At 45.5% G+C, this 108,632-nt stretch overlaps 1 protein-coding gene across 2 annotated transcripts; it reads left to right on the forward strand.

Annotated features, from left to right (window-relative positions):
• The first annotated feature begins 2,774 nt into the window (after nucleotides 1-2,774).
• Nucleotides 2,775-62,642, forward strand: LOC137438641 (32 kDa beta-galactoside-binding lectin). Of its 2 annotated transcripts, XM_078767126.1 has the most exons (11): nucleotides 2,775-3,009; nucleotides 6,772-6,869; nucleotides 7,137-7,235; nucleotides 10,483-10,592; nucleotides 20,769-20,976; nucleotides 26,507-26,626; nucleotides 26,736-26,810; nucleotides 39,540-39,569; nucleotides 45,236-45,321; nucleotides 47,075-47,237; nucleotides 61,828-62,642. In XM_078767126.1, the coding sequence occupies exons 3-11, from the start codon at nucleotides 7,191-7,193 to the stop codon at nucleotides 61,993-61,995; spliced, it is 1,005 nt and encodes a 334-aa protein (XP_078623252.1). In that variant the 5' UTR covers nucleotides 2,775-3,009; nucleotides 6,772-6,869; nucleotides 7,137-7,190; the 3' UTR covers nucleotides 61,996-62,642. The 2 variants fall into 2 exon arrangements, with proteins under 2 accessions (XP_078623252.1, XP_067989965.2); XM_068133864.2 differs by lacking the exon at nucleotides 6,772-6,869 and having other exon boundaries at nucleotides 2,808-3,009.
• Nucleotides 62,643-108,632: the final 45,990 nt, after the last annotated feature.

The following is a 108,632-nucleotide window of genomic DNA, read 5'->3' on the forward strand; positions in this document are numbered from 1 at the left end:
AACGCGCCAAAACCCTGAGAACGCGCCAAAACCCTGAGAACGCGCCAAAACCCTGAGAACGCGCCAAAACCCTGAGAACGCGCCAGGTATGCTTCAGTTTGGTACCTCGCAGCGTGACGTTGCTCGTCGATTCAACGTCCATAGAAACACCATTTGGCACAGCTTCACCGAGCTGACGGCAGGACACGTGTCTACAGGCGCACAGGTGAACGTTACATCAGTCCATGTGTTCTGGAATGGGATCCTTTTGGAGGTGGGGGCGTTATGATCTGGGGTGGGATAACAGCTGCAGCAAGGATGCCAATGATTGTGATTGAGGGAGACTTGAATGCTGTGAGGTACCGAGACGAGATTTTGCAAATGGCCGCTTTACCGTTTTTGCAACAGAACGGCCTGGGAGTGACGTTTCAACACGATAACGCCAGACCACACGTTGCTCGAGTTGTACAGCAGTATCTTAATCAGAACAATGTTAATGTGTTACCCTGGCCCGCAAGATCCCCTGATTTGTCACCCATTGAACACGTCTGGGATGAAATGGAGCGACGTTTACGACGTCATCCGAATCCTCCAACAACGCTGCAGGAACTCCGCCAAATCCTTCCTCGGATATGGAATGATCTTCCCCAGGACTTTCATCGACGTTTCGTGGCCTCAATGAGGCGAAGGTGCCAGGCCTGCATCAATGCACAAGGTGGACACACTCGCTACTGACCGTGTGAACTTGCTTGTGAACCCCCTCTTGTGTTGTGGCTCATTTGCATATGCCAGGTGCGCTGTTCTTATGGACTGTTGATCGTTACCACACCTTGAAACATTTGTCTTTCCATGTAATAACATTTCATTCGCGGCAGTAAAAGTTTAACACTGATTCTGTTTGTTGTTTGTGTGTCACAATAACTTTTGCCTTTGAGTATACATATATATAATCAAGGAAATCGACGCAGGAGGCCATTTGGCCCATCATGCCTGTGCTATTCCAATGCCGTTCCTCATAGCTTGGACGAGCTAGCCCCGGAATCATTCTCGTAACCTTGCACTGAATCCTCTCTCTGGCAGCTTTGTCCTTCAGATGTCCTGAGCAAAACTGCGCACAATATTCCTGATAAGATCACACGATATTGCTTTGCAGTGTTAAAACGATCTATTTTGATTGGTAATTGCCCCCCCCCCCTCCCACCCTACAAATATAATGCAACATAAACCCCTGCTTACTTCACCTACAGCTGCCTGGCATTGTCCTGTCTGCTTACAACGTCTAAACCATCTCATGATCTGCCACATGCACCGAGATCGATTCATCGACTGGTAGCACTGGAACCCCAAGCCATCGCTCAGGAAATTTCGAGTGGATCGGCAGACACAATTGGTCATATTTTTGGCAAGTTTTAAGGTTTGTCTCTTGTGTCGCATTTTTTGTGTCGCTCTCATATTTGGTTTTTGCATTGTGAATGAGTTTGAGTCATGAGAGAAAAAAGCCAGTGAAACATTTGCTTTGTTTTGTTTGATTTATTTGGCAAGTTAAATCATTAGTCTTCTACCGGTCACACCCCTGCTAACCCCCGCTCCTGCAGGGAAAATGGCCTTAAAATGCATTGTTGTTGTTGTACCGGTTACACCGGAGGGTACTATAGGTTTGCTCTGCTCCATCTGTCCGTCCATCCATCCCACCTGTGGTTTTCAGACTTCCCCATATCTTTTAACATATTCAATTGAAACTTGGCCATTGTCAACTCACATCACTTCCCCGACGGGGGGCCGAGGCGTAACGCTTGTGATAACTTACAGAACAAGTTTGAGTTTCAGGACGTTTCGTAAATTTTTCAGTTATGCCATTTTTGGACTGGGAAAATATCGGTAGGGGACATGTATTGCAAAGCAATTCGGTAGGGGACATGTATTGCAAATAATGTATTGCAAAGCAATTCTCGCTCTTGTTAGTCCCCTACCGGTGTACACCGGAGGGGACTATAGGTTTGCACTCCGTCCCTCCGTCTGTCAGTCTGTCCGTCCGTCCGTCACGCAAAGAACAGTTTCCGGACTTTTTTTTCTAAACTCTTAATGCTAATGATTTCAAACTTGGTACATGGTTTCCTCATGATAAGTTACAGATCAAGTTCGAACTCCACGACGTTTTGATCATTTTTGACAAAGTTATAGCACTTTGAACTTTGGTAATTTCCCAAAACAGTTTTCCAGACGACAGACTACCGATAGGGGACATGTATTACAGCGCAATACTCAGAATGCTTTTAGTCCCCTACCGGTGTACACCAGAGGGGACTATAGGTTTGCACTCCGTCCGTCAGTCCGTCAATGCACCCCGTTAATTCACCCCAGATCCACTTTTTTTAAATACTGACTTCTTTCCTGGAAGTCCTAGCAGTCTCCACGTGTTTTTTTTTTTGTTTGTTGTTTACCTCTCCCACCCCCCGCCCCCCCCCCCCTCACCGCCTTCCCGTGCACTTCTCCTCCCCCCAAGCCCTCTCCCTCCCCACAGATCTCCCGATGTCCCTGCTCTCCATCTTGTTCTCCCGCTCCCTTTGTCATATGTTTTATGTTTTATGTTTTATGTATCAGTTTGTCTTTTTTGTGATCAATGTTAGCTCTTACACGAGCCTCGACCTTGCATACAAAAAAAATAAAAATTCTGTGTATCCGGCCTTACTGTGCACGTTACCCACTCTGTGTATCCAAAAATTCCTGGGCAATAAAAACCAGGCATGATGAAGGCGTACATGTTGGTGTCGCCTGGAGGCCCTGCATGTCCTCACAAAGTTGGTTGGCATAGTTGGTGGCGTCGGGCAAGGTGTCATCGGATTCTGAGAAGAATTCTCCTGGGAGTCGAAGCGGTGCACCGCACACGAACTATGCATCCAAGGTCGTCTTTTTGAGCAGCTCGTGTACCATGCAGGACCATAGGTATGACGTCCGTCCAGTGTGTAGAGTTGTCATGCGCTTTCAGAGAAGACTTGAGTTGGCGGTAGCTGCTGGATTTGCTACTGGATGGTAAGCGGTGGTTCGCACACAGTCGGTACCCAGGAGTCGAGCAAGCCAGAATCTTCCTCTTCCTCTCTCTCTCTCCCCTCCTCGCTCACCCTCCTCCCCTTTTTCCTCTCCTCTCTTAATATTCCCATCAACGAAGCGACCATGCATTGCCCGGAAACGTCAGATACCTTTACTAGTTTATTATAATAAAAGGCAATGTCAGTGGGTGTGTCCTCCATAACTCAAAAACCATGAAATCTAGTAGTGGCGGTCCAAATCTTTGCATGCATACTTATCGAACTCCAAACAAGTGCATGAATGAAAACTGAGTGTTTAAACATCCCATTTGAAGATCAATTAGGGGTTGTTCATTACAAAAAAAATAAGAAAGACCCACCAAAATTGCGGTGCACCATCTTGGTCAGCCCTCTGTCACATCACTGGGTTATTAAACCTCCGTTTTGATTTGGCGTATACAAACGTGCCTTGCCTTGGAAACACGATCTACTCTCATGGTCTAATTAAAGTATATAATCAGAATCTGTGTTCGGGTATGAGGATCGAATCTCGAGGACTAAATAAGTGCCGCGATCTGCTCTTGATCTGCTTCTGCTCTCTCCTATCCTCCCCACTCCCTCCTGCCATCTTCCTCTTTTCCCCTCCCCCTTCTCCTCCTCTCCCCCCCTCCCACCCCTCCTCTCTCTCCCCCAACCCCTCTCACACCCCCACCCTTCCTCCCACTCCCTTGCTCCCCTCCCCCTCCCTTTTTCCTCCTCCCTCTCCTACACCCACCTCCTTTTCCTCCCCTCCCTTAATATTACTCAGGACAAGCTAAGGTGTGTTTCCTGAATGTTCGTTTGAAGTTTTTTTTTCTTCCTTTAGGGGGAGAGGGTGTGCAATTCGAATTATCCAAGTACACGTTTGTATACGCCTGCCGCTCCATTCCTCTTCCCTCAGATCGGCAGTCTGCAGCCTCCTCACTCTCTGAAGACCTGGACAAAATCACAGACTGGTCAAACATGTGGAACATGTCTTTCAATCCTGACAAATCTCACACTCTTACTATGTCTCTCCGAAAAGATCGACTGGACAACCCTCCCATCTACTTTCTCAACAATCCTCTCCAAGAAGTTCTGTCGCTCAAGCTTTTGGGTCTCACCATCTGCCATGATCTTTCTTGGGAAAACCACATTTCCAAGCTGGCCTCCAAAGCCAGTCGCAGACTGGGCATCCTCCGTCGTGCGAAGTCCTTCCTAGGCACACCTGAGCTCCTCACCACATACAAGGCTTTCATCCACAGCTCAATGGAATACTGTTCTCCCCTATGGGCTGGTGCTCCTGCCTCACACCTGGCTCGGCTTCACGCTGTTGAATCCAAAGCTTTCAGAATCATTGGAATCTCCCGCGATGAAGCTATCTCTGAGGGCCTTTCACTCACTCACCGCAGGCAGGTAGGTGGTCTTTCTGTCTTCTACCGACTCCTCTCCGGCCTTGCTCCCCCAGCTCTCTCTGTGCTCTGTCCCCCAAATATTCCTACAGGTCGCACAAGATCTGCCAGCCACCCTCTGATGGTTAAACTGCCGAAATCTCGCCTCTCTGCTCACCTTCACTCTTTCATTCCTCTTTTCTCCCGCCTCTGGAACAAACTCCCACACTCACTTCAATCACACTCCTCCCTCCAGGTCTTCAAAACAGCTGTTCACCACCATCTCTTATCTTCCCCCATCCAAAACCTTGATCTTTTCTACCCCCACTAATTCACCCCAGATCCACGTTGTTTGAAATTCCAACTTCTTTCCTGGAAGTCTTGGCAGTGTCCATATGTTTTATACCTCTCCCACCCCCCCCCCCTTCCCATGCCTCCCCCAAAGCCCTCTCCCTCCCACAGTTCTCTTGATGTCTCCATGTCTCTCTGTCCCTGCTCTCAAATGTTGTGTTTGTGTCCTTCCCCCTCTCTCCCCATCTTGTCTACCGCTCCCGATGTTATTTGTTTTGTGTGTCTGTTTGTCTTTCTGTGTGATTAATGTTCGCTCTTTCACGAGCCTCGATCTTGTATACAAAACAAAACAAAACAAAAAAAAACAAAAAAAAAAACAGTGCCTTCAAAAAGTATTCACACCCCTTGACTTTTTCACATTTTGTTGTTACAGCCTGGATTAAAAATGGATTAGATTGAGATTATTTGTCTCTGATCTACCCATAATGTCAAAGTGGACTTATTTTTAGAATTTTTTACAAATCAATGAAAAGCTGAAATGTCTTGAGTCAATACGTATTCAACCCCTTTGCTTATGAGACTCCAAATTGAGCTCAGGTGCATCCAATTTCCTTTGATCATCCTTAAGATGTCTCTACAACTTGATTGGAGTCTGCCTGTTGTCAATTCAAGTGATTGGGCATGATTTAGAAAGAAATACACCTTTCTGTATCAGGTCGCACAGTCGACAATGCATGCAAGAGCATAAACTCAACCATGAAATCCATGGACCTGTCCGTCGAACTCCGAGATAGAATTGTGAGGAGGCATATATTTGGGGAAGTGTATAAAACGATTTCCAGAGTGTTCCCAAGAGCACAGTGAGCTCTATCATTAGGAAATGGAAAGAATATGGAACTACACAGACTCTCCACAGAGCTGGCTGTCCGACCAAACTGAGCAACCGGGCAAGAAGGACCTGGGTCAGGGAGGTGACCAAGAACCCAATGACCACTCTGGCAGTGCTACAGAGTTCCTCGACTGAAATGGGAGAACCTGCCAGAAGGATAACAGTCGCTACAGCATTTCACAAATCCAGGCTTTATGGGAAAGAAGCCACTCCTGAGAAAAAGGCACATGGCAGCATGCGTGTAATTTGCAAGACGGCACATGAATGACTGAGAGCATGAGGCAAAATATTATCTTGTCTGATGAGACGAAAATTGATCTATCTCACCTGAATGCAAAGCGCTACGTCTGGCGGAAACCAAGCACAGCTCATCACCCATCTAACACCATCCCGACCGTGAAGAATGGTTGTGGCAGCATCATGCTATGGGGATGCTTTTCAGCGGCAGGGACTGTGGGACTTATATGGATAGAGGGAACAATGAATAAAGCCAAATACAGGCAAATCCTTGAGGAGAACCTGCTTCAGAGTGCAAAAGACCTTAGATTGCGGTGAAGATTTATGTTCCAACAGGACAATGGCCCCAAAGCATACAGCTGAAGCAACACAGGAATGGCTTCAGAACAAGAACATGAAAATCCTTGAGTGGCCCAGCCAAAGGCCAGACTTGAATCCCATTGAGAATCTGTGGAAACACTTGAAGATTGCTGCTCACCGATGCTTTCCACCCAACTTGACAGAGCTTGAGAAAATCTGCAAGGAAGAATGGGAGGGAGAATCTCCCCAAATCCAGATGTGCAAAGCTGATGCAAACATACCCAAGAAGACTCAAAGCTGTAATCGCTGCCAAAGGCACTTTTACAAAATATTGACTGAGGGGGTTGAATACTTATGTAAATTAAACATTTCTATATTTCCTTTTTAATACATACATATTTTAATTTCTAAAAGAAGAAAAATCCACTTTGACGTTATGGGGTATTATGTGTAGACCACGAACAAAAAATTCAATCTAAGCCATTTTTAAGTCAGGCTGTAACACAACAAAATGTGAAAAAGTCAAGGGGTGTGAATACTTTTCTGAAAGCATTGTAACCGCGATGTATTATATATGCACATAAGCAGTGCAACTTTTTGCTTCATGCACGTAACCCGGATTTTTTTTTACTTTCGGAAGTGATTGAGATAGCGAGCGGTCTGTTGCCTATACACCGGCCAAGAAAAGGAAGACGTCAGAAGAACGTGTTCCATGCGTGGGCCAAGATAGCCTCGAGGGTGGGTACTTTGCTATCGCCATGCTAGCATTAATCATAAAGATAATAACACGACCCCCTCCCTCACCCAGGCCACTCCCGTAGGGAGGGTGCTTGTAGTATTTATATTTGTAAGAAAAAAGAAGAAGTGCATATTGTGTGATTATTAAAATATACTTTGCAAATCGAATTAAGTGGTTGTTTTGAATGCGTCATTCACCCAAAATGAACAGACGCCGAAGAATAAACAAACTTTGCATAATCATTCATCATGTCTCCCCATATAAAGGCACCTGGAAAGAAGGGAATAAAGCATTACATCGTCACTGGCGAAGATCACACCATGGCCTGCGAACATCATGAAGCCAAATTCTACGTCGATGACCCTGTGAGTAAAACTGGCATTAAATAATGATGCGCACACTCTCACGTAGACACTGTGATTTGTATTTATTCCTGCTACCGGTATGTGAAACACCCTGTACCCATATGCTAAGCAAACTAGGAATGTGCTGTGCTATTTAGGTAGGAGTACTGCAACCCATGCCTGCAGAAAACGGATTTTTTGGAACACCGGCCGCACTTTCCATCCAATCATCATGTAACTTTGTATGAAGCTGGCATTTACCATTGCACACTAGGGTGGTCCAAAAATGCAAAAAAAAATCACTTTTTTATCTGGATTTTGATGCTCTATTGGATTATTGTTAGAAATGGTCGAAAACATTCACCCAAAAAATATTTTGCATCTGAGTCATTTATAAACTCATACACACTCGACATATAAATTTGTCATTTTGGTCAATTTTAATGAAAATCGTCCATGTTGAGAGGCTTACAAAGACTTTAGAAATATTTTTTTCCTAAATAATGTCATTGATGGACGATGGTACATACCCCTGTGAAGTCCTCATGGTCGAAACATGAGTCAGACATGTATGAACATGTTTCAAACATGTTTCAAGCATTGTCAAACATGTTTCGACCATGATGATTTCACACTCACAGGCGCATGCAAAAAGTCATGAGCCACAAAATGGCTTCGTACAATAGTGCATATGTACTTTTTCCACCTAGGTTGCTATTGGATTGTTCTCATTTAGTTATTTGGATGCAATGGATAGTCAAGCATGGTATTCATACAAAAAGTCATGTGTTATTGCTTCTGGTGCATTAATATGGTATGTATCCAAAATGTTCAATCCCAGTCATTTGGTGGGTCACTCGTGTTGACCATATTTATTTACTGCGTCGGTGGTTGGTGAAAAAATTTGGTGAAAAACGCCATATTTCAATTGAAGTGAGTATGAGTTTCTAGATGGAATTGAGCGACAATATTTGGTGGGTTAATGTTTTAGACCATTTCTAACAATAATCCAGTAGAGCATCAAAATCGGAGAGATCGATGTTTTTTGGACCACCCTATTGCACACATTCCCTATATAGTCAACTTGGTTGTGAGATGGCTTTGAAAGCTGTAAAACACAAGTTGATGAGTCTTTCCTTAGTTTTAAGAAAGGAGGTGCACAGAGCACACTGCGGAAGTGGCAGCACATCTACACTCGCCACGAGAGATGGTTTGAGCCCAGATTTTGCAAGCACGAACCGAAAAAAAACTCACGAAATGCCAGGAATCCCGAATCAGTTTTCCAGGAATTCCTGGAGAATTTTGTACCAGAAAGAAACGCCAGCGTGTTGAAGAATACTTGCAAGTGAAATTCAAAATGGTTTGAAAATGCCGAAGGCCGACGACCATGTGATGTCCATGCGTGTGTGCAGGCGACGGAGAAGATGACGATCACTAAAATCTTATCCTGAACTTTGTATTGGCCGGAATTTTCAGTAGAGTCCTTTTTCATCTTATTCACTCGAGTACCTCGCTAACTTTCCATAACATGGTCATTGGTCAAGGATGGTTATGGACGCCTATTACTTGGTCTATGTGTTTCCACTCAATAGATCACCAGCATGAGAGACTTCAAGGAATAATTGTGTACAAATGACACAAAGCAATCACACTTTACCAACCATCTATTTCTGTTCAGAATGCTTTTAATTTTGTCTCCTCTGCATTACTACAGGTCGGTCACGAGACAAATTCAAAGAAGTGCTATTTCTAGTGAATCTTTATTCTAAATAAAATCTTTCGATGAAATGTATTTCAGTAAACGTAAGTCGAATATAAAATGTGGCCTGGATTTTAGATTATTTTTGGGGACTTTATTTGAGCACAAGTTTTCATAATTTGGTCAAGAATGAAGCGAGGTCGAGGCCGTTTATTCCTGATACGTGAAACACCATGCAACTCATGCCGACAGAAAACATACTTTTTGGAACGCTGTCCGCATTTGTTTGTCCGCATTTGTACATTTGTCCGCATTTGTCCATCCAATCATCATGTAAAATATATATATTGTGGCGGACACGAAAGCCCATTGGCGTGGTGACATCATTCCGCGCACCAAGTGGGCGGCGGCCACGCCCGAGGGGTAGGCGTGGCCTCAGGATATACACCGGGCGCGCAGCCCGGAGCAGGCCAGTGCTACAGTGACCTCTTTGAATAAAGAACATTAAACTTACCGCGTTGGCCGCTTCTTCCTTGGTAGCAAGTCGCGCGCGTAGCACCGCGTGCTTCAATATTTTAAATCTCCATAGATAGACGCTGCGATGGTGAAAGTTTCGTGTCAATCGCTCAAGCGGTTACAGAGAAAACTAATTTAATACCGATTAAAGGTGAAAAAGTAAGGGGTTCGGCCGACATTCCACAACATGCTTAAGGATGTTTGTCGACGCCTTTTAATAATATATTCAGTTGTTTTTTTCAAATACAGATATTGAGGCTCCATAATCGAGGAGAACAACAGGGCAATTGATCAACAGACAAAATCTGGAAAGGGAGCATCCATTTGTTATGGAAGAGGGAGGGTGGGTGTTTGGTCCATCGTAATTGTGCAGCATTGGGAGGAAGGGGACGATGTGTCCAAAATCTCTGAAGAATTCATATGGACGGCTCCTAAAGGGGAGGTAGTGCCCCGACAACAAGCACACACTGCAGGACAAGAAGAGGAATTGCAGGAGAAGTGTCAGAACAGGACCTCACAGGTGTAGTGAAGGATATTCAGGTAAATAGAAGAGACCATGAACTGGTGCTGGACAGCAGACTTGAAATCCTGAAGGAAAGAGCTGGAGATGATGGACTTGGGAAGACTCTTCCACAGTGGTTAAATAGACGGGTATGAAAGAATGGAGGTGATCATCGAGTTTCTACTTGTGGCTTGGAACAAAGAAAGGATTGTAAAGGGCGGTAGGAACAAGATCAGATTTATAGCAGGTAAAAGACTGCAAGGTCACTAACCTGTCTACTTCCTAAAGCAGAATTTCAATTACACTGAAGGCCTTAGTTTCCAGGGCGACGAGGGAGGCAAGATGGGAAGCATCAGCACCAGTCCACAGTGGAGTATGTGAGCTATCGCTGGCACCCTCGCCAAAGTTCAAACTCCTGCTCACACTTATGGGGCACTGTATCAGCGGCACAGTCAGAATTAATTGTAAATTTATTGATTGTATTATTAAAATCTTGAATGTAAATGATTATTTATAAAAGCGGTGGCTTTGTTATTCTGTTCCCATTCTAGCCCACACCATTCGTGCGATCACTTATTGGTTACCTGCAAGAAGGAACCGTCATCGAAATCCATGGAATGATGTGGGAGAAGTGTAATCTTCCATCTGTAATGGCAAACAGGTGAGATTAAATCGGTTTTAACAAAGTAATGGACCTATAATCCTGGGGTTTGACAGCTCGGGCATGCGCATCATTAGTTAGGGTATATCTTTGGTGACTCACGTAAATTTGAGCTTTATCATGAGCCATGACCTTTATCTTTTGAATCATTAGTCTCGCCCAAAGGGGATGCTGGACTATTGCAATGCGTGTCTGTCTGTGTCTGTCTGTCTGTCTGTGTGTGTCCGCATCTATATATTTTCGCTTTAAAATGGTTTCTCTGCAACCGCTTGTCCAATCATTGCAAAAATTTATACATAGGAGGACACCCCATGCAGAATATTTTAATGATAACGCTGATGCCATAGGTCACATGGTATGGTAGCCATATTGGATGAAAGGAAAACATTGAACATTTCCTCCAAAACCGTTCAACGAAAAAAGTTTAAACTTGCCTAATGTCATTAACTCCCAATGGGCTATATAGGGTGATAACAATGATGTCATCAAGAAAGTGGTATTCCACCCATAATTGGTTGGGTTGAAATCCTTATCCAAAAATGTTTTTCTCTGAAACCGCTTGTCAGATTGATACAAAACTTTAAAAAGAGGAGGGACTCCCCATGGACAATATTGTCCTGTCCGTGCCGCTAAAGACCGGTCTCGGACGGATTGCCAATCGAGGCTAACACTCCGAGGCATTCAGTCAAAATATAGCGGAGTTAATACGCGCTTGGGGGAGGGCGAAGCTCTTACTTTCACGGGACCCACCGGACGTCTTCGAACCTGTGATAATTAATGCCAACTGACACAGATTTTAAATGTACAAAAATACTGGCTTTATTGAAGAAATGCCGGCGAACAAGGAATGCACGATAAAATAACATTCCTAAATGGAGTGCTCCCATACGGACCTGTATACACACAAAGGAAAAATAAAGGTGACAAGCGTTACGCCTAGGTCCCCCGTCGGTGAAGTGATGTGAGTTGACAAAGTGGAAGACGCAAGGCGGCCATCGTGGATTTTGACGTGGCGATCCAATTTTCTATAGCTTTCTTCCGTATGCCTAGATACACCCACACACCAGATTAGAAGTTGGCACTCTGCTTATTTTTCAAGATATTCCGCTCACAAGATTCAGACATACATGGCGGCGGCCATCTTGGATGTTGACGTGGCGACCCAATTTTAAATAGCGTTCTTCCTTATGCATAGATACACCCACATACCAGATTAGACGTTGGTACTTCGCTTATTTTTCAAGATATTTTGCTCACAAGGTTCAGACACATATATGGTGGCGGCCATCTTGGATTTTGACGTGGCAACCCAATTTTCAATAGCGTTCTTCCTTATGCCGAGATACACCCACACACCAGATTAGACGTTGGTACTTCACTTATTTTTCAAGATATTCCGTTCACAAGGTTCAGACATACATGGCGTCAGACATACATGGCGGCGGCCATCTTGGATTTTGACGTGGGTTGCACCCACACACCAAATTCGGATGCGGTCCTTCGCTTATGCACACACGGACGGATGGACGGACGGACGGACACACGGACGGAGGGGGAAACCATAGTCCCCCTTTCGCTCCACGGTGCGACGGGGGTCAAAAATAAACAATGTTTGTTTTTAGGTACTTAGCTTTGAGCATCTCCTGAATCCCCTTGGGAATAGTCAAAACCCCCCGTGTCCTTGGCGGGAACAGCACAAGCCTCCGTGCACAGTCAGTGCGCCGGAACTCAGGCTCCGGTCCGCAGTCCATGCGCGGGAAACCGCAGGCCTATGTCGGCAGTTCGCTCCTCCTCACGATCGTCGAAACCTCCAATGTCCCCAGCGCAAGAGCGCTATGAACTGTGACTGCACGGCACCAATGTCCCAACGCAAGAGGAGGGAAAATGTTGGAACACGACCGTTCGCCACCAAACCCCACAGCCAAGAGCTCGTAAACTTCGACCGTTCGTTGAGACTGTCCCACCGCAAGAGCTTATCGGCACCCATTTCATTTCAGATCCAGAAGTCGAGAAAGAAAATGTCAGCCCTCCTACCCCTTTGTACTCGAGGCTCTGATGTCATCTGACGCCGCCGTGCCTGCTCCAACCAGCGAGTCCCTCTCTTCGTTGCTCGACAAATCTCACCAATCACTGCTCTCCGGGGCGTGGCCACAGGGACCTACCTGCTTGACGTTATCACACGTCGGTAGTATCATCGTTGGTGCTCAAAGTCCTGTTTCCGGTTAGGTTTTATTTAGTGTCTTTTAATTTAATGCCTGGCTTTGTGTGTGTGCTGCATTGTCATAAGGAAAAGAGGGGAAATAACAGAGGCAATTACATACAGGGGATTCATTACCCATAATTTTAAACTAATTAACATAACACCAGCCCTCTCATGGGGACACTTATGCACTTACACGACATACGGTCTACCAGATCCCTATTTATTTACATGGGGGTTCTTCTTCATCGCGACATACAGAGCATGGTAATCTATACACTTCTACCTGGCTCTCAGGTAATCATTGCCTAACCCCCACAAACGTAACAATATTTTATGTGTAACTGTGCCATCATAGATCACATGGTATAGCAGCCACATTGGATTAAAGGAAAAAAATTGGACATTATTTTCTCTGGAACTGCTGAACGAAAAAAAATGAAACTTTGCATATGTCATCTACTCCCCATGGGGTATATGGGGTGATAACGATGATGTTGAATAATTGCCATAATAATAATAAAGTTGAATAATAATCCAGCCATAATTGGTTGAATTGAAATTTTTATTCAAAAAATATGAAACTTCATATATCTGATCTATGACCTGATGTGAGTGAAGAATTACATTTATGACAGTCAGAACCCATGCCAAGAAACTATGTGACATAATAGGGTGTATGGATGATACTGGTATATGGGCCATAATAGCAGCGTATTCAGTTAACGATGGTATTTTTGTTCAGAATGAACTTACGAGACCAGACGATGCGCTTTTATGATGCAAAAAAAGACTATGCAAAAAATAAATTTAAACTACGAGTTACGGTCTAGTTACTCTTGCTTTTTCAAAGTGAAAGTTTGATTATAATGTATGAATTAATGCTAATCAGGCTTGCTGCATTAAAAAATTGTCCAGTTAAAAAGAGCACTGCACCTGCAAATTGTAATCCGATGCACAATTTAACAAAGACATTTGAGAGACTGTATGTAGATTTCTGCTTAAGGTGTTAACACGTGATGTTACAAAGACAGCATCATCTTCAAGATGGAGCATTAACAATGCATAGCATCTTTGGGGTATTTGTCAGAACGACCCCTTTTACACAACACACCACACAGTGCGACCCATTGCAGATGAAAAAAACATTATAATAATTTAGAGAATGTATTTTAATCACAAGAACTGTTGCTTCACATCACAGGAATGTTAGTGGTCTCTCTGTTTTATACCATTTATTCTCCAACTTTGCTCCCTTTGCTCTCTCAATCCTGTGACCATCCTCAGCAACACTCCTTTGCTATGACAAGAACAATCAAATTTTAATTATTATTATTATTATTATCATCATTATTATTATTATTGAAAGAAAATGGATCAGAAGATGTGGGAGTATGTGATTGGAAAGAAATCGAAATTGATACAGCAAGTGGGAAAATGCGACTCGCATAGCTCTTTGTTCTACAGTTCTACAGTCTCCAGACCAAAGACCCTGCCAGAGGGTACCAGGTTGGAAAGAGCAGAGGAGCAATTACCATGAAAATATCTGTAAAACAAACTTGGAATAGCAACAGACCTACGATGTGAAAGGCTTGTAGAGAAGAGTAGAGCTCTACTCCAATCAAATTGACTACACACTTCTGGAGCCTGTCAAATAAGGACAGATGACAGGCTGGTGCTCCAGCCCAAATGTCGCAACAGGAACCCATAAAGGGGTGTATTGTTATTTTATACAAATAGAGGATAGCATCTGGAGGTCGATGTTTCTGCGCTTGATAGAGACAACCAACTCGCATGGAAGCACTCTGCAATGCCTGATATATAAAGGCCTTTGAAATATTCAAAGCAAGTAAACGGGTCTTACCCCTAAAGTTTAACGCCGTGTCAAATTAATAATCAGTAATGAGGGAGAGGAAGTCGTCAGCCAACCTGGAATGGTGGAAGCCATACGAACGGTGAGCAAGAAGTTCATTGTCCTCAAGGTACACTGAGAAGCTGATGATTGATAAAGCATTCAAAGGTCTTACAAATGTCAGGAAGAAGACTAATGGAGTGGTAAATAGTAGCCAGAGAACGCTCACCGACTCCCTTAAAAGCAGGGACAACAGAAGCCATTTTCCATGATGAGGGAAACACTGAGTCGGCCAAGCACATATTTTATAGCTTGGCAAGAATTGGTACAGGTTCGGGGCACACCTTTGCAATACGACTACAGGAATCCCATCAGGACCAGTGGCTTTTGTGGCATCCAACGAATGAATAACTTTGGCAAAATTCAGTGATACGAGGACTTCACCTTCTGAGGACTTGTAAGACACGAGTGTCCAGTCCGCTTCATCCTGTGCGCATCCTCCGGACTAGATCCTTTCGACCGTGCTCACCCCCAACCCTTCAGCCATTTATAACCCGCTGGGGTTCACTGTACGAACTGCTTGCTTGATATGTTTCCGCATCCAGAATCTGAGGCTACATTGTTTTCTGTGCCAAAAACTCATTTAGTGTTATATTTAATGAGTATTATTGTGTTTAAGGTAGACAGTAGGGATTAATAAATATTGTACACTGCTCCTTTCCTATGCCATCTCCAGGCGCTGCATAACGTCATTGCAAGGGCACCGAAGGGGGCCCGACAATGACGCACGCTGAAAGGGAGTACTCAGTTTTCACAGTTTTTCAGTTTTACGAGTACTCAGTTTTCACTCCGGTTGTTACCTCAAGGTGGATGGATAAAGAAGGTGGATAAAGAAATAAATAAATGGTGGTGGGTAAAAAAGATCCACCTCAAGGTGGATAGATAAAGAAGGTGGATGTAGGTTATGTTTTCACCCCTGTCTGATTGTTTGTTTGTTTGTCTGTCTGTTTGTGAACAAAATATCTCAAAAGGTTGTGGACGGATTCCAGACGAAATTTGGCAAACATTGGTACAGGTAGGTGGCGTATGCCGCCAGGACGAAATGATTAGATTTTGGTGAAGATCCGGATTCGGATCCGGCTACTATAATTCTTTAAGTGATTCTTTAGGGAGATCGGGCCAAAAACTATGCATTGCGGGATATCTCAATGTTATGGATGGATTTGGACGAAACTTGGTGGACAGGTTGTGTGTGTGACAAGGAAGAATCGATTCGATTTTGGTGAAGATCTGAATATGGATTCGGATATGATGATTATTTAATTTTTGAAGTGATTCTTCACCATTGAGTGATATGGCCAACCAGGCGGAGGTTTGCTCTCTACTGAGTGCCGTTTAGTTTGTTTGTTTGATTGTTTGTTTGTCTGGGCGATATCTCAGCCATCCTTTGAGCTAGGAAGCTCAAATTTCGGCACAATAGTGAGAAAGTGCTTTGACAAAATTGGTATTTTTTGTTTTTTGATTAATCAATTAATTGATGAGGTATTTAATTATTATCGATTAATTAAGTACTTATTTATTTCCTTTCTCATCTGGGCAATATCTCAGGCACCTTTTGAGCTTGGAAGCTGACATTTGGACATGACAATGACCAAGTGATGTGGCTATAAAGGATTTTTTTTATTGATTGATTAATCAATTAATCTTGATTAACAACCCCTCCAAATCTCCTCTGCTTGCCCCTCCCCTCCTAAACTCCCCCCTTGCCCCTTCCCTCCTAAACTCCCCCCTTGCCCCTTCCCTGCTAAACCCCCCCCTTGCCCCTTCCCTCCTAAACTCCCCCCTTGCCCCTCCCCTCCAAATCTCCCCCCTTGCTAATCCCCTCCTAAACTCCCCCCTTGCCCCTTCCCTTCTAAACTCCCCCCTTGCCCCTTCCCTGCTAAACTCCCCCCTTGCCCCTCCCCTCCAAATCTCCCCCCTTGCTAATCCACTCCTAATCTCCCCCCTTTCCCCTCCCCTCCTAAACTCCCCCCTTGCCCCTCCCATTCAAAACTCCCCCCCAACCCCTCCCCTTCAAATCTCCCCCCCCCCCAACCATCCCTCCCAAATTCTCCCTCCTCCCCCCTCATCCTCAAAGCTGCCTCCTCCCCACTTCGTCTCCCTTCTATCTCATACCTCCACCTCCCCCAACCTTCTACTTTCCTCTGCCCCCCCCCTCAAACAACCCCTCAATGTGCCTCATCCCATCACCATCAAATCTTTCATCCTCCTCATCCTTCCCTTTCTTGTAACTCTTCTGTAATCTCTGACACACTATCAACTGCTCTTCCTACCTCCCCCTCTCATCCTTCATCTGACCCTACCCCTCCCCTCCCCTGTCCTGCACCTGATGATCCCCCTCTCTCCTCATTAACGATATGGACCTCAAACATCCGGGGCCTTCGCTCAAACCTGATTGATCTCTCCATTCAGGTTGCTTCTGACAATCCAGACTTGATCTGCTTAACAGAAACTTTCCTCCTTCAAGATGTCTCTGATTCCTTAATATCTCTTCCTGGTTACTCCCTCCTCCTGTATGATAGACCTGAGCCTCGTCCTGGTGGTGGGGTGGCTATCTTTATCAAAAACTCTCTTCCTCACCCTCCTTGCACTGCCCTCTCTCCACCCCACCCCCAGGAGTACCTCTGGCTACGGCTTCCTCTCCGCTCCCACCTTTTGTTCATATGTGTTCTGGACCATCCTCCAAACAGTGATGACTCCATTTACATTTCACTGTTGGACAACATGAACCAACTTCTATCAACTCATCCAAACTCTCTCTTCCTCATATGTGGCGACTTCAACTGTCATCATGCCAGCTGGCTGGGTGTGGGTTCATCTCTCACCAGCCATGGCACCTCAGCAAAGGACTTCTGCGACTCATTGGGACTGACACAATCTGTCAATTTCCTGACCCAGATCTCAGTCAATGGAGTATCTCCTCTTCGATACTTGGTTATGACAAACTTCCCTGCTAATGTCTGCTGCTCTTCTTCTGCTCCAATCGGTTCTTCTGATCATGTGATTGTTAAAGTGGACATCTCTCTGGCCATTCTCAGAGAGCCTCCTCAGCGTCGACGAGTCTGGCATTTCATTCAGGCTGACTGGCACGGTCTTCAAGCAGCCATCAATCATCTGGACTGGTCTCCCATCTCTACTGCCTCTGATATCAATTCTTCCTGGGAATTCTTCCAAAGTAAACTGCTCTCTCATGCACAGATTTATCCCATCTCGTCTTCAGTTGTCTTACCCTTCCTCCCATCCATGGTACACTGAATCTTGTGGTGAGGCAGTTGCCCTGAAACAACTTGCCTTTGCCTCTTGGAAGGCAAATCCAACTGAAGGCAATCTCAGTTCCTTCCACCAAGCTCGGAACAAGTGTGTGTCTACCCTCAGGAGTGCCAGGAAGCACTATCTCTCCACACTCAAGAATGAACTCTCAAACCTGTCTCCTTCCTCCAAATCCTGGTGGCGTCTGGTCAAATCCGTTTCTGGTGTTTGTTCCCCCTCCAACCCCTCCCTTACCTCAAATGGCTCCACAGTTGACACCGCACGTGACAAAACCGAATGCCTCAACTCTGTGTTTGCCTCAAAATATTGTGTCCAAAACCCATCTCTCTCTGTTCCCACCTTTCCCAGTCGAACCCAACTGCTCCTGGACTCTGTGTCCTTCTCTCCTGACAAGGTGGAGAAGTTTTTGTCAAACCTCGACTCTGATTCTGCAACTGGACCAGACGGCATCAGCCCACGGGTCCTAAAATCCTGCTCTGCCGCTCTATCTCACCCTCTCTCTGTTCTCGCTGCCCTCTCTTTTGCTCAAGGTCATCTGCCAGCATCTTGGAAATCAGCAAACATTACCGCTTTACACAAAAAAGGTGCAAAAACAGATCCTTGCAACTACAGACCAATCAGCATGCTTCCAATTATCAGCAAAGTCATGGAATCCATCATTGCTTTGGATATCAAATCCATCCTCTTCTCCAATGGCTTGATCTCTGATCATCAATTTGGATTCAGACCAGGTCATTCTACTCTGAACATGTTGCTTCTGCTGTCTCAACAATGGATGGAGGTCCTCAATGCCAAACAGGAAATCAGAGCTGTTTCACTTGACATATCACGTGCCTTCGATACGGTCTGGCACCGAGCTCTGCTCACCAAGCTCTCCTCCTATGGTATCCATGGAAATCTCCACTCATGGCTTGCGGACTTCCTCTCTGGTCATAGGCAACGTGTGGCCCTGAATGGATTTCTCTCATCTCCCCTTCCTGTTCTGGCTGGAGTTCCCCAAGGTAGTGTTCTGGGCCCTGTGCTATTTCTGGTCTTCATCAATGATCTCTCCGACTCTCTGGAAAATCCTCTCTATCTCTTTGCTGATGACTCCACTATCTGCCGCTCCATTCCTCATCCCTCAAATCGGCAGTCTGCAGCCTCCTCACTCTCTGCAGACCTGGACAAAATCATAGACTGGTCAAACAAGTGGAACATGTCTTTCAATGCTGACAAATCTCACACTCTTACTATGTCTCTCCGAAAGGACCGACTGGAAAACCCTCCCATCTACTTTCTCAACAATCCTCTCCAAGAAGTTCTGTCGCTCAAGCTTTTGGGTTTCACTATCTGCCATGATCTTTCTTGGGAAAACCACATTTCCAAGCTGGCCTCCAAAGCCAGTCGCCGACTGGGCATCCTCCGCCGTGCGGTCTTTCCTTGGCACACCTGAGCTCCTCACCACATACAAGGCTTTCATCCGCAGCTCAATGGAATACTGTTCCCCCCTCTGGGCTGGTACTTCTGCCTCACACCTAGCTCGGCTTCACGCTGTTGAAACCAAAGCTTTCAGAATCATTGGAATCTCCCGCGATGAAGCTAACTCCGAGGGCTTTTCACTCACTCACCGCAGGCATGTTGTTGGTCTTTCTGTCTTCTACCGACTCCTCTCCTGCCTTGCTCCCCCAGTTCTCTCTGTGCTCTGTCCCCCCAATATTCCTTCAGGTCGCACAAAATCTGCCTGCAACCCTCTTATGGTTAAACTGCCAAAATCTAGGCTCTCTGCTCACCTTCACTCCTTCATTCCTCTTTTCTCCCGCCTCTGGAACAAACTCCCCCACTGCCTTCAATCCCACTCCTCCCTCCAGGTCTTTAAAACAGCTGTTCACCACCATCTCTTATATCCAAAACCTTGATCTTTTCTACCCCCCGCTAATTCACCCCAGAGTCCTTGCAGTGTTCATATGTTTTATACCTCTCCCACCTCCCCCCAAGCCCTTCCCCGCCCACATTTCTCCCGATGTCCCTGCTCTCAAATGTTGCGTTTGTGTCCTTCCCCCTCTCTCCCCATCTTGTCTTCCGCTCCCCTTATTTTTTGTGTTTTATGTGTCGGTTTAACTTTTTGTGTCATTAATGTTAGCTCTTTCACGAGTCTCGATCTTGTATAGAAAAAAAAAATAATCAAGTCATTATTTATTGGTTAATCAAATAATTATTTACTTTTTTCGATTAATGAATTATTTAATTTATTTTCCAAAAGTTACAGCTTCGGATGAAGCACGAGTGGTTTAGGTATGCCATTAGCCAATTGATGAAGAAAATATTTTGTGATTATTATTTATTGATTTTAATTATGCAATTAATCAATCAATTTATTGTACACCTCTCCCTTCCAATCCAGTCTCTACGAGCTGCACGGCGGTATTGCCGGGCGCCAGAGGTGCCTCGGCAATGCCGCGCTGGAGGATATTTATTTATTTGGCATGGGGGCGGTGTACTTTGAATGTATCTGTACTTGTTCCTTATAAAGTTACCCTTCTGTCTCCTGTCGTACGTTGGTTTCACCCATAAAACAACACGAAGGGCACATCATTGTCCTTATTTATTTTCTGCCGTGACGCTCTCCGGGTTACGGGTGCACTCGCTGCGGTGCCCCAAGTGGACACTTGACAACATATTTGTTCCATTATATCGAGATTATCGTTCGATACTTATTGGAGACCAGCTTCATGGCAAAACAAGTTGTATGTTTGGATAAAACATGTCTTGGCTGATTGTGTAATATTGCTGTTATTTTTTTATTTCTTTTCCACAGTTTGACGGTTGATTTGGCAAAATCTACAGCTGGTTGGAGCGACGAATGTTTCATTTATTTTCACATTGGAGTGCGTGACCCCTGCACAAAGACAGTCGCCCTGAATTCACACGTTAATGGTTGGCAAAATGAAGTGGACCATGAAGCAGACATTTCCAGTGGTGCGAAATTCTACATTGTGATAAAAGTGACCGGCACTGGATACGTGGTGAGGCAATTGAACATGTAATGACATTTTGCCCCTTTTGTACGTGGTGAGGTGAGGCAATTGAATGGTGAGCCCCGTGGTGAGGCAATTGGATGACATTTTACCCACCTGACATACACGTCAGGTGGGTCGACGCCCCCATTGACGACCTGATGGTGCGTCGGCGAGATAGGGGGAACCTCCGGGACACAAAGGTGATCCCGGGGGAGGAGGCTGTTTCACAGCACCACTTGGTTGTCGACAACATAAGGGTGAAAGGTGCGAGGAGAGCTCGGCGGGTGATGTACCAACCGAGAATGAAGGTGTGGAGGTTGAAAGAGGTGACAGTAAGGGAGGCATTAAAAGAGAGGCTGAGTAGGGTCGAGGATGATGTGGTTGAGCTTGCAAGTGGTTGGATGTCAATGAAAGATAGTCTGTTGGGAGCCGTTGGTGAGGTATGTGGATGGACAAAAGGACCACTGAGGCACTCGGAAACATGGTGGTGGGATGATGAAGTTGGAAAGAAGATTGACGAGAAGAGGAAGAAGTTCAAAGAGTGGCAGAAGGCGAAGTGTACGGGGGCAGAAAAGGCAGACCATGAAAGTTATAAGGCAGCCAAGAGGCTGCAAAGAAAGAGGTAGCAAAGGCGCAGGAGGCACATAGGAAAATGTTCGGAGACGCTTGGATTCGGAAGAGGGTCAGAGAGCGGTATTCAGGATTGCAAAGCAGATAGCGAAAGAGAGGTGTGATGTGATGGGGGTGAGTTGCTTGAAGGATGAAGTGGGACAAATCGTTGTGGACCCAGATGGAATTAAAGGAAGATGGAAGAGATATATGGAAATGCTGTTGAATGCAGAGAATGAATGGGATGGCAACATAGAGAGTAACCCAGTTTTAGGACCGGCAGAGAAGATAACTGAGAAGGAAGTTGAGGAAGCGATAAAAGCAATGAAGAGTGGAAAAGCGGGAGGGCCGACGGGAGTTGTGGGAGATATGTTGAAGGCAGCAGGAAGTTGGGGTGTGAAGAGAATGATAGAGATCTGCAATCTGGTGGTGAAAGAAGGCCGCATTCCAGTGGGTTGGGAACTGAGTACCCTCGTCCCTCTATACAAGGCGAAAGGTGACCCTCTGGACTGTGGCTCGTATCGAGCGATAAAGTTATTGGAGCATGGAAAGAAGGTATTGGAAAGAGTGTTGGAGAGGAGGTTAGGAAGAAAGTGAAGATCGACGAAATGCAGTTTGGATTTATGCCAGGAAGAGGAACGACAGATGTGCTTTTTATTGTGAGGCAGTTGCAGGAGAAGTACATGGAGAAGAGGAAGAAGTTGTTTCTTGGGTTTGTTGATCTGGAGAAAGCATTCGATAGGGTTCCACGCGAAGTAACGACATGGGCATTGAGGAAGTTAGGAGTGGAGGAATGGTTGATCAGAGTAGTGATGGCAATGTACAAAAGAGCGCGCACAGCTGTAAGGACGAAGGACGGGAACAGTGGTGAGTTTGAGGTGAAGGTGGGAGTGCATCAGGGATCGGTACCAAGTCAACGACTATTTGTAGCTGTGATGGAGGTGCTGGCTCAGAACGTAAAGGAGGGTTTACCGTGGGAGTTGTAGTATGCAGATGATCTGGTGTTGATTGCGGAAAGTGTGGACTGAAGGAAAAGATGAACAAGTGGAAGGAATGTATGGAGACAAAAGGTCTGAAGGTGAATATCGGAAAGACGAAGGTGATGTCAAGTGGTAAAGCATGTGGTGAGATGGAAATAACTGGGAAGTGGCCGTGTGCTGTGTGCAGGAAGGGTGTCGGAGTGAACTCCATTCAATGTACAATGTGTGCTGAGTGGGTTCATCAAAAATGTAGTGGTCTGAGAGGGTCATTAACCAGTGTGGCAGCTACATTCAAGTGTAAGGTGTGCACAGAGGGAGCTGCAGATGGAGGAAATGTTGAGTTAGATCTTGGAGACGGCGTGAAGCTGGAAGGTGTGAAAACATTTTGTTACCTAGGAGACATGCTGAATGCAGAAGGTGGATCAGACTCGGCAACGGTTGCTGGAGTGAGATGTGCATGGAAGAAGTTTCAGGAACTGAGTGGTGTGTTGATGAGGAGGGGAGTGTCGTTGAAGCTGAAGGGAAAGGTGTATACTGCATGCGTGAGAAGTGTTATGATTTATGGGAGCGAGACATGGGTAATGAACGTAGAGCAGCAACGAAGGCTGGAAAGAGTGGAAATGCGAATGGTTCGGTGGATGTTTGGAGTATCTTTGAGAGAGAGGAAGACAAATGATGTATTGCGAAAGATGATGGGAATATTGCCTGTGATAGATGCTGTGAAGAGGAACAGGTTGAGATGGTTTGGTCATGCGTTGAGGAAGGATGAAAGTGACTGGTTGAGAAGAGTGATGGAAATGAATGTAGAAGGAAGTAGAGGACGGGGAAGACCGAGAAAGACTTGGCTAAAGGTGGTGGAAGAAGAAATGCGGGCAAGGGGGTTAACAAGGGGAGATGCAGACAATCGGGCAAAATGGAGAAGATTGTCATGGGGCCCTCAAAGCTAACCGCCGCTCTAGCAGGGAACATGGCCTTAAAATGCCTGTTGTTGTACCCCCCAAAATATGTGTCCAGTTGTTTCTGCTGTGTGTTCGTTTGTGATAGAAAATGGCATTTAAAATGAGCATTATGTGTGCAATGGTTTCTTTCAGCACTTACGGTTGGTTGAGCCATATTTTTCAGGCACCAATCATCTGTTTGGCATCAAATCAACAACAATCTGCATCAAAGTGTGATCCAAATGCCCCTGTATCTGTGTGTTTCCTTTAATTCCTTCGCATTGGTGAGCTGTGCACAGGTTACACTTGAATCACCATCCAGATGTACCCCCAGGTGCCAAATTTGATTAATTCCTCACCTTTGGGAAACCCGTGGAAGAAGTCGAATGTGATGTTTTCTTTTCCATATGATGACCCGGCCCCCTCTCCTTCCTTTCCCGACCCGCCCCACTCTCTCAAAATCCCCCCTCCCCATCTCACCATGCCAAATCAAAAGTGCAGGTTGACAGGTTGAGAAGAGTCAGTGAGTGTATCAAATATCAGGAAAAGGAACAGGGGATAACATGATAGATTTATCTATCTTCTTCTTCTTCTATCTTCTATAGTATATAAAAGAACGTTTTTGTTTGCTTGTTTGTTTGTCTGCAGGCGCTAATCTCCTGAACGGTGAAAGATAGGAGGAAACCTCTGAAACAAAAAATGTCGGGACGGGCCCCGGGAAGGTTATAGGCTAGGTGGCGAGGCCGGTCGAGGCCGCCTCGGCCGGGCTGGGCCCATTTCGCAATTAAAAGGTAAGCTGAATTATTGTAGTTAATCTTCTACGGCCGTGAGTAAAAGCTGAATTATAGTAGTAAGTTCATTCAAAAAGAACCAAAAATGTCGAGACGGGCCCCGGGAAGGTTGTCGGCTAGGTGCCGAGGCTGTAGTCAGGTTCACTATGTTTTTTCGTTCAAAATTTTGGTAGATTAGCAAAACTATACATTTTTGGAATATTCAGAGCATGAGGAATCCAAAAATTAATGTTTGCATTTGCGTCGACACCTTTGCGAAAATGACACTCAGGACAGTGATGAAGATGTGTAAAAGCATATTCCTGAACGGTATAGACCAAGTAGATCCTGTGTATAGGACTTATAGTTCCATCTGATACTAACAAGGCTGCTTTCTTGCTTTATAAACCCATACCTATAACTTCAAAGGACTTGCAATATCATGTATTATGTAATACAGTTATATCACAAATATAAAGACAATGGTTTTCTATAATCCTGAGCACTATTTTGAGGCCTTTATTGGATTCCTTGACCCAGAAAACATAGGATTAGCATATTTAATTAAGTTTCTAGGTTGACTAGAAGCCGAGATAGCGCAAAATATGTATTTTATGGCGGCCATGCAGGTGTCTGTGCAAATGTCAACATTGATTTTCGGATTCTCCATGCTCTGATGATTCCAAAAATGTACAGGTTTGCTAATCCCAAAATTTTTAACGAAATTCTATTTGTTAACACAGTGAACCTGACTAGTCAGGTTCACTATGTTTTTTCGTTCAAAATCATGGTAGATTAGCAAACCTATACATTTTTGGAAACGTTATTACATCGAAAATCTGAAAATCAATGTTTACATTTGCGGTGATACCTGTATGGCCGCCATTTTGGATTTCCAAAATGGCCGCCATACAGGTATCTCTCCAAATGTAAACATTGATTTTTAGTTTCCTTATGCTATAACCTTTCCAAAAATGTATAGGTTTGCTAATCTACCATGATTTTGAACGAAATATAATTTATTGACATAGTGAACCTGACTACTGGTCGAGGCCGCTTCGGCCGGGCTGGGCCCATTTCACAATTAAAAGCTGAGCTGAATTATAGTAGTCAATCTTCTACGGCCACGAGTAAAAGCTGAATTATACTAGTAAATTCATTCAAAAAGAACCAAAAATGTCGGGACGGGCCCCGGGAAGGTTGTCGGCTCGGTGGTGAGGTCGGTCAAGGCCGCTTCAGCTGGGCTGGGCCAATTTCGCAATTAATGGCTGAGCTGAATTATTGTAGTCAATCTTCTACGGCCGTGAGTAAAAGCTGAATTATACTAGTAAATTCATTCAAAAAGAACCAAAAATGTCGGGACGGGCCCCGGGAAGGTTGTCGGCTCGGTGGTGAGGCCGGTCAAGGCCGCTTCAGCTGGGCTGGGCCAATTTCGCAATTAATGGCTGAGCTGAATTATTGTAGTCAATCTTCTACGGCCACGAGTAAAAGCTGAATTATACTAGTAAATTCATTCAAAAAGAACCAAAAATGTCGGGACGGGCCCCGGGAAGGTTGTCGGCTCGGTGGTGAGGTCGGTCAAGGCCGCTTCAGCTGGGCTGGGCCAATTTCGCAATTAATGGCTGAGCTGAATTATTGTAGTCAATCTTCTACGGCCACGAGTAAAAGCTGAATTATACTAGCAAGACCTATGTACAGAACATTAAATTCATTCAAAAAGAACACGGGCGACGCCGGGTGCATTCAGCGAGTACTGAATAAAATAAACTTGTGACTAAGACTTACGGAAGATTTTTTTGCATACATACAAATCACACACACACACAAACACACACACACATGTAGACAAGACACACACACACACACACACACACACACACACACACACACAAAGACGCTCACAGACATCAGATACTGCAGGACTTTATTTCAGACAAACAGAGTCATTGATCCTGGGAGATGTAACTTCCTGGAACACGGTACCAGCAGCAGCTTTTCGTGGCAGTGCTCTTCTCTGCAGTCAGAAGGGCAATTTGAGGAGAGATCTCCTCCACCCCCAACCCTACCCATTGGATGCGATCCCATGGGGTTTGTCCATGCTCCTTCCACTAAATGCTGAACACGAATGATGATGACGTCATTTTTGTATGAATTAGCATTATACCTAGTTGTGTCCGAGTACGAGCGGCAGAGAATGGATTAAGAAATTACTTCCATTAATCAAAACAATTTCTTACAGGTAACAATCAATGACTCCACTTATCCAGAATTCCCTCAACGAGATGATGTACGAAATGTTCGTGCAATTGAGATTGGAGGGTTTATAAACCTCAGCAAGGTGTCTATCAAGAACCTTCAAGTAAGTGAGCTGTCCACATGATTCATCAACATATTTGAGTCTCCACGAGAAGTTTGGATCGCTTGGTGATTACTTTGAAAATGTTTATAATTTGCTTTTGTCTCTGCAGGAAGCAGATGATTTTGAGGCAGATGCAAACAGATACTGTGAGGGACTGACAAACCAGGTGGATCTTTGTCGCAATGTAAGTGAACCTCTCTATTTTTAATAATGGTAATCAATCATCATTAATCATCATTATCATAACAAAAATGGACAATTGCTATTCACCACAGTGATGTGTATTGATTGGTGATAACACAATCACTCTCTCAACAATTTCTACATTCTGATCACAGACAAAGAAATTCGTACAAACCAAGATGAATTTGGAATACATCCAGAGTGTCAACACAATAACCTTGTCTTGTCCGTTTATTGATCATTATGGTGTTCTGATAGTATTTAGCCATTATAATATTTTCCTGGCAATTGACACCTAACATCTCCTTACGATTTTGTCAGGGCAGGCATTTTGCCAGGATATCAGCATAAAATGGCCTCCACCAGAGAATACTCGCAGACAGGACAGCCATCTTAGCTTCCCTTACAAAAGGACAGTGTACTCTGATACAATTCCTGCGAAAAACCGTTCCTGATACAATTCCTGGAACCAGTAGCGGACTGGGTCTTAAAACCGGCCCTGGCATCCTTCACCTAGGTCGGCCCATTATTCATTAATATGTTGCTTATCTGAGAAAATAGACGAAATGCTTGAAAAAAAAACCGAAATAAAATCCACTATAAATTAAATTTATTTTCAGTAACAAAAGCACATGTCATGTCTAAGAGAGTAGGTGCCTGCGCAGTTTGCTGCTTCTGGCAGGCACACCATCAATGATATCCTTAGTTTCAAGTTTGGCCAGGATCCCTTTTTCCACAGACATCAACATGAACACCTCAAGATGTTCTCGTGTCATTGTACTTCGCAGACGGCTTTTGATTCTCTTCAAAGCAGAGAAAGACCGTTCACATGCCACTTGTGACACAGGCAGCGCTAGCAGCAGCGTGTAGGCAAGCCCAATGCTCTTGTAGACATCAGTGAAGAGGTTCAACTTGAGGAGCACCTTGTATCAGCAGAGAGGACAGGCTTTACATGACTTACATGTACTTGGCAGAGTCTTCCTGTCCTGTTCAGACTCACTGTCCTCCTGCACTGTATAAGCATCTGCTGCTGATTGTTTCAGTGTTGACCATTGTTCTCCAAGGCTTCGCAGTTCCTTTCGTAGTTGTTCCGCAGTGACACCATCATCAAATCTCAGCAAATGTTTATGCAGCTCTTCCATAGCTGCCGATGGCCCTTGATCAAAGTTCCTTGGGTGAAGAAGTGAGAGATCAGCATACAATGTTGATGTTGCTGATCTGTCAAACCGCTGCTCAATGCTGCTCACAATAGTGTCCACTATTCGGTTGTACACTTCAATGTCATACTTCTTTACTGGGTCAGAAGCTGATGTAGCCTCATCTATGGACAGTTCGCCATCAATACGTTTGTGCTGTCTTTGCCGTTTTATAGGAAGGGACTCTTCCATGAAAGGATTTACATCCATTCCATCCAGCTGGTCATTAGCCCATTGAACAAACATTGCAGCTGCATCATGACAAGCTTGGAAGTCATCCCGTAGCATCTGCATATTCTCTAGCAATTCATCCACCATCCGGTGCACAGTCAGCAGATCCAATTGTACAGTTTGTAGATACTTGGAGAGCACTGTAGTGCGGGAGAATACTTGCAGATGTACTTGTGCAGTCAGAATTGTTTCAAACTGCAGGAGACTGGCAATGTATCCCTTCACCTTGGCCTTACAGCTGCTTGGATCTGGTCAGCAACTAGTATGGCATTAAGAGTGGTGATAACTTCCATGAAAAGCGCTCCAGTTGGGTTGTTGAATGAACCAAAAACCTTCTTCAAGGCGGCATCCTTTGACCACCATCTAGTTTCTCCGATAGTTCCCATTCGTTTCACAGTAGTGGAGTGTCGACTCCAGATGTTCATTCGCTGATAAGATTCCCGAAAGAATACTGCAATGTCATTCCGTAGTGAGAATAGTGATGCGCTAGTCACCACAACACTTGTAGCTTCGGTCACAACGAGATTTAACACATGTGCGTGGCACCAAATATGGATCTGCATTGGAGCTTCCTTTGATAGCAGAGTACTGAAGCCTTTGTAGCGCCCCTGCATGTTTGCGGCACCATCAGTTGAGTTTCCAACACAGTTCTTGAGGCCAAGATTCAGTCCTAACAAGACTTCAGAAACAAGTTGCACAAAAGCTTTGCCAATAGATTCCTCACATTTCACCACACTCGCTAATCTTTCTTGGATAGTGCCAGTGCTATCAACATATCTAAGAACAACAGAGCACTGGTTTTGTGTTGAGATGTCTTGAGTGGTATCAATTTCCACAGCAAACATGTCTGTTACTTCTTCAAAATCCACTGACGTAGCTTATCCCGGATAACTGTGATAACATAATTCACTGTAGTTTTAGACAGCAAAGTTACCAAGGAGCCTCGACCTCGTGAACTCTTTGCCTTCTCATGTTGCTTCTTGCTGTTCTGGACAACGTGAGAGAGATGATCGGTTGTGCAGGAATCATACTTCCGAAGTAGTTTTACAACTTCCAGAAATGTACCATGGTCGATCTCCTCATTGTCAAGTCTGTATGCTGCTTCTTCATTACTTCCTCTGTAGCTCAGTCCCCTCTTTCCAATGAGTTTGACCACATCCACAACTCTTTCCATCACTTGTCGTCTCTTTCTAACCTCATCATGATGGCTACGTGCGAGCAGGTGAGAAACGCTGGACTGTTGTCGATCTACCAGGTATGCTGTAGAGCATCTCAAATGAAAAGAAGAGCGTTCCTGTTCTTCAACACGTGTATGTACATGTCGCCAGTCAGTCATTCCCTCGATGAACGTGGGTGGACCAGTCTGAGGTGCTGGAAAACGCCAAGCACACTGAACAGTGAAGAGAATGATTGTCCTTGTTGTTTGACAACCACCATCTGTTTGTACCATCTTTTCGCATGAAACACCTCTTGACCACTCGGTTGTCCACTTTTTTGATTAGGGTGGTAATTCCAAAACAGCAAACAATCTTCATCTCTACATGGTTTCTTAAAGTAGTTAATCAAGGGGTATCCCTCCTCTGCAAGTGCAGCAGCTGCAGCAGGTACATCTCTCTCAGCTGACCGCACCTGTTCATGTTCACCAATTTGCACCAATTCTGCCAATTCAGCTGCCAATTGGTCATCTACTGATTCAGCTGCAAATTGATCATCTACCAATTCAGCTGCCGATGGTCCAGCTACCGATTCAGTATCCTTATCCCCGTGTTCACTGACTTCACCAGGCCCATTATTAGTACTCTTGAACAGATCCAAAAGGTTTCTGCACTTTGAAGCACTATCTGACAGTTTCTTTTTCTTTCGATCAAGTTCCTTCTCAGCACCTCCTTTTCTTCTCTTCTGGTTTGCTTTATCCATTGTTGGTTACAGATGCAGATGCTGGAAAAAAAAAAAAATTAGCATCGTAAGTCAGTTCGCGACTGTTATCAATACTAGATCAGTAGTCAGTAGACCTATCTAAACTTACTTGGCCTATCGGCTCAAAATCCTTTTTACTGTTGATTTGGCAGTTTTTACAATGAAGGAAACACGTATCGGGATCGGGAGTACATACGACATAGCGATTGTGAACGTAACAGCTATGAGGCGTCTTTCGCTTCGCATCGCAGTGACGGTGAGCACCAATATGGCGGATGTAAGACCAAAAACCTGGCTTAAAACCCCCTCACCTCACAGCCCACAGCCTTCAACCAGACATATTAACACGCTCCTGCTTATGAGGCGCCTTTTTATAATAAAAAAAGGTAAAAAATCAAACATTTAAACAGCCTTGGACGTGCACCTTGACCCCATGGCCAAGCCACACCGTCTATCAAGGCTGTCCCATTGGCATCCACATGTACTTCAACCCAAAGGCTGAAGCACAAGGTCAATCAAAACACATGCATCTTGACCCCGAAGGGCCAGAACGCATGGTCATACAATAGGACCCCTCCTCCATAGGAGTGAGTCCACCACTCCACCTGACCCAGGATCACAGTGTTTCTCCTGTCAGGTAAGTATTAACACGCTCCTCCCCCTTCATTCCCATTCTTCAAAGCAAAGCGGTAAAAATTGTTGTGTCGCCATTATGTATGACGAGCAACGGTACCCACCCTAAGGGCGGGGCTTCAATTTGGAGGCGCGATTTATATAAACATCCGTTAAATATCACACGCAAATCATCAAAATCTAAACAGTATTTTTAGAATTTCAATTTAAAAAACCACATCACTGTTCATATCGGTAAATATTATTCCATCGTGTTTCATCCTGGTGTTGGCTTAGCGGTTAGGGTGCCAGCTTGGGATCTTAGGATCCTGGGTTCGAATCCCGGTCGATCGCTGAATTAACACCAGGGGGGTTGACTCAGCCTGTCATCCTTCCGAGGTCGGCAAATTGAGTACCAGTTCACTGGTAATTCCCTGTGTGTCGCAAGAGGCGACTAACAGGGTTGGCGGCAGGAAGGGCATCCGGCCATAAAACATTGCTTCAAAAAGGGGACCATGGTGCACGAAAAAGGCCAACCCCTGCTCTGCGGGGGGAAATGGCCTCTAATGGTGGTTCTTCTTCTTCTTCGTGTTCCAAATCGTGATTAGTGATAGCAACTGTATGCGTTTCTGTAGGGAAAAAAATGGAATGATTTTGTTCGGTACCTCTTCTTCAGCTTCGAACTTCAGGATAGACGACATTGCTGATAAAAGTTCCTTTTCTCTCTTTGAAGTTCTTGGCAAACATTTTTATATTGTCACTGCTGCCAACGCGACGCCATGGCATTATTCATTACATTCATTCATTCATTCATCTAATGATCATTAAACATTATTCTTACGCTCATTAAACGTTCATTAAACGATTACGAAAATAAAAACGAAAAACATTACGAAATTACGTTCACACCGTCACATCAAACACTACCGTGAACACAAAAGTCACAAACATCGTCACAAACGTTACGTTACGTAATTCAAACCGTGAACACATCGAATATTGGAGAGCCCATTGCGCAAAGGATTTGTTTTCTCTGGTACGTGTTACTGGGCGGGTACCGTTGCTGGTAATTATAATGAGGCGTCAGGGGCGACCTTTTGAACTTTTGATATGTTTAGCTGGGAATCCCCGGGGATGGAGGCAGAAGTTTTCCGTGACAAAAAAATTTTTCAACGGTTTTTTTTATCCAGCCCAGCGGCCCATTTTTTACCCAGCGGTCCCAGCCCACCGGGCATTGCCCAAATGCCCTATGGCCAATCGGCCCATGCCTGTAACAAAATGCCATTCTGTCAGGAATCAAAGCCAGACAAGACAAAAGGCACGCTACCTCTAAGCTGTCCCATCAGTCCCATGTTGGTTTCTCAATATCACACACACAGAAACGTGTTCGGCAATGCCCATCTGGTGCACAACCTTTACAAAAGCTGGCATGGAATTTGATGAAATGGGCTTTCCTTTGTAGAACATTGTAAAAATGAAGCCAGAAAGAGTGGCTGCGGCAGCAAAGCAACAACAGACCAACCACACTACATCGACAATTGGAACACGCTGTAACCATCCTTTGATTTCATGAGCTTTCAAACTTCAATTAATGCTCAAACAACATATAAATCTGTACAATATATAAAAGTTTGACAATATATCGCCTAATCCTAATGGATGGTAGACCTGCTTTGGGAGCAGCAGTCGTAACAACCTTTGAACAATATGATGTGTTTGAGATGGTGATCTTCGTGCAGGATAAAGCATGGAAGACGCATCACAACACAGGTGAAGCAGTTGCTGAAAGACATTTTTTGTGAACATCAAGTCACCAGCAAGCATTATATGGCAGGTTGGCCACGTTTGAAATGGTAAACGACAGATAGAGCACCGACCTGTCTGCGATGTGAAAGTAATAAGCCCAGCGACTCATCTTCATCGCAGGAGATGCCAATAATCTTGAAGGCCTTGGTTTCCATGGCAGCCAACTGAGCAAGGTGTGACTCAGGGGAGCCAGCTCAGATTGGAGAGCACTACTCCATCAAGCTGCAGATGGAGGCCTTGTAGGTGGATAAGAGTTCACTAGTTCAGGTGTACCAAGGAATGACTTTATCCGACATAGGATGCCCAGTTGGCTACTGGCTTTGGAGGCCAACTTAGAATTGTGGTTTGCCCAATAAATATGGTGGATAATAATGCTCAAACGTTTTGAGTGACTGAACTTCTTTAAGAAGATTCTCAAGGATGTAGATGGGGAGGGTTTACCATACGATCCTTTCGGAGAGATATAGAGAGTGTGAGATTTATCAGGATTGAAGGAAATTCCAAGTGTTTGATGAGCTCATCATTCTCTCAAGGTCTTCAGAGTGAAATGGCTAAAGCCTGCCCATCTGAAGGATGAGGGATGTCACCGCCGAGGGTGGAGTCATCAACAAAGAGAGTTAGAGGATTTTCCAGACAGTCAGGTTATTAATGAAGATTAGGGATAGGACTGAGCCCAGAACACTGCCTTGGGGCCCTCCAGCCCTGACATGGAGAGGAGAAGAAAGGATTCCATTTAAAACCACGTGTTGGCTACGAGAGTAGAGGAAGTCAGCCAACCATGTGTGGAGTTGGCCTTGGATGCCATAACCAGAGAGTTGGAGAGCATGGTGGGATGGAAGATGACCTAAGGCAAATAATAGGGTGATTAGAGCACAAAGAAGATGTGCAAGTGCAGCAGAGCAGGTTTTGAGGATACGTGACCAGATGCCGTCCAGTTCAATTGCAGAATCAGTATCCGAATGGAGGGTTGCCAGAAACTTCTCCACCTTCTCAGGTGCAAAAGACACAGAGTCCAGGAGCAGTTGGGTTTGACTGGGTAGGGTGGGTACAGAGAGCAAGGGGTTGGGGGACACAAGATTTTCGAAGAAACACAGAATTGCGGCATTTAGCCTTCTTACGAGTGGAGTCAGCTGTGGTGCTATTTGAAGTCAGGGAAGGGATGGAGAGGAAGCATACTCCAGAAACAGACTTATCAAGGTGCCATCAGGTTTTAGAGGAGGAAGAGAAATTTGAAGGTTCAGTCTTGGGGTTGGATAAATGGTGTTTTCTGGCTCCTCTGAGAGTATTTGGGCATTGTTTTGGATTTCGTTAAATTATCTGAGGTTGCCTTCGGTCGAATTTGCCTGTTAGGAAGAGAAAGCATGGTGTTTCAAGGCAACTGCCTCACCTCCGGATTCAGTGTGTCATGGGTGGGAGAAGGGTTTGAAAACTAAAGCCGAAATTGTATGGATCTGTGCAAAAGAGAGATAGATTGTATATAGAGGTAGAGATAGATGAAGATAGTAGAAGTAGAAGTAGAAGATAGTAGAAGATAGTAGATAGAAGAAGAGATGAAAATAGTAGATAGCTGATAGAGAGATAGATAGATAGAGATAGATAGACAAAAATCCTCCTCCAATACCTCCTCCAATACCTCCTCCTCCAATCAAATCAGTCAATACCTCCAATACCTCCAAGTCAATACCTGTCAGCTCTTTCACGAGCCTCGATTCAGTATACAAAAAAAAAAAAGAAGCAGATTCCTATGGAAAAATTCACACAGTTTTGGCCCCGCCATATAAGACCAGATCCCATAACTCGCTCCCCTCGTGCACACAACAGGTATTGTGCCCATTATGCAAGCAAGCCGGACAATCAGACAGACATTTACTCAGCAAATGGAATTTTCTCCAAGACCTTAAAACCACCAATATATGGTTAAAGCTAATAAGATAGTTGCTATCCTCCAGGATGATGAGGAGGTCAACTCAGATGCTTGTTTGCACAAAGGGGATGAGGATCCCACTGGTGATTTGCTGACATTAATTACACTCCATGTACAGATTCGTCAGGCACCCTACTTGGACACATTCTTCAAGAATTATGCTATTTGAATGACCAATGACAGTAGAGCCACAGGCAACATGGTCCGTACTTCCACAGCTAAGAGATTTCGTGTCTCCATCAAGAGCTTATCCCAATCTGCTCATCAGGCTGATGGTTCATCTCCTTTGCATGTTGTTGGTGAAGCACAGTTCTCTGTGTCAAGAGACAATCACAACCCTCTCTTTGATGGCCTGGTCATGGAGAGCCATGATGTTGAGATAATTACAGGTACCCCTTTCATAGAAACCAACGGTGTGTCAATTCGACCAGCCAAACACCAAATGCTAGTTGGTGACTCCTCCACCTATGACCACAGATCCCGACCCCATGCTTTCTCCAACCCATGCAAAGTGAGACTATCCCATGTACTATGCGCCCCACAAGGTAAACAACAATCTGGCCTGGGGAGTTTATCGAGATGACCCTACCTGACAATCTTGCCAATCTCCCGACATTTGCAGTTGAACCATCTTCCTTCAAGACCAGGGTGTATTGAACCATCTCACACTTGGCCTCCAGCACATATTTTGAATGGTGTTCCTTACAAAATCTGCCTCGCAAACCTCTCCCATGAACAACAAGTCTTGTTTCGCAATGTGCGCTTTGCCCGTACACATCTTGTCTTCACCCCAGACAACCAAGATTCACAGCCTCCCCAGGATGACATGACACAGCCGCTTACAAAGCAATCCAAGCGAAAACACCATCAGCTGTTTTCACAGTCTGTTCTTGTGGACCCAGATCACACTCTGCCTCTCCAAATCTCAGTTTGATCCAAATCCCAGTCCAAATGGATCCAGATCTCAGTTCCATACGCTCCTTCAGGAGTATGATGACGTCTTTGATCTGGCATTCCCGGGTTACAATGGCAAAGCTGGACCCTTCAAGGCCAATGTCAACATGCGACCTATACTACCTCCACAATGCAGAGATTGCTTTCCTCAGTATGCCAGATAAACTTGTTGAGCTGCAGAAAATAAAATTGATTATATTGAAGGCATTGGAGTATATGTTCGACCTGAAGATGTGGGAGTCACCGTTGAGTACCTTAACCCATCATTGCTCATGAAGAAGCCAAATGAAGGATTCTGACTTGGCAAAGCATTCGCCGATGTTGGATGCCTCAGTAATCCTCAACCTTCACTCATGCTGGTTGTTAAAGATTGCCCATTGGGAAAACGTCATTGTAACAGACCTGACAAATGCCTTTTACCAGATTCCATCAGCACAATCTTCAATTAAGTACTGTGGATTGGTCACACCCTACAAAGGTGTTCATGTACACACTCGATCTGCCATGGGCATACCTGGATCCGAAACTGCCTTGAGGAATTGACATGCCGTATCCTTGGCGATATTTTAGATGGGCATGGGAGTCGTGAAGCTTGCAGATGATCTCTAATGCGGTGGTAACGGTCCTGAGGAAATTATTCTCAACTGGTAATATGTATTACATGCCCTGTCACCATGTGATCTGTGCCTATCTGCTCACCAGGTTGATGGTGTTACAAAATTCCCAAAGCCCCAAAGGTCAATTGTCCAAGATGACAACTATTCTGGGATGTTTCTGGTCTCAGGGCACCTTGCAAGCCAGCCACATCGCATGGCCGCTCTCTCTACCTGCTCTCCACCAGAGAAGGTTTCGGGCATATCTTTCATTGGAGCCTACAAGATGCTTACGAGAGTCCTTCCACAATGTGCCCCTTTGGATGCAGTCACTACCAGAAGTGAGTCCAGTGAAGGGATTAAGTGGACAGATGACCTCCGCACAAGCTTTCAAATGGCACAGTCTGCGCTTGCATCCACTGAAACACTTGCATCCCTCACCTGACCAGACTCTGGGTTGTCACAGACTGTGGTGTGAAGAAGTATGGCATCACATCCACCCTGTATGTGACCGGTGGCAATAAATTCAAACTTGCTGGGTTTTTCTGTGCCACACTGTGTGGTTGCGAAATCACATAGTTACCCTAGGAAATTGAAGCTCTGTACATCGCAGCTTCTATCAAACACTTCAGGCCATACGTCATGCAGTACAAACACCGTCCTTGTGTTCGCACAGACAGCAAAGTGTGTGTATAGGCCTCTGAGAAACTATGTAGGGGTGAGTTTTCTGCCAGTCCACGTGTCACTACCTTCCTTTCCACAGCCAGTTGCTACCACGCCTCTGTCAGACACCGAGCTGGATCTGTGAATATTCCATCAGTCATTGCAAGCCACAATGCACCTGAATGTGAATACCCCACATGCCAGGTCTGTTCTTTCATACACCAGAATTCTAATTTCACTGTTTACCGAGTATCTATTGACGACATTGTGTCAGGCTCAACAAAACTTCCTTTCATCTGCAGGCCAGCGTGGCGAGCTATCCAACCTCAATTTTCCACCTCTGGCGCATGCATACCTATCTGTTGCAAGGCACTTGCCCTCCAAATAAGCTTACCAACACTTGCGATGTGAAATGCTACCTCAGAGTTGCAACCATTGCATGAAATAGTTTACTCGTCGTCTGGCATGATGAGCATCTTGCCCCCTCCAGGGAATGCATTATCATTCTGTGTAGTGTCCTGGAAGGCCTGATCACCACTCTACATCTTCGCCTTTGTCATCCATCATGTCATCAACTCAAATCAGTCACCCACTGATACTTCCATGCACGTGACATAGATGCTTCCATTGAACGGTCACTGCTCGCTACCATACTTGCGCTGCTCTCCAAAGCATCCCGCACATCGTTGTTCCCCAGTCTTCCAATGACCCTCAAGAGGTGGCCGGAATCTCATTTGTGGCTGATGTCATTGTGAGCGACCAGTCATTTTAGTTATATGAGAGTATGTCATGTCTTACACCTTCAATTGTGCATTTGGTTTCGTCCATTGGATGGTCCCCAAGCTGTGATATGGATTGATCCTGCTCCAGTATTCTCCACCCTGTTAGGAGATAATCTGCTACAGGAACACCACATTGCCATTGACCTCGGCAGAACAAAAAACCCCAACAAAAATGCAGTAGCAGAGAAAGCAGTCCCGGAGCTGGAGGATGAGCTTCAACGCCAGGAACTACATGGAGGCCCTGTTACACCTTTGGCCCTGTCTATCGTCACTGCACGACTCAACTCGCATCTTCATTCCCAAGGCCTTTCCGGGAGAGAGTGGACACAGAAAGACAAGTTATCCAATGTACAGATTCCTCTGCCTGACGAAAGGGTTATTGAGACTCAACATCGGCTCCAGTGGGCCAATCACACATAGAGCCAGAAGTCCAAAGCCCCCTTAGGAGCACAACCAACACTGCCCTCTGTTGATATTGGTGATCTGGTCTATCTTCATGCCGATCGCAACAAATCTTGGGCCCGCCAACGCTCATTGGTTACCTCTGTTGAGGACGGCTAGTGCAGTATTCACAAGTTCATCGGTTCCCAGCTTCGTAGCACAACTTATAAAGTCAAGAGATCTGAATGCTACATGGTCCCTTCCTTCTACACTGACTCTGCAGTTTGCTCTACCTCCGACCTTTGTCACACCAACCACGGTGATCGCTCCACTCCGGTCGAGTCCGTTCCTATCAACGCTAACATGCTGGCTGAACTGTCTACGTCTACACCACAGCCTACGATGGTCCCAACCACTGGCTTTGGAACAAATCCCTGAGATGCTGATACCTGATCCAGAACCATGGTCTTCCTCGCATAGTCATGTGTTGCAGACCACAGCCCAGGTCCCTGATCCCGTAACACCAGCTAGCATTTGCAATACCGTTCCGATCCTGCCATTTTCTTGTTCCACCAGCCCGAATTCCTCGGCACCTGCTCTGAGTCACTCTACTCGACAGAGACGCCTTTCTAAAACATCTAACAGATTTCATACTTTATGAATGATGCAAATAATTTGGGTGCAGAATAAACCCCAGTGGCCAGAGGGTAGTCTACCCCGATGATGGTCCTGTAATGACGCCAGATATCCAACATCTGTTGCACCAACAATGTATTTTCCACATGGACAATTTATACTCATTCCCTTATTCCAATGTCATCCACTCATGTTAACTGCATTGGTATGTCCAAACGGTTTGTGGATGCCCTTGCGTGTTTAGATTGCTTTCGCACAGATGTGGTTCCCTCCTTATGCATTGTAAATGTTGTTGCATTATTTGCACCCCTGTATTTACTGTCACTTTTCCCACATAATGAACTGCAAAATAGTTGAAGAACTCATGAATATTGACACAAAACCCGAATGTGCTCCACTCGATCGATCTGAACCAGGCAGGTGGACAGTAAATCTCCTAATTTGAGTTTATTCAAAAGCAAAAGCAGTAACTCAAACTCCATCAAAGCATGGTGCACACCAAAACAACTCTTGACGGGCTGTTCTTCTTCTCCTCCCATTCAACTCTGCTTCCCATTATATCTTCAGAGAGAGAACACTCATGAAAATCCCTCCACCTACAAATTGTTCTTCCTGCCAAGACAATTATATCTCCAGAAGTAACCAGAAATCTCGAGAACTCCGTCGATCTTTCTGCACAATTTAAAGTCTAACGACAACATTATAACCTGTTACCTTTTTAAACAACTCAATTGGAAGAATCTCACCTCATGAAATATTACACAGTTATATCGAACAAGTCATTTGTTCCATATCGAATGATAAACGTACAATCGTTAACATCGCACTGAACGTATACACCGCTCAACAGAGATTTTGGTGAATATTTTGTGACGGCTCTGTCCAATGTCCTGATATTTTGGTTTTTCATGATGAATTTTTTTTCTAAAATTTTTACTTTTATTCTCATAATAAGTTTGAAACTGCACTCATGAAAGATTTCAAAGGTTTAAATAATTTGATTCTTTATAACTTCTCTGTTTCCTTCTTTTGCAGAATGAACCAGTGCTCCTTGCACTCAATCAAGTGAGTAAGGCTCAAAACAAACAATGTCCACTTACTATTTTACTGTAATATCATGGTGGTCCGAATAGCTTAGAGGTGGTGGACTTGTCTTTGAGCTGTCTCGCTTCTCTTGACCAAGATATTCCCATAAACTGTCACCTTGGTGTTTCACATGTTTCACATTTCACAAAGTGTGGTGTTCCTCAGAGGGATGTTGACATGGGTGGTCCGTTTTTGTTTTGTTCCATTGGTGGTTGTTGATGTCACAGTGTCTTTCGTGAAGAGTTTGCGAGTAATTGCTGAAACCCTGAGTAAATTACAAATTCCACCTGAAATCTGATTCAGTTTTACTTCGGGCCTGGTCAGTTGGTTCTCGAAAGGCTTGGGCTAAAAACTTTCACACAAGGTGGGAGTAATTGGGGCAGATGTTGTAGCCGTAGTAGTAGTAGTAGTAGCCGTATTAGTAGTAGTAGTAGTAGCCGTAGTAGTATCCGTAGTAGTAGTAGTAGTAGTAGTAGTAGTAGTAGTAGTAGTAGCTGTGGTAGTAGTAGTAGCCGTAGTAGTAGTAGCAATAGTAGTAGTAGTAGTAGCAATAGTAGTTGTAGTAGTAGCAATAGTAGTAGTAGTAGCAATAGTAGTAGTTGTAGTAGTAGTCATCGTAAGTAGTAGTAGTCATCGTAAGTAGTAGTAGTAGTAGTAGTAGTAGTAGTAGTAGTAGTAGTAGTAGTAGTAGTCGAATAAAGTAAATATAAAAGCTCTGATGATATCGAGTTAATTGAAGGAATCTATCGAAACATGTAAAACCGAACAACGCAGTCTGTCCTTGAAGCCGTCCGACTATGCTTATTAATTACGTGCTATTTGAACGTCGGTTGCATGCTGTCTATTAATTATGTATGTCTATTAAATACGTACTATTGGAATGAACCTTTCAACCCTTAAGACTGCTAAGACCCCTTAGACCTTTCAAGACCCTTTAAGACCACCAAGACCCCAAAAGAGACTAAAGACCAGCAAGACCTACAATGACCTCTAACAGGCAGAAGACTCTGAAGACCCCCAAGATCCCAAAGACCTCGAAGACCCAAAATACCCTGAAGACTCGGGACCCAAAACTCCCCAAATATCCTTAAAGACCCTGAAAACCAGAGGATGCAAAATACCCAAAACACCCCAAAGATCCTGAAGACCCATACAGGCCCCGAAGATCCTGAAGACCCTTAAATATCCCAAAGGCCTTTAAAGACCCCAAAGACCATTGAAAACCAAAATAACCTTGAGACCTCAAAGATGCCTGAGATCCTGAAGATCCTTTAGACCCCAGACACATAAGATACTTTAGACCCCAAGAACATTAAGACACCTAAGACCCTGAAGGACCCATTCAATACTTTAGAGTTAGACACCTTTAGATCTCTTCACCCTTGAGACCTTTTATACCCTTTAGACCTTTTATGCCCTTTCAACCTTTTATACCCTTTAGACCTTTTATACTCTTTTGACCTATACACACCTTAAGTCCCTTTCGACGCCTTAGACCTTAACACCATTTAGAACCCTTACGCCTTTCAGACAGATTAGACAGCTTGGACCCTTGACCATTTAGAGCTTTAGACTGCTTGGACCTTTGTGCATTACAAATAAACTAGGGCATGCCCGTACTATATATATATCTAAAATTATATCCCCCCCCTCTATTTACATGAAATGGTTTGGTCCAAAGCGAACGGCTTGCGAGTACGGTGAAAATCCCCCCCCCCCCCCCCCTCTATTTACATGAAATGGTTTGGTCCAAAGCGAACGGCTTGCGAGTACGGTGTTTTTTATCGGACCCGTGGAATTATAGATAGTAGTTTTAATTAGTTTTAAAACATAGTTTAACGCCAACATAGTTTGCCAACGTGAAATAAATGAATACGCTCTCAAATGTGCCGTCCGAGGCAGAGTGTGTTCGCCACGTTCGGCACACGCGATAGCTCGCTGCTCTCTGATTGGTTGAATCGTTTTTTGGACATAGCTCGGTAAGTAATTGTCCGATTAATATGAAACCTTGAAAAGGCACATCCTCGGGTCCCCAGCAATATACCTGGCAAGTTTAAAGTATATCGGACCGGTAGTTGTCGAGAAACAGCGGTCGCATACACACACACACAGAGATTAGTGGCATTATAGATAGATAATATCACCAATATTACAAACAAGAAGACGTCATGCGGAGCATGATACTTGCAAAATCCACCCCCTCACCCCCCCCCCCCCAAGAGTTTTCCATCGATACAGCAAATTGTCCATTGCATGAAGATAAAAAATGTACGATCTTGATCAAAGCTTCGGTCAACAGGATGAAAAGTGACAATTTTTCAGATGAAAAATGATTTTAGAAGCTTGACCTTGAGTTGACCTTTGACATTTTGACCTCGAAAATAGTTGGTTTCCCAATTCAGTGAGGCAATACACAAATGCTGTTCTATTTTCAAGTCAATCGGATGAAAATTGATGGGTCTTCAGACGAAAATTGATGATTTTGAAAGTTTGACCTTGAGTTGACCTTTGACCTTTTGACCTCAAAATAGTATATTTCCCAATTTATTGACTCGATATGCAAATGCTGTTCAATTTTCAAGTCAATGGGTTGAGAATTGACGGCTTTTTCGATGAAAATTTATGATTTTTAAAATTTGACCTTGAGTTGACTTTTGACCTCAAAAATAGTTCATTTCCCAATTTAGTGACAATATACAAAGGCTATTCAATTTTCAAGTCAATCTGATTTAAAATGGCGATTTTAGAAATTTGACCTCCAGATGACCTTTGACCTCAAAATCAATAGGCTTCTCAATTGGGACGACCTATACAACTTGGTAAAGTTTCGTGACGATCGGTTTAGAATTGTGACCTGTAGGCCGGTGACAAACAGACAAACAAAAAGACGTCATGCGGAGCACGATCCTTGCAAAATAGGCCCCCCCCCCCCCCCCCCCGAGAAAAAATAATTCCATTGATACAGCAAATTGTCCATTTCATCAAGATTAAAATTGACAATCTTGATCAAAGTTCGGGTGAATAGGAAGAAAATTGACGAGTTTTCAGATGAAAATGATGATTTTGGATGGTTGACCTTGACTTCACCTTTGACCTTTTGACCTCAAAAATAGTTGGTTTCCCTATTTAGTGACTCAATGTGCAAATGCTGTTCAATTTTCAAGTCAATCGGATGAAAGTTGACGGTTTTTTTTCAGATAAAAAGTGATGATTTTCGAAGTTTGACCTTGAGTTGACCTTTGACCTTTTGACCTAAAAATAGTATGTTTCCCAATTTACTGACTCGATATGCAAATGGTGTTCAATTTTCAAGTCAATCGGTTGAGAATTGATGGCTTTTTAGATGAAAATTGATGATTTTTAAAATTTGACCTTAAGTTGACCTTTGACCTTTTGACCTCAAAAATAGTTCATTTCCCAATTTAGTGACTTTATATACAAATGCTATTCAATTTTCAAGTCAATCGGATTTAAAATGGCGAATTTAGAAATTTGACTTCCAGATGACCTTTGACCTCAAAATCAATAGGCTTCTCAATTGGGACGACCCATACAACTTGGTGAAGTTTCCTGATGATCGTTTTAGAATTGTGACCTGTAGGCCGGTGACAAACAGACAGAACCACAAACGCAACCGACCAATATACTTGAAAAATCTTCGATTTTGCAAGTAATAAATTTGTACAAAGGAAACTTTGTATTATGATTGGTGTAAATCATGACAACACAGCAGCTCACGTACAGACAGACAAGCAAACAGACAGAACCACAAACGGAACTGACCAAAGATTTTTCAAGTAACAAGAAGAAGTCATGCAGAGTACGATACTTGTACGATACTTGCAAAATATGCCCCCCCCCCCCCCCCCCACTCCAAGGAAAAAAAATTCCATTGATACAGCAAATTGTCCATTTCATCAAGATTTAAATTGACAATCTTTATCAAAGGTCAATAGGAAGAAAAGTGACGATTTTTCAGATGAAAAATGATGATTTTGGAAGGTTGACCTTTGACCTTTTGTCCTCAAAAAATAGTTGGTTTCCCTATTTAGTGACTCAGTGTGCAAATGCTGTTCAATTCACAAGTCAATCAGATGAAAATTGATGGTTTTTCAGATAAAAAATGATGATTTTGGAAGTTTGACCTTGAGTTGACCTTTGACGTTTTGACCTTAAAAAAATAGTATGTTTCCCAATTTAGTGACTCGATATGCAAATGCTGTTCAATTTTCAAGTCAATCGGTTGAGAATTGATGGCTTTTTAGATGAAAATTGATGATTTTTTAAAATTTGACCTTAAGTTGACCTTTGACCTTTTGACCTCAAAATAGTTCATTTCCCAATTTGGTGACTCGATATACAAATGCTATTCAATTTTCAAGTCAATCGGATTGAAAATGTCGATTTAAGAAATTTGACCTCCAGATGACCTTTGACCTCAAAATCAATAGGCTTCTCAATTGGGACGACCTATACAACTTGGTGAAGTTTCGTGACGATCGGTTTAGAATTGTGACCTGTAGGCCGGTGACAAACAGACAAACAGACAGAACCACAAACGCAACCGACCAATATACTTGAAAAATCTTCGATTTTGCAAGTAATAAATTTGTACAAAGGAAAATTATGATTGGTGTAAATCATGACAACACAGCAGCTCACGTACATTATCCTCAGTTAAATCAAACCTGTTCCTCTGCAGCAATGCGTAGTGAGGCGAGCAGATCCACACTAGTGTACTTATAAATACTAGGGCATGCCCATACGTGGGTGCCCGTTCCTTGGCAAAAAAAAAAAAAAACGCTACCCGTACGCTCTACCCCGCCCGTACGCCCGTACGCCCGTAAACAAAAAAAACAACGCTCTTCGCTTCCGCCCTTCGCTCTGACTGAATTGGGAGAAATAATGCGCATAAGAAATCGAGAAATTATTATTTTCTCCGGAAGAAATCGAATTACGAACCGTAATGGCGCACGCGCTCGGCTCGGCTCGCTGCCTCGCTCTCACAGTCACATCGGCCACGCCTACGCAACAACGTGTTCTGTGATTGGCTGCCGGAAGTGAAGTCTTCACTGTCCGGAAGGTCGCAAATCGCAGTTACGATGAATCGCAAATTAGTTTTTATTAGTTTTAAAACATAGTTGAACGCCAACATAGTTTGCCAACGTGAAATAAATGAATACGCTCTCAAATGTGCCGTCCGAGGCAGAGTCTGTTCGCCACGTTCGGCACACGTGATAGCTCGCTGCTCTCTGATTGGTTGAATCGTTTTTTGGACATAGCTCGGTAACTACTTGTCCGATTAATTTCAAACCTTGAAAAGGCACATCCTCGGGTCCCCAGCAATATACCTGGCAAGTTTCAAGTATATCGGACCGGTAGTTGTCGAGAAACAGCGGTCACAGACAAACACACACACACACAGACACACACACACACACACAGAGATTACTGGAATTATAGATAGATATGACTGGTGGATGATACCAAATATGCTCAAAGTATTGACCCACACAGGCTCCATAACAATCCTGGTAAATTACTGTACTTGTAATCAAGTGTTTCCAGCTTCTAAAAGATCTCCTTCCACTTTTATGACACCAATGACGAACTCAATATCATGCTAACATGTTTGTGTTTTGTAGGAATCACCTTTGAATTGCATCATTGCTGGAGGGATTATCTGCAGAAAGGTTGTCTTCAAAGGTATTCCATTCGACGGCCACACAAGGTTAGTGACATGAAGCAGTATTTATTACAAGTACTGTAGCTGTGATACAAAAGAAGTACATGCAGCTTTCTCTGTCACACTGGGTTTAAAATTGGAAGTCAAATACCGCAGTAAATTACATCGTGGCGATGGCTAGTTGTGGCAGGAGGAGTCAGGAACCTATTTCATGAACGCAGAAAGAGCTTGAAGTCGGTGAGTTCATAAACCTCAAACCCCAAAGTGAGCAAACCCCAAATCAGGTGTTAACTTTCAATAAACAATCAATTGATTAAAATGCCCTGGGATTCGTGACCGTTGCCGTTTAATGCCGTCTTTCCGTTTCCGTTTCTCTCTTTCACTTGTGTTGTGACTGGTTGGTGTATTTATGAGCTCACCTGAAACGTAGTTCCGGAGAGCTTATGGGATGGCCCGTCATCAGTCCGTAAACACTTGCAACTTCTTCTCCGAAACTGCTGATGGATGTGATTGTGGCCAAACTTGGCTAAAATTATATTTGGTATGTTGCAACTCAATTTTGTTCACGGAATTAAAAAAAATCGGGGCAAAATGGGTCCAGGTTTGACCCCCCCAAAATAGGTACCGTATTTGCTTTCTTCTCTGAAACTACAGGAACTATTTTGATGAAACTTGGGCACAACCTTCATCACACATGATGTACCAAGGTTTGTTCACATTTAAAGTTTAAAGTCTTATGCTTTCATTGGTATGATTCTGCATGCTGCCCTGTCTTCTAGCAACCATTGAAATTGGTTTAAAATACCGTAATACTTTTTAAAATACCTTTAGTTGGTGTCGTATACTGCTTTATTCTGCCAGGTGAGGACCCAGGAGTATTGCCCCTTTTTTGTATGGTCAATTCTCATGGAATAGCAAGAACACTGAATAGATCAGGAGCAGCAGAGAGAGGAGGGAAACACCAACAGTGGAGTTGAAGGACAAATTAGAGGGACACTTTGACAAATAATGGGTGTGGGGAGGAACGAGGGGAAGGAGAGGACACATGTGGTCGACAAGATGGATACAGAAGGAGAGTTTCGGGAAGGAAAAACTGCAAATTTGGAAGGAGGTGGGTTTGAGGCGGTGTTAAACGAGTGGAGAAAACATCATGGTTTTGGATGTGGGATGATCTGAGATGGTGGAGAACAACTGCCCAAGACCAAGATGACCAAGGTGATGCCAAAGACCAACTGACCAAGATGGTGGAGTCCTGGAGGGAAGAATGAGACAAATGAGCCGAGGTGAGCAGTGAACCTGATTATTGGAAGTTTCACCAGAAGGGGATTGAATTGGTGGTGGATCGTGTGTGCCATGCGGAAACCTGGGCGAGGTGGGGGGAGGAGGGGACAAAGCACAGATAGATCAGAGGTTTCAAGACCAGAAAGGAGGTGGGAGAAGACAGAGAGACCACCGACCTGTCTACGATGGGGTTACTGTCAGATTTAGATCCTGACTAATCAGAAATAGAATTGAAAACTTGTTTGTGCACATTTTTGTTTCAGAAAGGTTCCACAAGACACAGTTTACAATGATCATTACATTCTGAAAGTTAGTCAAATTGTGTGAGATAAGAAAGTACTTCCTAGGTCAACTCTCAGCACTAAATGGTGATTGTTCCCCTATCGCTGCAAGCACTGTCATATTCTCTTTCTCTTTCTCTCTTTTTCTCTCTTTCTCTTTTTCCCTTTTTCTCTTTCTTTCTTTTTCTCTTTTCTCTTTTTCTCTCTTTCGCTTTCTCTTTCTCTCTCCCATTCAGATTCGGTGTGTCATTGAAAGAAGTGAACTCGGCTGACATAGCCGTTTACTTTGAAGTGCGCTTTGATCAGCAGAAGTGTATCATGAATTCGCTTGAATCTGGATCCTGGAAAGAGGAGTTGAGTATTTATCAGCTGCCATTTGAATATAACGAGGAGTTTATGGTGAGTTCTCCAATTGGACCTGGATGTTGATCTCATCACCCAGGTTACACGACTTGACTTGTGATTTTTACAAACGATACCCTTCATAAATTTAATTTGCTTGTACAAGTCATAACAGCTAACTTAACAACCATTGAACCAGTATTTAACTTAACAACCATTGAACAAGTATTTAATTTAACAACCATTGAACCAGTATTTAACTTAACAACCATTGAACCAGTATTTAACTTAACAACCATTGAACCAGTATTTAACTTAACAACCATTGAACCAGTATTTAACTTGGTTGAAGCCATTGTATTTAACTAACTTGAAGGTTGAAGTTGAAGTATTTAACTTGGTTTAACTTGGTTGAACTTAACAACCATTGAACCAGTATTTAACTTAACAAGTTTCACTTCACTGGTTGAAGCCAGTATTTAACTTGGTTTAACTTGGTTGAACTTAACAACCATTGAACCAGTATTTAACTTAACAACCATTGAACCAGTATTTAACTTAACAACCATTGAACAAGTATTTAACTTAACAACCATTGAACCAGTATTTAACTTAACAACCATTGAACCAGTATTTAACTTAACAACCATTGAACCAGTATTTAACTTAACAACCATTGAACCAGTATTTAACTTAACAACCATTGAACCAGTATTTAACTTAACAACCATTGAACCAGTATTTAACTTAACAACCATTGAACCAGTATTTAACTTAACAACCATTGAACCAGTATTTAACTTAACAACCATTGAACCAGTATTTAACTTAACAACCATTGAACCAGTATTTAACTTAACAACCATTGAACCAGTATTTAACTTAACAACCATTGAACCAGTATTTAACTTAACAACCATTGAACCAGTATTTAACTTAACAACCATTGAACCAGTATTTAACTTAACAACCATTGAACCAGTATTTAACTTAACAACCATTGAACCAGTATTTAACTTAACAACCATTGAACCAGTATTTAACTTAACAACCATTGAACCAGTATTTAACTTAACAACCATTGAACCAGTATTTAACTTAACAACCATTGAACCAGTATTTAACTTAACAACCATTGAACCAGTATTTAACTTAACAACCATTGAACCAGTATTTAACTTAACAACCATTGAACCAGTATTTAACTTAACAACCATTGAACCAGTATTTAACTTAACAACCATTGAACCAGTATTTAACTTAACAACCATTGAACCAGTATTTAACTTAACAACCATTGAACCAGTATTTAACTTAACAACCATTGAACCAGTATTTAACTTAACAACCATTGAACCAGTATTTAACTTAACAACCATTGAACCAGTATTTAACTTAACAACCATTGAACCAGTATTTAACTTAACAACCATTGAACCAGTATTTAACTTAACAACCATTGAACCAGTATTTAACTTAACAACCATTGAACCAGTATTTAACTTAACAACCATTGAACCAGTATTTAACTTAACAACCATTGAACCAGTATTTAACTTAACAACCATTGAAGCAGTACTTTGGCAATTTAGAAAATGAGCAAAATTGTTGCACGGTGTCACCTATTGATTAATTGTGATGACAGATTTATATCTAGCTCTGAGGAAGGATGATTTGTTTCCATTTTTGGTTTCACACTCATGATCTCGCGACTCTGAGTCAATTCAAAAGGGAAGTAACCCTCATACCTTCCCCCCTCCAATAACCCCCAATAGTTTGCATCAAAACAGAGTGGAACAGTTGACAACACAGGACAAATTTCACGTCGTTACCCGTTCACCGCTGTTTTGCAATCACTTATCTGTGTGTGTGTCTGTCTGGGCCATAACCTTTTTACCATTTGATCTATCGTTGGCAAATTTTCAACAAAGCTTTATTATGAGAAGATGGAGAAGACAAATTGATACTTTGGTCAAAATGTCAGCGTCACGTAAAATCGTCAATTTTCTGAACTGAAATTTTAATAATTTACATATTGGGTCACTGAATTGGTTAACCAATCAAAAGCTGGAAGCCGAATGTTTTTTGGTTTTTTTTAGATCAAAAGGTTACGGTTGCATAAAATCACCGTTTCATTTTGTATTTTTTTTTTGAACTGTTTTCGTCATGTCTTGCAAATGGAAGAAGAAGAAGAAGGAGTCTGAATACAAAGCGGATGCAGATGGGCTTTGCATTTTCAGATGCATTCTTTCTTGTTTCTAGTAGTTCTTTCTAGTTTCTTCTTCTTTCGATCACTGTGCTGTATTGGGGATCAGAGGATCGAGTTTTGGGGGAATGGGGGTGGTGGTGACCTGTCGTACAAAGTCATTGAATGGTCTTACTGCTCTGTTTTCAAAGCATGTCTCAATTCTCATATACAAAAAGAGGGTTTTTTTGTATACTAAGTCGAGGCTAGTGGAATAGCTAACACATATAAGGATATAACATATAATAAAGGGAGTGGGAGACAAGAGGGGTAGAGAGGGAAGCACAACAACAGTAGAGAATGGGGACATCGGGAGATCTATGGAAGTGAGAGGACTTGGGCAGAGTACACGGGATAAACAAGATGGACACTACTAGGAAGTTCAGGAAAGAAAACGGAATTTGAAAGAGGTGGATTTGGGATGTATTGATGGGGGTAGAAAAGATCAAAGTTTTGAATGGAGGAAGATAAGAGATGGTGGTGAACAGCTGTTTTGAAGACCTGGAGGGAGGAGTGGGATTGAAGAAAGTGTAGGAGTTTGTTCTATAGACAGGAAAAAAAGAGGAATAAAAGAGTGAAGGAGAGCAGAGAGTTAATTTGGCAGTTTCACCAGAAGACGGTTGCTGACAGATCTTCTCCGTCCTGCAGGAATATTTGGGGGACAGATCAAGGGGAGCTCGGTCAGAGAGGAGTCGGTAGAAGGCAGAAAGATCGCCAACCTGCCTGAGGTGAGAGAGTAAAGGGCCCTTTGAATCAGCTTCGTGTGAGATACCAATTATTCTAAAAGGCTTGGTCTCTACAGCGTGGCGCCGAGCTAGGTGTGAAGCAGGGGAGCCATCACAAACGGGAGAGCAGTGCTCCATCAAGCTGTGGATGAAAGCTTTGTATGTGGTGAGAAGCTCAGTCGTGCCAAGGAAGGACTTCGCACGATGGAGTTTGCCCAGTCGGCATCTGGCTTTGGAGGCCAGCTTGGAAATGTGGCTTGCCCAAGAGATATTATGGCTGAGAGTGAGACCCAAGAGTTTGAGTGACTAAACCTCTGAGATGGTTATTGAGAAAGTATTTTGGAGGATTTGTGTTGTGGAAAACCAATCAGGTCCACACAACTTTAGTCCAACGGGTTGGTTTAATTGCATTTAGATCATAACATCATCCTGTAAAGTAGAAAATACAATAAGTATACGATGTGACATCACATGGGACCATTCATAACATTCAATGCAAGCAAGCTGGATATTCTATGCAGGCGTACCGTTAGCGAGTCTACCAGATGTAACGTGTCACAGGAGAAGTCTCGGAGCACCGTCCGCAGCAGCGGGTCTTATAGTCACGCCCCTAGCGGTGTCAACGAGCAGCGAGCATCACCCCGGGTTCAGTACGAATACGATTTCACTACATTCTCCCCCCGTCAGAATTATATGGCAGTGCGGCTAGAAGCGAGTGAGCGTCAGCACGAACAGGGTGGAACATCAGTCGACCCAACCATATCGGGCCGGGCGGCGAATTTCTCTGCCAGCACGCGTCTGAAATTCCCCGGGTACGGCATCACGTATCCCTGTGTCCCCGGCGTCGGAGGCGCCAACAGGGTCGGGTGACGAAGGGGGTAACTCCAAGTCGTCGGGCCCAGGTAGTCTCGGCGAGGGGAGGGTCGGTAGACTTTCGGCGATGGGAGCGTCGGGAGAGGCCATAGTCTCATAGATGGGTTCGATCGGTTCGTCCGATTCCCTACTTAGGTCGGCGACCCCGCAAGGGGCAAGGTGACGGACGGAGACAGTAGTCTCACGGCCATCAGTCGTCATCACACGAGCATGCTCAGGATTAGCCTGGAGAATCTGCACTTTGTCCACTAGGGGGTCGTACTTGCTCGCGCAAACCGCCCGTTTAAGGTAGGCCGGTCCGGGCCCAGCGAGCCAACTGGGCAAAGACCGTATACACCCCGAGCTCCTGGGGTGGTGGAAAAGTCGCTCGGGGGGAGTTTGGTTGGTTGCCGTACTCAGGAGAGCCCTGATCGAGTTCAACGCCGCAGGTAGCGACCAAGCCCATTTATCGAGGCCCCGGCCGAGGGTCCGGAGGTTGAGCATGACGGCCCTCCAGATAATCCCGTTGAAGCGTTCGATCTGCCCATTAGCCTGGGGTCTGTACGGCGTGGTGTAACTAGAAGCAATGTTATTTTGGAGCAGATAGCCGCGCACCTCCTGAGACAAGAAGACCGCACCCCGGTCGGTATGGACATAGGCCGGGTAACCGAACATTGAGAACAAGTTCTGTAAGCATCGCATCACCGTGGCAGCAGTCATGTCCACGCACGTATAAGCAAAGGGGAATCGCGAGTACTCATCAACGATAGTGAGCAGATAGCGAGAGCCGCTCGACACCGGCAATGGGCCCTTGAAATCCATCGCCAAGCGTTCCCACGGGCGTGTAGCCTTCACCAGAGTCCCCATGGGAGGGTTATAGAAACGCGGTTTGATTTCCGGGCAGATAGCGCAGTCGCGACAGATACGGCGGATATCATCAATCGAGTATGGGAGATTCCCACACCGCACAAAATGAGCGAAACGCGTTATGCCGGGATGGCCCGCAGTGGCATGCAGCACCCGTAGGCCCTCCAAAGAGGTGATACCCGCACATGTAGCCGGTCGTGATAAGGTATCGGCGGCCTGGTTATCCTTCCCCGGGCGATATTTGATGGTGTAACAGAAGTCGGCGAGTTCGATACGCCAGCGAGTGATTTTCTCGTTCTTAATGCGCTGGGCGTGTAAGGTGTCGTACATGAACGCAACGCTTTGCTGGTCCGTGATGATTTGGAAGCTCCGCCCGAGTAAGTACGGGCGCCATCGCCGAATAGACTCGACGATCGCATACGCTTCCTTTTCAACGGACGAGTGTCTCCGCTCAGCGGTGGTAAGAGTCCGTGAAAAGAAAGCCACGGGACGCCCCCCTTGGGAGAGGGTCGCCGCGATGGCCTGATCCGAGGCGTCACTTTCGAGGATGAACGAGCCGCTCTCGTCGATTGTCGCCACGGCGGCTCGGGCGATGTCGGCCTTAAGGCCTTCAAAGGCCGCCAATGCGGCCGGACTCAGGGGGAAGGTGTCGCAGGCCACGAGGGGGCGAAGTTTCGCGGAGAAACTTTGCACCCATTTGGAGTAATGGGCGAACAGCCCAAGGGCGCGCTTCAGGGACGCCCGATCACATGGAAGGGGCCATGTCGAGCAAAGGTCGCAGATGCTCCTTATCTGGAGTGACAGAGCCATGGGTCACGGTGTACCCCAGAAGATCTATCGTGCGTAGGGAGTATTGGCACTTATCCTCGTTCATAGTTAAGTGATACCGCTGCGCGACCTCAAGGAAGCGCTTCAGATTAGCATCATGGTGCCCTTGGTCATATCCACAAACCGTAAGATTATCGAGGTAGACGAAAACATCGGTTAAGTGCTCCCGCGCAACGAGGTCATCCATGGCCCTCTGGAAACAAGCGACCCCGTTCGTTACCCCAAAAGGCAATCGCGTAAATTGGTACAACCGCTGCCCCGACTCAAATGCGGTATAGATACGATCCGCCCTAGAGATAGGGATCTGGTGGTACGCACTACGGAGATCGAGAGTGCTATAGACCGAATACTGGGACACCTGTTGCACTAGCGCGTCCATCCCCGGAAGGGGGTAGGCATCCAGCTGTGTAAAGCGGTTAATCGTTTGGGAATAGTCGATTACCATGCGTCTGCGATGGGCCTCGCTGCGCACCACCAAGACCTGGGCGCGCCACGGCGACCTACTAGGTTCTATGATGCCGTCTTTCAAGAGCTGAGCCGTTTCGTCCGCAATGAATTGCATGTCTGCGCGAGAGTAGCGCCGTGATTTCACCGCGACAGGGGTGCAGTCGGAGGTTAGATTGGGGAACAGCGAAAGCGGCTGGACGTCCATTTGCGCTAGGGCGCACACCGCAAGTGCGTCGTCCGCCCCCACAACAAGCGTGTCAGGCCCACCAAACTCCATTACCAGACGTCCATGCAGCTTAAGAAAATCGTGTCCTAACAGAATATCAGCACATAATGCGGGTAAAACCATAAGGTGTACATCAGGGAAAACCCGTCCCTTTAGCACGAGTTTCAATCGGCATTCCCCCTTCGTGCTGAGTCGAAGCCCCTGGGAAGCCATGAAGATCCGTCTCGTAGACCTCCAGATCCGCCATCCATGCCTGAGCACAAGTCGCTGGTCGATAAAACTATCCGTAGACCCTGTATCCACCAAGGCCCGAACACAATGGCCTTCGACCATGAGGGGAATAAGGGCTTGAGCCAGGCCAGACGAGGCTGCTGGGAGCGGGACTGAGCCCCCCGAATGGGTCGGTCCAGCCTCGCGGGTGGATCCTACGCCAGCAGCAGTTTTGCGGTCGTGGCCGGAGTCTGCGTTGACCATGGGGAATCCATTAACGCCATCAGAGGGCTTTCCCAAGCATTCCGGTGTTTCGCGATTCAAAATCTGACAATTCTGACGGGAAAAGGCCTCCGTAGTATTTGAAATCGCCTTTTGACACTTTTGGCAGAAAAAGGCCTCCGTAGTATTCGAAATCGCCTTTTGACACTTTTGGCAGCAAAAGGCCTCCGTAGTATTTGAAATCGCCTTTGTCAGGGCGTGGGCCGCCGTTAGCTCGTGGACGACACGAGGAGAACGTTCCGCTGGGGCTTGGCGAGGCTTCAAAGCCCCTTGCGTGGCCCGGAGTTTGGTCAAGGACACGTACTTCGTGCCCGATGGAGGATGAGACGGTGGTGGCTGTCCGGTGACGCCCGCCAAGGACGTCTGAGCGCCCAGGGGCCCGCAGAGAGGGGCCCTCCCCTTCGAAGTCGGGTAAGGCGCCGGGTGTCGGGCTCAGCTCGCGGGCTCCGCAATGAGCCCATTCAAGGTCGCCGCGCCCGCGCGACCGCGACCGCGCGAGTCAATGAGCCGCGAGCCGCGTGCCGTTTTCCTGCACACTTTCGCGTAATGTCCCTTTTGCGAGCACAAATGGCATATAGCGTCTCGTGCCGGACACACGACCCGGGCATGGCGTGGCCCCCCACAGAAAAAGCATGCGGCCCCGCGTAAGGCCTTGGGTCTGGTCGTAACGGCAGCCGTCAGGGCTGGGTCTTCCTCCGGAGCATCCCGGAGTTCAGCGAGCGGATCCACATCCTCGGCGGTAGCACTCTCTGGCCGGGCGTGTAGTGTGGTGCCCGCCAAGAGGCGCGTGCGATCATAGGTGTTCGATTGCATCCGCGCTTCAGTGTATACTGTCCCTTGCTCGAGTGCCGTAGCGAAGGTCAGGTCGGTCTTCTCTAAGAGCTTGAGCCTTAGTTCCTGGGAGGAGACCCCTGCAATGAAGGCATCTAAAAGACGATCATCCTGAGCCTGCGCGGGAGTCCGTGGCTCCCTGACGCTGTCCAGCAAGAGCTGCCAGAGCTCCTGGGCGTAGTGGTCCTGTAAAGGTCCATAACATCATCCTGTAAAGTAGAAAATACAATAAGTATACGATGTGACATCACATGGGACCATTCATAACATTCAATGCAAGCAAGCTGGATATTCTATGCAGGCGTACCGTTAGCGAGTCTACCAGATGTAACGTGTCACAGGAGAAGTCTCGGAGCACCGTCCGCAGCAGCGGGTCTTATAGTCACGCCCCTAGCGGTGTCAACGAGCAGCGAGCATCACCCCGGGTTCAGTACGAATACGATTTCACTACATTTTGCGTTAGTCATTTGAGAGAGAGACAGAGAGACAGACAGAGAGACAGACAGAGAGACAGACAGAGAGACAGACAGACAGACAGACAGAGAGACAGAGAGAGAGAGACAGAGACAGAGACAGACAGAGAGGCAGACAGGGAAATAGACAGACAGACAAACAAAGAGACAGACAAAGAGAAAGAGATAGATATAGATATAGATTTTTCAGGATTGAACAACATATTCTAAGTGTTTGAACAGATTGTGATTTTGTCAAGGTCTGTGGAGAGCGACGAGGCTGCTGCCTGTCTATCAGAAGAATGAGGAATGTCGCAGCAGTGTGTGGAGTCACCAACAAAGAGAGAAATAGGATTTTCCAGAGAGTCATTGGGATCTCTGATGAATATTAGGAATAAGATGGGGCCGAGAACACTGCCTTGGTGTACTCCAGGCTTGACAGGAAGAGGAGAATAAAGGTTTCCACTGTGAGCCACACATTGGTTACGAGAGCGGAGGAAGTCAGCAATCCAAGTGTGAAGTTGGCCTTGGATTCCATAGGCAGACAGTTGGGAGATGAGGTGGTCTGACAGTGATCTGATATGAGGCTGTTGGACAAAAGGAATTATTTTATATCAACGACGATGATGGATTCCATGATATTGGCTGATGATTACAAGTAAGCTAATTGGTCTGCAATTAAGGCGAATTTTTGCACCTTTTATGTGTTGCTCTGATGCCTGATTTCCAAACATATGGAAGGTAACCTCGGGCAAATGACAGCATGAAAAGGACAGAGAGAGGAAGTGCAAGAGCAGCAGAGCAGGTTTGTAGAACATGTGAGCTGATGCCATCGGGTTCAGTTGCAGAGTCTGAGTCGGGGGTTGCCAGAAACCTTTGCACCTTTCCCAGAAGAAGCAAAGGAATGGGGGAGCGAGGATGAGGAGGGGGGAGGTAGCAAGGATGAGGGGAGAGGTAGCGAGGATGAGGAGGGGGGAGGTAGAGAGAGTGGGGGAGACAGAGGGGTTGAAAATCAGGCAGATGTGATGCCAATTAACATTCATCTGAGGGACGGCACAAACATTGATGAATCACTCTGCCTGTGAAACACCGGGATGACAGTTTTTCGCTAGGTCAGGATTCAAACAGACTAGACAGCTTAGAGCGAGTGTGCATACCTCTCGGACATCGTGCTTGCCCCTTGGCTTTTAATCCTCAAATTGATTTTGCCTTCAAACTCCTGGGATGTCCCCACAGAGTAGTGAGCCACCGTATCACCATGGAATCCAAGTGGCTTAAGCACTCGTTATTGATTTTTTAAATATCTATATTTTATTGGTATATTAATGTAATATACATATATATACTTAAATATGTGTATGTATATTCATAAATATGTATTAAATTGATATATGTGGGACAATTACATGTGCAGACCAGGAATCAGACCCAGGTCCTCTGGAAAACCGTACCAGTGCTCTGCCATCTGAGCTATCCGGGCGACCATGACTGAGCATGCAATTTTTACACACATATGATTGCCACTCTCTTTCCGTCAATGCTTCCGGGGCACTCGCTGCCAACCATCGGAGCACCAACGGCCTGAACACGAGAGGATCTTCCTCCAATTGGGGGACAAATCCATGTCCTCTATTATAAACACCACTGGGGGCGTAGTGAAGCAATTCGATTGATGAACAGGATGAAATAATTAAATTCATATATGTGGGAATATTACACGCCCAGACCAGGAATCAAACCCAGGTCCTCTGGAAAACCGTACCAGTGCTCTGTCATCCGAGCTATCTGGGCGACCCTGATAGGGGACATGTAATTTTCCCACACATATCAATTTAATTATTTAATCTTGTTCATTAATCTAATATATATATATAGAGAGAGTGAATAAGCCTGGTGGTGCCTCATTGGTTAAGATGGCTGGCTTGGGATTTCAGGGTCCTGAGTTCAAGCTTCTGTCATGCCATTGAATTAACATCAGGTGAGTTGTCTCAGCCAGTCATCCTTCTGAGGTCGGCAAAATGAGTACCAGTTTATTGGGATGAATGAGCCATTTGAGTATCCTGTGTCAGTGGCAACCCATCCAGGATTGTGCTCAATAGCCTATAAACTGCTTCAGCAGCCCTATGCCTTATCACAATGCAGAAAGGAGTGGTGATCATCAGATCAGAAAGCAGATTGCATAAAAACGTGGAAAATAAAATAGCACAACATTTTTAGCAGGCAAAGGCACCGCCTGAGACACCACACTGCAGGCCCCAATGCAAGCAGGTGGAGGCAGGGGGGCTGCCGTTGTTCATCGATCAATGTACTGTTTGAAGGAAGGGAATAAATAAAATATACACAAAGAATTAAGTTAAGCACCCCCCCCGTTTTTTTACAACCTCGCACATTACAAGTTTGTTGTCGTCAAAACAGTGTAATATACCCATGATATTGCTATATTTTCTGGAGAAGTGATATTATGGTCACATAAAAACATAACAATCATGCCGTTTTCAATATTTTATTCTGAATAATTTAAGGTGAAATTTTTTGGGAATTTTAGGCATATTTTCACCTCAATTTAAGTATGGAGCTATAGGTCCATCACGGACAGTGTGGATGACGTTTATGTTTTCTAATGTACAGTCATTGTTCTGAGAAGACCTCTAGCGATCTTTGCGTCAATAACGTGTGTAGGACCCACGTGATCGGATCACTGACTCAACCAATCACTTTTTTTCACTTTGATCACTCAATTTCATCAATGGATAATTATTGCTAATGTCATACCAATCATTATTTGATCTCACATACCTTAGAATATATGCCAATGTATACATATACACAAAGAATATATATTAGGGGGTGCTTACCTTAATTCGTTGTGTAGGGGTGCTTAACTTAATTCTTTGTGTATATCATCAGGATGAGGGAGCAGGGGTGTTCCATCTGTAATAATAAAAGGTATTTATAATTTTCGTTTCAAAAATGATGTCCCCTGTGATAAAAAGTCACTTACGCTGCTTGTGACTGTCGCCATGGCTTACAAACATCGGTTGATAAGGAACGGCTTGATTTTATGGCATTATTTCATGAGGCTCTATATACGCCACACAGCCAGATATAACAGTGGTGAACAAAGGTGACTTTATCTTATGTAATCCGTAATACTATACAGATTTCCCGCTCTCTTTTTAAAATATCAGAACTTTGATTATATACAGTATGTAGATGCCTCAGCATAATCACGAGCAAAGATCTCAATACGGGTGTCTTGACCTTTATTCTTCTCACAATACAGCGCTTGCACACCGTAAGGAGGTTTCAAACTCCTATTGACACCGTAGAAACTATTCGGTGCAAACAAAATATAAATAGTAAGAACAATGTCACACTATCTGATATATTCCTCAATAGTTCAACTTTCCAATTGACAGAGACATATAGCATGATACATGAACTCAAAAGCACTTGGGCCCAGAAACATGAGGCTGAGGAGAGAACCGAAATTAAATAATACTAAAGCTTGACTTTAAAACCCTTGAAACCACATAATACTTTGTTCCATAGATGCCCGACATATTTATGCACTGAATTATAACCAAAGAATACCTTGTTGCCTCTTCATGCTGGGCTCTAAAGACGAGTTGCCGTGCTTGGATTAATAGGCCGTTCTCCCATTCAAAGACGTGTGGCGAATGAATAAAAGGCGCTCGGACTACTTTCAAACATTTAACATGGTCTAAATAATCACACACATACATTACAAGGTATTCCAATACATAACTCTGGGCTTGACAAACACATATTGTGGTAACAAAGTGTTCAAACTAAAGTATATCGTTACAAATCGGGGGTAATATACAGCACTATTTCCCGATTACGTATGTACACAAAGTTGTGATGTGGTCCTCGCCAAGAACGCCGTACTGTATGACCAGAAATGCGTCAGAAATAAATCAAGATATCGGTTGATTAAATTGAACATTACCAGTTGCAGTACAAAGAAAATGAAAATATATCATATAATGAGGCTATATTTAACAACCACTAACAGCAAATATAATTATATGATGTCATTTACACAGTACTTTATTTTGACTGTGAGGCGCCATTGTGGAAATCGCATCATATAATGTATAAAATCGCTCGAAGTTCCTAATTTGAAAACTATAGCACCTACAATAGTGATCTATTCAGCAATTCGTAGGTATGAAGATCAGACATTTGATAATGTGAGTGAAGATCGTGAAAAAATACATTTTGAGCGCTTTATCGTGCAGAAACTGTTGTGGCCTGTTCCAAGGAAAGGCATTTTTGAGCAGGCCGAAAAAGCATCAGACCCCTTTGAGGGATAGTGGACTGGCCGAGGATAAAGCCTGTTTTGAATTACATTATCTTCCAAAGGGTGTTTTAACAAACCCAAACACCCAGTTTTCATTTGTGCACTCCCTTGGAGGTCGAGAAGTATGCATGCAAATTTTAGGGGCTGCTCGGTCATGGTTTTGGAGTTATGGAGGAGACACACACACACTCTCTGCCTTTTATTATTTCAGACTAGTATAAAGCCCGTCAAAAATGACAGGTTGGAACAGTTTTTGACGGTACATCCGCGTGAGCATGCCAAAGTCTGAAGTCTGGGCCTAGTGTCAGGGGTGCTCATATATCATCTTTATTTCTTAGACATCCTACAGACGTAAATTAACACTGGTTTTACTCTGTGCGCATTGCACATCATGCGCAGCAAATTTAACCTCCCTGTGTCTTGTATTTGTTGTGATATTTAAAATCCCGCTTCTGTACACCGACCTTGAGGCTCAGTTTGCAAGCTACCATCTACAATTCCAATATAAGAGGCAAAATTACTCTTCTTTTGGGTCTTTGGAATCCTTGGTCTTTTGTGTCCTTGGGGTCTTTTGTGTCTTCTGGGTCATTTGGGTCTTCAGGGTCATTTGGGTCTTCAGGGTATTTTCTGTCTTCAGGGTATTTAAAGGTCTTTGGGGTATTTTGGGTCTTTTCAGTCTTCAGGGTCGTTTCGATCTTTTCGGTCTTCGGGGTATTCAAAGATCTTTGGAGTATTTTGGGTCTTTGTGGTATTTTGGGTCTTTAACAGTTTTCAGGGTCTTTAAGGGTCTTGGGTTCTTCTGGGTATTCAGGTCTTTATGGGTCTTTGGGGAATTTTGGGTCTTCAGGGTCTTTTGGGTTTTTGTGGTCTATTGGGTCTTCAGGGTATTTTGGGTGGTTGAGGTCCATTGGATCTTCAGAGTCTTTTCAGTATTTTGGGTATTTTGGATCTTTAGAGTCCTTGGGGGTCTTCTGAATCATTGGGGTCATTTGGGTTCTTGGGTGTGTTTGAGTCTTTTGGATGCTCGGGGTATTTTTGACCCTTGTGGTCTTTTGGTCCATTGGGTCTTTTCAGTCTTTTGGGTCTTTGGAGTCTTCGGGGTATTTTGGGTCTTTGGATTATTTTCGATCTTCATGGTCTTTTGGGTCTTTAACTGTCTTCAGGGTCTTTTGGGTCTTAGGGGTATTTTGGGTGTTTGGGGTCCATTTGGTCTTCAGGATATTTTTGGTCTTTGGGGTGCTTTGTATCTTCTGGGTCCTTGGGGTCTTTTAAACAGTGGACACACAGTCATGTTCAAAGATTGCCCATGAAACCCTCCTACTCAAATCCCTCCCAAAGCACTACTCAAAGCCTTTAAAACCTACACTTATGAAGGGGGACAGACACACACATACACAAACACACACACATTGTGTTTTATATGGTAGATGGAAGATTATCTTCAGTAAAACCCTTCCTTCCCCACCCCCACTTGTTTATCGCCCAATTCATATGTTGTAATTGTTAAATTTTCATTGATTTGTGGTGTTAAGGAAATGGTCTGGTCAGATAGGATTATAGCAAATGAGGGCAAAAGCCCTATGTGGTCTTATCAATCTTTCACGACACTCCACTTTCCTCCTGAAAGCGTCAACTGATGACTTTTGGACACTCTCTTCATCTTGTTCATTTCAAGCATTGACCACTCAATGAGAGCAATAAACTGCTCTCCTCCTGCTATGAGCCGCAGGCTTGTCAGTTTCCAGGAATGACCACGAAGGTAGACTTCCCAGCTAAGACAGTATCTGTCTGTAAACAGGATACCTCCAAAAGTTGTGAACGGATTCTGACGAAATTTGATGAACATGTTTGGGTGTGTAACAAGGAGGAAATGATTCAATTTTGGTGAATATTCAAATCCGGATCCGGATCAGAGAATTTTTAAAGTGAATCTTCACTATTGAGTGATGGGCTTAAAACCGATATACAGCATGATAGCTCAAAAAGTTGTGGACCAGTTATGACAAAACTTGGTGGACGAGTTGGTTTGGTGTCAAGAACAAACCGATTCGATACGGGTTCAGATCCAGATCCAGATCCAAGCTTAATTTTGATTAATTATTGAGGAAATGTTGTTTGCATTTTCTAATTGTTTCAGCAAAGTACCTGAGATGTTGGTTTCTTGCAGTCAATCACACAAACTGAATGCATGACTCATGTGGCACATTTCAAGGAAAGTTTGCAACATGTGATTAAAGAGATGAAACTGACTGCATTGTTTTTGACTTTGCGACACCACCTTGGACCACAAAGTGCGTTGCATCCACAGAGAGATCTTGCATTCACTCTCGTGTCGTTTCTGTTTTTATCTCACAGCTCACGTTTTTTTGTGATAACACCGAAACTGTGGTCTTCATTGGGGATGACAAGATGGAGAGCTTCTGCCACCGCCTTCCACCGTACAAGATAAACCGTTTGGAAATAGGCAGCGGAGTGAAAATCCTCGCCTTAGCACTGCTACCGGGCTACTGCGCATCGACATGAGTGGTTCACCTCCTCGCTTTATGGCTAAACATAAGGATTTTCTTTTTCTTGGCTCTTCTTTTCACTTTGCTAGTTGTTTATGAAAACTTCCTTTATTTGCAAAAATAGGTAAAATTGTAGATGGCACGTGTGGGGACTCTAAGGTAACAGAAGATTTGTCAATTAACCCAGGTTCCACGATATATGAACATTGAATGAAATTTTGGGGGAAGAGGTACACACCTGTGCCTCTTTTATACCTTTAAAAAAAAATTGTACGACTCACACGGGAGTTTTGTTTTATCTTCGGCAGGTTCAGTTTGGAAGTTACCAGATTGCAGTCTTGTTTCAAGTCTAGATCCATGATGTTACGATTTGCTTCATTTGACGAAGAACTGGTGTTGCATGATGTTTGTTGATTTTGCAAATTTCACGGCCAACATGCATCCCGACGAAGGAGATTTTTTACCTTGTTGGGGATAGGAGTTACAAGGAGGGGCCTGGTTGGGTTGTGTTTCAAAGAGTCTCGATAGCTTTTCTCACCGTTGATTGCAGTGACTGCTAGGGTTAAGGTGGAAGTCGTATATCAGTTTATATAAGCATTTTGTTTATTTTTCTTGTAATGTATGGTGTGCTGGGATAATAAACTTGCAGAAAAAATAATGAGACATGAGTGACTGCTGTTGTCATCGTGCTTTCTCTTTTAATAGAGATCTTATGTTTGAACAAGGCCAACCCCTGCTCTGCAGGGGAAAATGGCCTCTAAAGGTGGTTCTTATGTTTGAACAAGAATGACCGCACTGTGGTCACAACATGCGACAAAATGCGGTATCGGTATGATTAGGAAACGCACATTTGAAGTATTCTTAAAAGATGAGCAGCACAATTGGGAAACACATTTAATGTGCTATTAAAAGATTAAATCGACACCTCTCCATCCATGTCACCCTCAGCCACGGTTATATCAGAACTAGTTGATTTGTCATTCATTGACAGTGAGTGATGGATTGCTTAACCCAAATATGGGGCCATTCAAAAATTATGTAAGGCTATTTTTTTAGGGAGGCGCGTACCATACATGCTGGCGGGCTTGATTAAGCCTTTGTAATAATTTTTATACGACATTCGATTTGATTTTTCAGGGTTTCTCATTGTAAGAAACACTTATTCCTAAACACAGCCAATGTAAATCTGGCACAACATACCCGGGCAGTGCATAATCCGCAGAAGCCTGCAGGCATGATGTCTTCGGCCCACCAACAAAATAAAATGGCGGCCAAAGTATTTTGTCTGGGTGCCATGGTGATTGGAGTCAAGCGACAAATGTTGGTGGGGTCTGGCAGCTGTCTGACCAATGGGTGCATGTTTCAAAAATAGACTCCCAATTACAAACACAGCAACAACAACCATGCGGAGTTCTTATAGACATGACATGACCACCTTTAGAAGCCATTTTTCCCCGCAGAGTGGGGGTCGCCCTTTTTCAGGCACCGTGGTCCCCTTTTCGAAGCAATGTTTTATAGCCGGATGCCCTTCCTGCCACCAACCCTGTTGGTCGCCTTTTGCAACACGCAGGGAATTACCAGTGAACTAGTTCTCAATTTGCCGACCTGGGAAGGATGACAGGCTGAGTTAACCCACCTGGCGTTAATTCAGTGATTTACCGGGATTCAAACCCAGGATCCCAAGCCGGCACCCTAACCGCTAAGCCAACACCAGGCTCTTGAAGACATGACATGTCGCAGACAAAAAGTGTTCTGGTGATTGCTAATTCGTCTCGCACCGAAGCGGATGCAAGACTACTGCAATGCCCGTCTTTCTGTTTGTGTCCGGGTCTATATATTTTTGCTTTAAAAGGTTTTTATCTGCAACTACTTGTCGGGTTGATGCAAAACTTGAAACATAGGAGGGACTCGCAATGGAGAATATTTTATTGCGAACGCTGACGTCATAAGTCACATTGTATGGCAGCCATATTGGATTAAAGGGAAAATAAGTGTGTCTTCCCTCAGGAGTGCCAGGAAGCACTATCTCTCCACACTCAAGAATGAACTCTCAAACCTGTCTCCTTCCTCCAAATCCTGGTGGCGTCTGGTCAAATCCGTTTCTGGTGTTTGTTCCCCCTCCATCCCCTCCCTTACCTCAAATGGCTACACAGTTGACACCGCACGTGACAAAGCCGAATGCCTCAACTCTGTGATTGCCTCAAAATATTGTGTCCCAAACCCATCTCTCTCTGTTCCCACCTTACCTAGTCGAACCCAACTGCTCCTGGACTCTGTCCTTCTCTCCTGACAAGGTGGAGAAGTTTTTGTCAAACCTCGACTGATTCTGCAACTGGACCAGACGGCATCAGCCCACGGGTCCTAAAATCCTGCTCTGCCGCTCTATCTCACCCTCTCTCTGTTCTTTTCACCCTCTCTTATGCTCAAGTTCATCTGCCAGCATCTTGGAAATCAGCAAACATTTCCGCTTTACACAAAAAGGTGCAAAAACAGATCCTTGCAACTACAGACCAATCAGCCTGCTTCCAATTATCAGCAAAGTCATGGAATCCATCATTGTTTCGGATATCAAATCCTTCCTCTTCTCCTTTGGCTTGATCTCCGATCATCAATTTGGATTCAGACCAGGTCATTCTACTCTGGACATGTTGTTCTGCTTTCTCAACAATGGATGGAGGTACTCAATGCCAAACAGGAAATCAGAGCTGTCTCCCTTGACATATCACATGCCTTCGATACAGTCTGGCACCCAGCTCTGCCCACCAAACTCTCCTCCTATGGTATCCATGGAAATCTCCATGCATGGCTGGCTGACTTCCTCTCTGGTCGTAGTCAACGTGTGGCCCTGAATGGATTTCTCTCATCTCCCCTCCCTGTTCTGGCTGAACTTCCCCATCGTCGTGTTCTGGGCCCTGTGCTTTTTCTGGTCTTCATCAATGATCTCTCCGACTCTCTGGAAAATCCTCTATCTCTTTGCTGATGACTCCACTCTCTGCCGCTCCATTCCTCATCCCTCAGATCAGCAGTCTGCAGCCTCCTCACTCTCTGCAGACCTGGACAAAATCATAAACTGGTCAAACAAGTGGAACATGTCTTTCAATCCTGACAAATCTCACACTCTTACTATGTCTCTCCGAAAAGACCGACTGGAAAACCCTCCCATCGACTTTCTCAACAATCCTCTCCAAGAAGGTCTGTCGCTCAAGCTTTTGGGTCTCACTATCTGCCATGATCTTTCTTGGGAAAACCACATTTCCAAGCTGGCCTCCAAAGCCAGTCACCGACTGGGCATCCTCCGTCATGCGAAGTCCTTCCTTGGTACACCTGAGCTCCTCACCACTCTCCCTCCTCACCACTTTCATCCGCAGCTCAATGGAATACTGTTCCCCCCTCTGGGCCGGTGCTCCTGCCTCACACCTAGCTCGGCTTCACGCTGTTGAAACCAAAGCTTTCAGAATCATTGGAATCTCCTGTGATGAAGCTAACTCCGAGGGCCTTTCACTCACTCACCGCAGGCAGGTTGGTGGTCTTTCTGTCTTCTTCTGACTCCTCACCGGCCTTGCTCCCCCAACTCTCTCTGTGCTCTGTCCCCCAAATATTCCTACAGGTCGGACAAGATCTGCCAGCAATCCTGTTATGGTTAAACTGTCAAAATCTAGGCTCGCTGCTCACCTTTACTCTTTCATTCCCCTTTTTCCCCACCTCTGGAACAAACTCCCCCACTCCCTTCAATCCCACTCCTCCCTCCAGGTCTTTAACACAGCTGATCACCAACATGTATCTTCCCCCATCCAAAACCTTGATCTTTTCTACCCCCGCTAATTCACCGCAGATCCACTTTTTTGAAATTCCAACTTCTTTCCCTGAAGTCCTTGCAGTGTCCATATGTTTTATACCTCTCCCACCTCCCCCAAGCCCTCTCCCTCGCACCGTTCTCTCGATGTCCCTGCTCTCAAATGTTGTGTTTGTGTCCTTCCCCCTCTCTCCCCATCTTGTCTACCGCTCCCCTTATTTTGTGTTTTATGTGTCGGTTTGACTTTTTGTGTGATTAATGTTAGCTCTTTGACGAGCTTCGATCTTGTATAGAAATATATATATTGTTACGGATCGCGGATTAGATGTTATTTACCGAGTGGTGGTATTGCCGCGACCTAACAGTTCCCCCGATTCTTCCCCAACTTACCCGATTCCAACCGACGTTGACCAAATCGCGCTATGCTAAATCAATGAAGGAAAGGACACAACGACTGGGATAAATGAAACGACGCAAGGAGTACAGTTCTCAAGACCTCCGGAGGAGGATATAATTAGTGGGGGAGAAAAGGGGTAGATTACAAGGCAATGAGGTAAAGACACAGAAGAGATAGGCACTTAGACCCAACCTTATCTATCCCAGACAGACCACAGATAAGCGGAACAAGACTGACTTACACAGGGATTGATGGCAGGGAAGGACAGGCAGTCGATAGCACAAGGTGCACCTTGGCTCAGGGACAGAATCAAGCACGGTCCAGTCCAGAGATGCGGGGAGGTGTCACAGCGCTCGGAGGTGGCGTCCTTCTCTCTCCAAGCTGAGGGCGCATCTGACGTCACCTCCCTCTTCCTGCGCATGCTCAGCGGGGAGTGACACGCCCTCGGCTCGTTGGCTCCGCCCCAGATGGGATCGGTCCGCCGCTTCTATTGGGTGCGGGGGTTACCGGGCTCCGCGCTTGACGAGGAGCTGACAGCGAGCCCCTACTTGGTAACCCCGTCGAGCACATGGTCGATGGTGGCTCGTTGGAAAGGCTTGGTGCCCTCCCAACACCCCCTACCAACCAAGCCGGAGTGAGGACGCGCACTCCCCGCGCCGCCGCCGCTGTTGTTGTTGTTGTACCATGAGGAAGAGCTGCGGGGAGGTATTGGGAGGTCCTAAACTTCCTAACGGTGCCATACAATCACATTCTGGTGCAACGAAGAGTCAGAATTAATGGAAACGAGTCCTTAACTGACATAGACTAAGAATAACTAGCAAGATGTCCTATAGTTGTCTACGTGAGATGCGGTGGACCTGGATGCGACATTTAATGGGGGAAATAGGGGGAGGTCGGGTCTACAGAGTGTTGTTTACAGAAAATGGGACTAGGGAATGGGGGATTGGGGATAGTTGGGAAGTATGGAGGAAATAGGGGAATATTTACAAGCGGATATGGATGGAGGCCAATCTCATATCCGCAACATTGCACCCTTCTCTACCTCGGGGCGTCCCGACCCGATAAATTTTTACCTACGTTAGTGTGGCACTCAGATGTAGTTCCCTCTACTATTAACTCAACCCTGAGTGCGACAGTTTTACAGATGTTCACAAATGAGTAAATATGTCCCCCTGCGACATTGCACCCTTCTCCTAACAGAAACACACCCACAGGATAACCGAATCGCGGAAATCATTCTCAAACTAAACATACAGCCGGTAGGGAGCATTATTTACACAAGACTGATATTTACACTACGATCCAGGACCTGTTCTTTGAGGAACACATGCAAATGTTATGCATAGAGAGAGAGCACGCATGCCAGCATCGATACACCAACCCACGAGTGCCCTGTGGCCCTACGGCCTTTAATAATGTGCAGAGCACCCCATCCAAGCACCAAAAGCACCACCCCATACACACAGTCAGCACCATCCGGTGCACCAATAAAGTGTTCATAAAAATGCACAATTAAGCGTCCATGGTCACCGGTTGTGTCGCAGCCGGCTGATGTTCTGCCGCTGGTCTTGCCTTCATGGAGTGCACTTGGCCTTCTGGCTTCTTTAGAAATAAAGAAAGGCGCCAACCGCGTCCATTTCTGAATTGTGGCCGTCATGGGGGCCAACTAAAAGTGGTTCACCTGTATGGCATAGGTGCCACGTTGACCCAGAGGTCCATCAACGGGTGGTGCTTGCCCGCAAAAGAACTGCGGTCCATGGTGGGTGGCCACAAAAATTGCGGTCCATATGGTGTATCGATCCAGGCAGCAAGCAGCGAAAGTACAGGCCCACAACTGCGGAGCCAGCACCTCTCTCTCCTCTCGCAAAAGTGCACACAATGTAAGGTAATGCACACTGGGGGCACATGGGAACCAGGTGAGACAGGTACGTTCCTACCGTACGCCCCCCCCCACCAGGTAACCTACATTGCCCCTCCCTTACCCCTTACTGTATCCACAAAACACAACACTACCCATAAACATCTACTTTACACATCAACAAACATCCCTACTGTCTTCCCCGTTCCTCCCATAAACCAAATTCGTCTTCTCTCCCTCCTAACCAATCAAATTTGCCATTTCCAACTCTCATCAAAATTTGCCATCACCAATTCATCATCAGTCCCTCCTAAGGAGGGAGAGATGGAATCACCCCAATGTCTCATCCACGTCGTGATGCGTCTCACAAATCCACACAGCAATTCTCCTTTCCTGCAACACAAAACAAAGAAAACACAGGTGTGGAGTCATCATCATCACCTCAGGTAAGTGGCTGCGTATGGTGCGACGGGTTCATCAATCCTAACTATTTCCTAAATGACTTTAACAACTTTACATTACCCGGGGTCTTTCCCTGCCAATCCATTGGCCAACTTACACTATGGGTTCTAAAAACCAATTCCCATTGACCAAACTGTGGTGCTTCTCAATTTGGGGTCTCACTCCCCCGATTCATCTCCCGGTGCCCTCGCACAATTTCTGGGCTGTGACGTGTAGCTCTCCCAGCAGGTCTACCCACCTGCACACCTCCACCACTGTAGTTGCCACCCGAGCTTACCTGCTCCTTAACCTAACCTATCTACTGGGGAAGGCCCCTCCTGGCTCTGTCACCCCACTCGGTGCCCTCTGGCACTGGGCTACCCGGGTCCGTCCTCCGGATCCTCGGGCCCCATCCACAACTACCGGCTCCCAGAGCCCACCTGCGGCCTCACCTGGCCGACATCCTCACAGTGGTGGAGTGCCCAAACCAACTACACACACTAACAGGCTACACGCCCAGCCATTTCCACAACACTAATGCACCCATCCAAATACCATTCTGTCACCCGCACCACAGATGCCAATATCCAACCACAATTTACCTATACCCTCTACCTAACACTTACACTACCCGCCCCGGGTATTCGTGATGGGGGTCCACTCTTCCCCCATTCACACCTTCGCACCACCCACTCCACTCCATCGTTTCCACCATACTCACTCCACGATCATCCATTCCAATACTCCACTTATTCCACACTCCATGTCTTCCACACAACCATTTATTCCATTCACCTGTTGGTGCACACCTGTGCACTCACACCTGGTGCCACCTGCACCCTTCTCTCCCCCAAGCGCATTCGCGCTGATCCACAACACTCACTACTCCCTCATACACTGCTCCATACACCTGTTCAGTTCTCACACAGCATCATCTCATCTAACTACTCCCCTCTGAAACTTGCGCTTCCCAGTCGTCCCTTTAAACTATTGCGCTCCCACGTCATTATCAACCACACTAAACTACCTGCATCCCCACTACAGGTATCCGTCACTATCTAAACCTTAACGTTACCTAATGTCATCTTCGCTAGATCCCTACACACAATATCCTAACCCACCCGGGCTAGTTTTCACTGCCATACACCCCATAATCTATAGCGCATTTGCCCCACTTTTGTGAGGGATGACAGAGTTGCCATCCCACCACATCGGGCATCTCCCACTACCAATTTTGCACATCAAATTTCAACAAATCAAAAATTTGCCAATCACTACCCATCATCTGCCAATCATTACTGCCAATCCTTTGCCAATCATCAAATTTTGTTTTTCTAATTTCAGGGCCAAAACACTATCCTCGTCATTACAGTCTACTTACTAATGCCTCTCGGTGCGCCAATTCACTTCTAAAGCTCGGCTTCGTACAGCCAAGCCATGAATGCGGGTTGTTTGGTGCCAGCGGCTGGATACGTCCCGCATTCGGTGCAGGGAAGGAGGTTTACCCGGGCCGAGGTCCCACGCACCATCTCGGCATGGAGCCATCCAATGTCCCGATCTCGACCTGCCGGCACGTCTCAACAAAAAGTGGTCGCCATGACGACCCTTCCTATCGAGCTGCCCGCTCCGCCTAGTGGAGCACGGACGCGGCCGTTCCAAGTGAGGCCCAGCGTGGATCGCGTACGGCGGTCCTTTCGAACCCGCCGTGGCTCGGATCCCCGCTGGTTCTCGCGGCACGCGAAGCCCGGCACGCACCGAGGGCCCGATTCAGCTAAAAGTCGCTCTAACCGCTAACCCGGTTACCGTCGATGCCTCACCTGCATGCTTACACGCATACGCTACCCCTTTCTTGCTCATACCTCCAGCTGTTCCCATGCTCCTTGTACCTTTCCTTACACACCTCGGTACACTCATTCCACTCACAGCCTTGGTCACACACCTGACCACCGAACACTTTGGCATACATTCGTTGTTCGCACACCTCACCAACACACCTCTTCGCGCCCCTTCCTCGGTCAACTCCTCTGTGACAATCACAGGTGTGCTTTCACTCGCACACCCAACCACGTGCCTCACTACCAATTCCAGCGTGCATTCCCACACACGCTCTACCATTCCAGGTGTGCTTCCTTTCTCACCTGTCACAACCAACTCACGCTCCGTGTCACTCTTACTACTCTCACCTCCACTCTTGACAGCGCACTCACCCTTACTCTCGACAGCGCACTCTTTCCTCATGCACCCGTCCGTTACACACCTTTCTCGCGCACACTCTCCCGTTACACCCTCTGTAACACTCACCACAGGTGTACACTCTTCCTTACTTTTGACAGCGCACTCTTTCCCCATGCACCTGTCCGTCACACATCTTTCTCGCACACCCTCTCCCGTTACATCCTCTGTAACACTCACCACAGGCATGCATTCTCCCTTTACACCCTCTGTAACACTCCTCACTACGCGCTTCCATGTGCTCCCTCACACACGCGCTACGACCGACTCACTCTCGACAGCACCCTCACTCCTTGGCACGCACTTTTTCCTCACACACCCCAGAGTCGGACTTTCTCGCACACCTCCTTTTTCGCACACCAGACCTGTCGCACACTTCATTCTTGGCCTCTCACGAACATCCGGGTCCATCTCGACCCCCAAGCTTATTAAATCACCTGGCGCATCATACGCACGACCATATTGGTCACCACTTACACCGGGTCCTCTTTCTCTTCGCTTCTCCTCCATCACCTGCGAATCCCTCATCCGGTTAATGAGCACATCATCACGATCCGAACACAGACTTTGGACCAATTCTTTTACCTCCTCTTTTACCTCTTTCTTATCCCCTCTCCGTCGCTTCTTAATTTCGCTCACCCCTTCTTCCACTTCTTCTAATTTCTGCTTCACCTCTTTTATTTCCCGGTGCGTCTCCTCAAGTTCGTCCTCTAAGGCTACCTTGACCGTTTCCATGTGCGTCCTCACCTGCCGGTCCTTCGTCTCCATTACCTCTGTCACCTCGTCCAACCTCGTTGTCAGTCCCTCACGTACCATCTGACATTGCCTCTGTGTCGCTATCAAGTCATTTTTTGTGTCGTTTTGTGTCGCTCTTAACCCTCCTAGTACCGCAGTGTTCCTTTGAACCTGCTCCATTAGTTCTTTTTGTCCCTCCGTCAGCTGTTCCACTTCCAGCGTCAACTCCTCTATACCACCTTGCAATTTTACAGTCCCCTTTCTCACCTCCTTCTCCATGCGCTCCTTACAGTGCCTCACCTCCTCGCGCACTCCTCCGACCTCCTCACTCACACCTCTTCTGATCTCCTCTCCCATCACTTGCATCTCCTGCCCAGATGCCACCCTCATCTGCTCCATTTCCTCCCTGTGAGCATCCAATTTAGTTTCTACCCCCATTCTGACCCCCTCTATCTGCTGCCCCATTTTTTAAACTTCCCTTTCCGCTTGGTCCCTCATGTCCCTCAATTTGCCTTCCATACTGTTTTCTAACCCCTCTAACCCCTTTTGCATCCCTTCCATTTGATTCTCTTGAGCGGCCATTCTGTTTTCTACCCCCGTTAACCCATGTTTCACCCCTTCTATTTGATTCTCTTGAGCGGCCATTCTGTTTTCTACCCCCGTTAACCCATGTTTCACCCCTTCTATTTGATTCTCTTGAGCGGCCATTCTGTTTTCTACCCCCATTAACCCATTCTTTACCTCTTTTATCCCATTGTCTAACCCCTCACCGGTACCCCTCGCTTCGTCCCTCATTACCCCCATTTGGCCCCCCAATCGCTCACCCTGAGCATCCATCCGGTTCCCCATTACCCCCAATTGCTCACTCTGCAGTTTGAGGGACGCCTGCATTTGCGCCATAAATTGCTCCATGAGGGCCTGCATTTGGGCCATCCCTCCCACTTGTGCAGCGGGTGCGGCCGCCGTAGCCATGTGCGAGGCGCCATTTTGCACGCCCGCAACCTCGTGCGCGAGGACGCCATTTTGCGAACCTGCCGCCCTTACTGCTTCGCTCTCCTCATGTCCCTCAATTTGGTCCTGGATCGACCCTGCCTCACTCTCCTCTACCGGAACCCAGCCGTCTTGATCTGCCATAGCGCGACTTTCAAAATTCGGGTTTTTATTTTAAAACAAAACAAATTTCACCGTTAATAATTTCGAGCGCGTGAAGTGCGCTTCGGGTCCAATCCCACTTCCCGACACCAATTGTTACGGATCGCGGCTTAGATGTTATTTACCGAGCGGTGGTATTGCCGCGACCTAACAGTTCCCCCGATTCTTCCCCAACTTACCCGATTCCACCCGACGTTGACCAAATCGCGCTATGCTAAATCAATGAAGGAAAGGACACAACGACTGGGATAAATGAAACGACGCAAGGGGTACAGTTCTCAAGACCTCCGGAGGAGGATATAATTAGTGGGGGAGAAAAGGGGTAGATTACAAGGCAATGAGGTAAAGACACAGAAGAGATAGGCACTTAGACACAACCTTATCCATCCCAGACAGACCACAGACAAACGGAACAAGACTGACTTACACAGGGATTGATGGCAGGGAAGGACAGGCAGTCTATAGCACAAGGTGCACCTTGGCTCAGGGACAGAATCAAGCACGGTCCAGTCCAGAGATGCGGGGAGGTGTCACAGCGCTCGGAGGTGGCGTCCTTCTCTCTCCAAGCTGAGGGCGCATCTGACGTCACCTCCCTCTTCCTGCGCATGCTCAGCGGGGAGTGACACGCCCTCGGCTCGTTGGCTCCGCCCCAGATGGGATCGGTCCGCCGCTTCTATTGGGTGCGGGGGTTACCGGGCTCCGCGCTTGACGAGGAGCTGACAGCGAGCCCCTACTTGGTAACCCCGTCGAGCACATGGTCGATGGCGGCTCGTTGGAAAGGCTTGGTGCCCTCCCAACACCCCCTACCAACCAAGCCGGAGTGAGGACGCGCACTCCCCGCGCCGCCGCCGCTGTTGTTGTTGTTGTTGTTGTACCATGAGGAAGAGCTGCGGGGAGGTATTGGGAGGTCCTAAACTTCCTAACGGTGCCATACAATCACATTCTGGTGCAACGAAGAGTCAGAATTAATGGAAACGAGTCCTTAACTGACATAGACTAAGAATAACTAGCAAGATGTCCTATAGTTGTCTATGTGAGATGCGGTGGACCTGGATGCGACATTTAATGGGGGAAATAGGGGGAGGTCGGGTCTACAGAGTGTTGTTTACAGAAAATGGGACTAGGGAATGGGGGATTGGGGATAGTTGGGAAGTATGGAGGAAATAGGGGAATATTTACAAGCGGATATGGATGGAGGCCAATCTCATATCCGCAACAATATATTGGACATAATTTTCTCTGAAACCACTCAACATAAAAAAATTTTAAACTTCCATATGTCATCAACTCACCATGGAAGATATAAAGTGATAACGATGACATCATCGGTGAAGTGTTATTCCAGCCACAATTGGTTGAATTGAATAGCGCATGCGCATACACTCGGACGTGCGTTGGTATGAGGTAAGAACATCACGGACTAAAATCGCGATTTGTTTGAAGAAACCAGAATAAATTTAGCAACAAAGTCAACATGAATGTTTTCATATCAATCTCGTTTCACAGAACATGACACAAATTAGGTGTAATTAACATATATACACATGAAAACAATTTGCACAGGGGCCGATCCTTGGGGATGCTTAGTCCACCAGCAGAATCCCAGCGTATGCAGGTACACAATACAAATAGACATACAGCGGATTGAGAAATACCAAAGAAGCGACCACAGTGTGAGACTTGGAATATGGTCACACTTAACCGGTGAAATACGGTTGCATTGACATTTACCTCAGACCAAAACAGAACAGAAATAACATTCACGTCCATACATTATATGTAATCAGTTGATGAAGCATGTTGTGTCGCAAAAAACAAAGGACAAGACCAGAACTGAAAGAGAAAAAGACGCTAGTGCATGCGTATAATCTACTGACTGGTCGAATTTGGTAGCGCATATTGCAACGGATATCCTCATGATTCTACACGTCGCAGCTGGTGACCATACTGTGGTCATTTTTCTCTTGTTTTTGAATACAAGATCGAGGCTCGTGAAAGAGCTAACATTAATCACACAAAAAATAAAACAGACAAATAAAACATATAATAAGGGGAGTGGTAGACAAGTTGGGGAAAGAAGGGGAAGCACACAAACACAACATTTGAGAGCAGGGACATCAGGAGATCTGTGGGAGGGAGAGGGCTTGGGGGGAGGAGGCACGGGAAGTGGGGGGGGGGGGGGGGGCGGTGGGAGAAGTATAAAACACAAGGACACTGCAAGGACTTCCAGGAAAGAAGTTGGTATTTCAAAAAAGTGGATTTGGGGTGGGGGGTAGAATTAGCGGGGGTAGAAAAGATCAAGGTTTTGGATGGGGGAAGATAAGAGACGGTGGTCAATAGCAGTTTTGAAGACCTGGAGGGAGGAGTGGGATTGAAGAGAGCGAGGGAGTTTGTTCCAGAGGCGGGAGAAAAAAGGAATGAAGGAGTGAAGGTGAGCAGTCTTCATTTTTTTTTTTCTTGTATACAAGATCGAGGCTCGTGAAAGAGCGAACATTAATCACACAAAAAGTCAAACTGACACATAAAACACAAAATAATGGGAGTGGTTGACAAGATGGGGAGAGAGGGGGAAGGACACAAAAAAAATTTGAGAGCAGGGACATCGAGAGAAATGTGGGAGGGAGAGGGCTTGGGGGGAGGTGGGAGAGGTATAAAACATATGGACACTGCAAGGACTTCCAGGAAAGAAGTTGGAATTTCAAAAAAGTGTATCTGAGGTGAATTATCGGGGGTAGAAAAGATCAAGGTTTTGGATGGGGGAAGATAAGAGATGGTGGTGAACAGCTGTTTTAAAGACCTGGAGGGAGGAGTGGGATTGAAGGGAGTGGGGGAGTTTGTTCCAGAGGCGGGAGAAAAGGGGAATGAAAGAGTGAAGGTGAGCAGAGAGCCTAGATTTTGGCAGTTTAACTATAAGAGGGTTGCTGGCAGATCTTGTGCGACCTGTAGGAATATTTGGGGGACAGAGCACAGAGAGAGCTGGGGTAGCAAGGCTGGAGAGGAGTCGCTAGAAGACAGAAAGACCACCAACCTGCCTGCGGTGAGTAAGTGAAAGGCCATCGGAGTTAGCTTCATCGCAGGAGATTCCAATGATTCTGAAAGCTTTGGTTTCAACAGCGTGAAGCCGAGCTAGGTGTGAGGCAGGAGCACCAGCCCAGAGTGGAGAACAGTATTCCATTGAGCTGTGGATGAAAGCCTTGTATGTGCTGAGGAGCTCAGATGTGCCAAGGAAGGACTTCGCACGAAGGAGGATGCGCAGTCGGCGACTGGCTTTGGAGGCCAGATTTCAAAATGCGGTTTTTCCAGGAAAGATCATGGCAGATAATGAGACCCAAAAGGTTGAGTGACAGAACTTCTTGGAGAGGATTTTTCAGAAAGTAGATGGGAGGGTTGTCCAGTCGGTCTTTTCAGAGAGACATAGTAAGAGTGTGAGATTTGTCAGGATTGAAAGACATGTTCCACTTGTTTGACCAGTCTGTGATTATGACCAGGTCTGCAGAGAGTGAGGAGGCTGCAGCCTGCCAATCTGAGAGATGAGGAATAGAGTGGCAGAGAGTGGAGTCATCAGCAAAGAGATAGAGAGGATTTTCAAGAGAGTCGGAGAGATCATTGATGAAGACCAGAAAAAGTACAGGGCCCAGAACACTACCATGGGGAACTCCAGCCAGAACAGAAATGGGAGATGAGAGAAATCCATTCATGGTCACATGTTGACTGCGACTAGAGAGGAAGTCCGCAAGCCATGCGTGGAGATTTCCATTTATACCATAGGAGGAGAGTTTGGTGAGCAAAGCGGGTGCCAGACCGTATCGAAGGCACGTGATAAGTCAAGGGAGACAGCTCTGATTGGTCTGTAGTTGCAAGGATCTGTTTTTGCACATTTTTTGTGTAAAGCAGTGATGTTAGCTGATTTCCAAGCAGATGGCAGATGACCTTGAGCAAAAGAGAGGGTGAAGAGAACAGAGAGAGGGAGTGAAAGAGCGGCAGAGCAGGATTTTAGGACCCGTGGGCTGATGCCATCTGGTCCAGTTGCAGAATCAGAGTCGAGGTTTGACAGAAACGTCTCCACCTTGTCAGGAGAAAAGGACGCAGAGTCCAGGAGCAGCTTAGGTGCGACTGGGTACGGTGGGTACGGAGAGGGATGGGTTTGGGACACAAGATTTTGAGGCAAACAAAGAGTTGAGGCATTCAGCTTTTTCACGTGCAGAGTCAGCTGTGTAGTTGTTTGAGGTAAGGTAGGGGGAGGAGGGGGAACAAACACCAGAAACAGATTTGACCAGACACCACCAGGATTTGGAAGAGGGATACAGGTTTGAGAGTTCAGTCTTGAGAGTGGAGAGATATTGTTTCCTGGCTCTCCTGAGGGTGGACGCACACTTGTTTCGGGCTTTGTGAAAGGAAAGGAGATATCCTTCCGTTGGATTTGCTTTCCAAGAGGTGAAGGCAAGTTGTTTCTGGGCAACTGCCTCACCACAAGATTCCGTGTACCATCGATGGGAGAAAGGGTATGACAACTGAAGACGAGATGGGATAAATCTGTGCATGAGAGAGAGCAATTTGCTTTGGAAAAATTCCCAGGATAAGTTGATGTCAGAGGCGGTAGAGATGGGAGACCAGTCCAGATGATTGATGGCTGCTTGAAGACAGTGCCAGTTGGCCTGAGTGAAATGCCAGGCTCGTCGACGCTGAGGAGGCTCTCTGAGAATGGTCAGAGAGATGTCCACTTTAACAAGCACATGATCAGATGAGCCGATTGGAGCAGAAGAAGAGCAGCAGACATTTGCAGGGAAGTTAGTCATAACCAAGTCTAGAAGAGAAGATGCTCCGTTGACTGAGATCCAGGTCGGGCAATTGACAGATTGTGTCAGTCCCAATGAGTCGCAGAAGTCCTTTGCTAAGGAGCCATGGCTGGTGAGAGAGGTACCCACACCCAGCCAACTGGCATGATGACAGTTGAAGTCGCCACATATGAGGAAGAGAGAGTTGGGATGAGTTGATAGAAGTTGGTCCATATTATCAGACAGCGAGATGTAGATGGAGTCATCACTGTTTGGTGGACAAAAGGTGGGAGCGAAGGGAAAGCCGTAGCCAGAGATACTCCTGGGGGTGAGGTGGGGAGAGGGCAGTGCAGGGAGAGTGTGGAAGAGAGTTTTTGATAAAGATAGCAACCCCACCTACAGGACGAGGCTCAGGTCTATCATACCGGAGGAGGGAGTAACCCGGGTAAGATATTAAGGAATCACAGACATCATGAAGGAGGAAAGTTTCTGTTAAGCAGATCAAGTCTGGTTTCTCAGAAGCAACCTGTATGGACAGATCAGTCAAGTTTGAGCGAAGGCCCCGGATGTTTGCGGTCCATACCGTTAATGAAGAGGAAGGGGAAGCATCGGATACAGAACGGGGGGGGGGGGAGGGGTAGGGTAAGATGTGGAAGAGGAGGAAGAGGTAGGGAGAGCTGTTGAAAGTGTGTTAGAGAGTTCAGAATAGCGAGGAGAAAGGGAAGGATGGGGCAGACAAAAGGTTAGTTTTAGTTGAATGTAAATTAACTTGCACAACAGGAAATTATTGATGCGATTCAAGTAAGTTTGTTGATTATTTATTTCAAAGCGTTTTGTCCCGTTTGTGTTCCAGTTTGTTCCGGTTATAACATTTACCTTGAAGTTACCTTCTTTTTAATGGAGTTTGAGATGATAATAGTATTACCAAATTGGAGATAGTATCAATCGCTTCCATACCTGTATTTATTTCGTTAAAAAAAATTAAGTCAACACAGGTGATTGCTTTACCGACGCTCTAAAACTTTAAAAACCCTGATCCGAGGATGTGCATCATTTTCTGTCGTTCTTGTGAAGGTAGTTCTGTTTTAACCTTTCTAAATTTCTTTCATTGCTTGTAATTTATTGGTGTTCCTTTTGAGCATATTTTACACTCTTTATAGCATCCGCAACATTTCCCACGAAATGGTGGAGTTCATTAGGTATTAATTGTTTAAGAATTGTTGAACCTATCCATTGTTCCATCTTATCCATTGTTCCCATTCCATTGTTCCATTATTCCATTGTACCTGTCCATTGTTGAATCCATTAGTTCCATTAGTTATCCCATTTCCATTTATAAATTGCTCTCCAACACCTCTTTGTCTCTTTGGTTTATGGTCGCCTCTGCCAGGTTACATACCTTCGCCTCACCGAAAACCCGGTGGTCAAGGTAACATCCCACCCACAGTAGAGTCTTCAGTAATTATTTTATATTTCCTTAACTCATGCTTCCTTATAATTACCATCTTTCATATTTAATTATTTTTAATCGAAAGTGATTTACTGATGAACTTCTTCAAATAATTTCTCCATCATAATTATATCTCCAGGATATAATTTCTCCATTAAAAGAAATCATAATTGTCTTATTCGGTGATTCTAAAATTAACTCTATTCATGTTTTTTGCTGCCACAGGTAGATAAACGAGATTTTTAGTTTGCATATTGAATTTATACCTGATTGGGGTTGAGTAAGCACTGAATAAGAATATTTTATTTGTTCTTACTCCATTGTTATATGCTCCATCAATTAATCACAGTGAATTTACACCTGAAGATATTTTAATAATACTATCGTTTTAAAACGCCCGTTGGTTTCAATCTTTTTTTAAGTAAAAGCCAATAACTCTCTAAATGAATTGTCAATTGTGAAATCAACTTGATAATTATTTGAATATCTCAATCAAACCCCCTCATAATCATGGTTTATTTATTACAGGCTGATTGTATAGTGTCCGTAGCATCATTTATCTGTTTCTTGTTATTCCTCCTTGTAATCATTCCTCTTGACCATTGTTTTTCTTCATATATGTGCATATATATATATATATATATGTACATACATATATATATATATATATATATATATTGTAACGGATTTGAGAAGTGTAACGGATTTGAGAAGTGTAACAATTTTGAGAAAGTGTAACGAATGTGAAAAGTATGGTTTTGTTGTGTGTAACACCCTCGTAATGTAAAGAATGGTCGCAGCTCGTCCTCTTAGTTAATTCCATAAACCTACACACAGGACACGATATATCCTTTTAAATAGTTAGTCCCTTATTCTCTGTGTAGGCTAAGGATGTGTTTCCCACTAGTTTGACTCTTCATTGCACCGAATTAAATAAGAGTAGGCCCTCCGACGCCCCATGGCAGCTTCCAAGTGCCAGGTTTGCACTTTGCAGCAGTTGACTCCATTACGCACGAGGTAACGCCGAAGAAGAAAGGCGGGTCTCCACCTCGTCATAGAGGGGAGGAGTAAGTCGGCCCCGCTCATCCAACCCAGAACGAGGGGTTTGGCTTGAGGGGGGTGGAGAGAGAACGTTTGGGGAAGGTTCGAAAAGGGTGAAGGGCGGGGCCTATATAACCCGCTGCGGGATGCTCCCAAAAAGAGATGAGCTGAGAGGAGGGATGTGTTCTGGGTCCAGGAGATGCGCTGGAGACGAGCAGGTGTGACTGAGCCGCCGTGAGACGTGCCGCGCTGCAGGAGAAACGGACCGGGGCAACGCAAGGAGCGCACGAGGCAGCAGTACGGAGAAAAGAACTTCGCCCACGCAGTTTGGGACCAAAGCTCGGCTTCTTGACGGCGGTGCCTTCTGGCCCGACCGTGCCCAGCACCCGCTGAACCTTCCTTGCCTCTAAAAGCCACCCATCTCCAAGCCATTCCTTCCTGCCTGCATTTCCCCGTGTAAGTGTGATCGTCCGTCTGTCTTTAATGTTGTCCTGGGGTTTATTAATTAAGCTTGAATAGGTAAGCTAATGATTTCACTGTGTGTCTGCTCCTTCCATTTTCTGTATATAACCGACTGCTCTCTTTGCTTTGGCTTGTGAAAATAATTAATAAATCCTGTTATTCCTCCGTACTTCTTCTTCTTCTTCATTCTCGTTCGGTCGCTTTAGAGGTTTCCATATTGAGTAGCTGCGGCGCGATACGGCCAAAGTTTGGGGTGAATCGGGTTTTAGTCGGGGAATAACTGTTCGGCCGCGGTTACACCACCGCTCGGTCAAAATAACATCTAATCCGCGGTCGTAACAATATATATATATATATATATATATATATATTGTTATGAATTTTGGGTAGGGACATATATAGATTTAGGTAGATCTGCATAGGTAGGTGCTCTGATGATCGTGGATAGCAAGAACCACTTCGATGTACAGTAAGTCAGAGACGTGTCTAGGCCGAATGTCGGATTAAGCTTGTGTCTTTGTCCCCGTCACGAAGGGGCGGGGCATGTGAAATAGTTGTAGGGCATCAGGATAAAATTTCCTTGTACGTCATTCCCTCTGTGATCTACCCATTGTCCCGTATGGCAACGCAAGTAGACATTAGTTAGGCCCATTATCGCACACACTACGTAAATATCCCCCCTTCTGCCACAATAACCATAAAACCCACCGGAAGCCAGTTTGGGGCACCGCCGATGCAGCTGCAGCCAGTTACCTCACCACAAAGCACAGATAGTGCAGGCAGGCTGAGTCCACGCCCACCTTGTCAAGGAGTGGTCACGGGGAGGGGCCGGTGACATCAGACGACGAGCGACACCAGGAACCACGAGCCGGCATTTTGCCCTTCTCGTGCTGGATCCCGTAGCTAGCAGTCACATTTTGGCTCTGTCAGCATCGACGTCCCCTTTTGTTCTCTCGGTTTTTGGACTGCCCTCTTGAGCTTGGACCTTTGGCTTGCCCTGGACTCTTCCTCTTCTCTTCCTCATGCGACGCTCTTCCCTCCTCCTCTTGCAACCTTCCTGGCGCTGTTCTCTGCCCTCGGCTCGTGTCCCTCGTCCCTCGTCCTCGTGAGAAAACGAGATCAAGACAGTGGGCTCCAGGCAGTGATCGAAGACACCACCGGGAGACGTGCCGAGTTTTCGCAGATGGAGAGCGGCAGTTTTGCCAGGCAGGAACAACGCATGGATGAGCGCTGCTTGCCGCTGGAGCGTGGTGAGGCCTAGCAGCGCGTGGAACCAAGTGGACTGCGGCCTTCTTCCCGCATGGGAATGGGGGGCTTGGATGATTGAAGACGACGCACCGAGCAATCGGAGCTAAGTGCATGATAAAACACATGTTTATTTTTCATATATCCTCCCCATCTGTACGTGTGTGTGTGTCTGTAATAGGAGCGCTCCAGTTGGAGGGATTAGACCGGCATGTTTTATTTTGTATTATCGGCATCCGTGTGTACCCCGGTGTGTACCCCGGTTTAGAATAGGTACACCGTATCCCTGCGTGTCGTAAGAGGCGACTCAAAGGGTTGGCGTCAGGAAGGGCATCCGGCCATAAAAACATTGCCTCAAAAATAGAACCATGACAATTTGGAGAAGATTGTCATGGGGACCGCAAGGCTAACCCCCGCTCTTGCAGGGAAAATGGCCTTAAAATGCCTGTTGTTGTTGTTGTATCGGCATCCGTGGTAATAAACCTGTTTATTTTTGTACATAATTCCGTTTTCGTTGAGTTCATGTCCTACAGGATCGGAGCTGCCGGCGAGATCGCTACAGGTAAAAGCTTCCCGCTTCTTCCTCCCCCTTCCACCCGCGCATATATAGTGAAATCCATATTTGAACAACGCCACATTAACGCTCGTTTCCATCCGTGATTTCCCGGTCTTCACTGAGGACAATCGCATGACAATATATACATATATATACAGTACCTGGTTTTGGGTTGAATGCTGGTACTTGTGCTTTTCCTGAGGTTATTAAGGTAGACTCGTTAACAGCTAATTGGCTAAAGTGAGTCAACACTGTACAATGATTGTGTCAAGCTGTCTTGCTCGGCCTTATTTGCATATGACGTGCGGTGCCTCATCGGTGTGACGCTCGGGAGATTTGGACTTCCAATTTGCATGGTATCGTGGCTTTTAGCCACCTGATCCGGCATGGGAGACCCAAAAGCAATCGACCGTCGTGGTCATGTTGATATGACTCGTCGGACTCGAACTGGGCAACCAGAGGACCGACGACCGTTACAATATTTTACACTTATTACCAACATTCTTAACTGATTCAACCAACAAGCTTATTCAATCCCACTCCTCCCTCCAGGTCTTTAAAACAGCTGTTCACCACCATCTCTTATCTTCCCCCATCCAAAACCTTGATCTTTTCTACCCCTGCTAATTTCACCCCAGATCTTTTTTGAAATACCAACTTCTTTCCTGGAAGTCCTTGCATTGTCCTTGTGCTTTATACTTCTCCCACCCCCCACCACTTCCCACGCCTCCTCCCCCCAAGCCCTCTCCCTCCCACAGATCTCCCGATGTCCCTGCTCTCAAATGTTGTGTTTGTGTGCTTCCCCTTCTCTCCCCATCTTGTCTACCGCTACCTTATTATATGTTTTATGTGTGTTTGATTTTTTTTGTGTGATAAATGTTAGCTCTTACACGAGCCTCGATCCTGTGTACAAAAATAAAAAAAAATAAAAAAAAACAAACCAGGACACTTCATATATCTTGGGTATTTGAATCTCTGGTAATATATCATCTTTTTCCAGTGCAGGACACAACTTGCTTCACATGCCTTGGGCTTTTAAAACCTCTGGTAGTATATCCTGCATAAAAAGGAAAAATATAGAATATAAATGGATTAAATTAATTTTAGTTAGAAGTCAGAAGTCAGAATTTCAGTCAGAAGCCTCTCCTCAGTGAAAGACACATGAAAGCCCGCTTGGAGTTTGCAAAAAGCACCTAAAGGACTCTCAGACTGTGAAAAAACAAGATTCTGTGGTCTGATGAGACCAAGATTGAACTGTTTGGCTTCCGTCTGGCCACTCTGCCATAAATCCCAGATCGGTGGAGTGTTGCAGTGATGGCTGTCCTTCTGGAAGTTTCTCCCATCTCCACACAGGATCTCTGGAGCTCAGCCAGAGTGACCATCGGGTTCTCAGTCACCTCTCTTGCCAAGGCCCTTCTCCCCCGATTGCTCAGTTTGGCCGGGCGGCCAGCTCCAGGAAGAGTCCTGGTTGTTCCAAACTTCTTCCATTTAAGAATTATGGAGGCCACTGTGCTCTTGGGAACCTTCAATGCTGCAGAAATCTTTTGTAGGCTTCCCCAAATCTGTGCCTCGATACAATCCTGTCTCTGAGCTCTGCAGGCAGTTCCTTCGACCTCATGGCTTGGTTTTTGCTCTAAAATGCATTGTCAGCTGTGAGACCTTATATAGACAGGCGTGTGCCTTTCCAAATCGTGTCCAATCAATTGAATTTACCACAGGTGGACTCCAATCAAGGTGTAGAAACATCTCAAAGATGACCAACAGAAATAGGAGGCACCTGAGCTAAATTTCAAGTGTCATAGCAAAGGGTATGAATACTTATGTCAATGTGATATTTCAGTTTTTTCTTTTTAATAAATTTGCAAAACTTTCTAAAATCCGGTTTTCTCTTTGTCATTATGGGGTATTGAGTGGAGATTGATGAGGGAAAAAATTAATCTAAACTATTTCAGCATAAGGCTGCAACATAACAAAATGTGTAAAAAGTGAAGGGGTCTGAATACTTTCTGAATGCATTGTATGTACAAAATATTGTTACGGATTCGTCACTTCCGTTGTGGTGGTTTGCATCCACTGTAAATATTTCTGATTCCATGTACTATTATTGTTTTCAAAAGGTTTATTGTCCATTAACTGTTTTCAAAAGGTAAAAAAGTTAATGTTGAAAGAAACAGGAAACCGGATCGGGAACCGGACGATGAAGAGGAAGAAGAGGGAGAAAAAGGGCAGAGCGAGTGAGTCGGACAAGAAAGCCGAGGTGCTCCGAGTTCTGAAGCGAACGTTGGCGAGCAAGAGTCACCAGCGAACTTTCGCATTTTCCCGGAAAAAGGGTCCCTGCGACAGAGTTGTTATCGCTGTGACCGATCAACCTGCGTGTCAGGTTTTTGGCGGTGGATTCCGAGGAGAATTATCGCCAGGCCATTACGTCTCAAGAGCGGGTCGTCGGCCATTTTGACTCGTGCAGGACTTGTGCTTCACTCGCGGTTTCGTCTCTTTTCGACCATTTTCACAGCATTCAGACGTCGATCTGGGGCGTGTGTGTGACGTGGCTTTTTGAAGGTTAATTCGTCCATACCCGAGGGTGGGATCTCTCAGTCGCCTGTAGTGTGCCTTTGGGTTTCCCCGTCGCCGTGAGGGCGCCTTTGTACAGCTTTGGGCTGTGTGACTATACTTGCCATCCGCATGGGATTCTGGTCTCGATTGGACATGGTTCTGGCGATCGCTGGAGCGAAGCAACTTTGGGCTTGAAGCCGGGAATAAGAGACATTGGGGATGTTCGTGTTTCACTCACTTGGAGCACAGTGAGTTCTATATTACAAAACTGATGGTACCATCATAGGACATATTGATTGTACTTTTGAATACTATTATTGTTGTACTGTTATTCCTGTGTGATCTTAATACAATATTTGTTTGTGAGTAACAATTGGGGTGGCTTCTCCATTGATCTTTGACATACAGAATAACACATTTTTCTGCCGTGACTCCTCTCGGGGCTCGGAGGTACACTGTGACCAGGGGGTCGGGGAGGAGCACGTAACAGAAATTGGGGGCTCGTCCAATTGGCTCGGGGGCTCGAAATTGGGTCTTTGTCCGGGATTAAATCCCCTACCACTCGTCTGGGATAGAATTCCCTAGCATTCCCAAAATTCCCAAATTTGGAATTTTTCTAACATTCCCAAATTTTTCCAAAAATTTGGAAATTTTGGTGTGAAGGTTAACAGGTGTTAACGGATAGTCACCTTGGTGTTTGATGCAGAACAGTTTGCGGCGGCCCCTAATGAGGCACAGTTCCAAGCGTTTAAAAAAATCGGAACTCTTGATATTGGCCAGACATTTTAACTTGGAGGTCCGAGTTAATATGAAGAAAGCAGAGATGCAGACATTGGTGGTAGAATCTCTGGTGGGACAAGGAACATGGACAGAGGTAGCCTTGGATTGGCTACCCAAGGAAAAAGAAAATGTGGAGCTCCGGAAAATGGAGATGCAACTGCAGAGCCAGGAAAGGTTAAAAGCAGAGGAAAGGAGATCTGCAAGGGAACTCGAGGAAAGAATAGTAGAACAGGAACGAGAACGCGAGGAGAGAAGAACCGAGGAAAGGAGAGCTGAAGAAGAAAGAAGAGCAAAGGAAAGAGCAGAGGAAAGGAGAGCCGAAAAGGAGTTAAAGGAACGTGACATGGAGTATCAGAAGGAAGTTAAACTCAAGGAGCTGGAATTAATGGGGGAACGGGGAGAGGTAGCATCCATGCCGGCTGGTTCGACAACTAGTCAGAACACCTGGGATGTTGGTCGACATGTGAGGCTGGTTCCACCTTTCAATGAAAAGGAGGTAGCCAAGTTTTTTTTCCACTTTGGGAAAGTGGCTCAAATGCTAAAATGGCCTGTGGGGTCCTGGACTATGTTAGTGCAAAGTGTTTTGGTGGGTAAAGCTCAAGATATCTATTCGGCTTTACCGATTGACCAATGTGCAGATTATGAGAAAGTGAAGAAAGCCATTCTCAAAGCCTATGAATTCGTCCCTGAAGCTTACCGGCAAAAATTCCGGAATGCCAGGAAGAGGGAGAGTGAGACCCATGTGAAGTTTGCCAGAATGAAGGAAACCATGTTTGATCGGTGGTGTGATTCGAAAGGGATTGGGAAAGACTTCGAACTGTTGCGACAATTGATCTTGGTGGAGGAATTCAAACAGTGTGTCCACGCGGACATTAAAGTACATCTGGATGAAAGGAAAGTACCAGAGTTGTATGAGGCAGCAACCGTGGCAGATGACTATGCCTTGACACACAGGATGGGGTTCCACAAACCTAACTTCCCACCTAGAGTTAGCCAGGGGAGTTATGGTAAATCAGGTGTGGAGAACAAATATTCATGGAGGTGGCCTAGAGATGACTATGAGGACAAATCTGATACCGCGACTTTTAGGGATCAGAAGACTACAGTTCCAAGACAGACTTATCTTCTGGGGGGCTCGAGGCAGACCACGAGTTTTTCCTCTGGGCCTACTTGCGCTTTTTGCAAGAAACCTGGACATTTGATGTCCTAATGTTATGCCCTGAAAAGGAAAATCAGGAGCGGAGTCAGACTAGTACAACTCCGAATGCATTGGCAAATGCGAGAAATCGTCCTTGGAGGACAGTGCCTTGTAAAGGTTCCCATGTCAAAGTTATGGCATCACAGACCGACCTTGTTCAAGAGGGTTACAAACCTTTTATTTCAGAGGGGTTTGTGTCACTGGATGGAGACTTGACTAACCAGAGACCTGTTAGGGTATTGAGGGACACAGGAGGCAATGGGCGTCGAGGGGGCTACAGAGGAGGAAAACGTGGAGGTAGTTTCAGGGGTGGCTATGGCTCCCGGGGTGGTAGTAGTTTTGGTGGTGGCCGCAATCGAGATTACTATGGAGGCTCCCAGAGTTACGGCAGCTCCCAAAGGGATGATTATCAGGGTAGTGGCCGAGAAGGAGACCGCTATTCACGTAACTACAGCGACAAGCGCTCCAACCGTGATTATTATGAAAGTTTTGAAGAGTTTGAAGCACTGAATGCTGCGGAGCAGCCGAGCCAAGATTCCTACACGGATTAACCGTGAACTCCACATTCCTAAAGGCGTCTATGTAGTGAATACTTCCAGGCCTCTCCACCCAACCACCATGGAACCTGGCTCTCAGCTCGGCCTCCCTAAAAAAGTGCTATAGATTTGCTTGACTTTGGATTTTCGATCACAACCCCTTCACCTTCATTCAAAAAATGAAAAGTAAAAACCAGAGGTTGATGAGATGGAGTTTGGCTTTGCAGGAGTTCAACTTGGAAATTGAGCATGTAAAGGGCAGGGACAATGTCATTGCTGATGCTTTGTCCAGAGTGAACTAACTTTGGAAATCTCTGTAGGTTGTTTGAAGTTGTTGCTTTATTTTTGGGAAATATTGATTATCGTTGCTCACGGGAATTGATGATTTGGGGTGTGAGTTTACTTTTGTTTGTTGGGAGAGTTTGGCCTACAAAGAAAGGTTTCACTATGTTCAAACTTTCTTTCTTGAGGGGGGGGGAAGTGTTACGGATTCGTCACTTCCGTTGTGGTGGTTTGCATCCACTGTAAATATTTCTGATTCCATGTACTATTATTGTTTTCAAATGGTTTATTGTCCATGAACTGTTTTCAAAAGGTAAAAAAGTTAATGTTAAAAGAAACAGGAAACCGGATCGGGAACTGGACGATGAAGAGGAAGAAGAGGGAGAAAAAGGGCGGAGCGAGTGAGTCGGACAAGAAAGCCGAGTCGCTCCGAGTTCTGAAGCGAAGGTTGGCGAGCAAGAGTCACGAGCGAACTTTCGGGTTTCCCGGGAAAGGGGTCCCTGCGACAGAGTTGTCATCGCTGTGACCGATCAACCTGCGTGTCAGGTTTTTGGCGGTGGATTCTTAGGAGAATTATCGCCGGACCGTTACATCTCAAGAGCGGGTCGTCGGCCATTTTGACTCATGCAGGACTTGTGCTTCGCTCGTGGTTTCGTCTCTTTTCGACCATTTTCACCGCATTCAGATGTCGATCTTGGGCGTGTGTGTGACGTGGCTTTTTGAAGGTTAATTCGTCCATACCCGAGGGTGGGGTCTCTCAGTCGCCTGTAGGGCGCCTTTGGGTTTCGCAGTTGCCTTGAGGGTGCCTTTGTACAGCTTTGAGCTGTGTGACTGTACTTGCCATCCAAACGGGATTCTGGTCTCGATTGGACATCGTTCTGGCGATCGCTGGAGCGAATCAACTTTGTCTTGAAGCCGGCAATAAGAGACATTGGGGATGTTCGTGTTTCACTCACTTGGAGCACAGTGAGTTCTATATTACAAAACTGATGGTACCATCATAGGACATATTGATTGTACTTTTGAATACTATTATTGTTGTACTGTTATTCCTGTGTGATCTTAATACAATATTTGTTTGTGAGTAACAATTGGGGTGGCTTCTCCATTGATCTTTGACATACAGAATAACACATTTTTCTGCCGTGACTCCTCTCGGGGCTCGGAGGTACACCGTGACCAGGGCGTCAGGAAGGAGCACGTAACAATATATATACACACATCCTTAATAATATAATTAATCCTTCTACTATAACACAATATTGTTTAAGATTCATCAAATAACTGAACCATCACTGCTAATATTAATGTTCTTTTCATGAACAATACATTGGAGTTTGGTACCTTCATGAGGATATTTATGAGAAGAGCGCAGAAAGGACATTTGTCATTATAATGCATGTTATTAATTAAAAGGACGAGGGACAAATTTCAATTGCGATGCCAGCGATAACTCGCTTACTCCCGAGGATAGACCTCTCATGAACACTTTAGAAGTTTTCTACTTCTACACTGATCAGACTCCTCCTTGCTTGGTCATCCAGTTTGGAGGGACGGCCTGATCTAGGCAAGGTCTTGGTTCGTACCATACGCCTGCCGCTTCTTAATGATTGGCTTTACTGTGCTCCAAGGGATATTCAAGGCCTTTGAAATATTTTCATACCCATCCCCTGGCCTGTGTAGGAATCAAAAGCAGTTTTTTTGTTATGTGTCTCTCTCCCCCACCCTTCTCTGTCTCATCCCATCCTTCTTCCACCCTTCTCTGCTCTCTCCCCTAGCCCCTCTCTCCCTCCCCACCCCTCTCTATCTCTCTCTCTTTCTCCCACCATTCTCTTTCTCTCCCCCTCTTTCCCCCTCCACTCTCTGTCTCCCCACCCCCTTTATCTCCCCACTTCTCTCTCTCCCCTCCCATCCCCATCCTCCTACCTCTCCTGTCCTTCCCCCTCCATCTCCCTTTTTCTTTCCCTCGCTTCCACTCCCCTCTTCAGAACACCCCTGCTGGAGTGTACGGTATAGTGGCATGTGGTGAGGCTTCACTCTCCCCCACCTCCTCCTTTCTCCCTTGGGAGGTGGAGGTTGAGAACTTGTGTGAGGTGAAGACTTGTGGTTGGGAGGCGGAGGTTGAGGACTTACAGATTGGGAGGGGGGATAGTTCAGGACTTGAAGTGACATTGTACAATGCGTGGATGCTCCGCGGGTCCCTTCTAGTAAGAAAATACCTTTAATGGTAATTGATCTGCCGTGAATAAAAGTGAAGCCGTTTCGGGCCTTACCCTTTGTCGGAGCAAAAGTGGACAAACTCCTGGCAGAATACAAAAACATTTGAACACTGTACCAACAAGGGAGCAATGTACCGAGAGTATAAAAACACCAAAACACAAGGCATCTTGAAATTCATAATCAGGAACACATTAGAGTGCGCTTATGCCAATCTTACAAGACTGTATCGCTTCGTAAGGACACGACCAATTTCTTAAGCTGCAGCTACAGCTGAGCGATCATTCGACAGGGTCAACCTGATCAAGAACCACCTTCGCTCCACAATGACTGGAAATGGCTTTCTGGGATGACATTTAGTCTAGTAGGAAGACTAGGTCCCCCTGCACCCCCCGGAGATATACTTCTAATCAGTGTTTCTAGATTGGAAAAAATGTGTAGAAAATGACTAGCTATGGCCCCAAGCTGAAAAAATGTCCCACATACCATTTTTATGCAAATTACTGCTGCCATTATCAAAAAAAGACTAGGTCCCCCTGCACCCCCCGGAGATATACTTCTAATCAGTGTTTCTAGATTGGAAAAAATGTGTAGAAAATGACTAGCTATGGCCCCAAGCTGAAAAAATGTCCCACATACCATTTTTATGCAAATTACTGCTGCCATTATCAAAAAAACGATTTTTGACATATCTCAGCCAATATTGCAGATAATTGAAAAATGAAGGTGTCTAGACCCATGTTTTGAAGGGCATAGATCATGATAGAACTATTCATAACATGATTACATGTGTCTATGGTATACTAGTATGCTAATTAGTGCTTTATTTACAAAATAATCACAGTTTTACGAAATAATAGACTCATATTAAGGTCCGTCTACACAGACGTTAACACAAAGTTTTATTTTTCTAAATATTACAACTGTCAAAATAGTCCTAGCACTCAATGTGACCACTCTTCTCTTGCTTGTTTTAGATAAACATCATTAGCATTAGTGATTCTACACTGAGTCAGTCATCATCATTTTCATCGAAATCGTCAGAGTCAAACTCTTCTTCTCCTTCCTCTTCCTCCTCCTCTTCGTGCTCTCCTGTGTTCAGAAGATCCACCAGTGAGGTTGGTAGGATGGGACCACTGGACCACATTGGTTTCAACAGTCCTTCATCAGTCCTTATCCATCCTTGCTCCTCATAAGGTTTTGGCTTTTCGATGATAGGTTGATCGGCTCTTTTGTACAATGCTACGCGGTGGTTCACACGCTGGATGTGCGGCTTCAGGGCAGACTGGCATGGAGGAAGGCGAGCCAGATCAACCTTGGACTTGGATGTGAGGGTCTTGTCCTCTCCCACCATTTTTCGTAGCAGCTTGGCACGGACAATGTCCACTGATGACTCGCGACTCTGGCCGTACATCACACAGGTGAATTTTTCTAACTGCCTCTCCACCTCAGGGTTGGCATCCCAGTTGTCACCCAGTTCACCGAATGCCCTGTGAAACCTGGGATTCTTCTCCAGCTTTTTCAAGGGCCCGACTTTTCCCTTCCCTTTGAAGGCACTGGTGCAGTCTTCTCCGCTGAACACATAGTACCCCAGGAGAGTGGCACAGTAGTCCTCTCCCAGGGATTCTGCCAGCTCAGAGACGTTGACAAGTTGGCGATGCTTCCCTGACCCTGTATCCAGGTACACCGTCAGCTTGATGTTGTGGGCATGGTGGAGCAGGATCAGGAGGATGTCTGTGTCCGGTGTTCTGACTACAGCGTTCTTGTATCCGATGGTAGCAGCATGATGGAGGTACAGAACCACCCTGGTATCAGTCTCTTCCTGGTTGCTGTAGATCGTGGGGAGTTCACGTACCTCGACCTGAAACACAAAAAGGCACCGCATTTCAATCACCAGTCACTGCCAGTTTCAGTATATCTCCGGGGGGTGCAGGGGGACCTAGTCTTTTTTTGATAATGGCAGCAGTAATTTGCATAAAAATGGTATGTGGGACATTTTTTCAGCTTGGGGCCATAGCTAGTCATTTTCTACACATTTTTTCCAATCTAGAAACACTGATTAGAAGTATATCTCCGGGGGGTGCAGGGGGACCTAGTCTTCCTACTAGACTAATTGCTCAGTAGAGAAAAGGATCTTGCATCAAGAGCAGATTACTCATCTGGGATTGACAGCTTTGCCAGAATGTTTGCCTGAACTCGATTGAAACAAACCTGATGAACCTCAGGAACGGCTTTAGGGAGGTTATGTGTATTACACGGATGTCATGCATGCTGTCGGGCTCGATTAACCCTTACTGAAAATTATTACTCAACATATAATATGATTACATTTTTCGGGGTCCCTCATCATGAGTAACACTCGATTGAAACAAACCAAAGAAAATCTGGTTTAAAAAAAACAAATCCAGGCATTGTATAGTCAGCGGAGGCCTGCACGCCTGTGTTGCAGCCATAACAGAAAACAAATATGGCGGCCTTTTTTTTTCTGGTTACCATTGTAGGTGGAGTCAAGTGACAATTGTGGGTGGGGTCCTGCAGCTGTCCAACCCCCAACAAGAACCACAACAACAACAAGAACCACACCAAGCTCTTATAGAGCTGCGACACATTGCAGATAAAAAGTACTTTATAACTAATCGTGTTTACATTTTCGATTTTTTTTTTTCTAAACTGCACACTTTATGACTAAAAATTTTTTAAATCTTTTTCGAAAGACGTTCCCAAAACACAGCCAGAAATGATAGTGTCTTGCATTCCCCCTGTTAGCGGGCAGGCTGCAAAAATGTATTGTTATGTCGGTGGGGTAGTCATATGTAGAGTCAGGTAGATTTGTGTAGGTAACATGCTCCGACTGTCGTGAAGAAGAAGAACCACCACCATGTAATAAGTAGGGGGCCTGTTTAGCCCCGATATCAGATTAAGGTGTATCTTCATCCCCATTACGAGGAATGGGGCATGTTAACTAGTTAGAGGGATTATGTTAACTACTACCTTGTTAGTCAAACCTCGGTGATCTATCCTTTGTCCTTTATGGCACCGCACCATAGACACAAGTTAGAATTGCCATAAAACTACTCTAAATAACAATAAAAATCAACCGTAAGCCAGGCATCAAGCATTAGGGCTGCCAATCCCGCCTGGTAGGCACACATAGCTCAGGCAGACCGAGAGCCACGCCCAGAAGGACAGTGATTGGGTGGGAGTTGACCAAAGCGAAGGCCGGGATAGGAAGGGACTTGCTGATTGGTGAAGGAAGGACGAGGAGGAAGCAGCGCGGTTCGACCGATAACGTCAGAAGCAGACTGCATGTGGATTGGTGGAGAGGTGAGCATGCAGTGGTGGCCTGCGGGCATTGGTAGAGAGGCACAGACGACGTCACGAGACGGTCAATAAAAGAACTGTCTGGCCCTCTCTGGCCTTCTCTTGCCTTCTTCTTGCCTTCTCTCTCTCTCGCCCTCACGCCTTCCTCTGCCCTCGACTCTCTTGGTGCCGGACTTTGGTGGAAGACGGCTGTGTTTGGGCGATGGGCTCCGGGAAGCGATCGGACCGACCAGGTTCAGAGGTGCCATCGGGAGACGTGCAGAGGGAGCCGGAAGAGCCGCGGCCCGAGAACTGCGGTTCTCTGTGCATGGACGAGTGTATGAACGCTGCAGTGTGAAAAGGACGTAACGAGGCCTGGTTCCCGCCAACGCGCACGCAAACCCCGGACCCCTTCACAGACCCTGACGAGATCCCACCAGTGATCGGAGCTGGGTTACACACCACACAATTATTTTCAGTTATCCTTCGCCTTTTGTATTTCCAAGTCTGTTTGTGGGGGACGTCCCATTTAGGAACATCATTTATTATCACGTGTTTTATTTTGTATTACCGGCATTCCGTTTAATAAACCCCTTCGTTATTTTCTGTACATTTTAAACCATGTCCCCGTTTGAGTTATTTCTTTGCAGGCTTTGGGACTGCTGGCGATCGCGACAGGTAAGCTTCCTCTTCCCCTCCCCTTTCTTCCCCTGCATCAATAAAATCCGCATTTGGGCATCGCCTTGGAGTTAAAAGCTTGCTTTGGCGATCCGTGATCCCTGTGGTGTTCACCTAGGGAATCACACGACAATATTCACGCAAGAAATTCTGATGCAAAAAGGAAAGCTTCAGTCAGAGCAAATGGAATCAGAAAAACAAAAGAGCAGGCTGGAAAATGCCGAACTGGGAAAGCAACAGTCGAGAAAAAAAATGAAATTCAATCTGAATTAAAAAACCGACGACAAGAAAGCCGCAAACTAATGACACACAACGAATAAATGAACCTACGGAACAGACACGTGTTCGACAACAGCAAAATCAAAAATCTATGGAACAACATTGACAAATGAAACAGGTCAACAAAATCAACAGCGATTGCACAATCATTTATCAAGCTATAAAAAACAAAACAACGCCAGATTGTCAAGCTGAAAGCAAATCAAACTACAACAAATGCTGCACGAGAAAATGGCATCAATCAGTTTTGGAAAGCAGCTTTCTTTCCAGGGCATGCACGCCCTGGGGCAGCACAATGTTGGAAACCTATTTGAACAGCGTTGTCATTACTGAAATGCATACAAGTGGTATGATGGATCTGAATCGGTGTGCTGTGGTGAAGAGAAAGTCAAACTTCAAACATTTACTCCACCTCCTCTCCAGATGATAAAGTACCTTGATGTCAACCAAAGTGGCAAAACATTCCTTTCAAACATCAAGACATGCAAAAACATTTGGCAAAACATTCCTTTCAAACATCAAGACATGCAAAAACATTTGGCAAAACATTCCTTTCAAACATCAGGGCATGCAAAAACATTTGGCAAAACATTCCTTTCAAACATCAGGGCATGCGACAACATTCTGGCACCTGCATCGAGTTGTGGTCAACATATCAAAGTACCTGTGTTTAGTCCTACATGTACAACCCAGGGTAAAATCTATCACTGCCTTGAACACTTCTTCCTCAAGACAATGATGAACCGAACCAAGGATCTTCAATTGGAAATCTTGTCCCTACAGCCTCTGAAGTAGCAGCCATAGTCCCTCGATCTTCAATTGGAAATCTTGTCCCTACAGCCTCTGAAGTAGCAGCCATAGTTCCTGGATCTTCAATTGGAAATCCTGTCCCTACAGCCTCTGAAGTAGCAGCCTTAGTCCCTGGATCTTCAATTGGAAATCCTGTCCCTACAGCCTCTGAAGTAGCAGCCATAGTTCCTGGATCTTCAATTGGATATCTTGTCCCTACAGCCTCTGAAGTAGCAGCCATAGTTCCTGGATCTTCAATTGGAAATCTTGTCCCTACAGCCTCTGAAGTAGCAGCCATAGTTCCTGGATCTTCAATTGGAAATCCTGTCCCTACAGCCTCTGAAGTAGCAGCCATAGTTCCTGGATCTTCAATTGGAAGTCTTGTCCCTACAGCCTCTGAAGTAGCAGCCATAGTTCCTGGATCTTCAATTGGATATCTTGTCCCTACAGCCTCTGAAGTAGTCGCCATAGTTCCTCGATCTTCAATTGGATATCTGGATGTCAGAGTCTACTTCAGAGACAGAAGCATCCAATCAATTAACTCACTGCATCGTTCATAACTCACTATATCGGTTGCTCGTTCAAAAGGATGACTTCAATGTCGTCATGAAGAGCGAACGATTGATACCGCAGTATATAGTAGATGCATCGACAAAAATTGAGCAATGTCGAATGGGTTGGGTCAAGCACAACCATAAAACATTTGAGCTGAAAATTACAAACGTCTCATTGATGTAATAAGCCTGGTGTTGGCATAAAGGTTAAGGTTGCTGCCTTAAGATATTAGAGTGTTGAGTTTGAGCCCCTGTCATGTCGTTGATTACCACCACGTTTGTTAACTCAGCCTGTCATCCTTCTGAGGTTGGCAAAATGAGTACGGTACCAGCTTACTGGGAAGAATGAGCCATTCGAGTATCCTGCGTCGGAGTGGCGACCCATCCAGGATTGTGGTCAATACCTCGAAACTGCTTCGGCAGCCCGACATAATCAGCTCAATCATCTTCTTCATTGATGCAATTGCTGCTACCAACCATCTATGGTTCTCCACGGTTTTACAATGAGTGCTTTCAGAACAGCATGACAGTGGTTCGTCACATATGGTAAGGCCAGATCTCTTTATCACCTTCACAACCAATACAAAATGGCCTGAAATGCAGCAAGTCCAAGAGATCCAAGAGATCCCCAGATCTTTCTGCTCGAGTTTTCAAAACTAAAGTATGTTTCACTCATGGATGATTTACCTTAAAGAATGTTCTTGGAAATGGCAAAGCTCACTATTGAGTGGCAAAAGAGAGGACTTACTCATTCACGCTCACATCTTGCTCATTCTTGATGAGACATCAACGCCACGAATTGCAGAATATATTGATAAGATTGTGTCAGCAGAATTTCCTAATAAGGAAAAAAATCCAAAACTCTACAAAATCATTCCTGGAAGTATGATGCATGGCCTATGTGGAAACTACAATCGTAACAGTCCCTGCATGGAAGGAATTCAACAAGACCGAAGATGCACCAATAAATTTCCAAAAGACTTTTGAAGCCACCCCATTGTCCATCAACATGCGTTTCTAGAATATCGGCAAATATCTCCAGAAAATGGTGACTTCACACACACGATGATCACAAAAGGAGAGCAAATCACTAGACAATTGCTTTGTTACTCCATACAACCCTTTCCCTCTGTCTGCGCAACAGTGCCCACATAAACTGTGAAGTGGTTCACTCGATGGGAGCTTTTAAATACCTCTACAAATACATCACCAAATCATCTGACCAAATTATATTTACAGTTCAAGGTGAAATGGCGAAGAAGCTCAGGTCAAATACGAGGTTGAAAAAAGTATTGACTTACACAAATTGGAGCTGCAGTTAAAATAACTGGAGTTTCGGGAAAGAGAAAAACTAAAATAACTGGAAATCTGGAGCAAAGAACAAGAAAATGAAAGAAAAAGGGAATGTAAATTTAAACAACTGGAGATGCGGAACAAAGAGCAAGAAAGGAAATGTAAGCGGAAATAACATGAGATGCAGATTCAGAGAGAGATTAAACTAAGGGAATTGAAAGTAGAGAGTGGAAATAGGACCACATGTTCCCATTTCTCTCGGTCGACCAGTCAAAAGTCTTGGGACATCACCAGATATGTGAGACTTTTTCCCTCCTTCAAGGAAAGAAAAGTAAATAAATACTTCCATCACTTTGAAAAAGTGGCACAAAGCTTGGGTTGGCCCAAAGAGTCGTGGGATATGTCATGATGATGGTTATGTCTCATCATCATCATTGGCTGTCCGTCGAGGGGTCGATGAAGACTGGACGGCAATCTGACCTGTGTTTGAAGCCAGAATGAGCAGCAAGACCAGCTCTGTTTACAAATCTCCCGCATAAGGGACAAATCTCGAATCTCCTGCATTCTTGCTCTCTCTTGGTGTCCACAATTTTTGGGATGGCAGAGAGTAAAGCTCATTAGGATTTGCGATTTAGGGCTTCCTGCTCCCAATCAGTCATTGGGGTATTTGACATAAGCAGGTAACTCTTCAAAATATCCTTTAATCGGAATTTTTGCCCTCCTATAGAATGTTTACCTCACGCTTATTCTCCGTACAGAACTATCTTTGGGAGCCAATCACTTTCCATTCTGACTACATAGCCTATTCAGCGCAGTTGAGCAGTTGTTGGTGACACCTCTGAGAGATATGTATATATATACATATATATATATATATATACATACACTACATGGCCAAAAGTATGTGGTCAGAAAAAATTCTGACTCAACCCAGGACTCAAACTCATGGACCTCATCACTTACCTGGAGACAGCCCACTGAGCTATTGAGTCTTCAGGATATCCTCAGAGATTTCTCACACTAACACATTTTATTTACAGGCCTCACCCGAAGCCGAACTGTTTGAGAATAATTAATGTACATAAATATTTTCAGCTGGATACCGTCTTAGGTCTAAAGTAACTACAAGTGAATAAAAAAAATTGTGCCGAATTAAAAAGGCAATGTAGGGATGAGAAACTACAGTCTAAAAAAGGTCTAAACAAGATAGGGATGATGTTGGTTTAGAGAGTAGCTAACAGTATTGCCATCACATTACAATCCCTACATCACTGCCTCATTTACATTTCATCAGTCATTGCTTCAAGCTTCAACAAACACTCCACTGGTTACACCAGTACTTGATTACTCCAGTAGTGTAGCCACATACTGAGACTCTACAAATTAGCAGCCTGAGTACAATGTTATAATTTCAGTAAATGATCATCAACTTCTTACAAACTGCATAAACATCTATATAATAATAGCGTAAGGACTCGACTTTGTTATCCCTTTTACACCGCACCCAGTGACCCGATGCCCACAGCACTAATGGATTTACGATCTACGAACCGCGCTCTTTGTTTATCACGTACGGCCATACTCAAAAAATCTGAATTAGCCGACGTTGGGGCCCAAAAGCATCCGATTAACTGCCGACACGACGCCATCTTACGACGCCATCGTATTGGCGTCTGCTGGGCGAAGGCGAAGCAAGCCGTCCACTGATTGGACAGGCGAAGGCGAAAGCAAGCTGTCCACTGAGTGGACAATCCAGAGCATGCATTTGTGCCGGTGTCGGCGATCGTTGTTCATATACGCACTCTTCATTCTCATCTTTCTTCCTAACTCTTACTCGGACAAGCAAATCCCCTATGCCATCCATAATGGTACACTCTATCCATACACCACATCCTCCCTTCCGTGGATGTTCCACGGGTTTCGGCTAGTCTCTAATAACAGGATTCTATCATTATTGCCATTTGTGATTGGTTACTCTAAGTTGATATAAAAGAAAAGGAGGAGAGACAACTGAAACTGCAAGAAGTCCCTGAAATTATGCAGGAGCTTATTATACAGTTATACAGGAGCTATTGACCCAACCGGCCACAATTCGTCTCTACGTCTTGTCTCCCACATCCCCTCTATATTCCAAATTGGTCCCCAACTCCCCCCAGGTTCTCCCAGGAAGGAAAGGCGGAAATGAACACAATGTTTAATCCTCACGTCGTGATGCATCCTACCAATCAAACATTGAGTCCCGTGGCGCAAAATCCATCCCCTTGTGGATGGTGCGAAGGCGTCTTCACAAAATTCTAACTACACTAACATCATTACACATTTTAATCTCCCCGGGTTTGTACCCTGCCAATCGGCCTTCTTTAAACTATGTGGTTCCAAGAACCAGAATTCCCATTGCCCACGCTGTAGTGCCCTCCGAATTTGGGTCTCATCCCACAAATCTTTCTATTCGTGGCCTCGCACAATTTCGGGGCTGGGTCGTGTGGCCCTACCAGCAGGTCTACCTACCTGCACCCCTCCGTTCACTGGAGCTGCCTCCCGAGCTTGCCTGCTCCTCACAACTACCCTATCTGTGGAAGGCCCTCCCTGGCGCTTACCCCCTCGATGCCCACCTTGGCATTGGGCAACCCGGGTCCCTTTCCTGGAACCTCGGGCCCCACTCACTAACCTAACTGGCTCCCTGAGCCTACCTGCGGCCTTACCTGGCTGACGAGCTCCCAGTGACGGAGTGCCCCAAATAACTATTTCTACTAATTAAGCCACACGCCCAGCCATTCCACCGCCTCATGCACCTTACAAAAAAAAAAAACTTTCCGCAATCAGCACCAATGTCAATATCCAGGTAATTTACCTGGACCCTCTATCTAACTTTAAACTACCCACCCGGGTCTCCGTGAATGGGTTCCACTCCCCACATTCAATCCTACGCACCATGCATTCCACACCATGCATTCCACACCATGCATTCCACACCACCACACAATTCCATTTACACTCACACACAGCATCATTTATCTATCTAATTTCCCCTATCACTCGTGCTTCCCTGTCGTCCCTTTACACTATGCACACCCCTTTGTTAGCAACCAGCTAAACTATCTACGTCCCCTCTACAGTTCATTGTCACTACTTAAATCTCTGTCCCTATGGTCTCTCTAGATCCCTAGTCATTATCCTAGCCCTCCCTCAGCTAGTGATTTGGTACCCCCATGGAGCAACCATTGCTGGCCCCTCCATGGGCCTAACAATGCTATCCCCCTAAACTAGTGCTCATGGGCCCTGTCACGTGGGGAATTGTCAAACCACCATACCCCCACATGGGGCACATACTTCCCCCAGTCCTCTAAGCAATGAGCCCCCATTCATGGAGGTACTTGATCGCGGCTCGGCCTCTAAGGGCCGAGCGATCCATGCGGGTGGTTGGTCGCCTGTATGGGTTGTTATCCGTCCGGCATTGACGATCCAAGGGGAGGGGGTGGAATTGATGGGCCCAAGTGCCGAGGTCCATCCCTGCGCGGGGCCTTGCGGTCCCACGCACGATGACCCAACCGGCCACAGTCAGAGCACCTCACCCGGTAAGGTGCGTGGCTGCGAAACTCCAAATTACCCCTCGAAACCCGCCGATCGCTCTTGCCACGGTACGGCTCCAACAATACCGTGCGGGTGCCGGAGGTGCGAATCGTGCACGCCAGTCCTTGTGAGACCAACACAGCATCGATTCCCTCCAGTCCTCATGGTGCACCACTCGTCGGGGGCTTGCATGTTCTACTCGTCTCACTAAGCACTACCCCGGTCGGCGTCGATGCCTGAGCCGCATCATTCCTCGCACTTCATTTCGTACCCGCACACACCGGTGCGCACACTCTCTCCACACACTCCGTAATCGCACACTTTCTCCACACACTCCATCTCATTCGTAACCCTCACAATGGGCCCTTCACGAACTCCCGGGTCTATCCTTTCTCCCAAGCTCGCCGAGCACCCGCTCGCACCAAACACATTCCCGAAATCGCCACTCACCTCGGGACCCATCTTCGTCTGGCTCTCTTCATTAACCTGCAATCTTTTTATTTGATTAGCAAATTCCTCATCACGATGCGAGCACCACTGTTGCATACATTCCCACAATTCATTCCGCATTTCATTCCCCGTCTCACTTCGTCTCTTTTTAATATTACCCATATCATTTTCCATATCCACCATGTTTTCCTTAACCCCCATTATCTCCCTATGCGCCTCCGATATCTCCCCTTCTAAGGTTACTTTGGTCGTCTCAATGTGCGTTCTAATTTCTCGTTCCTTCATCCCCATATTTTCTATGACGTCTCCACCCTCTTAGTCAGTCCCTCGTGCACCATTTCACATTCCCTCTTGGTCGCTACAACTTCCCGTTTTAATTCCTTTTGGTCTGATTTTAACTCATCTATAACATCGGCATTCCTACCCACCTGTTCCCTTAATTTCTGTTGTCCGACCATCAGCTTTTCTACCTCCCGTGTCAGTCCTTCTATTCCCTCATTCAGTTTGGCCGTGCTGTCCTTCAGTTCTCGCTGGACGCGCATCTCACTCCGCTTTACCTTGTCACGCATACCCGCGACCTCCTCGCTCATGGCGTCCATCCGATTACCCATTTTATCCATTCCCCATCTCGACTCTTCTCTCATGGTGTCCATCTGATCACCCAATTTGTTCATTTCCCTGGTTGGTTTCTCACTCATCTTTTCCATTTGCACCTGAAAGGATGCTGTGATTTGAGTCATGAATAACTCCATGTTAAAACCTGCTTGCACAGCGGGTCCAGCCTCTGCCGCCGCATGTGAAGCGCCGCCATTTACTCCTCTCCTTGCTGTGCCGTGATTAATTCCAAGTTCAATCTGTTCGCCTGTGTCCTGAGCCATTAATTCCTCATTCTCTACATTTTCTATATTTCCTATCCCCACCGGAACATGTTCGCTTTGGCCCGACATCATCCGAATTTAATTTTAATTTTGTTTTAAATTTGTTTTAAACTAAATTTGCACACGCTCGTAATTTCGCAGTACGTGAAGCGCACTGCAGGTCCAATCCCACTCCCGGACACCAATTTGTTACAGTCGAGTTGGAAGGTACGAATCCCCACTCCTGACAACAATTTGTTACAATCGCGAGATGACCGGGCCGGGAGGGTTCCAAATTCAAGGTGCCGAGCACACGTCAAGGTGCACGCGCGTGCCGAACCCTCCGCGCGATCGAACCCTCCGCGACTTCCCACACCTTCTGGATGCCGAGCGGCATTGCACGGTGTGGAAAGCGGCGTTACCCCCACGAGATTTATGGACCTACGTCTAGCCAAATTCGGTCTCGGATGATGCTAGGCCAATTGGTGAAAGGACGTACTAAACAGGTTGGGAAGGAACAAAATGTACAGCCTTTTATTCAGAAGGCACAGAGAAAGAGACGAAGATACAGCTTAACAAATATTACCGATCATAATAACCCCGACTTGGCGCCTTCACACTCTGACACACACACACACACACACACACACACACACACACACACAGGGACAAAGGACACTCTGGTTAAGGGCGTACCAATGTACATGCTGGGCTGGTGCCCACGTGGTCTGGTGTGCGTGGCTCGCAGCCCGACCGTGAGACGTGCAGCCTGGATGAGGCAAATTCAGCGCAGGTGGGACGAGTAGAAATTGCCAACGCTTGCGGGTCTGCCGGATGGCGCAAAAGATCGGCGCAGACGCTTGGTGTCGGGCGTTGATCAAAGCCAAAACACGTGTCGTCTGGTGGAGCCAAAACAAGAGTTCAGAGCAGGGCGTCGTCCACGTGGCGAAATCTAAGGCAAGAGCACTATCCTCGTGTGCGCGGCATAATAACAAGAGATGTCATGGCGTGGCGAAATCCCAGGCAAAAGAGCCCAGGTGTGTCCTCGATGAAGTCACGGGTGTAAGAGTCTCGTGTCGTCCACGAGACAGAGTACAGAGCAGGAGGTCGTCGACGTGGCGAAATCCCTGGCAAAAGAGAATCAATTGCGATCCGCGTGCGCTTTTACCAGATCCGCCCATGCTCCTCAAAATGTTCCACAGCCTCCCATTGGCTGAGGTTTGCCGCATCATGGCGACGGGTTCCCGGCTCGTCACTGGTCACGTGGGCCTGTGCTTCTGGCCACGCCTTCCTGCACATGGCTTCTCCCAGCCACGAAGGCTTGACAACCTGCCTAACTCAACGCATATTTGGTCTTTTTTTACTACACAATGGGAAGGGCTAATCTTTACATTCAATAAGACATAACTAACTAATGCAGGCTACATGTTGTCGTGCAATTTAACTATAGGGAGTTTGCCTTTATGGCACAACCGCAACAATATTTTACTCATGTTCGACACTACAAGGACTTACTTTATACTATGTAAATGTAAACTACAAAAAACTTTATATATTTACTTATTAAACTTTTAAATATAATCTTAGAAATACCTGAGTTTTGCAAGCCCCTCAAATTCCAAACCTGCACGTTATCCGTAATTCATTCATCTTTAACACCATTGTTTCACAAAATTCTAGCATAACTGTCCCGACAATTCAGCAGATGCCCATAATTTCAATTACTGCTTCCGAAAAAGATCCACTGGGAACTCCTGACAGCCCTCCAACTCAAAAGGCCAGAGACCCCCGCCAAAGCAAACCCGCATGTAACTGCGTCAATTACAGGTATTTAGTTCCGAATTGTTGCCTATATTGGTTTTTTTGGAAAACAAGACTGCATTGACAATTGCATACGCAATTTTAAGACTTTAAAAAACAGTCATAAGATTAACTTGTATATGAAGAGCAAGTGGGAAGAAAGACATGTGAACCCTTCCCCCACAGGTTACTGAGCCGATACCACAGCCACAATGAAAACAAGTTTGCCGGGAAAATGGCAAATAAGCATTGATGGAAATTCGTTTTACCAAACAATGGAATTTGTAATTACCTTTTTCGAATGCTAATTTACTTCAGACAACCTGGTGCCAGATATGTATCATTCTTTGCCTTGAAAACAATATCTTTCAAATTAATATCTTTCTACAACCTATTTATCGAACTCAGTACAAAAACATTTTATAACTATATTTGAGTGTATTAAAAACATAATGCAACGAGATTTTCTGAATCATTATTCGACATTGTACAGAATTATTTATCATTTGGGAAGACTCCATCTAATACTAATACTATATTTCAAAGCACCATCTATCTATAATTCCATTAATCTCTGTGTGTATGTGTGTATGTGTGTATGTGTGTTTGTATGTTTGTCTGTGACCGCTGTTTCTCGACAACCACGGGTCCGATATACTTTAAACTTGCCAGGTATATTGCTGGGGACCCGAGGATGTGCCTTTTCAAGGTTTGAAATTAATCGGACAAGTACTTACCGAGCTATGGCGATTTAGCCGTTCGCCGTTCGCTTTGGCGTTGCGAATGGACCAAACCATTGCATGTAAATAGAGGGGGGGGGGGGTTCTGTGGTCGTTGCGAATGGACCAAACCATTCATGTAAATAGAGGGGGGGGGGGGGGTTCTGTGGTCGTTACTGCCACGTGGTTTCAAAGTTTTTTTTTGTTGTTGTTGTTTGCACGCATGTTTTTTTGCACCCACGTACGGGCACGCCCTAGGATGTTTACACACACACACCCCTACACAATTTTTTTTTTTTTTTTTTTTTGGCAAGGAACGGGCACCCACGTACGGGCACGTCCTAGCTTATATATAGTACGGGCATGCCCTAGTCTATCTATAATTCCAGTAATCTCTGTATGTCTGTGTGTATGTCTGTGTGTCTGTGACCGCTGTTTCTCGACAACCACGGGTCCGATATACTTGAAACTTGCCAGGTATATTGCTGGGGACCTGAGGATGTGCCTTTTCAAGGTTTCATATTAATCAGAGAAGTAGTTACCGAGCTATGTCCAAAAAACGATTCAACCAATCAGAGAGCAGAGAGCTATCACGTGTGCCGAACGTGGCGAACAGACTCTGCCTCGGACGGCACATTTGAGAGCGTATTCATTTATTTCACGTTGGCAAACTATGTTGGCGTTAAACTATGTTTTAAAACTAATTAAAACTAATTTGCGATTCATCGTAACTGCGATATGCGACCTTCCGGACAGTCAAATGAGGACGTCACTTCCGGACTTACGGATAGTCATAGTGACGACGTACTGATGCTGAACGTGGCGAGCAGACGCTGTAAGGTACGATCGATTGTAGTACACGTTTATAATAACTCTGCCGATACAGGCCCGATTAACTGCAGCGCCATCCGAGCTGCGGCGTCGGGACGATACATTCATTGTACGGTCACATCACGCACTTACGGGCACGCCCATGGGCCCATGGGCACGCCCAGACATTTTTTTTTTTTTTTTTGGCAAGGAACGGGCACCCACGTACGGGCACGTCCTAGTATCTTTAACTACATTACCCTTAGTCATAAAGAAATATTATGTTGAATATGCAAAAAATGATTTTACCATTCTGTGGTTTTCTACAGAACTATGACAAGAGGTGGTCTAACGTTGCCTTTGTTATACTTTCCAGAGCAAATAAATTTGAACAGGGTGCCAGCGATAATTCACTGGTCAACAAAATTTTAAAATTTTAATGGTTCTAGTATATTTTGAGGTGATTCTAACCAACATGTACCTGTGGATTTCGATTATGATATCCAATTTTCACTAGCACATCCAGTTTTTGAGAACCAGTATACCATAGGAATATATCAGCCACAGCCGAAATTCGTCTTGGACTCACTAATCAGGACTTTATAACGAGACTATCTGAGCTGGAAAGCGTTGCTTGGGATAGCTTTGTGGCTCTTGCTGACAATTACCTTGGAAATTTTCGAGCACCAAATTATGAAGAGCTTGTGGACAAGATGTTGAAGAGTTACCAGGCGCTCGGTGCTCGAATGTCACTCAAGATACATTTCTTCCATTCTCATCTGGACTTCTTTCCACAAAATCTTGGCGATGTCAGTGATGAACATGGAGAAAGGTTTCACCAGGAAATTTCCATCATGGAGACTCGATATCAAGGCTGATTCAATCCAAACATGATGGGCGACTACTGTTGGACTTTACAGCGTGAAAGTGATTGCTCCTACAAACGCAAAAGTAAAGTTCAGAAGCACTTTTTTTTTTTCTTTTTTTTTTGTATACTAAATCGAGGCTCGTGAAAGAGCTAACATTAACTTCACAAACAAATCAACCAGACAAACAAAATACACAAAACGTAAGGAACGGAACGGAAATACACAAAAACACAACACAAAAACGGAAACGGAACAAAATACACAAAAAGAGGGAGCGGAAGACAAGATGGGGAGAAAAGAGGAAGCACACACACACAACATCCGAGAGCAGGGAGATGTGTGGAAGGGAGAGGGCCCGGGGGGAGGAGGCGTGGGAAGGGGGGGGGGGGAGGGAGAAGTATAAAGCACAAGGACACCAAGGACTTCCAGGACAAAAGTTGGTATTTCAAAAAGTGGCATTGGGGTGAAATTAGCGGGGGTAGAAAAGATCAAGGTTTTGGATGGGGGAAGATAAGAGATGGTGGTGAACAGCTGTTTTAAAGACTTGGAGGGTGGAGTGGGATTGAAGAGAGTGAGGGAGTTTGTTCCAGAGGCGGGAGAAAAGAGGAATGAAGGAGTGAAGGTGAGCAGAGAGTCTTGATTTTGGCAGTTTAACCAAAAGAGGGTTGCAGGCAGATCTTGTGCAACCTGTAGGAATATTTGCGGGACAGAGCCCAGAGAGAGCTGGGGGGGGCAAGGCCAGAGAGGAGTCGGTAGAAGACGGAAAGACCACCAACCTGCCTGCGGTGAGTGAGTGAGAGGCCCTTGGAGTTAGCTTCATCGCGGGAGATTCCAATGATTCTGAATGCTTTGGTTTCAACAGCGTGAAGGCGAGCTAGGTGTGAGGCAGGAGCACCAGCCCAGAGGGGAGAGCAGTATTCCATTGAGCTGCGGATGAAAGCCTTGTATGTGGTGAGGAGCTCAGGTGTGCCAAGGAAGGACTTCGCACGACGGAGGATGCCCAGTCGGCGACTGGCTTTGGAGGCCAGATTTGAAATGTGGTTTTTCCAGGAAAGATCATGGCAGATAGTGAGACCCAAAAGCTTGAGTGACAGAACTTCTTGGAGAGGATTATTCAGAAAGTGGATGGGAGGGTTGTCCAGTCGGTCTTTTCGGAGAGACATCGTAAGAGTGTGAGATTTGTAAGGATTGAAAGACATGTTCCACTTGTTTGCCCAGTCTGTGATTTTGTCAAGGTCTGCAGAGAGTGAGGAGGCTGCAGACTGCCGATCTGAGGGATGAAGAATGGAGCGACAGAGAGTAGAGTCGTCAGCAAAGAGATAGAGAGGATTTTCAAGAGAGTCAGAGAGATCATTGATGAAGACCAGAAAAAGCACAGGGCCCAGAACACTGCCTTGGGGAACTCCAGCCTGAACAGGAAGAGGAGATGAGAGAAACCCATTCAGGGCCACACGTTGACTACGACTAGAGAGGCAGTCCGCCAGCCATGCATGGAGATTTCCATGGATACCAAAAGAGGAGAGTTTGGTGAGCAGAGCGGGGTGCCAGACCGTATCGAAGGCACGTGATATGTCAAGGGAGACTGCTCTAATTTCCTGTTTGGCATTGAGGACCTCCATCCATTGTTGAGAAAGCAGAAGCAGCATGTCCAGAGTGGAGTATCCAGGTCTGAAACCAAATTGATGATCAGAGATCAAGCCATTGGAGAAGAGGAAAGATTTCATATCCGAAGCAATGATGGATTCCATGACTTTGCTGATAATTGGGAGAAGGCTGATTGGTCTGTAGTTGCTGGGATCTGTTTTTGCACCTTTTTTGTGCAAAGCGGTGATGTTGGCAGATTTCCAAGCAGATGGAAGATAACCTTGAGCAAAAGAGAGGGTGAAGAGAACAGAGAGGGGGAGGGAAAGAGCGGAAGAACATGATTTTAGAACCCGTGGGCTGATGCCGTCAGGTCCAGTTGCAGAATCAGAGTCGAGGGTTGACAGAAACTTTTCCACCTTGTCAGGAGGAAAGGACACAGAGTCCAGGAGCAGCTGGGTACGACTGGGTACGGTGGGTACAGAGAGGGATGGGTTTGGGACACAAGATTTAGAGGCAAACACAGAGTTGAGGCATTCAGCTTTTTCACGTGTGGAGTCAGCCATGTGGCCATTTAAGTTGAGGGAGGGGATGGAGGGGGAACAAACACCAGAAACAGATTTCACCAGACGCCACCAGGATTTGGAAGAGGGAGACAGATAAGAGAGTTCGGTCCTGAGGACGGAGAGATATTGTTTCCTGGCTCTCCTGAGGGTGGACACACACTTGTTTCGGGCTTTGTGAAAGGAAATGAGATTTCCTTCCGTTGGATTTGCTTTCCAGGAGACGAAAGCAAGTTGTTTCTGGGCAATAGCCTCACCACAAGATTCCGTGTACCATGGACGGGAGGAAGGGTATGACAACTGAAGACGAGAAGGGATAAATCTGTGCATGAGAGAGAGCAATTTACTTTGGAAGAATTCCCAGGACGAGTTGATGTCAGAGGCAGTAGAGATGGGAGACCAGTCCAAATGATTGATGGCTGCTTGAAGACCGCGCCAGTTGGCCTGAGTGAAATGCCAGACTCGTCGACGCTGAGGAGGCTCTCTGAAAATGGTCAGAGAGATGTCCACTTTAACAAGCACATGATCAGAAGAGCCGATTGGAGCAGAAGAAGAGCAGCAGACATTTTCAGGGAAGTTAGTCATAACCAAGTCCAGAAGAGAAGATTCTCCATTGACTGAGATCCGGGTTGGGAAATTGACAGATTGTGTCAGTCCCAGTGAGTCACAGAAGTCCTTTGCTGAAGAGCCATGGCTGGTGAGAGAGGTACCCACCCCCAGCCAACTGGCATGGTGACAGTTGAAATCACCTCATATGAGGAAGAGAGAGTTGGGATGGGTAGATAGAAGTTGGTCCATATTATCAGACAGCGAGATGTAGATGGAGTCATCACTGTTT

This window comes from Myxine glutinosa, chromosome 13, assembly GCF_964187855.1.
Source record: "Myxine glutinosa chromosome 13, kmMyxGlut1.1, whole genome shotgun sequence".
Classification (NCBI taxonomy): Eukaryota; Metazoa; Chordata; class Myxini; order Myxiniformes; family Myxinidae; genus Myxine; species Myxine glutinosa.

What these genes read in the sequence shown, in the direction of transcription:
- LOC137438641 (XM_068133864.2), top strand. An exon ending in TGACCGGCACTGGATACGTG is followed by an intron (nt 20,977 to 26,506) that starts GTGAGGCAATTG and finishes AATTTCTTACAG; the next exon opens with GTAACAATCAATGACTCCAC. An exon ending in AGGTGGATCTTTGTCGCAAT is followed by an intron (nt 26,811 to 39,539) that starts GTAAGTGAACCT and finishes CTTCTTTTGCAG; the next exon opens with AATGAACCAGTGCTCCTTGC.